We start from the raw sequence: 144,179 nt of genomic DNA on the forward strand, positions 1-144,179 counted from the left end.
CTCATCCAATCACATCATATTACATCTCATCACATCTATCCACATCTATTCTCATCACATCACGTCACATCCATCCTCATCACATCTCATCCATTCACATCTATCCATATCCACATCACATCACATCCATTCACATCTACCCATATTCACATCACATCACATCCATTGACATCACATCACATCCATTCACATCACATCTCATCCATTCACATCTACCTAGAACCACATCACATCACATTCATCCACCTTATATGTCATCCATCCATTCACATTGCATCACATCCATTTATATTCATTCAGATCCACATCTCATCTCATCACATCACATCACATCACATCTCATCCATTCACATGTCATCACATCATATTCACATCCATTTACATCTCATCATATTATATTCACATCATTACATCACATCACATCTCATCACATCCACATCCCACATCCATTTACATCACATCACATACATTCCATCCACATCTCATCACATCCACTCACATCTTATCACATCGCATTCACATCTTATCACATCGCATTCACATCTTATCACATGGCATTTACATCTTATTCACATCTTATCACATCACATTTATATCTTATCACATCACATTTACATCTCCTCTTATCACATTCACATCACATCCATTTACATCCCGTCACATTTACATCTTATCACATCACATTTACATCTCCTCTTATCACATTCACATCACATCCATTTACATCCCGTCACATTCTTTTACATTCATTCGGCTCTCTACATCACATCTTATCACATCCACTTTTAGTATTGTTTTCTACTTTCGATACCAATGGGACTTTTCTAAATTTCTGCCAATTGCTTGGCCTAGTTAAAGCTACTTTTTCTCGATGGATATTTGCATATTCTTTCTCAAATTTCTCAAGTGAAATATATTCAATATTCTTCTTTTGAGTAAAAGATTCATGGGATTTACAAAAATCAATTCTACCCATATTTCCCAATAAAGTTAATAATACTCAAAATTCCACTTTTGAATTATGCCAAAAATTTCTCTTTTACCATTTAATTTCTTGGATCTCAATTATCATGGGAATTCCTCTTTTTGCATAAAAATAAATTTACCAAAAAATACTCTTTTCTTATAATCAATTAATTATGCATAATTACAAAAAAAATATTTCTCATGAATATGATGAAAATCATTCTTTTTGCATAGGATGTCCAATCGTAGAGTATGGTAGGAAGTCCTCTTTTAGAATTATGCATAAAAATAAGATATGTATTATTTTCTGAAAATTTTACCATGGCTATTACTGATAATTCTTAATTTTTCTTTAAAGAATAAAAGCTTGTAATGAAAATATGATAGTAGTTCCTCTTTTATGCATAAAATCAAACTATGATTTTAAATCATAATTTTAACCATAATCATAAACTTAATTATAATTATCCCACTAGATTAAGCTAATTCCATTATTTCTCTTTCCCCAAATTGATAGGATAATCTATTTCTCATTTAGAATCAATCAAAGTAGTTTTTAACTACTTATAAATAATCTAAAAGAAATAACCATTATTTTGTTAACACAAAATCATAAAAATACCATTTTCTTAATCTCTAGCTTATCAAGCCTAGAGTTTAGCTTTGAATTGAGAGACTATTATTGAGAAGCATCCTTTTTCAAGGGATTTAACCATAAAGATGGATATTCTTTTAGAGAGAGAGATTTACTTAAAGAAAGCATTATAATTTAAGCATAAAGGTTAACTTAATGTTTATTAAACATTAAGAAACTTAGGGAAAGCTTGATTTAAATTAAAACAATCATTTTGAAAGCTTCTCAAGCTTGAGAGGGGTTGAGAAGAAGAAAGTCATTGAGAAAATTGTAAAAAACCATAAAATTTGATTGTATATCCAAATTTGGCTTGATTCTCTAAATGCAATGAAGCCCCCGACCAATCAATTGGTCCACCAAGAGGAGAAGAGAAACTCCAAGAGTTGTTGTAGAGAGAGAGAGAGAGCTCCAAGCTCCCAAAGAGAGAGGAAAATTTAAGGGATAATAGAAAATATGATTATTTTTAATAGAAAATACAATACTAGCATGGTATAGCTCACATATTTTATAGCTGAGGGAAGCCACTAACCAAGTCCAACAAGGTTTTAGAATTTTCCAAGTTTGGTTTGACTCAATTTGGACAAGATTTGGACCAGTTTTTCTCCCTTTTTGATTTGGTTTGATCCAGGAGAGAGGAGAGAAAAAAATATCACAATTTTTTTGAATTAAAAACCCTTCCACACATGCCTACCTCAAAAGTCCCCATTTCCTTACCAAGTTGTCAAAAATGCATCATTATTCCAAAATATCTCATTTTTTTAGTAATATCTCATAATTGTTAACTATTAAACCTTGCACTCAGTCAACTCTTCATCTTATGTGAGCATTTACTCATTTTTGGGTATTTTCTTTTATTCTTTGGATTTATCTCATCCTAACAGTTGGATTAATCCAATTGCCCCCCTTGGAACCTTAATTGGATCATAATCTAAAAATTTCTGAAAATGTAGACCCTTAGTCTAAGGTCCCTTATACCATTTTCAATTAATTCCTAATGCACATTGGAAAGTTCATTTTTAACTTTTGTTTCAAGGGAATCCATTTTAGACACTAGGAGGATTTTTATATCCAAAGATATCTCAATTTTGGATTATCTCTCTAGACATTTTCTCTCTCTGGGCCAAAACAGGGTAAGACAAGATCTTTCTTCTATTTCAGAGAGGGGAATAATTACAAGAACAGAAGGGAAGGTTCTTACACCTTTACACCTCAAAAGCTGGAGGGAGGAATCTTACATCCTACCCCAGTTAAAAATGCGAGATGTCCTCATCTCGCACCTGGAGGATAAACTCTTTCACTTTAAGATCCAACTGATTCTGGGGTTCCTTATAGTCTGGTCAACCCACACAGAATCCTGGGATAAAGATATTCCCTTCTACAAGAAGAACATAGAGAACTCATTATCAGAGAATAATTCATTCAGAACATACAAAACATTCATATTCTTAACATAATAATGATCCATCATACCAGAAATTCTATCTGAACATTCCCCATGGAAATTTCAGTTATGCAAGTTCTCAATTTGTCATTCCTTAATTAGATCCACTGGGTCAAAGGTTAAATAGCAGTAATCTGTCAACACAATCCACTAATCTTACTGAGGTCATAATCGTCTTCTAGTTACTAATATCATCACTGGGATTCTCCCCATTCATCCTTATTGTGGCTTTATTCAACTTATCTTCTTTCAACCAAAATTCATAAATCATCATCTTTCAATCAGAATCCAAATCAATTCATCAATTCTCAACCAGAATTCAAAAATCACATCAACCAGCATTCGAATTCATCATTTGGATAACATTTTTTATTATATTTTCAAGGTCTTAGATTTACTCATATATATTATCAGTAAAGAGCTGCAAATATACCCACGGTATATACGGGTAGTCATGGTCCTTCGAGCTATAAGGTAAATACCATCATTTCTAGGCCTCAAGGAAGTTAGGGATTCCATATAATTGCAGTACTTCCATCTCAAGACCCAATTTCCAATTTATGAATCTTCATTCTGAAAATCAATTTGTATGAATTTCATCACACAATTACAATCTTTTATTGGTAATTCATAACCAGATTCTCCATTATGGCTGTCTTTATCTTGCTATGGGGACATGAAAACTATTTTGCATGTGGGAGGAGCCTAGGACCATGAATTCCTTGATTGGATGTAGGTTCTCCTCCCAGCATGATGTTATTTGTGTCTTTGTGATATTGTCTTGTTCCCACACTTATATCATCTCCAAACAGGCAATTGTACTACAGTGATATCTGCATCTTGGCCTTCTGCCTCTTAGATCTGTAGCCTACCCTTGGTGGTGTGAACAATTATGTTTTGTCCGCTTCTTTATCTGCATACTCCATAATTCAAATCATCTTGATGGAATGGTCAACTATTTTTGTTGCTCTGTCTGCATAAGCTACCATTTACATAGAAGCTTTGCCTTAGTTGGCGGAGCTCATTATTTGTATCTTTTCGAGCTCATTTAAATGATCTGCCTCTCTTTTTTAATTATACTTTATCAGTTTTTGCTAAATCCTTGTTTTGAATCATTTCCTCTGTGTACAACCTTTTCTTCTTCGTCGTCTTCTTCTTCTTCATGTGTTTTACATTCGAGCATAAGTTGGTTATTTGAGCTAGTTTTTATACACTTTCCCAAGTGTTCCAAGATGGTATTTGTGATTATTTATGAAGCTTGCATTACATTCTGAGTCTGATATTTTTGAGGAATTGCTACACCTTTTTATAGAATGCTAAAGTTTCTATCAGATTCAATAGTGTTGTTATGCCTATGCTACTCATGCCTGCAATTCTTGTAGTTAGGGAGTGGATGCATCACTTTCTTTTCAGGGTTAAGAACTTTACGTAGAAATGTCTTATCAATGTCTTTCATATGCACTTTAATTTTCACTATTCTTTCTTCTTGTATCTCATTTCTCTTTGGTTTATGTGTGATTACATTCGATGTCTACTGGATTTGAAGGGGTATGCTACATTTTCTACACTTGGGGAGTGGAGGGTTGACCTTTTGTGGGCTTTTATTGCTCTTTTCTTCTGGACTCCTCCTATTCTTTGTGTATTCTTTGATTCTTCTTCTTCCTCTTTGTCAGACTCCTCTAAGATTTCAAGTTGCGCTATCACTTTTGTTGCTCTCTTGTCTTTCACAGACGATTCTTGTCTTCTTTGTGTATTCTTTGATTCTTGTATTTTGTAACTCCTGTTATTTTCTTTGTGTATCCTCTAACTCTTCTCGTTACTCTTAGTTGGACTGCTCTAGGCATTTAGTTATGGAATTTCTTTCAAATGTGCATCATGTGTAAGACCCTTGTACTTTAGAGGGTAGAGTATCTTACTCATCGGGGGGGGGGGGGGGGGGGGGTCAGCTTCAGGTACCAACCCTATCAAGTATGGAATGGTATGGAATGAACAGGAAGAGCATGTTCACATAGACCAAACCTTAGTGAGAAGGGTGAGTAACATCTAGCTATAGAATGTTAAATTCTCGGCATGAGTTACCAATGTACAAAAATAAAATGACCATCTATTTCTTTTATAAGCACCCATAAAATCTATATGTGAGCTTCACCTCTGTAAAAATCGAATAGTAATTTTTTTTTCAAAGCCCAAACTTCAAAGTTGAGATGCTAAGAGAAACCGCTTACTCAGAAAACATTGAAAAAAGCTAGGAAAGAAGAAATCCTTTTAGTTGAACCACAGAAGATTCTTGTGTGGGCTCACAAAGGTTTTCCCCTTCGAATTTTAAGACCCATGGAAAAATTCTTATGTTGGGAAAAGAATTGAGATTTTTTTTGTCCCATGGGACTTGGAATTAAGGTAAAATATGCATAAGGAGGTAGAGGCCAAAAGAAGCATTAAAATTGGTGGCCAACTCATCAATCCGGAGTATATGAGCATTGTGTCATTCAAGCAAAAATCCAAAGTAAGCAAGTGAAACACATGTGTGTAGCACTCAATAAAAAACCCCTAGACACAAGCGATCTAGGCAAAACCTGATGAGTCCATATAAAACTTGGAAAATTAAGGAACATGTCCAAAAAGAATGGCTAAACAATGGTAAAAAATCATGAATACATCGTTTAGAATTAATCAAAACATAAATATCCATTAATACGAGGTATAATCGTATTAATAATATGCGAATAACCCGCATCTATCTAATGCATGCACAAGAAAATGTACTTCAACATTAAATAACCCTCGAAAATATTAAATTCTCGAGAAAAAGAATTATCATGATTTTTTTTTGATTTTTTTAATTTTCTAATACTTTTGAATTCCACCAAACCTATCTTATGGAATTCCAAACCTATATTTTTTTCAAAAAAAATTTAGCAATTAATTTTACCAAAATACCATTGATATTTTAAAAATACTAATTTTTACGATTTCTAAAAATAATTTCTAAAAATTTTCTAATTTTTTCTGAGAATCCCATCATTCACGAAATTTCCAATTCCGCCCGACAATTCTCAAATCTAATGAAAATTTATAATTTTAATGGATTTTCTAATTTTCAGGATCAAAAATATATTTTTAAAGGAATTTGAATGGTCACGGGCGCTCGAATGGACACACCACATGCCAAACACCAACCCCACATTTTTCCAAAATTTAAAATAACCTTTGTCTAATTTTTCACTAATTTTTAAGAATTTTTTAAAATTTTTAATCAACCCCGAACGCATTAGAATACGAACGGTCCAAAAATTTCCGAATTCCAACGGTTTTTTTCGGAATACGGAAAGCCAAAAGTTTTGGGAAAATGAAAAAACAAAAAAATCGGAATGTGAAAGGTCAAAAGTTTCCGAAATACGGAAGGTCAAAAGATTTTCCGGAATTCAGAAAGCCAAAAGGTTTCAAGAAAACGGAAAGCCAAAGATTTTCCAAAAGATGAAAAGCCAAAAAAGTTTTAAGAAGAAAATTTCAGAAATTTTTTCCTCAAATCCCATAATTTCTTACTTTTTTTCAGGCTTTTTTTAAGCTTTTTTTTGAAATATTATCAAAAGCTTTTTCTTAAATAATAAAAAACTCATCATTTTTTTAAAAAAATTAAATAATAAAATAATAATAAGCTTTTTATTAGCTCATAAGGAATTTGTTTTTTTAAGGGGGGGCGACTTTTTCGCCGGCTGCAGAGCGCACCCCCCGCCCCCCCCCCCCCCCCCCGCGCGTTGCGCCTGATGGAGGTGATGGAGAGGTAATTTTCTCTCTCCCCTCTCTCCCCTCCTTCTCCATCCAATACTCCTTCCTCCTCTCCCCTCTCTCCTCTGTTAACTGTTAACAGCTGATTAACTTTAATCTTTTGATTAAAGTTTTTAATTAAACTTTACTTAATCATAATAAACATTTATTATGATTAATGTTTAAAAAATCTTTTTTAAGAGAAATTCTCACGAAAAAAGGAAGGAAAAATCTGAATTGAGAGGCGGAGAGAGTTCCACGCACACGGGAGAGCATTTTATGCATCAACATGATGTCCCCTACTGCATTTTAGCAAAAAAATCGACAGAAATTTGATCGCATACCCGCGAAAAAACCCGCAAAAATGTATAAAAAATACATTTTTAATCATAAAAATGCTCAAAAAAAATTTAAAAAACTAGAAAGAAAATTCTAAAAATTTTAGAAATTTAGGGAGTCCATTCCACCAAAATAATCCACCATAAAATGTGGTATTTTTGTAAAAATTTCCATTAATGCTTACTTTAAACCATAAAAATAGAGAAAAATAGCATTAAACTCACGGAATTCCCCCACAACATCGATTCGTCCATTCAATTGAAGTAACATGCATTCCAATCACCATATCAACGATCCACGTGCAATTCCTCAACACAAATCAACAAAATAATATTTTTATTAGTAAATATTAAAATTTACTAAAAAAATCAACAACAATTAAATAAAGATTGCTCTGATACCACTGTTAATATCCTAAGATCTCTCTAGATAATTGTTATGCATAAACATGCATAAATCAGGCATAAACTCAACCACCTAACCACCCCCGAGCCCAACGGATGCACACATGAATTATAAATGAAATACATCATACCTCTACCTTGATGTCCCATACCATCAAGAGGTATAACTCCAATCCAATAGCATGTAGCTATAGTGTGAAATGGTAGATGAGTAGATATGGATCTCTACACAAGAGACCATAGCATAAGCCTCCAAGCCCCCAAGCCCCCTTGAGTGTGCCCCATGCCCCTATTATATAGGAGGGTCCTCAAGTGACTCTTGACTTTCCATTCCCCATGTGTGACCCTTGGATGCCTGACCCTAACCTTAATCCTTAAGGTTAGTTCTAATCCATGCTCCACTAGAGCTTGTTCCCATGCTCCCATGCTCACAAGCCTAATGTGGGTTAGCCTCCTAGTATATGCACACATAATGTGCATATAATAGACCCCCTCAATAATTCTAGGTAGGTGGGAAAGGGCTAAAGTTAGAGGCTACCTCTAGATTAGTGTATTTCGATTAATTTAGAGGTACTCTAACTACAATAGCGGATGCTTCTACAAATGCAGATTCTGCAAATGTTGTGCAGGATACAGAATGGGCGTTTAGCGTGTATTTCCAATATGATCCATCTGAACATGATGCATGTTTGGCAGTTTCTGTTGACTCTGATGTATGGTATTTTGACAGTGGTACTACAAAGCACATTACCTCGTATCGTGATATGTTCACTTGTCTTAAGGCTGTCCCTAATGGGAATAATGTCACATGTGCCAATAATGCTTCTTACCCAGTGAAAGGCATTGGTAAAATTATTCTTACTACTGTAAAAATGGCAACGCTTTCACACCTTCAGATGCTTTGTATGTGCCAGGGATAAATAAGAATCTATTGTCTATCTCTGCGCTTGCTAGACTTGGACTTGTAGTCAAATTTGTGGATAACAGATGTAGTACTGCTCATGATTTGACTTCTGGTGATATGATTATTGTATCTGGCACCTTGTTTCGTGGGCTGTATAGGCTCAATTCTTATGACAAGTGTGTGGAAGATTCAGCAAATGCAATTTCTGATGAAAAGGTAGTTTCAGATGCAAAACTATGGCATGCTCGTTTTGGTCATCTGAACTTTGCTAGTTTGCTGCGTTTGCAGAAATTTGATATGGTTGCTTCATTGCCCCCTCTTGAGGCACCATTGAAACATTTTTGTGAAGGCTGTATTTTGGGCAAAATGCAGCGTTTTGCATTTCCAAAGGATGGTTCTGTGCGGGCCACAAATTGCAACTTATACATAGTAATGTATGTGGGCCTATGCAAACTCCGTCATTTGGTAAACACTAGTACTTTGTGACTTTCATTGATGATTGCTCAAGGCATCCATGGGTATATCCACTGAAGGCAAAGTCCGAAGTGTTTGTGCTTCAAACAGTTTTCGCTTATGGTTGAAAATGTATCTAATTGTACAATGGACACCCTCCGTTCTGATCGAGGGGGGGAGTACATGTCTAAAGAGTTTGATGCATTTCTTGCTAGTTGTGGGATAAAACACCAATGTACAGTGCCGTATACCCCTCAGCAAAATGGTGTTGCTGAGAGGAAAAATAGGTCACTTATGGAGATGGCACGATGTATGGTCAAGAGCCAAGATTTGCCACATGCGTTTTGGCTTGAGGCTGTCATGTGTGCTGCATATGTACTCAACAGGTGTCCCACTAAGGCCTTGCAGTCTATTACTCCATACGAAGCTTGGCATGGCACAGGAAGCCTTCTATTGGTCACTTGTGTGTCTTTGGTTGCTTGGCCTATGCTTTAGTGCTTGTGCATCAACGAAGAAAATTTGATGATAAGGCTGTCAAATGCATTTTTGTTGGTTACAGTGCTGAGAGCAAGAGTTACAGATTGTATCATCCGCAGTCAAAGCGTATCTTGATTAGTCGAGATGTTTTTGTGAAAGATGCTGTGCAACCTTTGTTATCATGCACCAAAGAGACAGGTGTGAGCTCATGGGATGTATTTGATACGTTGTTGCCTCTGTTTACAAGTGGTGGGAATTCAAAATGTAAGTCCTAATAAGGTAAATATTCAGCCTATGCAGAATTCAAACGACATCATAGATCAGCCTATTTCTGATGCAGATTTACAGGATGTAATTTATGAGGATAGGGCTGAAAATGAGCAGCCTAGAGGTATGCCTAAATGGCTGGTGCAAACCTTACGTGATAGTAAAATTGATGCACCTATGCTTAGTCGTACTTGTTCAGGTTTTCAACATGCCTCTTATGCATCAGATTGTTATGCTTTGGCTGTGTCTAGTATGTGTGAAGAGGAAGAACCCCTTTCATTTGATGAGGCACAAAAATCAAAAAATTGGTTGGCTGCAATGCAAAGTGAATATGATGCTATAATGAAGAATGGTACATGGTCTTTGCGTGATTTGCCTATTGGTAAAAAGGTCATTGGATGTAAGTGGGTTTTTAAGTTGAAATGACAGCCAGATGGCAATGTTGATCGCTATAAGGCTAGACTTGTTTTACAAAGGGTTATGCTCAAGAAAAGGGCATTGATTTTGATGAGACCTTTGCTCCCACTTGTCGTAGCATTGGCAGCTCATAATGATTGGAATGTACATCAGTTGGACATAAAGACTGCATTCTTGAATGGAGATTTGCATGAGGAGGTGTATGTATCGCAGCCTCATGGTTTTCTTCAAAGAGGGCAGGAAAACAAAGTGTGGAGGTTGAAAAAGGCTTTGTATGGTTTAAAGCAAGCTCCACAAGCTTGGTATGAAAAGATACATGCATATTTGACTACACATGGTTTTCAGAATAGTCCAACAGAAAGCACTTTGTAATGTGTGGATGATGAACATCTAATCGTTGCTCTCTATGTCGATGACATACTACTCACAGGACCAAATGAGAGTCATATTGCTGATTTTAAGGCTGATTTGAATGCCTCTTTTGAGATGTCAAATTTGGGGCATTTGCATCATTATTTGGGGATACAATTTAAGCAATGCGATGATGGAGGTATTGCTTTGTGTCAGACAAAGTATATTGAGACATTGTTGCAGAGATTTGACCTTGAAGATTGCAAGCCTATTGCTACTCCAATGGAGAGAGGTTTGAAGATGAGTCTTCATGATGCTGGAGATCACTTTGATGTCACACTCTATCAGACAGCTGTTGGTTGCCTCATTTATGTATGCATTACGAGGCCGGACATTCAGTTTGCAATCTCACAGGTGAGCAGGTTTATGCATAGCCCAGGGTCTCAGCATTGGAAGGCAGTTAAACGCATCTTTCGCTACTTGAGTGGCACCATACATCTTGGGTTGTTTTATCCCAAGGGGGGATCATTGCCGCCAGATTTACATGCTTTTTCGGACTCAGATTGGGCTGGTTGCTATGACACAAGAGTGTCCACAAGTGGTTTTTGTTTCATGCTCGATAGCTCATGCATATCTTGGTTGAGCAAGAAGCAATCTACTGTGGCCACTTCTAGTTGTAAAGCTGAGTACAGGGCAGCTTTCACAGCTACGGTTGAGTGTGTAGGGCTCAGACGGCTTATGGTGGCTGACTTGGGTGTTGGACAGGAGTCTTCCACCTCTATCTACACTGACAGTCAGAGTGCATTGGGAGTTGCGAGAAACCCAATTTTTCATGCTTGCACAAAGTACATTAAGTGCATTATCACTATGTCAGGGAGAGACTCTCAGCAAGAGAGATCAGCTTGGCCTATGTGCCAACACAGGACAACCTCGCCGATCTTTTCACAAAGGCGCTTCCTCGTGAGAAGTTCAAAGCTTTCGGCAAAGCTTTGGACTTGCTCCCCTTTGTGGACTAATCTACTTAGGGCATGGCACTTCCCTATACATGAGTGCCATCTCTCGTTCACACCATCACTCCCAGGGGAGATTTGTTGCCATATATATAGGTAGTGATGTATGTGAACACACTTAGGACCGCCGGGGTACTTTTTTCCTCTTTAGGAGGTTTTTTCCCCTGGCTTGTATATACGCCCATCCTTCTAGGGCGAACTAATCTTTGGTACATTGACACAATCTAATATATTGTGTGTTGTGTGCATTCTTGCTTCTTCTTCTCCAAGCTTTGTGTGCTTTCCTGCAACCCTAATTCCAACACTTCAGCACAGCTTGTGTGTCACCAAATGTGACCAGAGTACATATATATACACCCAGTATTAACAATACATGTACAAACACTCTCTGCACTTTTAAAATATATTGCTGCACTGCAATAACCAAATTTCGAGCAGAAACAGTTCTCTATCAGAACTTTCAAAAAACTGTCGAAAATACCCTCTGCAATGACAAAACGGAGTCCGTAATGCACCTAAAACACGAATTTGGCTAAAAAAGCTTAGTCGAATAGGATGCCTTGTAGCTCCGCTCCCGTCCTCGAAGAGAGCTCCTCTCAATTGGAGATGTGTAGCTCCCATAGCTACTGAGGGGGTGTTGTATCTAAACCAAGAAGCGAAAAGAGATGATGGTGCTCTTATCCGTGTAGTACTGCTTCCTTCCTTGCTTGTTCTTTCCTCTTGCTTACCTCCTTAGCTCTCACACGAACTAGGCTCTGATACCATAAAGAGAATGTGGGGAAGAGAGAGAGCTTCAAACCCTAGCAAGCATACACTGATCTTTTTCTTACCTTTATCAAGAGCCTTCTCAGACCTATTGTTGCTACCTGTGGAAGGAGAAGAATTTGTAGACCTGTAGTGGAAGGGGATGCCTTACCAGTTCTTCTCTGCTGGGCAGCAACAAATGTCTGATCAACTGCATGCTGCCTAGCCCTGTTTTGCCTGGACTGCACTTCTTGCAAGAGCTTGTTAACTAAAGTAGCATACTTGACAACATCAGGTCTGTCCTCAGTAACAAGTCTCCACGTGGAAGCAAAAGTTTGATATGACTCAGGTAAGGCATCAAGAACAGTCTGCACAAGAGAATGATCAAGAATAATCTCACGTGCAGAAATCAACTGTTCCTTGAGATCTTTAATCTCAGCAAGAAAAACATTCATGTCATCATTTTTCTGCATAATCTTTGATTCTAGCTCTTTACGCAGGTAAGAGATTTTTGTGTTACGACCTGCATACAAACCAGCTAGAATATCCCAAGCCTATTTTGCTGTTTTAGCTGAACGAATATGTGGAGTGATGTTACGTTTGACAGAAAGTGCAATCACGACATGAGCCTGCACATCTTTACCATCCTAACGAGCTTGTTCAGCAGTGGGTAAAACAGCAGCAACAGTAGAGCTGCTCTAGAACCTGCAACATCCTCAACAAATCCTACATCCACAGAACCTGGACGTACATCCATACCCTGCACAATGTTCCACACTCCTTTTGCAACCAAAAAATGCTACATCATGTATGCCCAAAGTGGGTAGTTGCTGTCTCCATCCAATTTGTCATCAGCAGACAACATGCAAAATACATCATTGTGTGTTTATCAGCCATGGTGGCCACTGACTGAAACTGATGCAAAAGCTACCTGTAATGAAGCAAAGACTGAACAAAAAACAACTCGTGCTATGTAGCACGGTCCACAGTAGAATACGTATGCCTGTTTTACAAAAAACTACACTGTCAAAATTTCTGCACAAAATGACGAAAACACCTGTGCAGAACTTGCAATGCAAAAACGGAGCCCGAAACAACCTCAGATGCAATTTCTATGAACGCATAGCCCTACGAGCTGATCTGGAGAGTATAGGGACCTGCAAGCGCTCGTGAAAGCTCACCTCAATCGGAGAACGTGAGTCGGAGGGTGCTAGCAATGTAGCCCTGGAAGCCGATGCCTGCTCTGATACCAATTGTTGAAATTAGGGTTGCAGGAAAGCACACAAAGCTTGGAGAAGAAGAAGCAAGAATGCACACAACACACAATGTATTAGATTGTGTCAATGTACCAAAGATTAGTTAGCCCTAGAAGGATGGGCGTATATACAAGCCGGGGAAAAAAAAACTCCTAAAGAGGAAAAAAGTTCCCCGACGGTCCTAAGTGTGTTCACACACATCACTGCCTATATATATAGCAACATGAAGTACCGCTACTACAGCAGTTTTTACAGGAGATACTGTTGTATTTGTAGGTTGCATACAGAAGTTGTCTGTTTACAAGTTATTTGATTGCTGCAAGAAAACATGTTTGACGAAATTAATCAGATTGTTAGTGAGAATATGGATAAGAATAACTTCCATGCCTGGAAGTTCAGAATGACCAATTTTCTAATGGGTAAAAGATTTTGGGATTATGTAAGAGACAATGAGGAGCCTCCAGAGTTATCTGAGGAGAATGTCACTACTGCAGATATAATGGCATTCAAGGATTGAAATTAGGATGCAAGAAAAGTCATTACTGGCTTTCAATTAGTGTCACAGACACTATGATAGGACACATACGAAATGCAAACACTCTAGCAGTTGCCTAGCAGAATCTGGTTCAGATGTTCTAGACTAGCACAAAGACAAGGAAGTTGTAGTTAAAGCAAGAGTTATATACTATGGAAAATAAAAGCATGTCCATCAATGAATATGCCTTAAAGATCAAGGGCATTGTTGAATCCCTTGGGTCTATCAATGTATCAATGGAGGATGATGATTTGGTGAGTGCCTGTCTGAATGGGCGTGGCAAAGAGTACAAGTTATTCAAGACCTCCATTGCAGTTAGGGAGAATATTTCCAACTTCTGAGACTTGATATCTATGCTGATCATAGAAGAAAAGGCTTTAGGTAAGGATTCTTCTTCACAAAGCAAGAACACATTGGAACAGGCCTCCTACTCTAATTTAGATAGAGGCAGAGGTAGAGATCGTGGTCGAGGCAAAGGTGGTGGCCGACAAGGAAATCAAATTCTTGACAACAATAGTCCAATGATTCACACAGCAATCATACACAGGTGGAAGATGCCAATCTAGAGACAGGAGTGGTTTGACAAAGAAATCAAAATGCAAATAGCATAGAGTGCTATTATTGTGGCAAACCAAGAAACATGGCAAAGAACTGCTACAAAAAGCATAATGATATTAAAAGTGGAAAGTTGCAAAAAGGCAACTATGCATCATCTAGCAAACATGGAAGTGATGAGTGACAGAAGTGAGCAGTTGGTTGTGATGCGGCACATGCTTAGTTTCATAACAAGGGATGTGTCAAAATCTCAAGATATATGGTATGTTGATTCTGGCGCCTCTAACCACATGACTAGTCATGCTGAGTGGTTTAGAGATATGCAGAAAATAAAAAAACTAGGTTATGTAGAAACGGGTGATGATACTGTGCATTCCATTGCGCATGTTAGTAAAGTGCCATTGTCTATGAAGGATGGCAAAATGTACTTGGTTGATGTACTTCATATTCCAAATATTACAAAGAACCTGGTTTCTGTTGGACAGATAGTTGAGCAGGGTCTGCAAGTGAGGTTTAATCCTCAAGGATGTTTTGTGGAAGACTTCAAAAATAAGTGTCGCTTGGTTGCAAAGGGTAACAAAAATGGCAGGATGTTTACTTTGGATGTGAACATGCCTGAGATAAAGGCAACCATGTTTGCGCATGGAATAGGTGGCATTGCAAATATTGACAAGTGGCACAAGCGCATTGGTCATGTGAATGTACAATGATTGAAGTCTATGCAAGCCCAAAATATTGTTTGCACGTTTGCCCCAAAGTTTAAGGTTGACGATATCCATAAGATATGTGAAGCATGCCAACTTGGTAAAGCAGGCCAAACATGCTTACCCACATGAAAAGCATGTCAATGCAAGGCCATTGGATGTCATACATTCGGATGTATAGGGACTGACCAAGACTACAACAATTATAGGTTGCAGGTAGTATGTTACATTTATTGATAACCACACACTAGGAAAGTGTGGGTTTATTTCATGAAGGAGAAAAGTGAGGTGTTTGCTCACTTTCAGAGATTTAAAGCCTTGGACGAGAAGGAAAAAGGCATGCAAATAAAATGCTTAAGATCAGATGGTGGGGGAACATATTTCTCCAATGAGCTCAGCGATTTCTTGAGAAAGCAAGGAATCAAGAGGCAGTTTACGTGCACGTACACTCCCCAACAGAATGGTGTTGCAGAAAGGAAAAATAAGCACATTAAAGAAGTGGCACGTGTCATGACACCCACTCCATCTGTTCATGGTATGACTCATGAAACAAAAGTTTACAAGCATAAGATCGGATGTGTCTCACTTGAAAGTGTTTGGGTGTATTGTATATGTACATATTCCTAATGAAGTGAGAACAAAGTTGGATTCAAAGGCAGAGAAATGCATCTTCATTGGTTATGCCATGGAGAAAAAAGGTTATAGATGCTATAACTCTACCAGTCGTGAGATGTGAGTAAGCAAAGATGTTATCTTCGATGAGATGAGTAGCTGGTATGCACCAGTAGTGAAGGCAACACAAGATGCAGATGTAAGAAGTGTTGATGTTGCATCACATGTAGAGTAGCAATCATAGGTGCTGAGTGGACCTGGGGAGTCCTCGAGTAGTGAATCTAATGTTAGCCCACGGTCAAGAAGGTTGAGGAATGATGCAGGTACACATGTATCACGAAAAGGGAAGGAAAAGATAGATCAACCTTTTGTGTCTGATCTGTCAACAAGTCACTCATATGTGGATGGTGACTCTGGTGGCTCTGAGCAGAGCCTTGATGAGGAGCTTGGTATTCCATCTGTGGTTACTCCTGGTGTAAGGAGAACCAGGGTTGTTTTGAGAACACCTAGCAGTGATCCAAGTGTTACGTAGGTCTACAAGGGTTAGATACCCTGTCGACAGGTTGAGATATATGATGGATATACAGCCCATCATTATACTTACATGGTAAAAGCAATATAAGAGATTAAACCCACTTTCTTTGAGTAGACAATTGAAAATAATAAATGAGAAGATACCATGGATGAGGAGATGATAGCATTGGATGCAAATACAACATGGGAGTTAGTGTCTTTGCTTAAGGAAAAGAAGGCAATTGGATGTAAGTGGGTGTATAAAGTTAAGCACAATGCTGATGGTTCAGTGGAGCAGGTACAAGACAAGATTAGTTGCCAAGGGCTATGCGCAGACTTATGGCATAGACTATGAGGAGACATTCAGCTCGGTTGCAAGAATGGCAACCGTGAGAGCTGTCATTGCTATGGCTGCAGTGAAGGGTTGATCTTTACATCAAATGGATGTAAAGAATGCTTTCTTGCATGGTAATTTGCAAGAAGAAGTGTACATGATGCAGCCACCAGGTTATGAGAGTGATGCACATCCAAATTTTGTGTGCAGGTTACGCAAAGCCTCGTATGGCTTGAAGCAGACACCCATAGCATGTTCAAACAAGATCGGGGAGTATCTTGTTACCATTGGCTTTCAAATATCCAATGTAGATTTTTCTCTATATGTGAAAAAGACAGATAGAGGGATCATGCTATTAGTCATATATGTGGATGACTTGATTATCACTGGTGACAGTGATGCAGACATACATGATGTTAGGATGCTTTTGAGGCAGAAGTTTGAGATGAAGGATTTGGGTGAACTACGGTATTTCTTGGGCATAGAGGTGGTGAGATCACCTCATGGCATTTTGCTGTTGTAGAGGCAGTTTAGCTTAGACATGTTGTCCAAGTATGGTATAACAGGCTATAAGCCTATTTCAGTGTCATTGGAGCAGAATACAAAGCTTTTCGCAGATACAGGTGAGCTTTTAAAGGACCCCACTACATACAAGCACATAGTGGGTAGTTGGATCTAGATGACCATTACAAGGCTAGACTTGAGCTATGTTGTTAGACTTGTGAGTCACTTTATGCAGGCCCCTAAGAAGCCACACTTGGATACAGGTAGACAGATCCTGAGGTACATAAAGTTCAGCTGCTAATAGCAGCTTGTGAGGTAGCTTGGTTTGAGAAGCCACTTGTTGACATGGGAGAGTCCATGGATAGGGCAGTTGTCATATACATGACAACATGAGCAGCATACATTTGGCTAGTAACCCAGTATATCATGCTAGAATGAAGCACATTGAGGTGCATTATCACTTTGTGAGGGAGAAGGTTCTAGCAGGAGATGTAGATATGGTATATGTCAGTACAGAGGATCAGGTGGCTGACATCTTCACGAAGGCATTGGACATAGAGAAGCTCCACAAGTTTAGGAGCTTACTTGGAGTGCAATGTGTGGAGTTGAGCTCAAGGGGGAGTGTTGCGATATCGAGCTCAACTAGTGCTGATGACCCGCTTGGGTGATAGCTTCCGCATCTACACCATTGGCATGGTTAGTGAGATTATGGGTGATATGCAGCCAGTGGAATGACAGACTATGTGACAGCCATTTTGGATTACTAGAGATTGGCATAGTTATAGCGCCAGCTCATTTAGTCGGGTTCACATTATGGACCGAACCTTATATGTTGTAGTAGTTAAGTACTAACCCATATAGTGTGTACTCTTATCTTTATGTTATTTTGGTTGGTTGAGTAGAGAAGAAGAAGAAGATAGAAGAAAATTCAACCATCTATCTCTCTCTAGTGTCTTACTCTCTCTTGTGTGTGTGTTTGCTTGCTAGCTCTCTCTCCCCCACATTCTCTTTAATTGTTCGATGGCAAACACTTGACGTATGCACCAGATTCTTTCTCTGCTATGCTCCTGAACTCAATGAACTTTTCCAAAGCTTCACCCTTATGCTTCAAGAAATAATCCCACATCATGCGTGCATGGTCATGTATAAATGTGATGTAAAATCTAGCTCCTCCAAGTGATACATTTTGACATGGACCCCATATAACATTGGTTGCTTGTGCTCGAACCATTCCTTATGGTGTGTCATATGATTAGTAGCACCTGAATCTATGAACCATTCCTTATGGTGTGTCATATGATTAGTAGCACTTGAATCTATGAACCATTCCTCATGCTCCCTACCACATGCTTCATAGCGAATACGTTTCCTCCTGATCCTCTGTCACAAGACTGCTCCCTGTATCCTCCATCCATCTTTATATGTGGGATCAAGGTCTCTAACACACACAATGATATCCAATGCAATAATTTTCATGACTTCTCAGCCCATGATTTGTAATGCTTCACCTCATCTCCCTTCGGCTCTTCACTCAATTCTGGGCATTTTTAATCTCCCATAATGAGGTCGCAAACGCCTTTTCCCATCAAGAAACTCTCCATTCTATATGACCAAACATTGTAGTTGTCTTTTGTGAGCTTCTCGCCCATGATCTGTGTAACCTGAGATGTCTCACCCATGGTGCTATCACTGCCAAAGACCATAAAACATGCAGTAATTCTGGGCAAAATCTAGCAGAGTCTCCCCTTTAGAACAAAATCACTGCAAGAAAAAACATGAATGATAGGCCACATAATATCCAGCAACCACATATACTGTATCACTGCATAAGCATGTGCTATGTCAAAGCATCCAATCTGGCATACAAGCATCTACCCACTAACTGTAGCCGGCCTACTTCAGCTCATGGTATCTAACCAAAAACCGTGAGTTTGCCTCTGTCAAATACGACCTATCCCGGATAATATGCACTAGAAATAGGCACGGCTCCAATATGCAACCCGTCGCCATCAAGGCTCAAAAGTAATGCAAAATAGCATCCAAAATGTGTCCCGCAAAAACTCATCAGTGCAGCATCACTGCCTCGTGCATTCAATAACATCCAGCATCCACAAAAGAAACTCCAAGAGGAAACTGCTTGAAAATCAAATGTACGGCCAATTTTGAATGTTGCGAGCCGTAAAAAAAAAAAATCTTGCAAATCCATAAAATCCTACTGTGCCCGATGTCCCACACTCAAGCATGAGTCTCCATCATCACAATGCATCCGTCAGCACTCAAATTCATCACCCGCAGCATATTTGCCATGTCTGAGAGCACGCTCTTGTACAAGGATTGTGTGGGCGACTCAGCTCTTCAAAAAACTTTGCTAATCTCTCTCGGAAGCTTCTTCTCCAGCTCTTCATTAATCTTTAAGCATCAAACAATAGTAAAAAAACTCCTTTAGACATACACAGATCAGATCTTCTACACTTCCCTGTTTTCATTATAACGTTTTTGCTAGATTAACGAATTAATTGAATGAATTCATTAGATTAGCGGCTCTCACATGCCGCTCTTCACATGCCACTTCACCAATTGCTCGTTCCTTGCGCGAATCAAGTGCCGTCTTCTCCGTCGCTTCTCCCGCAGCTTCTATGACTCCTTCTCGAGCTCTCCATCGATTCTCTGCACCCACTCTGATACCACTCTCTAGCGAGAGTGTGTGCGGTGTGTGTACGGGACAAGAAAATATGCATGGGTTTCTCCTTCAACCTCTTTGTTCCTCCATAGCTCTCTTCTTTTTCTCCATTCTCATTATAACATACACACTAACTCACACCATACAGTGTTAAACCCTATCTTAACGTAAAAGGGTCATTTACACCACACACACCCAACATATATGACAATGTACATGAGGGTTATCAATATAATGCAATAAGCATTATGCATAAATTATTAAGCACTAATGCAATAAGCTTAATGCATTATGCTTATGCATTAAGTATGAGGCTCGAAGGATGGAATATACACACCCATCGTACAATAGGCTATGCGCAGCTTGATTAGAAAAGCGTTCTCATCCTCCACCTCCAATCTTGGATAGTCGTGTATACGAGGCTCATGGTCCTCAAACAGGTTATCAATCATATCCTCCATGTGGTGTGGCTCCACATCGACATCGTGCAAGAATGGACTAAGTGTGTATCCCTCATTTGGAGGCTCTCTTTTTGCTCGTGGTGGATCAAGATACACCCCAAGTTGTTCTTGGTGAAGCCTCGCGACTCGCATGTTACACCCACCGGCCATTCTATGATGTGGCATGGAATCGATGGCTCTTCGATGAACTTCCTCATTGTACAAATCATCTCCATTGTCATCCTATTCATTCATGTGTTGGCGTGTGATTCAACAAGCATGTGTAACTTGTCTCTTGCATCTCGAACAAGGGCAAAAAATCCTCTTGTTCAATCATTTGGCCTTGCACCATCCTGTTTGTGTGCCCTAAGGAGATGTATTCGGTTCACAAAATTAGCAAAACAAAACCACATATACACAAGCTCTGGAATTGCATTCATGCGCTCAAGCTCTGGAATTGCATTCATGCGCATAAGCTCTTGAATCGCTCTCTGAAAATGTCCTAGGATTCTTTTTTTTACGTGCGCAGTCGCATGCATGGCTAGTTGCATAGCCACACTCGAGAGACAACACACGCGGGCACAATTACGCAACCACATGTTCAGCCACTCTCTCTCTCCTTCTCTACTTCACACACATATACACACACTTACATACATCTATACACATTCACACACCTACACACACACCCCCCCTTCTTAATGGATTCGTTCACACCTTTCTTGATGGTCCATGCACACTCTTCTTGATGGATCTGCACACCCCAACTTGATGTAAACACACACACCATGTATCATTAGCAATAAGAATAGGGCTTACCTCCACAGCCTTGCCTTCCAACTTAAGGTTTCATCTTGTCCTTCCACAAATTGTGTCTAAACATCATATTAGATAAAGTGGGAAAAATCCCATTCTAGGTTGGTCATATTTTTCATTTTTGTGTGCTTTCTATGTGAAAAAATATTAAAAGACTGTGCAAACTTGTTTTAGGAAATATATAATATATACTATGAAATTAGGAGCCCCCATGTGCTACATTGTTATTTTAATAGTCCAAGAACAAGATAAAAGAATGGTCCTAGGGCCATTCTAAGGCTGTAGAGTAAAGAGAAACTCCTGTAATTTGGTGCTTTGAAATAAAAGTAGAACAAACCCTATATGAAACGCATTGACGTTAGATGGAAGTTTGTGGTCAATCAACCATTCTTGAGCTAATGTGCACCTTCAAATAATAAGTAAAGTTTTAGTTTGAATAATAGAATAAGTTTTACTCTAGACGCTGCTACATAGGTCCCTTAAACTATGTGCCTTATTTAGAATTAGAAGAGGTAAATATGAGTGCATGCTAGCTCAAGACTCTCTTAAATTTAAGAACGAAAATGTGTATTAATAGAGGAATGGTCCTAGGACCATGTTGTACCTCTAATTGTTTAAAATAGAAGTGGTACAAGATGAAAAAAATATGAAAATATAAAATAATGTGAAAGGAGACACCAACAAATGATAAGTCATGCATGATGGCTATTGATCTTGACACTTAAATTGGTATAAACTAGAATGATTCAAATAACAATAGGCTATGCATGATAGTTACTAATCTTGACACTTGAATTGGTATAAACTAGAATGATTCAAATAACTTGCATTTGTAATCAAATTTGAGACTTCTACATGAATAATAAAGAAAAGAGGAAGACCAATAAACAAGATACATAAGACTTTAGGCTCTAGCAAATAACATTAAATTTTTATTTCTGGTGAGAAATGTACATTGTCTCATAGGAGAGTACACAATAGAATTACATTTATGTTATACAAGTGAAGGGATACCCATTGAGATTTTGTATGTCAAGATGGGTCTTTTGGCTTGAAATATTTACAAGATTTGTGATAACATACATGAATGAACATTGCTTTTGTGTCCAAAGCACCTTTCCTTTAATGATGTCACCTCCATAAATATTCCTCCAGTACAATATTTGTTTCAAGATTAATCTTAGTCTAAAAGACACTATTATATGTGTGTAGCGTCTCTTATTATGAGCATATAACCATTGACATAACCAATGGATAGTTGTGGTTTTTAAGAAGCCTTGAAGTTCCTTCGGTGTCTAATTCCACGGATTTGGAAATACAAGATAGGAACCTGGCATGTTCCACATAATTTGATATGGTGTGTCATCAAAAATCAAAGTGTTGTCTCCATCCAAGTCTTGAAAATATGTCCAGATTGTGGCTAGGTTCTTGTGGTAAGCATTCTCATAGCCAAAGAACATAGGGTTTTTAAAGAATATCCCAGTATCTTGGCACATCTCTTGGCTCAGTATATACTTGAATTTTATATGATGTTTTGGAAGACATAAATTGAGGATGCGAAGAATATCATCTAATTTGCATCTACTCCAAATCCAAACCTTAAACCATTTAAAGAAAAAGTCTAAGAATTTTTTTGCATCCAAATGCACAGCATGGTACAATTCATTACTTTCTTGAACTATTTGCATATGCTTAGTCCAATATGGCATCTCATCAACATGGTCTAGCTCAAATTATTCAAGAAGTATTCCAATCATATCAAGAATGAGAACCCTTCTTTGATCTTTAAGTGAAGGCACACATGCGAACATTGGTTGTCGTGGTACCAAAGATAATGAAACATGCCAACATAGCATCAACAGATTTGACGGCTCGCAAACATTTTGATTTGCCAAGATTACTCCTATGCTATCATCCGAAATAGGAACACACATAATTAGCCAAATTCCTTCATTCATTTTTTACAAGACAAGGAAAGAAAAAAAACCCTTTATGTCTAGGCTCGAACAAGGGCTTACTAGTGGTATAGTGATCTTTGGGCCATTTCAAAGAGAAATAGTACAAAAGTGTGTATAGTAGGATGGCCCTAGGATCATTATGTGCCCCTTCTTACACAACAATATATTACCACAATATAATAGTCCTAGTAAGGCATGCTAATCTAGACCTTGAGAAAACTTACAGACAAAGTACTTGAGGACTTGTGGTTACCCAAAAATGACCCTAGGGCCATTCTTGCACTTGTTCTGCATGAAAAGAATGGCCCTACAGCTATTCTTGGATGCCCCAAGGCCACTATTGAATGCTCTTTGAGGCCTTTAAGGCTAAACAATGGCCTTATTTGCCATTAAAAAGAAAGGCCCCATGGCCATCCTTACACTTATTGTGCATGAAAAGAATGGCCCTAAGGCCATTCTTTGATGTTGAGGAGAATGCAAGAAAGTTGGATGATCCAAAAATGGCCCTAGGGCCATTCTTTGATGCCTAGAAGGATGCATGAAAGGATGCCTAGAAGGATGCATGAAAGTTGGGTGATCCACAAAGCTAATGCTAGAATGGCCCGAGTTCCATTCTTAGATGCCCCATGGCCATCTCCAACATGACCTTGAGGACTTGGGGTCATGCAAGAATGGCCTAGGCCATTCTTGCTCTTGTTGTGCATGAAGATGCCCCATGGCCACTCATGCATGGTCTTTGAGACCTTCAAGGGAAAACAATGGCCTTATTTACCATAAAAGAATGGCCCTAGGTGAATGTTTTAGAATGGTCCTAGGGCCATTCAAAACTCCTTGTGCAAAGCTATTAGTACAAGGTGTTAATCAAACCTTGACAAGGGGGCTTTAAATTATAGAAGGACAAAAGAGAAGATACTAAATAATAGATTGTATAATGGTTTTTAGGTACATTATAAGAAACAAGTGGTATATAAACTTTATGTTGTGAACACACTTATGAATAAGCCTTAAGAGGGTGCACTCCGACGAAGAAATTGTATGACAAAATATAAAGGAGCCTCCTTAGAATAGGATGCACTCCCACTATAGGCTAATACTAGAAAAAATGCGACAAAGTTCAAGACCCTAAAGACTGAAATAATCCATCAAAACTTAAATAAAGAGAATAAACATGTACATCAAGAGAATAGAGAGATCTCCGCAAAACTTGAATAGATTCATCAAGAGAATAAACATGTACATCATTGTGAATATTTCTAAACTTCCAAGTTATATCTTGATTTAAAGTTCTTAGTCCATTGCATTACATATGAATAGATCTTTTGAAAATTCTACAACCTAGAAAAACCTGCACATAAAAGATCATGTGATGAAAGTTAGAATGTTACAGTACACAGTTTCTGAATATATCTATAATATAGTGAGAAATTCTAGATAGGATAATACCTTTGCTCTACTTTTACTGATATTTAGAAGGCCATGATCGTTTAGCAATTTATTGATAAATGCCTTTGCCGACTGAGACCTCAAGTTACTCCCTCCTTTGCAACCCAATCTTTTAGCTAGAGAAATCAATTTTTATGGCTTTATGGTTGAAATTTGAGGACCTTATGTGATTAGAATATCCTTTATCTCATCTCCCATGATGTGATATGAGCTACCACTAAGGCTTTGCATGTTTCTTGCACCAATCTTATCAGCTCTCTTTCCACCTTTGTCTTTCACCTTAGAAGAGTCTTGTAATTGACTTGTAAGAGGAAGTTACCAGTGTTGAACATTGTTTGTGACCAAATCACATTATACTTTTGTCATTTTTCAGTAACATCACCGACAAGGTTATATAAATCATGGCCATTCGATACTGGGAGATGACCATATCGATTATTTTCAACGACAATACGCATCAGGATATTTCCCCACTGTCTAACACTATGATCCAACTTTGCAAATGCCAAGAGATTGGAATGCATGTCATCACGGTCTTGAGCTCTCTCAACTAGACATATTACCTCTCTTTTTGCCTTCAGTGCTTGCTTTGACACAAAGCCATTACTATATGCATCAATTATCATAAGACCTTGCATACATAGACTCTTTATGCACTGATCGATGACCATGGCCTTTTTCAGTTGTAAAAAGACTATGGGGTCCATACTCTTTACTTTATCATACTCCAATGGTAACACAGTTGCATCTAAGATGGGACCCTGAGCGCCAACATATTTGTCATAGCCTTCATACATGTTTTCCTTGCTCAAAAAAATAAGCACACTGAAGAGCTCGATTGCACTACTACATGGTGCATCATGCATAAATGTAGAGCACCATAGAACATTCTATGCCATCCAGGAACTTTCTGTAGAGCATCTTGCAGGTCCGTAGCACAATACTTTAAAAAGGCAAGGAATGCATATTGTGATTGTGAGACTGCCATGATGCCATTCAACAATTTAGAAAATCTCTCAATGCTCCACTGCATATCTCTTGCACTCCCTTCTGTGCTATCCACTGAGACACACAATCCAATCGACATTTGATTTTGATAAAATCGAGCTAAAAAGTGTTCGCCTTCCATATCTAAGCTCACAATGGAATACGCCATGGAAGATCAGTCACAACCTGCTCTTCCCTATTGATAGCAACAATCCATTGTATGTAACCCTTTGCATCTGATAGAAACTCCAAGTTCGTCTTACCAACCTGCAATCTTGCTTGTCCCTAGTGATAGCAACAATCCATTGTATGTAACCCTTTGCATCTGATAGAAACTCCAAGTTCGTCTTACCAACCTGCTCTTCCCTATTGATAGCAACAATCCATTGTATGTAACCCTTTGCATCTGATAGAAACTCCAAGTTTGTCTTACCAACCTGCAATCTTTCCTTTATCCATGGCTCACACTTTCGATGAAGAACATGGTAGACACTATCATTAATGTTATAAGTTGAAGCCAGCTTCTGCCAGTCCTTGCATTTCTTTGAATCATTAACATTGTTGAATTGAAGCAATAGCCGTTCTTGCAAAACCTTATCCTTCTTTAGTATCATCACTCTATCAATCATGTCAATCTTTTCCTTGTCTGCAACCCCCTTCGAAGAGCAAGATGTCCCCTTTCAAAAGCTATTTTGAATAAGCTTGATCACGTCCTCTTCTAAACCACACATGCATCTGAAATGAGATGGATTAGGCTTCTTTCCCCCAAGTTCACCATTCGCGGACATCTTCTATAATATGTAGCCAAGTATAGAAGATGTCGTCCGGGCAAGTAACCATGTGTGCCTACTTCTGTGCAAAAAGTAGGCACCCATTGATGATTCGGCACTCGAAGAGAAATTCTGTATCAACAACAAAAAACAAATAGAACATAAACAACAAGATAGTTCCAATTCTGGTACATCAAGAAAGCTATCAAATAAGATTAAAAAACATAAGATACAATGACTTACATCCCAATTTACACGAGAAGGGTGTCCCCTTGGGACTCCAACTCTTGGTCTTGAAGACTTTTTATAATGCTTGTATTGGCTTCTCAAGTGCTTTAATATGTCACTATAGGGCTACTTCATGAGTAATGCTTGTTCCTCTAGATTTGCCATCTTGGAGATGGCCACTGTCACTGTTGTTGGAGATGCATTAACAACAATCCGAGCCTTTCGATACCTATAAACATCTTTTAAGTAGAGTAAGCTCGGATCAAGATTATCCTCTGATACAATTTCCTTTGCAGCATAGATAGAATGCTGGCCATCTACGATCCAATATGCATATTTTTTAACATCCCCTGCCCTTAGATCTTCCTTGGCTAGTGGCTTGTGTCTCCCTTCAGAAATCATCTTGACAAGCATTAGGTACGCACATGAACAAGGATTGTTTGCCTTTCCAATAAACCATCCTCAAATTTCCTATGCTTTGATAATGTCCATGGGATGACATATAGTGTGGCTGGGTGCTACCAAACAATTCTCCACGGGGATTTTGTTCTTAGTATATAAACCTAGAGGAAAATATTATGCATGCTGCTCCATCCCTCCTAAAGGGGAATCCTTTGCCTTTTTTCCTTTCTTAACTAGATCTTTTGGGTTAGAAATGGTTAGAGTGGAGCCCCCAGTCTCTAAAGTTGTGGCCACCTATTGTACCTTTGCCTTTTTTGATCTTTTTGATGAGACACCAGCCCGGGAAACCGCATCTCTCTTTGTTACTTTCTTTTGTAGTATCATACTAAAAGCATTGAATAACATTTCACAAGTAATGTTGTTAGAGAGATTCTCTATAGTTAGGTTCCACCCTATGGAGAACATAGAGTCCTATTAATCAATCCTCATACAATCCCTCCTATATGCAGTGGGAGAGAGTTGGTACGTGAGATCCCCATGGGTCTCAACATCAATGCATTTGATTTCTTGATGCAAACCACAGAAACATTGATTGCCTTGACTTGTCCCCTACCCTCAAAAGACCTCTTCTATCTGAATGAAGAGATGGATCCAATGTAGCTTTTTGCCTTGAAGGTCATAGAGATCAAGGTACCAATCCTTTGAGTCTCCACTGGCCATGTCAATGCTTGGGGGAAATGAAAGGTTCCTTTTCCTTGACATCTTTTCCTATGCAAAAGTGATTTTTGTAAGACATTTTAAAAATAGTTCTAACATATTTATAAAAATAAATAAAGCAACAACGCACGAGAGCTAAAAAAGATAACTTTGTGCATATCACCATAAGGAATGATCCTAGGTAAATAATAGCATGTCCCAAGGGCATTCTTGAATGCTGCTATGGGGCCATTATTAATTTAAAATCACATGAAAAGAATGGCCATAGGGCTATTCTTGGAAGCCTTGGGGTCAGTTGTGCATGAAAAGAATGGTCCTTAAGTATATATACTATACCTTATAATGTATACATACTATACATTAGTGGTGCATTTGCCTTGTCAACTACTTATTTGTTGTACTAATTATTTCTATATACTACTTCTCTTAGTGCTAGGCTTCATTATGGCTAAGTCTACCTTGCATCTCCCGAGGTTTGACAGAAACTTAGTATACGAACGCCTTTGTGTGAATATATGCTCTTTTGTGTGTGTGTGTGTGTGTGTGTGGAGTGCATGTGTGAGAGCATATCTTGATATAGAGTTCTACACCCACTATTGGGCACTGATGACGTTACTGGGATGACGTAGTATCTAGTCTATACTATGTATAATGGTGTTGATAGTTATATAGTCTTGTGGGTGACTACCATAAGTAAAGGCATGTTCCTCGATTCATCTAGGTATATAATTCAGTCGTATTAGCAGAAACAGTGGCCTTATTTGCCATGAAAAAATGGCCCTAGGGCCATTCTTGCATCGGTTATGCACGAAAAGAATGGCCATGGGACCATTAGTGCACCTGTTGTGCATGAAAAAGGATGGCCTTATGGCCATTCTTGTTTGCCCAAGAGCATGCAAGAAGGTTGGGTAGCACCAAGGCCATGCTAGAATGGCCTTGGTGCTACCCATTGTTGCATGCATAAAATCTTCAAGATTGGCCCTATGGACATTCTAGGATGCCCCATGGCCATTCTTGTACCTGTTGTACACAAAAAGAATGGCCGTAGGGCCATTTTTGGATGCCCAAGAGTATGCAAGAAAGTTGGTGTCACCAACAGAATGGCCCCATATTCATTGTTGCATGTAGAAGAGCATCAAGAGTGGCCCTAGGGCCATTCATGGATGCCCCATGGGCATTTCCAACATGACCTATGTGCCTTGGGGTCATGTAAGAATGGACCTGGGGCCATTCTTTGATGCCCTTGGGCCCATCTTGCATGCTCTTTGAGGCCTTTAAGGCAAAATAGTGGCCTTATGTGCCATGAAAGAATGGCCCTATGGCCATTCTTGCACCTATTGTGCATGAAAAGGATGGCACCGAAGCCATTCTTTTGCAACTGTTGTGCATGAAAAGGATGGCTTGGCTGGGTGGTGCACTAAGGCCATGCTAGAATGGCCCTAGGCCATTGTTGCATGCACAAGAGCATCAAGATTGGCCCTAGGGCCATTCTTCGTGATGCCCAAGAGCATCCAAGAAAGCTTGTGCCACCAAGGCCATGCTAGAATGGCCCCATATCCATTCTTGAATGTAGAAGAGAATCGAGAATGGCCCTAGGGCCATTCTTGGATGCCCCATGGCCATTTCCAACATGACCTATGTGCCTTGGGGTCAGGCAAGAAATGGCCTTGGGTCCATTCTTTGATGCCCTAGGGCCAATCGTACATGCTGTGAGACCCCCCTCTACGCATCAAAACTCTGGAGTGCTGGCAGCAAAAATAGCTAGGGCGGGGCTTCCCACTTGGGGCCTCACCCACAAATGTCCGGACAAGGGACTAATCCGGCGATTCTTCCAAAACCAAACCCGAAAAAAACTTTTCTTGCCCAGAAAGCATAGGCGATTCCTCCAGGAAAATCTTCTAAGGTAGTCAAGGGCCTTATTTATCCTTTGTATTCGACCAAACCCGCGGGTCACATGGCCGAATCAAGGAGGAACTTGCACTTGGTTCATAGAAATCATCGCTTTTTTCTCCTTAAACGAGGCACAACCATTGATTCTTTCCCATCGAACAAGAATCTTCCTAGGACTTACTTTAGCTACCGTAATTTAATATTAATTGAACCTAGTTGTAGGAATCCACGATCCAGCCTACCGGCCCATGGGTTAGCCAACCGCCCAACCACTGTATTGGTGGGATTCCTTTTTATAAAAATTTGGTTGTGTTTTGTCCCCGATACCAGGGAAAAGAGTTCCTAGGCCCCCTAGCTGGCACTCATGCAAAATGCAAAATAGACACACCACTTACGCACCCAATATGAAATTGCCTTTCTCAGATTCAACTATAATAGACACACCACTTACGCACCCAATATGAAATTGCCTTTCTCAGATTCAACTATAATAGACACACCACTTACGCTCCCAATATGAAATTGCATTTTCTCAGATTCAACTATCTTCAAATATAATTAGAATGAAACCATATTGTTTCCATCATAATCCTCAAAATTCCAGTTCCATTGTTTTACAATAAATTTGTCATCTGGACTCTCTATTAACACCGCTAGTCAATCAACGAGATCCAATTTCAAGTTTCCAATTCACTTAGATAATTTCTCGCCAATCCATGAATATCTTCCTTGTTTGACATACGCATGGGTATCCTAGCAGCCGGCGAGCCCGTGCATTGCCTGGTCAGAACCCTCTAGGATCCTCCTTAAGTATCCTAGTACTTCACTCTTAGGGACCGCTTCGCCGACCCTCGCCCATCGTATCGAAAGCGCACCATTTTCAACCATACCAAGGTTGGTCAAGACCTTGGTAGGCTTTGCTGGGAGACATCCTTCAATGACTCCCCGCTAGTTGTTGCAACATAACTCTCCTTAGATTAAACCATAAGCCAAATGCTTCCTCCAGCATTCTGGCGTAAGATAGTCCTTAAAAAAAACAAAGTTTCTATGCAAGTAAGAATTTCCCATTGAGTTTGGTTTCACAAGACTCCCTTATTTTCAACCCAAGATTTCTCAATGAAAATCACGAATCATGTATCTTGGTGATCCATCCCTCAATTACAACGAATTTCTAACTTGTTTCTAGACGATTTCGGGTCTTAGGGAAAACTTCTCTAGATCAGCCAGTTATCTATTCTTCGTACTGAAGAATTGGGATTGGTCATAAGTCTTGATTCAAGAGATGGGCAGGCATCTTATTGACCCACCTTCTCACACGGTCATGGTCTAACCTTGAATTACTCGGATTTAATCCTAGATTTGTTTCCTAAAGATTTTTCTTCTATTTACATGATAAAATAATTGTGATTTTCAATCATAATGGTAAAAATCCAAAATTGTGAAAATTCATTGTTTCTTGGACATAATAGAATTATAAATAATTCTATTCGTAAATAATGGAATTTAACAAGAATATTTCTTTTTTCAATGATCCTTTTTGTGAATATGTATATATCATTTATTTAAAATGTTCACATAGAATTATACTAAAATTTTCTTTTCTCTATTTGAACCTCGGCATTGACAAGCCCTAAATTATCTACGTAAAATATGGTGAAACCTTCTCTTTTGTTGCCAATTTTAATTTATGCATTTTCCTAATTAAAAGTACAATAAAAATTCCTCTTTTTGATAAATAAGTAAAAATACCCATGTATATACATACCATGAATATATTTATTTTGAAATATGACAATTATTCCTCTTTTGATATTTAAAATGTTTGTACATAGAATATCATGAAAATTCCCTTTTTTGCATTTAAATTTTTATGCATGCATATATAAAAATAATTATAACAAAAATTCATCTTTTCTCTATTTAAATATTTATGCATAAATACTATAAAAGTATTTTCAAAAAATGTAACAAAATCCATCTTTTAGCATTAAAATGCTTATGCATAGAATATGATGAGAATTCCTCTTTTTGAAATATTAATTTTATGCATAGAATTAAATTCATTTTTTTAAAATTCCATAGCTTCGTTGCATTTTCTGAGAATATTCAAAAATTCTACTTTTAATAATTACTCCTAATTATCTAAAATATGGTGGGATTTTCTCTTTTAATCTGAAAATTCATTATGCATACCTAAGCATAATTACATTTAAACCTCTTGTTTATTTTTAAAAATATCCCATTATCATTTCCATATAAAAATAATTACAAAAATATTAGCATAAACTCTCTTTCAACTTAAAATGAATCATTATGAATTTTCTAATCATAAAACAAGCTTGAATTATTTAATCCTCATTTTAATTAGAATAAAAATCATAAAAATGCTTAATCTCTATCTCTATCTTGTTAAGCCTAGAGTTTTGGTTCCAACTGGGATCTAGAGGCTTCTAGCTTCAGTTTGATCCAATTTGGACAAGTTTTGGACCAGTTTGGTTCACTTTTTGATCCAGTTTGAAAGAGGAGAGATGGAAATATCTCATTTTCTTCAATTAAAAATGTGAAGTAATGATGTGAAATAGGTTCCTCCTTCATGAGTCCCCCCTCCTTACTGAGGTGTCAAAATTTTATTTTTTACTAATAAACCTCATTTTTAAACTAATAAACCCAATACTTAGTCAACTCTTCATCTTATGTGATAATTTACTCATTTTTGGGAGATTTTCTTTTATTCTTTGCATTTTTCTTATTGAAATACTTGGATTAATCCTATTGGCTCTTTAGAACACTCTTTAGACCTTAATAATTTTTTTTGGAAAATGTGAACCCTTAGGCTAAAGTGTCTAATACACATATTTAATTAATTTCTAATGCATATTAGAAAACTCTTTTTGAACTTATGTTTTAGGGAAATTCATCTTAAATAAAAGGGATAATTTTATATCCAAAAATATCTCAAAACTATATTACCTCTCTCTATAATATTTTCTCTCTCTAAACCAAAAACAAGGAAAACAATATTTTCTTGCATTTTGAAATAGGGGATGATTATAGCAGACTGATAGGAGAGCTTATACATCTTTTAGGGATGAGGAGGAACCTTACACATGCTCTTTGAGGCCTTTAAAGAAAAAGAGTGGCCTTATTTGCCATGAAAGAATGGCCCTAGGGCTATTCTTGCACCGGCTATCCATGAAAAGAATGACACTCGGCCATTCTTGCACCTGTTGATTAGGTAAAAGATGGCCCTATGGCTTTTTTTTTTTGCCCAAGAGCATGCAAGAAGGTTGGGTGGCACCAAGGCCATGCTAAAATGGCACTAAGGCCATTGTTGCATGTACAAGAGCATAAAGATTGGCCCTAGGGCCATTCTAGGATGCCCAAGAGCATGCAAGAAAGTTGGGTTCCACCAAGGTCATGCTCGAATGGCCCTATAGCCATTATTGCATCTGAAGAGCATCAAGAGTGTCCCTAGGGCCATTCTAGGATGCCCAAGAGCATGCAAGAAAAGAATGGCCCTAGGGCCATTCTTGGATGCCCAAGAGCATGCAAGAAAGTTGGGTGCCACCAAGGCCATGCTAGAATGGCCCCATATCCATTATTACATTCTTGGATGCCCCATGGCCATTTCCAACATGATCTATGTGCCTTGGGGTCATGCAAGAATGGCCTTGGGGCCATGCTTTGATGCTCAAGGGCCAATATTGAATGCTCTTTGAGGCCTTTAAGGCAAAACAATGACCTTATTTTCCATGAAAGAATGGTCCTTGGATCATTCTTGTACTGGTTGTGCATGAAAAGAATGGCCACGGGGCCATTCTTGCACTTGTTGTGCATGAAAAGAATGTCCCTATGGCCATTCTTGTTTTCCCAACAGCATGCAAGAAGGTTTGGTGGCACCAAAGCTATGCTAGAATAGCCCTAGGGCCATTTTTGCATGCACAAGAGCATGAGGTATGGCCCTAGGGCCATTCAAGGATGTCCCATAACCATTCTTGCACCTGTTGTATAAGCAAAGAATGGCCCTATGGCCATTCTTCGATGCCCAAGAGAATGCAAGAAAGTTGGATGCCACCAAGGCCAGGCTAGAATGGCCCCATATCCATTCTTGCATCCTAGGGCCATTCTTGGATGCCCCTTGGCCATTTTCAACATGATCTATGTGTCTTGGGGTCATGCAAGAATTGGCCCTGGGGCTATGCTTTGATGCCCTGGGGCCAATCTTGCATGTGCTTTGAGGCTTTAAGGTAAAACAATGACCTTATTTGGCATGAAAGAATGGCCCAAGGGCCATTCTTGCACCGGGTGTGCATGAAAAGAATGGCCCTATGGCCATTCTTATTTTCCCAAGAGCATGCAAGAAGGTTGGGTGGCACCAAGGCTATGCTAGAATGGCCCTAGGGCCATTGTTGCATGCATAAGAGTATCAAGATTGGCCCTAGGGCCATTCTAGGATGCCCTATGGCCATTCTTGCACATGTATAAGAAAGGAATGGCCCTAGGGCCATTCTTGGATGCCCAAGAGCATGCAAGAAAGTTGGGTGCCACCAAGGCCATGTTAGAATGGCCCCATATCCATTCTTGAATGTAGAAGAGCATCAAGAATGGACCCAAGTCCATGCTTGGATGCCCCATGGCCATTTCCAACATGACCTATGTGCCTTGGGGTCATGCAAGAATGAAGACATACATACCTTTCTAGCCATTCTAGCCCTTTCAAACATACCCTAGTATTATGAACAAAATTGAGTGTATTATGTTTTCATCCTTGGATATTTGCACGACCTACTCTTGACTATATGATGTTATCATTTATAGGTATGGATGCTCGACCTGGAGACAAGGTCTTTATAATGCTAGCAAGTGAATGGGTTGGAGTTGGTTGCATCTCTAGAACACATTCAGAGATGTTTTGCAGTGGCTCTAAGATCAGTCAAGGGAATGTGTCTGTGTTTTAGAGAAATGTGTGAAGGATGTAGACCTTTCCCTTCCAACTATGGATGTAAGAGATCTAAGAGGTGCAGTTTGGACTTCCGTCCGTTGGCCTAAAGTTATGTTAATGCCTTTTAGAGATTCTCCAAATTTTGGAGAGAAAATGAAAAATGCAGACGGACAAGCCGGTCCTATGGAACCTCCAATTGTCGATGCTATACCAATGGCATCTTTACAGTCTAATATCAAAACTCGAGAGTCTTGGAAGAGCAAAAATGTCCTTTTATGGGATGAGAGCAACACCCAGATGATGTACAAGGGTTTGATACTATATGTGCTTCCAGAAAATTGTTTGTCAACTTTGAACAACTTTGTGAGCATTGCGTAGCTGTGGCTGTTGATAGGGCGCAAGAGGGTACATTAAATGGAAATGGTATAAGGTGGACAACATCAACTTAGTTAAGTGGCCTATCAAGTAAATTACAATGTTAGACAATACTCCATTGCAGCACTATGTAACCTTTGAAGACATGCAGGGTGATGGCGAGCAAAACACTATTGAGTATCCAATAGTGGCTCAGGAGGTCCCAACCTCAAAAAAGAGAAGCTATACTTTCATAAAAACAAATCCAAATGAGAGAGAACCACCAACTTTGAGTTTCTATTTGTCAATGGAATCAGTGCAAAGGGTTGCCTCTATTTATTGTTGTAAAAACAAATGTTGTCAGCTTGCAGACCGTGACATGATAATGTGCATATGCCAAGATTTTTGGGGACAATCTCAAGAAATTCAGACAAACTATGTATATGATGTGCTCTCTGTGCCTTGGCTACAAGACTCAAAAATAAAGAAGATTAAATATGAATTTAAACTTAATGGGATGGGTGTCTGTGCCAATCATGGTATGAGGTGCATGGAATCCTGAAGACATCCTTTTACCACTATACAGGGAAACTTTTGAGGTGGCTGGTGTGCGTCAACATGTACATGGAAACACAGGGATAGTCTGAAGAAGCCTTGAGCATACTGGTATGGCTAGAGCACTACTTGGACTTCATCAATGTTAACTCAGAGCGGATGCCTAACAAGAGTAGAACTATGTTGGATGACTCAAGGGAGACTCAGTTAAGGATACCCGAAACATACAAGCAGGTTGACATATTAGATGAGATCAGTACAACACTTGATCAATTGGGATATGAAAAGAAGTTATCTAAGTCTTCTTTTGGGAGAATATGGAATCAAGAGTATCCCCACGTGGCATTGACAAAGACAAGTGAGTTCTCTAAGTGCAGTTTGTGTAGTTCATTGGTGACGGCTAGAATGGGAGACAAGCCAAGTCTACAGGAAAGAGCAAAGATCAAGGAGGAAATAAAAGTTCACATGAGTCAGCAACACAGTTGTAAAAACATGTACTATGCATGGCATGCATTTTCAGAATTACAAAACTAGAGAAATATGTGTGCATCATCCATGATAAGATGGATCAAAAGAAGACGGCCATTCCTAGACTGCGAACGGTACCAAAGGACACAAATTCAGCATGGCAGGTGGCATTGATTGGTATGATCACTCATGGACATGGGGAGGGGCATTACGGTCACTTTATGCTAAATGGGTTATGGCCATTGGATCCTAATCTCACAATTGGATCAATTGCATTGTGTTTGCATAACCTAGAGCGGTTGGATAAGCACCCCCTTGGTAATCTAGCTACATATGGGGCTTCAAGGAGAAATGTTTCGCTTCTCCATTCCTTGAGATCAAGGGAAGCTTTAGATTACCACTATGATACTGATGGTAAAGAGCTTATTGGTTAGTAGGTATCGAGTGACAATGCACATGTAAATTCCACAATAACCATTGTTCCAGGAGAACATGCATCAGGTCCAAATGATTTACAAGGTGTCAATGTGATTTAAGCTTTTCACAGGTTGCTAGAAAACTTGCTTCTACAACTAGATAATTGTGCAGGTGAAAACAAGAATCGATATTTGTTTGCATATCTATCGCTTCTAGTTGCATGGGGGGTATTTAAAATTGTTCAATTGGGATTTTTAATGGTCGGACACACACATGAGGACATAGATGCAATGTTTAGTAGGTTCTTAGAAAAATTTAGAGTCGAACAGACCTTCACTTTGCCACATTTGATGGACACCTTAAGGACCAGCCTCAAGCTCTTCACCAGTGCCTTTTTTGCTAACTCAGTACCTGACTTCAAGCAATATTGTGATGGGCAAGATGCACTTATAGGCCACTCTAGGCCACTTCAATCTCGATTCTTCATGAATGGGGACACACCAGTAATGCAATATAAAGTGCATGTAGCAACACTTGATTGGAGGCCTAATGACGGAGGTATTCCATTGTGGAAGAAAGATAATGAAGGTAAGCCAATGTTACCACCACGTCATCCACCTTTGTTGTCGATGGCAGAGCATGTAGAGGGGAATGAGGATGTGATATCAGGTATAAAGTCTTATATTAGATTTTGGCAAAATCTTAGAAACGGTTCTTTTGTTCCAAGATATTATAGACCTATGATAGATTACTGGAATAATGTAATCCAAGATCTTGATAAATCAATTATAGCATCGGAGGCTAGATTGTACACGCATTTTTGGCCAAAGTCTCAAGGCTCTTAAGAGTGGGACATGGATGCTTTCTTTGAGCCTGAAAGGTTCTTGGGTTACGAGGAGTACAATGATCATTATTGTGGGCCTCAGTGAGAGAAACCAAGGGAAGAATTCAACCCAATGCTAGATGTCCAGCAAGAGGACTTTATCTTGTTGCTCCCACCAAATAGAGATGTGTATCCTATTTGGCTTGCTATGGCTGAATCAAACATTGAATGGATAGGAAGTCACCAAACTATAAGAAGATTATGATACAGTATTGGGCACCGTGTGCAAGAAAAGGTAGTTTGACAGATGCAAAGGCCTATGCTGATTATTGGAAGGGGTTTTGGGTGGAGAACAAGGTAGATCCTTGGGTGTGGGAAGAGGCGGATGCAATTGTTTAGTCATGTGGAGGCCCAGAAAACCAGGGCCTTATTCGAGAATCAAGATACCAGTGAAGGAAGCCAAAAAAGAACAAGAAGGAATGCACCAAGGTGGAGCAGATCAACCTCATGAGGAAGACTTTGACAGTGCTTGCCTTCAAGAGTTATGACTTTTGTGCTTTAAATTTGCATGATAGTAAAAATGCATCAGTCTCACATATTTGAAATTTTCTATTTCTCACTGACAGTGCCGAAGAGTTATGACTTTTGTGCTTTAAATTTCCATGATAGTAAAAATGCATCAGTCTCACATATTTGAAATTTTCTATTTCTCACTGACAGTGCCTGCCTTGAAGAGTTATGACTTTTGTGCTTTAAATTTGCATGATAGTAAAAATGCATCAGTCTCACATATTTGAAATTTTCTATTTCTCACTGACAGTGCCTGCCTTGAAGAGTTATGACTTTTGTGCTTTAAATTTCCATGATAGTAAAAATGCAGCAGTGTCACTTATTTGAAAATTTCTATTTCTCACAACCTAATTTGCAAACGAGATTATTTTTCCACCATCATAATCTAACATCGTACTTGTTCAAGACTTGGTATTTAAATTTAAAGATTGTTTCATTTAATTGTTGCCATTGAAGGTAGAGTTTCATTTATTAGTCTAATCCACAATCATGAAGTCTGTGGGTATTTATGTACAAGACATATGCGGCTTCCTTATTATGGTGTTTATCAACACCACCTTCCTACATGATCTATCTATCTCTTGCAAGTATGGAATGGCCCAACAACCATTCTTTACACACATACAAATTCCCACAATAAGTGGGAAATTCCCAATTTATGAGAAACATACCAATTTCAAAATTCCCAAAATGCAAGATTTTTCCCATTTTATCTATTATGGACTTTCTAGTCTTCTCAATGCATATGTGGTTTAGGTGCCACTAGCTTCATATTTGTACTTTACTATGTTGACTTAGGTTAAAATTAGCAGTTTAGGGTTCCAATACCAACCTCTTTGAAAAACCCACATCAATAGTATGCCCCTTCTTGCATTTTTGTTTCCATTTTATTTTTTTATTGTAAGGCTTCAATGCATGATGTAGGATTGTAGATGATAATTATTTTTATTGCCTTGTCTTTTTTTTGTAGCAAGCATTATTGGATTGTCTTAGACACACCCATCATGGGCTTCCCTTCTCCCCTAATAGCACTTCAAAAAAAGACATGTGCCCACCACCACTACCCTATCTCCTATTTACATTCTTTGATATGCTAGAGAGAAGAGTAATGGCCACGTGGCCCATGCTCACATACTCTCCCCCTCACTCACATATTCTCCTTCTCCCTGCAAATGTCGTAGAACACTTGGAGAGCAATGGATAGTTTGCCCCCACCTCCATATGGAAAACTAGATTCTTGATTCATCTTATACCCCACTAGGTTCTAGCAGTGTTGGCACCCCAACCCCAAATAGCTATATAGGAATCTTTAAACACGTAAAGATTCTCTCTATTTGTCTTGCTTTTTTTATTTTTTCATGTCAATCTATTCGCTTTTCTTTCTCATAGGATCCCCAACAGGTACCCTTGTCTTTATGAATCCTTGTTTTGATAAATTCCATAGTGTTGCAATTGTATCAAATATAGGAGGAGATGTCCTGCCTCTCCTACAAGAAGGCATTTCCATGAGGTACACTCCTGAGGAGATATTACACACCACCTGGGTCTTACTATCCCTCGCCAATAGTTTGCAAGTGTTCCACCCATGATGCCACACAGATAGCAGTGCACACTCTGTAGTTGTCCAAGCATTCAAGTAGTTTTTAATCTCCTTATCACACACACACACACACACACACACCATCACATCAGCATCGTGAGTCAACCTCCACTGGAAACTGCTGACATAGTGGCAAGGTTGCAGGCTCAAGGGACTCTGGATGACATCCTTTGACATAGTGGTGGTAGGGCTCATGGTAGCAGTTGCCTCCCGTGCTTTAGGCTTGCTCATGAGTCAGAGTCCAATGTCAAGGCCAATGAGGAGGGACTTTACTATTGTGTCCCATAGTACATGGGGGCCCACTTAAGGATGCAAAGCATACATGTTATGGATATCGAGTTGAAGCAGTTATGTAATAGTACATATAAAAGCTACTTCATTGCCTTTGATGCCTAAAGGCACAGGGACCTCCAGTACATCTTCTAGACTCTACATGAGCACTTACCCAATCCATAGAACCATTGTTTCTCATGTTATTGGGTCCAAAGCCATTGCATAAGATGGCTTGATAGTAAGAGGTCTTGTATTTGTAAGAATGCAAAGGGCATGTGATGAGACAAAAATTGTGACCCTCCAAGGGGGGTTACATGAAAGGAATGGGATCGTATTCCCCCAACATGTATTTCCCCAATAGGGCACAATGCATCAGTACAACTCCAATAGTAGGGAGTAAAACATTTGGGGTCAAGCAGAAGGATGCATGGAAAGATAGATTCATAAGTACACTGACACTCCACAACAATCTTTTATCTTAATTTTGTAGCTAAATTTATCTTGTGTCTCTCATATATATAGTAGGAAATTGTGGGTCTTCCAACAACCATGTAAAGTAGAGGTCATTTACTGTGCATTGTGATATAGATGCATTATGATATAGAGGCATTATGATATAGAGGTCAAGATATTGGGGTAATCACAAAGGATCAATGGACTCAAGAAATAGGGGCCTTTTCCAATGAAGAGGTGAGCAACTAAATCATATTAGTGGAATTTTATTTACATTGATGCAATGTGTGTATTCATTTATGATGCATGGATATGTAGGGAGAGCAAGAAGATCTAGAAGATGAGGAAGAGTAATGTGAGGATAATGAGGAGGAAAACCTAGCCTACACCCAGCCCCTTTACATATTGCCATGTACATTTTGTACACGCGATGACTTTTTGACTAAATAGTTTCATAAATACACGTGATAAGTGTCTTGTTTATTTTCAAGTATGTCTCTACTTTAGTCATGTTGTGTGCTTTTCAGAGACTAGGTGAGACAGATATGCCAGTGTTGGGTACTCTGTCATGGAAATTTTGTGCATACCAAGACATGCACAAATAAAAAACCGGAGATCTCTCCTTGTAGGTTACATGGTGTAGCCTCAAGGAGAGATCTCTATTGTTTTATTACATGCACAACCACAACCACAGTCATAGCTATACACGTTGTCGTGCCATGGCACGTCTATGGTGTGAAACCATGCATATGAGGCCATTAAGTGCAAATCCAGATGCATGGGGTTAAGTGCCATGACTTGAGTCATTATATGATGCCTAAGTACATATGTTCATATTGTAAATGAGGTTCAATAAGACGGCCTGAGGCTGAGCCAGGTCTCGAAGCCTCTGTACATAAGAGTGGTGTGAATCATGGAGTTTTTTATGCTTATGGTAGACCTTGTAGTAGGGAACACCCCTCTCAACATTTATGGGAAATGTGAGAACATGTATGATGCAAGGATTGGTTTTGAAAGAATGCCTTTTCAAGATATCGTGTCTTGGAATGCCATGATTTCTGTTCTTTCTCGGAATGAGCAGAACAAGGAGGCTCTGGGTTTGTATGATGAGATGCACTGTTGGAGGCTGGGGGTTGGCCTGGGCATTAATAAGGCAATGATGAAGCTAATGGAGGGAAAGGTCTTGGGTGGTGGCTTTCATTTCCACCACCCAGAATTAAGAACAAGGCTGGGGTGTGGATGGGTGGTTATCAACACCAAGGACCTCCATCATGATTAAGGTTGGGAGAGACTAGAGAGGGCGGCTACTGCTTAGCTAACTGTGAGCTTTTGAGAGATAAGGCAAGGGAAGAATCAAGAGAGCAAGAGCCCGTTTGCGCTTCATGCTGGCATCAAATATGCTGCTTGTGACCTAGTAGTGAGAATGTCTTGGCGGTGCTTCTATACATGCTTCTTCTATGGATGCAATTGAGAGTTGTTGTGTCGTGAGCAGGTTGTTATTAAGTGTTTCCTAGAGATGTGAGAATATGAAGGATTGAGTGCAGTGTGTATCTACTGAAATTGGGGATCACTCCATTAGAGTGACCAGGGTACGTCATATGAGAGTGGGGAGTGATGCGCATCACTCTGATGATGATTATGTGGAACATGCTTTTACAAAGGCAAAAGCGTCATTCGCATGACGCCTAGCAAGGGCAGCAGCTGCAGACGCAAGGTGGTGGCTTGCGTGGCAAAAATGCGAAGGATTTTTTTTAAAGGGGAATATCCGAGTATTAAGCTGGAAAAAAGGAGGCGCAGCATATTTTAATTTGGGAAATCCGATTTTTTGGCTGCAAAAGGGAAGGGGAACCGAATTCCCTACGGGAAAGAGAAGAAAACCAGGAAAAGGGCGCATATTGAAGGGTGTGTGTGAAAAAAGAGAACCAGAGAGGAATTCTACCAGAGATTCAAAAATGGTGAGGAAGGCTACTGTATAGGGCATCCTGGGGTTTGAATTAAAGAGGAAATGAAGCGCTATCGAATGACGTGATCTTCAAAAATCCCACAATACATGACGAATTCAGAATTTGGCGCATACGGCAGTGAAGCAAAATATGGGAATAGCAAAAATTCATGAATTCGCTTCTTTTTTTTTACTCTGAGATAAGTATTTTTGTTGTTTTGCTACTTACGATTTTCTAAAATCGTATAGCCTTTGGATAAAATCACTACCCCTTTAAGGCTTTCGGAAAATACAAAGAGTCTGGGAATAAGAAAGCATCAAAAATACAAAGAGTTTCCTGGGATTTGGATTTTATTTTCTACTTGGTTGGATTCTGGATTGCTAGACATGGAGTTTTCTAAAATCACATGAGTATGTTGTACATATGCCATATGTCATCTTTTGCTTTGTGAGTTGTTGGAATCTGAAAGCAGGTTTTCATGAAATCAAGAGACATCTTGAGATGACGAAGTTGGCAATATATGAAATATGTGATGTGAATGGTCACATGTATATGGAAATCTTTTGTAAATTGTGTTATGCCTACATGTGATTTGTTTGAGGCATTTGGAAAAAGAGTCAGGAGACCTATGCTTGGAACTGGTCATGCTCATGACACATAATTTGGGTGCAATTATCAAGTTGAATTTGGGAATGTATTGAAGTGAATTGGCACATGCACATGTCATAAAAAATGGAGATGTCTTATGCTCCTTGAAGAGATAAATATTCTGTTTCTTTGCTGGAATTAAAACGACTCTCACAGCCAGAAGTCTCGCACTTTCCCAGTGATACTGCCCACATCACGACAACGTGATGACCACATATGTAGCCATATGAACGACTAGTAATGTAACCACATGTGTGGCCATACATGCAGCCATTTGTGCAACCATTTGTGTGGCCACACATGCATCCATATGTGTGATCATTTGTGCGACCATACATACGGCCATATGTGCAACCATTTGCATGACCAACTAGCCATGTGCGTGGTCATACGCATGGTGGCAGGCACCAGGCCATGCATCTGGCCACGTAACTGCACGCACATAGCAATTTTTTAATTTCCCTTTTTCTTTCTTGCAGACACGGTTATGATCATGGCCATAGCCCTTATCCCTTGTGGTGATCCTGTACTTGACCGCTCCTTTAATTCTAGGTATAACCACTCCTTTCTTGATGAAGTCCAACATTATACCTTTTGTTATGCATAGAGGATTCATAAAAGAATGCCTTTTTGGCATACATAGAGAATGCATAAAATGATACCATTGTAACAAGCCTTTGTAAGGTTGTGGTATAGGTACTTAGCTTATCTTTAAGAAAACAACAAATTCATGGATAAAACCTTGGAAAAATATGAAAATAAATAAAAGAGAGAGAGTAGAGAGAAGACACCACACTAGGAGTTGGAATAGCCTTGGGTTGATCCCTCTCTCTATGTTATTATATTAGATAAAACCCCTGGAGGAGTATTGAATACAAGTTCTTAGAGTTAGAGAGCTCTCTTATCTTTTTACATGTGTCAACACAAATGAGAGAATAGTTGACTTTATAGCTCTTGCGTAAAAACACTTGACTCAAAGCGCTTTAAAACTCACTTATAGCCAAAAAACTCACTTATAGCCCAAAAACATCTTTTTGATAATAAATCTCCTCTTTTTAGTATTTAAAAAGCTTTTAATCTTTTGCTTTCAAAAATCTAATCGCATCCTTTCAAGCCTGTAAGATTACCCTGCATTGCTATCCTGCGGTGTGACAGTGCGACTTGAGCACACATATCCCACGTCACTTTTTTCTCCTCAAAACCTCTCTTGTTTTTTTTTTGGTATTGTATTTTTGCATGTCAGTAACTTGTATTTTGATGCTTCAGTGACATACATTCTTTTCCTTCTTATGTCCATATAAGGACATTTTGTACACCATATCCACATTCCACGACATCGAGAACAAGTTATCAGTCAAAAAGGTACATCTATTCTCTGTTATTTTTGCACCCTTGGGTGCTTTGGCATGTTGAGAATGAAAGCTCATCGAGAACTAGTGGATAGAGGTAGCATGTGGGCACCAGTCTAGTAGTGTGCGTGTGTGTGTGTGTGTGTGTGTGTGTGTGTGTGTGTGGATAATAATGGTTGTGCCCAAGTGTGTAGAAATTAGCATTAGGTTTATTTCAGTGTGAACTTATCATTATTAGGAATTCTGTTGTGTTTTGTGGAGTGGAATGCCAAAAATCTATGGGGCTTCTCTACTTGGTGTGTGTTAATGAAATGAGAGCAAAAAGACATTACCTTGTGAACCGAACTCTCGTGAGGATCTTTCCAATGGCCGAGCTTGCAACCCTTAAGGTCGCCAAGCTCTATAACTCCTTGAGAAGCAATTCCACCGCGTCTCCCGCGTGAGCATTGTCATACTTCCGCGTTGCACTCATCTTTTGAAGTAATTGGCTTTTGATGATGTCCCTTTGTGTGGCAGGATTCTTATCAAATGTTGTTGAGAAGGACCTCTTCCTGTCTTCTTCTGCCCATGTGCTTTTTATGTTTTTATGTATATTTAAGTGCTTTTATGAAGAAGATTTACATGTACAAGAATTAAGTCATATAGACTCTTATTGAACTACTCTGTGTGCTAAAGTAGCCACTTGTTGGTGAGGATTGAAAAAATTATGTCGACTTACAAGGCTAATGTAGATATCTTCAATAAGGATTGAAGATCATTGATTTGTGAAGATGGTGGCATCGTTTGGAGAGGTTTATAATTTGAAGGAAAATTCCAAGCGATGGGTTGTACCATTGTCCAGGCTTTCACCCACCATGCCCCCCCATTCAGAGATGTACCTGAAAGTTGTCGATGGTGAGGCTGTGGTGCAAATGTTCTCTAGTGCATGAGTATGAATATGTACTCATGATGGAGCAGCTGCTACATTCACTCAGCCATAGTAAGCAATAAGCTTAACAAATCTATAATGGCTATTGAGGATCATTTTGGGAATGTGGTAATGCGTAATATGTCTTAATCCGTGATGAGGCTTAAATCGTGCATGTGCAAGTTCTTAAGCCATGAGACTATAATTTGTGAGAAACCTGAACTCGTGAGATTGCAGGATTTTTGGCTATGAAGGGTTATTTCGTGAGATGGCCTGATTCAGTGAAGTTGCAAGTTTTGACCTAGAGGGTTTTTTTAATATATGGGTCATCTAAGTCATGACTTGCAAAGCAACCGCTTCTTATGCACTTACTTCTCACATCCAGAGGGGTGTCACAAGAGCATTGTTATTTTATCCTTGATGCACTCATAAGTCTCCATTGTAGATGTGGGTATTGATTCTGGAATTTGTTGCTCAGATGTTGTCGATAGTAGGGAAGAGTGTTGATTATTTGGTTGAACACACAAGCTCTTGTGTTGGTGCTGAATGCACGAGAGTTGTTTGAGTGTTTTTCTTGTAGTTTCTTGGGCCTCCATTCTTGTCAAACTTTAGGTGAAGTTGTTGGAGCTGAAGTCGGTGGTGAGGTTTTCTTCACATTGTTCAATTTTGGCAAACATATGATGGAATTACCATCATAGTATCCTTGTTGTTGTTGAAGCACATGCACAGGCACCCATCTTTGATGAACATTGTAAATTGGTGGCCGATGTGCTTAGTGTTGAGGCTTTCTTATTTGTGCAAGCTTAGGGGACTTTGTGATGCACTTGGGGACCCAAGATTTTCTTTGGTAGTACCCTTGTGCATGTAGCATTGTTTCATCCCCAAACTTTGCATGTCTCCCTCTGCCGCTTAATTTCTTGCTATATGTCCAAAGTCGCCACACCTGAAGCATGTCCCAAGAAACATGCCAAATTTCAAATTTAGCTTCAGCTTCTTGATCTCACCCAGTTCCCAAAAGTTCTAGGAGTTTCTTTCAAGGTATTCCATGTGATGCACACATTGTTAGCTTGGCGACCATTATCCTCATCCTTTGAGATATAGAGCGTTGGGCCCAGGGCACTGATAAGTTCTCCAAGTGTTGGCCTTAGCCAAGGTAGTAGGCTTAATATCTCAACCTAAATAGGTCAAGCTTCCTACAGGCTCTTATTTACATCAAAACTGAGGGTCGAAGGGTAGAGCATGAATCAATTTTCATCCCATAAACAATAGGGCCCTTGCAAAGAGATAAAACACCTCTTGGCCTTTCATGAACAATACGTTAAAGAAACCCTTACCAAGATAAAAGACTTGCGACACCACCTTATCATGGAATATATTCTCTTGAAGCCATTTCCCCTAGTTGTGCCTAGCAACTCAATGGTGGAAGAAGGTGCAGTCAACCCATTCCACACATCATGAGCACCACCTCGATATCGTATGTGGGAAGGTTGTAGACTGTAACCACCAGAGAGCCGTTGCCAAGAACAAGAAGTATCAGCTTAAAAGGGTGACTGATCACTACTGACATATAGAGAGAGATAGACACTTAGAGAGAAGGAATGTATGAATAGTGTAGTTATATGCTCTCAACTGGTAGTTGACAATCTGTGTTATGAAGCTTGTTATAGAGATAGCACTCAGGAAGTGATAGCTTGTATCGAAGAATTGCTCTATAATAGTCTGCAATACTTTTGGAAAGTAGTCAAAAGCAATGTTGCCATTCCATCATATTTTTGTGTTACTCTCTGCACTGTGTGGATTAAGTATGCTATGTTTCTATTTTAATAAACATGCTGCATATAAATGAGAGAGTGAGTGAGATATGCAGTGAGGGTTGCATAGTGAGAACTGAGAGAGTGTGAGTGAAGGTTTGCACAATAGAGTAGTGTTCTATGTGTCCCCGTGACCACTTAAGGGTTGGTGTTTGTATCCAAGAACTCTAGTGGGTGACTACATGTCTCCCACGGCATTGCCTAACAGGTCTTTCACACCAAATTACTGTCTTGCCATTATACTGAGAGGAAAATCAGTGAGAAACACCTAGTGATCTTGTTGGGGAATACAAACATTCGATTAGGGAAAATAAATTTCCTATTCGGACAAATGTCCTACTGAGAACTGTGTGCTAAGGAAAACCCTCATCTCTACTAGATAGCTATTGCAACTCCACGAGGAAACTTCTTGAAGAAACTCTATAGCATCCTAGCTAGAAAACTCTCAAGTTGAGGAAATCGCAGCAATAGCGAAGTAGGAAAACCTCCACTGAGTAGCATTCCACACCTTGAAGCGAAGGAAATTTGTGGGTCCACTTAAAACAAGTTTGCAGAGAAACTATAGCATGGAAGGAAATTTTTAAAAAAGTCAGTCCGGAGAAACTTTAACCATACAATCCAACCAAATTCAGGCATGCTTTTTGCATGTTCAAGAATATAAGAATGGTGAAAAGTAATGCCTTTCAAGAGATCCTCTAGGAAGCTTGAGCTGGGAGTGTGTCACACAATTACAATCAAGAAGTCAGTGTTAGAAACTCCTCCAACCCCGCACGAGCAAGAGGAAAGAAAGTGTCATAATTCAGGCACACTTTGGACCAAGAAAAGGAGTGCTAAGAGTGAGAAGCCGTGCACAGTCTAGGGTCAAAAATCCCAAAAAGGGTGGAGAAAAAAAACCAAGAAGAACAACCACAACAAAACCCTTGGAAAAGGTTCAAGGGAGCCATGGCATCATTAGCTAAAAAATTCCCAATGTTCTCACGAGAGAAAGGGGAAGATGCATATCTGCATGTGAGGAGGTTTGAGCAATACTGGAAAGTAGCTAGGCCTTGTGATGTGGAAGAGCCAGAGCTAAGTGAAATCCGCAAAGATGCTTTCATGAATACCTTCAAAGATAGAGCCACGGAGTGGGTGTCAAGATATCAATAAACCATTTCCAGACCTATGAAGAGGTCATGACTGCTTTTCTAGGAATATTTTACAAGATAAAGTCCACAACTCAACTCTGTGATCAAATGAGAGAGATCTAACAAGAGGACATGGATGTAGAAGCCTATGCAACAAAGCTGCTAAGCTTGAGCCATAGAGTGGCGAAACAAACCTAACCCTCTATGCCAATTGTTTATGATTGGTTTGTCTAACAATCGGACATTCATATGCAGCAGTCAGCACAAAGTAAATAGAAGAGAAGTTTGAGGAACTGGTCGAGCTGGCCAAAATGGCAAAAAAACAAAGTTGAGAAAGAAGACAAAAGAGGAAGCCTAGGAAGAGTGTCACCATTGAAGAGGACGAATCAAGCAACTCTTTACAGGACATTCTAGTGTGGTGATAAAGAAAAAGAAAGATAAAAAGAAGAAAACTAGGAAGGTACAAGCAAGCCTAGAGAATTGATGTTGCACGTAAAGCAACTGATGTAAGAAATGAAAAAGAGAAAAAGCTCAGATTTTCGCAAAATGTGTTCTATTCCCAATGCAAACATGAAGATCACCTCAAGGAAAACTTATTCCATTTGTAATATTTACAATCATAGTATACAAAACTGTAGGTACAACATGAAAATAGAGCTCCCATGGTGAACAACATGGAAGGAGCGGAAAGAAGACCCCCCAGGAATGGGAAGGTATGGAAATAGAGGCCGCAAAAATTATTCAGGAAGAAGAGGCCAAGGACAAGCTGATGGTTCTGCATCCTGCACATGTTACTATTATCAACAGCCTAGACACACCAAACGAATGTGTCATGAAGAAAAAGCATGATGAAGAAAAACAAGAAGAATTGATGCATCTCAAAGAAAATCCACCAAGTTCCAACATGATGCAGGCAGATGACATACAGATGGAGGTTCATGACATATTGGCAATCACAAGGGCTAAAGCTAATGAATCTAGTGTAGTAATAACTCCACTAGATAATCAAGACTCACCCAAAGCCTGCAACAAGAAGGTAGCTATGGATTGGGAACAACAAGAAAAGGTGAGGATCCAAACTACTATGGAAATAGAGGGAAGGAAAGGTAAGCAAAAAGATGATAGATCACATGAAATCATTGCAGATCTTCTGGAAACAAGCAAAAGTAAGCATGCAGATCACCTTAATGAGGAATGCTTGGAAGAAAGCCAGAGAAATGTCGATTGGTTACAAAACAATGTAGTGTCAATAATGTTGGATAGAGAGGTCTGGCTGAGACAAGTGTTGGACTTATGTTCGAGATTTAAGGCCGAGATCCTCAGGGTAGGAATTGAAGGAGTGATCAAGAAACTGAAGCACTTTGTGAAGAAGAAACCCTGGATTGCAACAATATGTAAGCCGAAGAACCTCCAACATTCAAGGATGATAAAGTGACCAAAGTCGCAATTCAGCTAAACAACATACTCATCAATGATGTAGTGGTGGATGGATGATCCAGAGTGAATGTCATCCCTGAGAAAACTACATTAGGATTGGGCCTCAAATGGGAGCCCATTTCGTTCAACAGAAGAGTGGAAGATAACAGGGTGGTGGTACCTAAATGAATCATAAAAAATGTCCCACAATGAAAATCAAACAAGTTGACTTCAAGGTCAATTTAGTGGTTATTCCCATAGAAAACCACATAGGGCCTTACCAGGTGTTATTGAGAAGGCCCTGGGTGAGACATGGCAATGTAAAGTAAGATTGGGGCAGGAACAGAATCACCGTACAGAGAGGGAAAGCGAAAAGTTAATGATGTTGATCTTTTCGATGCAAGGGGATTGGTGAAACAACGTGCTCAGAGGCCAGTCCATGCTGAAACATTCAACATGTCAGAAAGCTTTGATGATGATGAAGAGAACAGAATACTACATGAACACCTGGACCTGGTGCCCTTGTACACGTGTGGATGAAGTAATAGGGAATTATGTGGGAGGAAAGGGTGAGAATGCAAAAGTAGCAATTAAATAAATGAAGAAAAAAGAAGCAGATTTTGTAAAAAAAGAGGGCTCACAACCGAGAAAAACCTTGCAGGAGAAAGCCTCATAAGAAATTAAATGGGCCTAGAATCTAGAGCAAGAAGAAGAGATCCACAAGCTTTGAGACTAGGTGTGCAAAAGTAAAATGAGAACCAAAAAAACAATGCTACAAAAAAGTAAGGAAAAACTATAGAGGAGGTAAATCTAGGGAATGGAAAAGAAGAAAAGCATGTGAAGATCAGCCTAGAACTGGAAGAAGAAGTCAAACAAGAGTTGGTGTCCTTGCTAAAGGAATTCTAAGATGTCTTTGCTTGGTCATATAAAGACATGGAGGACATGGTCCCTAAATTCTTCCATCACAACATCAACTTAAAAGGAGGAGCTATACATGTCTGTCAGATAGCAGAGGTACAGAATCAACCCAAATTATACAAAGCAAGTCAAAGAAGAAATTGATAGACTATTGAGGGTGGGATTCATCGTGCCAGTGGAAAACGCTATATGGATATCCCCAATTGTAGTGGTTCCCAAAAAGAACATGAAAAATAGAATCTGTGTGGACTACCACAAGTTGAATGCCACAACTAACTCAAATCCCTTTCCACTTCCGTTCATGGACTCCTTGCTAGATGAGGTAGACGAAAAGGAGATATACTCCTTTTTGGATGGTTTAAATGTATACTAGCAATTATTTTGTCAGGATGTCAAGGATTTTAGTCACTGCCTCACAGTGAAATATCGTTGCTCAATAATGCCTTTCCACTTCCGTTCATGGACTCCTTGCTAGATGAGGTAGACGAAAAGGAGATATACTCCTTTTTGGATTGTTTAAATGTATACTAGCAATTATTTTGTCAGGATGTCAAGGATTTTAGTCACTGCCTCACAGTGAAATATCGTTGCTCAATAATGCCTATGTTGCAACAAAATTTCACTACTGGAGCAGCGAGTATAGCAATGAAATTTCACTGCTATACTATAATTTAATTGTTGGAACAACTAAATTTCGATGCTATTCTTGCTGTATAAAATTCCATAGAGTTGTTGAGTGTTGAATTTAAGTTATACATGTCACATACACATAGAAAATGATTATAGTTTAAAAAAAATATCCATCAGAACCTTTGGAGCCATGTTTCGAGCGAAAAAAAAGATAGTTGAAAACTTTTGAGAAGGGAAACAATGTCAAGATCATGAATCTATCCCATCTTGTAATAAATCCATATGTGTTTCTTCATTAATGTTTATATCTAATGGAAGCTCAATGAAAAGATGGGGTTCCATATCAATATCACTATCATTATCCAATGAAGCATTGTCATGATTGATAGGTGACTCATCATCTTCTTTGGATTGATGTTCCTCATGCTCTTGATCGGCCTCCTCGGAAATGTTTTCTTCATCATCTTCTTCCAATGAACCGATTTGAGGTAGTACTTGCACCTCATCCCCAGAGATCCGACCTCCATATCTTGATCTTGAAAGATATGTTTTCAGCAAGGGGAAACTTGTATAACATACCATCACTTTGGATCAATTCGATTGGCATGAAACACAATCTAATATCACAAAGTAAAGGGGTTACACTTTTATTATACTACATCAAGATTTATCATTGGGATTGGTTGGGTTTGACACAAAAGTATCTTTCTCATCATTCCAAAACTTGGTTGGAATCAATTTGAAAGATTCCATTTGGATGTTTCTTCATGGTTGCTTAAGCACCTCTATATATCACCTTGAACCATTTGACATCAAAGATGAATAGACTAAATGCTCTAAACCCAACCTCAAGAATATCTTGAATAGTTTAGGATATTAGTATCATATCTAATAGCTCGACTTTCTCACTCAAAAGTTGCCATCACACCACAATCAAATGTGTTTCATTTAGAATACACAAGCTCCATGCAAAAGTGCCTTCCTTCCGACCATATTGCATTATATAGTTTTTACTAACATTAAACAAAATCATGTCAACATTTAGTATAGTGCATTAAACAAGGTATATAAGGATTGAAGCATGGGACAGAGATAAAGAATGTACTTACTTTAGGGTCACATCCTCTTACGTACTCATGATCTTCTCTTGTGATTATCTCTCCATTTTGTGATGCCATCGATATTTCCATGCAAAGCCATTCTATATTGATCACATTTGGTAGAGGTTCCAAGCTGGGTGGGAATGGCAAGTGTCTATTTTCTCTTCTGAAAGCTCTTCTCTCATCCTTTTGTCTATTGATTGCATCCTTGTATCTCCCAATCCACTTCTCCATGATGGGAATATTTATAATGTAGAATGTATTCACATTTTGGCGTAATGCTTCATCCAGTCTTCGTTGCCTTTATTTTCCTTGTGGCACATTAGTGATTAGTCAGTCATCCTCCTCATTGCTCCACAATTGTGGCATGAAAGGATCTATGCGAGATAGATGTTTTGAGATATATACAAGAGACTCTTGCATCAACCATCCCTCTTCCATGCTTACTTCTGGCCTTGCTCTTTTCCTCACAAAGTCCTTTAAGGTTTTCATGAACCTTTCACGGAAAAGCATCCTTCAAACATGAAGAACACCACAAAGCGCCACTTCATCAACCAAATGCACCACAAGATGCAATTGGCATGAGACCTATTTTGAGAAAGTTGTCCTCGATCATACACACTATCTCAATTGCATTGGGATGAGCCATCTCAATGGATGTAGGATCTATCTCCTTTATGGATATGTATCTCCATACATAGCAATCATGGGTACTATTTTTTATACATAACTTGTGAGTGCATGAGAATACAAAATATGCAATATAACTTAGCTAGTGAATTAAAGAGAAGATTCATACCTCACCAAGGTTCCCATTTTGTAAATAGCCTCTCTCACCTTGTCTCCACAACCAACTATAGCAACTGGAAGAATAAACTATGCATAGAAAAAAATAGAAGTTAGTATATGAGCCTACAAATTATGTACCATAAAGAGAAAATGAATAAGTGGATATTTATATACCTGTAATATCTTGTGCCTATCATGTGTCTTGAGGCCATATAATTTTACCTCTCCTTTCTTTTTTGTGTTTATGAAGGCACCCTTCAATGAATTCATTACTCCCATTGGTGTACAAAAAGAGACAATTATACTTTTCACCTTATTGTGTGCTTTCTTGGTTGATATCCATGGTGCCTCTGGTAGGACCATGTTACCACTCTCACTTTCAAAAGGGGCCATGCACTTTAAAGGCATCCAATGTTTTGTAAGTCATCCCTTGCACCCTTTGTATCTCTTTTACCAATTAAATGGCCCCAAATATTTGTTGCCACATTCTTGAAGATATGCATGGGATCTAAGAGATGATTGATCTTCATGTTGCACCAATATGGAAGTCGCAAGAAGATTGAGTGTCTAAACATCCCATTGGGTGGTGGATTGGGGGTGCTTCTCCTTGCCTCAAACCAATCTTTGCCTCTCATCATAAGTGGTAAGACATTATGTGACACATACATGTGAAGGAGAGAGAAATCGATTATGTTTATCATACACCACCTTCTTAAGTGTAGAGGGTCTTTCTGAAATAAGTGATGTTCCACAAATCAAACATGCATGATGTCCGGAGGTTTTCAAACCTATTTTAAAATGGAGATGATTGAGAGGTAGAGATATAAACTTAAAGTTTAAATTTTAAAGCTTAAAGTTATCCAGTTCAAGTATGTACATGAGCACTTCGAGAACCTAGGATAGTCATGCATCATCCAAAGCAAAACTCCTTTCACCTCTGCCTCATGTCTATTTATTGGCCTTAAAACATCATGCACTTTGATACCTTGTGATAGTTTCTCAAGCTCCTCAATTAAAGGCTTGAGGTGCACATCCATATTCACCACCTTATACTTACCTGGTACAAGGAGAGAAAGCATGATATAACCTTTCTTGATTGCCATCCATGGAGGGAGGTTGTAATTTACCAATAAATTAGGCCAAGTAGACCATGATGTGGACTTGAAGCCAAATGGGTTAACAACATCCATGCCCAATCCAAGACGTAAGTGATGGGACTCATCTTGAAACTCTGGTCATTGATGCTCCACATGTTGCCATGCCAGTGAATCATCTCTAATCCTCATAATGCCATCTATTGAGCGATGAGTAGCATGCCATGTCATGAGTTTTGCAATCCCCTTACATTTAAACATGTGTTGGATGCAAGAAATGATAGGGAAGTGTCTCAACACCTTTCAGGGAACTTTGTCTTCTTTCAAATCAACCTTATAGCGGTTCTCTAGATATTGTTTTGCATCTTTATTAACCCCTCTAAATATCATGCAATCATTGGGACATGCATGTATTTTTGTGTAATCTATACCTAGCATAGAGAACATTTTGCGACACCCATCGTGAGTCTGGTAATAGTTTTAGGGGAAAGAATCGTCTTGAGAAGCCTACAACATAACATAAGAAATCATATGTCAAAATATTTGCAAGGAGAGTATATAAAACATGAGACATTTTTTATTTAAGAGAATAGAATGAGGTGATCTTACCCAAGAAGACTTGTGATACTTGCATCACTTCATCCATAAGTTGTTTTCAAGTTTAATTACTCCAACTTTGCTCACAGTGTGGAGTATAAGAACATCCCTCACACAAAGGGTTGCTTGCCTCTTATGCAAGGTTTCCTCCTCTTGTGACATTGGAGATTGCTCACTATCATCAATGACCTCCTGTCCAAATAAGTCATTCACTATGTTGTCCATGATGAGATTCTCTTCCTCCTCATGTGGCAATGGTGGAGGCACCTCATTCAATTGTGGTTAGAGAAGATGAGTCTCATCCATGCTTTCCATATGAAGCCTTGCCACCTTTTGCACTCTACCTAATGTCACCGAATGGTATGCCATGTTACTTAGGACTCTCCTATGGTTCTCCTCCATGTCATCATCCACACTTAGTCGTGTGTCAATGCCTCATGAAGCTAAGTCTCATCCATGCTTTCCATATATGAACTCTTTTGACCTCTCTCTTCCCCTAACCCTAGCCTAATGCATAGAGCTCTAATAGATAGCTTTGATGGAGAGGTCTCCATCAAAGCTATCTATTAGAGCTCTATGCATTAGGCTAGGGTTAGGGGAAGAGAGAGGTCAAAAGAGAGGGTAAGGGGCTCTCCATCAAAGCTATCTATTAAGCATTATATGCATTAGGCTAGGGTTTAGGCTTAACATAAACTATTTTTTTCATTCACTTATGCATTAGGAGTAGGGTTTAGGGTACTCAACTCTTGTTCCTCTTGTTCTCCTTGCTTGCTAATGTGTTAATGAAAACTAATTTTTTTATTTATTATGTTTCTTTTTTGTAGGTTTATTCAAGTGAAGAAGGGTTTAGTCCAATCCTCTCATATGGTAGGCCCTATTTTTTTCCATTTTTTGTTATGCTTCTTCTCTTAGTATTTTTACACCCTTGGGTGCCGAGGATTAGGGTTATGTCGATAGGCTATGCATAAGACCTTATGCAATAGGCTATTGCATAAGGCTTATGCAATTGGTTTATTGCATAAGCCTTATGAATGCAATAGTCTATGCATAAGCCCTCTTTGCAATAGGCTAATGCATAAGGCTTATGCAATAGGCTATGCATAAGCCCGTATGCAATAGGTTTATTACATAATCCTTATGCATAAGCCCTCTTGCAATAGGATATGCATAAGCCTTATGCAATAGGCTATGCATAAGTCCTTATGCAATAGCCTATGCATAGCCTATTTTGCAAGTAAGGCTTATGCAATAGGCTATTGCATATGGCCAATAGGTTTATGGATGTCTTATGCAATAGGTTTATTCATAAGCCTTATGCAATAGGCTATGCATAGGCCATGTGCAATAGCCTATTGCATAAGCCCTTATGTAATAGGTTTATGCATAGCCTTATGGATAAGGCTCATGCAATAGGGCTTATACATAAGCATTATGCATAGGCTATTGCGTAAGCCCTTATGCAATAGGTCTATGCATAGCCTTATTGCAATAAGTCCTCTTGCAATAGGCTTATGCAATACGTTTAGGGCATAGGCTTATACATAAGCCTTATGCAATACCCTTATGTATAGGGCGTATTTCATAATATGTTAAAATAAAGTAATTATTTATTATTTATTATGATAATTTTTTGTAGGTCTATTTAAGCGAACAACCACCACACGGGTTTAAGCCACGGGGCAGCTCATATGGATTCGGCTAAAAGAGGTTAGTCCTCTTTTTCCATTCTTTGTTTATGCTTATTCTCTGTGTTTTTGCACCCTTGGGTGCCAAGGATTAGGGTTAGGTCAATAGGCTTATGCACTATGCATAGCCTATGCATAGCCTATGCATAGTGCTTGTGCATAGCCTATCCATACCGTATGCATAGTGATTATGCATAGCCTATGCATAGTGCTTATGAACAAATTTTTTGATTTATTATGATAAGTTTTTGTAGGTCTATTCAAGCAAACAACCACCAAGGGTGGTTCCAGGGTTCATACGGATTCGGCTAGAAGAGGTAAGCTCTCTTTTTCCACTCGTTGTTTATGCTTCTTCTCTTTGTGTTTTGCACCCTTGGGTGTCGGGGATTAGGGTTAGGTCAATAGGCTATGGCCCCTATGTGTAGCCTATGCATAGTACTTATGCATAGCCTTTGCATAGTGCTTATGCGTAGCCTTTGCATAGCATATGCATAGGGTATGCATAGGCTATGCATAAGCTATGTATAGGGTATGTGGCAACTATGCATAGGCTATGTGGCGGCTATGCATAGGCTATGTATAGGGTATGCATAGAGTATGCATAATCTATGCATAACTATGCATAGGATATGCATAGGGTATGTATAGGCTATGCATAGGCTTATACATAGAGATATGGGGCATTGTTTATAGGCCATTTAGAATGCTACTTATGTCAAGTTAGGAGTGGTTATCTGCAAGTAGGTGGTTATAGTGGTGGAGGGGGAGTCCTCGATCTTCTCACTATCCTACCGAACCCATAAGTCTCATGGTCAGATCAAGGAAGAGACTTACACTTGGATCATAGAGTCCAACGCTTTTTTCCTCATTAAGAGGCATAGCCGTTGATTCTTTTCGATAGAACAAGGGTTATCCGAGATTTACTTCAACTATCGTAACTTTATAAAATTGAGTCTCATTTTAGGGATCCATCTATCCAGCCTAACCCCATCCAATCCCATGGGTTGGCCAACTGCCCAACCATTGTAGTGATAGGATCCATTTAGGAATTTGGTTATGTTTTGCCTTGGGTACCAAGGAAAAGAGTTCCTAGGCCCCCTAGGTGCGGCGCTTCAAGCAAAGTTCAAGATAGTCACACCACTTACACACCCAATATGAAATTGCCTTTTTCACAGATTCAGCTGTCTTTAAAACAATCTTTTAATGAAACCATAGTATCACACTGATCATATTCCTCCAAAATATCTAGCTTGAATTCTAATTTCCAATCATTCCTTCATCGGTGTACCTGTGGCATCATTGGCACTAGAACGCTCACCACCTGGCTGCTGCTCACTCAGGGGCCTTTTCGATAGTTCCTAGCTCATAGTACCCGAAAATATAATCAAGTATTACATTCATTTCTTCCCCAATGTACCTATGGCATCATTGGCAACCAGAACGCTCACCACCTGTTGCTCACTCAGGGGCCTTTTTGATAGTTCCTAGCTCATAGTACCCGGAAATATAATCAAGTATTACATTCATTTCTTCCCCAATGTACCTATGGCATCATTGGCAACCAGAACGCTCACCACCTATTCACTCAAGGGCCTTTTCGATAGTTCCTAGCTCATAGTACCCAGAAATATAATCAAGTATTACATTCATTTCTTCCGCCAGCATACCTATGGCATCATTGGCAACCAAAACGCTCACCACCTGTTCACTCAGGGACCTTAGCTCATAGTACCTAGAAATATAATCACATAAGAAAGATCCAAATGGACTCTCTGTTGCAGATCACCAAGATCAACCAACAGATCCATATAAAAGAGCCATGGACTCATTCGTTGAAGACCAGCAAGGCCAATCAACCAGATCCATGCGCGAGTTCAAAAAACAACTCTAACACCTTGTGCCATTTTCGTACTCGATGCACGCGTGGGTATCTTTGGCGACCCAGAGCCCGAGCACCGTATGGTCAGTACCCTCTAGGCTCCTTCGCAGGTCACTTCTAGCGCTTCACTCATAGGCCGCTTCCTTGGTCCCTCATCCACCATACCAGAAGCTCACCATTTAAATCGAACCAAGGCTGGTTAAGACCTCGGACGACCTTGCTACGCGAGACGTCCTTCGTTGACTCTCCGTCAGCTATTGCAAATTTATCACTTAGGTCTCCATGACCTCATTCACAAGATGGTCAAAATGCTTCCCCAGCATTCTTGTCATAAAATAGTCATTTAAAAATAGGTTTCATAATCTAACGAACCCTCATCTTTCCACATTGTTCCACATCATTTCTCGTTATTCCGCATTCTTCTACATCAATTCACATTGCTTATTGATCCACGCACCCTACCATCATACAATGTGGATGTCGATGGTGCCCTCGTGGATGCACGAGGGAAGCAAGTCATGAACTGCATGCATGTACTTGCTAACCTGGGGTTCATGAACTCCTTCAAAAAGTGGAAAGCATAAGACGAGCTTTCAAAGCAATATGTCATTGATGTGCTTAAGTCGGAGTTCCCTATTCCACATGCGGGTCTTCTCTTCTCAAAGAAGTGGATGAAGAGAAGAATAAGTATTTTTCTCTCTAATAGGAGAGCAAACATCAAGAGAGCGGAAAAGAATAATTTGGAAAAGCCAAGCTTTTGCATGCATGAGGAGTGGAGGCACGCACATAGCTTTGTGAGAATGCACCCACATGATTTTCAATAACACAACCGGTGGTGAGCACTTCCCGACTGTGAAGGAGCCTCTCACTCGGGACCTCGCCCACGGATATCCGAACAAGAGACTAATCCCTTGGTTCTTCCAAAACCGAACCCAAAAAAACTTCCCTCGCCCACAGCAGGCATAGGCGATTCCTCTAGGATATTTTATTCTACCATAGTAGTCAAGGTATTCACTAACCAAACTAATCCGACCGAACCCGTAAGTCTCATGGTCAGATCAAGGAAGAGACTTACACTTGGATCATAGAGTCCAACGCTTTTTTCCTCATTAAGAGGCATAGCCGTTGATTCTTTTCGATAGAACAAGGGTTATCCGAGATTTACTTCAACTATCGTAACTTTATAAAATTGAGTCTCATTTTAGGGATCCATCTATCCAGCCTAACCCCATCCATGGGTTGGCCAACTGCCCAACCATTGTAGTGATAGGATCCATTTAGGAATTTGGTTATGTTTTGCCTTGGGTACCAAGGAAAAGAGTTCCTAGGCCCCCTAGGTGCGGCGCTTCAAGCAAAGTTCAAGATAGTCACACCACTTACACACCCAATATGAAATTGCCTTTTTCACAGATTCAGCTGTCTTTAAAACAATCTTTTAATGAAACCATAGTATCACACTGATCATATTCCTCCAAAATATCTAGCTTGAATTCTAATTTCCAATCATTCCTTCATCGGTGTACCTGTGGCATCATTGGCACTAGAACGCTCACCACCTGCTGCTCACTCAAGGGCCTTTTCGATAGTTCCTAGCTCATAGTACCCGAAAATATAATCAAGTATTACATTCATTTCTTCCCCAATGTACCTATGGCATCATTGGCAACCAGAACGCTCACCACCTGTTGCTCACTTAGGGGTCTTTTTGATAGTTCCTAGCTCATAGTACCCGGAAATATAATCAAGTATTACATTCATTTCTTCCCCAATGTACCTATGGCATCATTGGCAACCAGAACGCTCACCACCTATTCACTCAAGGGCCTTTTCGATAGTTCCTAGCTCATAGTACCCAGAAATATAATCAAGTATTACATTCATTTCTTCCCCCAGCATACCTATGGCATCATTGGCAACCAAAACGCTCACCACCTGTTCACTCAGGGACCTTAGCTCATAGTACCTAGAAATATAATCACATAAGAAAGATCCAAATGGACTCTCCGTTGGAGATCACCAAGATCAACCAACAGATCCATATAAAAGAGCCATGGACTCATTCGTTGAAGACCAGTAAGGCCAATCAACCAGATCCATGCGCGAGTTCAAAAAACAACTCTAACACCTTGTGCCATTTTCGTACTCGACGCACGCGTGGGTATCTTTGGCGACCCAGAGCCCGAGCACCGTATGGTCAGTACCCTCTAGGCTCCTTCACAGGTCACTTCTAGCGCTTCACTCATAGGCCGCTTCCTTGGTCCCTCATCCACCATACCAGAAGCTCACCATTTAAATCGAACCAAGGCTGGTTAAGACCTCGGACGACCTTGCTACGCGAGACGTCCTTCGTTGACTCTCCGTCAGCTATTGTAAATTTATCACTTAGGTCTCCATGACCTCATTCACAAGATGGTCAAAATGCTTCCCCAGCATTCTTGTCATAAGATAGTCATTTAAAAATAGGTTTCATAATCTAATGAACCCTCATCTTTCCACATTGTTCCACATCATTTCTCGTTATTCCGCATTCTTCTACATCAATTCACATTGCTTATTGATCCACGCACCCTACCATCATACAATGTGGATGTCGATGGTGTCCTCGTGGATGCACGAGGGAAGCAAGTCATGAACTGCATGCATGTACTTGCTAACCTGGGGTTCATGAACTCCTTCAAAAAGTGGAAAGCATAAGACGAGCTTTCAAAGCAATATGTCATTGATGTGCTTAAGTCGGAGTTCCCTATTCCACATGCGGGTCTTCTCTTCTCAAAGAAGTGGATGAAGAGAAGAATAAGTATTTTTCTCTCTAATAGGAGAGCAAACATCAAGAGAGCGGAAAAGAATAATTTGGAAAAGCCAAGCTTTTGCATGCATGAGGAGTGGAGGCACGCACATAGCTTTGTGAGAATGCACCCACATGATTTTCAATAACACAACCGGTGGTGAGCACTTCCCGACTGTGAAGGAGCTTCACACTTCCACTCGGGAGGAAAGTCCTCCTTCATTGCTCATTTTGTAAGTACCTATTTTACTAATCATTTTCTTCTCCTCTTTCAATTTGTTTTGTATTATTTTATTTTATTTAACTAATTGGATATTTTCTTAGTTGTTTTTTGTAGAGGGAGGTTGTTGAGTGTGACCCAACAAAGGAGGAGTACGACTATAGCTATAGAGCCTCCTATGCTCAATTGTGGGTGTGGATGCGTATGCGAGGCATGCACTTGGACGAGTCCATTTTGGGGACTCAAGAAAATGAGGTAAGTAGTGAAACAACCCTTCTCTTATCTATATCTCATTGTATTTTATTTCCCTATGCTTACCTTGCGCTTGATGGTATGTATGTAGGATGAAGGGGAAGAGGAAGAGGAAGATCCAGATTACGAGCATGAAGCGGTAGAAAGAAGTGCAGAGGAGGATAAAGACGATGTGATGATGAGCACTCGAAATCCAATGAGGATTCCAATTAACAACCCCTTCATTGATATATTTTTTGTATATATGGCCAAAGACCCGACAATTCGTGAAATATAAAAAAATCTTGATATATTTTTTGTATATAGGGCCAAAGGCCCAACAATTCATGAAATATAAAAAAATTTGGACTCACTTGCATTCTTCTCAATCAATGTATTTTTCATGTTTATGTTTATATCATAAAACTGTCACTCTATTTTAATTTAAAAAAAGAGTTGGGGCAGACTGGGGAGTCCTGTGCTGTAGACTCCCTAGTCTACCCCAACTTTCTTTTTTAGTGCAGGTACTTTCACTGCTGAACATCGAAAATAGGAGTGAAATATCACTACTGTAGCAATACTATTTCGCTGCTGAATAGCTAAATTTTGCTAATCTTAGCAATGCTATTTTGCTGCTATTTTTGCTACTCAGCAGAGCAATCCCGTTACAACAAAAATAAGAGCTTTTTCATCAATAGTGAAAATAGCCCAATATCTCCCTACCCTTCTAGTTATAAAGCACTGCTATTTTCGTTGCTACAACCTCATTCTGTTGTAGTGGAAGTTACCTTCACTATATAAATGCATGTTATGACAAAAAATCTGATAATACAAATCCCTTAGTATATGCATAATAACATGGTTTTGAGATTACTTTGGAATTTTTTTCCTTGATTTTCTTCTTGGCCTTGAGATAATTTTTGTTGCTTGACTCACATGAGGAAGGCATTATAGAGGCAAACCTTTATTTTCACCTTCTTTCCCTTTGTATAGAAAATGGTTTTATTGGAGCCTCAAATGCAATTAGAATTAGTGATGTTAATCACTAGATTAATCGAGGATTGGCAAGACATTGCAGATTTTGGAAAAATGTAATGTTGATGACCATTAAGAGGCAAAATTAATGAAACAAATTGCATATACCTCTTTCCCTTGATAGAGTTGAGTGTCCCAAGCATTGATATGCGAGTGAAAATAAATTTTAGTAGTTGATTTATTCAAATGATTGTCACAATTTGGAACCGAGCCTGTGTGATGATTTCAAGCAAAACCAACATCACAAGCATGTTGAGTACCTTGAAAACCGATGATTCCACCTAGATCTGAGAGTAGTTTGAGATGTTGAAACACCTAGGTTGTGCGCCTTTGAGTAGGCAATGCTCTCATGTGTTTGATTTTGGTAATAGTACCCTGAGTAGGTGGTTGTGAATCATCCATTGGATAGAGGTGTAGGTAGGGTTTAAAATATCACTAGTAGTGATGATGCTTATTAATGCTAATGCTTATGCTAATCATTAATCCTAATGATATGTTTAGCTAGAATCAATGCCTATGCTAAAACCTGTTCTCTGATACCAATTGTGAGAAGGACATGATGGTGGATTAAACACAAGGATAAGCATGGTGGATTAAGCTTAATGGAAGACATAAATAGGAGATTAAGACTTATAACATCTACTTAATATAATGACGACTTAATGATATGAAAATGAGAGTGTATTGCTTGCATTAGGTAAGTGCCTCTTAAATGGGTAAGAGTACAACAGATTATGTGTCCCTAATCCATGATTAGTGTGGACTAATGTACCTAGAATCTCTCCTCTAAGGTAGCACCATAAAGCGAGCCCCTATAATCGGGCCCCTGAATCTCTCAATCTAGAAGATGCTCCACGAGTTTCTTTCACCTAACTAGATGAGATCTTTTTCTTATTATACTAGCTGGTGATATTGAATTTTGACCTTTGAACCAAGTGACTCTTAGCTTTTGCTCCAATCTATCATTCCCACTAAAATTAGTTTGTCCAACATAGAGTCTTCTGCATAGGCTCTATGCATAATACTCTTTACATAGGGGGATGATGGAGCAAGCTTTGAAGCGAGCTTGTTTCTACATTCTATTATCCCCCGTCCTCTCTCTCTTCTCCCCTCATCCTCCCTCCTTCCCTCCCTCCTCCCAATCCAATCGAGCCTAGCCCTCACTACTCTCTCCTCTCTCTCTCTCTCTCTCTCTCTCTCTCCCCTCTTCTCTCTCTCTCTCCCCCCTCTTCTTCTCTCTCTCCTCTCTCCTCTTTTCTCTCTCTCTTCTCTCTCTGTCTCTATGTCTCCCCTCTCTCGTTAACCACACTCTCTCCTCTCTCTTCTCTCTTCTCTTCTCTCTCTCTCTCTCTCTCTCTCTCTCTCTCTTTCTCTCCTCTTCAACCACAGTTGTGTGTGTGTGTGTGTGTGTGTGTGTGTGTGTGTCTCTCTCTCTCTTTGTATCCTCTTCTCCGTCTTCTTCTTCTCCTCCTACTCTCTCTCTCTCTCTCTCTCTCTCCATCTACCTCCATTTGTCTTCTTCTTCTTCTCCTCCTCCTCCTCTCTCTCTCTCTCTCTCTCTATCCTCCTCGTCTTCTTCTTCTTCTTCTTCTTCTTCTTCTTCTCTCTCTCTCTCTCCCTCTCATACATACACACATATTGATAGTATTGTATTGCTCACACTTTGATACTATGACACCAAAAATTATTATCTTTAGCTTTCAACTTTTGTACATATTTTAGAGATATTTAAAAAATTAATATCTTTAGCTTTCAACTTTTGTACATATTTTAGAGGCTTTGTAATAGAAATAAAGGTAGAAACTTGTGGGGCCCACAACGTTGTGGAGCATGAACATGGTACTTTTGATATGGATGGGAGTGTCTCAGGCGTGTCACAAGAGAGAAGCGTTAAGTGCAAGTAAAGTGCTTTGTGTGTGTCGTTGAAGTGGAGTGCACGTTGATTCCATTTAAGTTGGTTCCAGAATGTGGAAAATGGTCATAATGCGGGCACCACTTCGCAATTTGCAGAATGGACTCAAATTCAATGGAGAGTGACAGGCTGCCGTTGGTGAGCTCATGGATGACCCATTCACTCTCTATGTTAGCCTGTAGGTGTACAGGCAGCAATGGTACGCAACTTATACCCATAAGTACTGCCCATAACAAGCTTTCATACTCCATATTGGTGTGTCCAAGGAGTCAAGCTGCTACTAATTCTATACTGCAAGGCAAGGATAGGATCAGCAGACACCCGTTTCAGCTGGCAGCAGCTGATCACATAAGACCTTGCTTTGGTGGCACAGGAAGATCAATGGATGTGATGAGCAGCTATAATCAAGAAAAACATCGGTCACGTAGTGGTGCTGGTGGTAATGGGCCATGTAAAATTACGCCTAATGATGTGGTGTTTCATGTTGGGAAGCGCAGGCGAGCATACCATGTAAGCTCCGAAAGCCTGACGAGAGGTTCCACTTACTTCAGAAATTTGCTGCACAGTAGGGCACTGGGTGAATTGATGGCCCCTATCGCGATGGACTGCGAGGAGGCCATCTTCGAGAGCATGTTGGCCCTGATGAGATACGGGACATTCGAGGCCGTGCGGCCCATGTCGGAAGCGGAGATGTTCAAGCTCAGAAGGGAGGTGGAGTTCTATGGAATCCATGTGACCGAATCGCAGCCAGCCACGCAGAACGGCCGCAGCTGCAGCCAATCTAGTACTCCTTCCACGAGTCCCAGCGGTAGCCCAAATGGTGGTGTCATGCGCAGTCGCTTGTCCGCCCGCCAGCATGTCTTTGCCACACCAGCAGCCGCCCTCAAGAGTCCCTTGCAGCAGCTTGCAGAGCTGCACGACTTCCCCCTTGATTTGGTGGATCCGGCTAAGCTCGTTCTCGTGTCCTGCTTGAATCAGGACAAGGAGGCTATCTTCACGTGCGACTGCACCGGCAGGCCTTCGGGTCGTACCCAGTGGGCGCTAAACTTCCACCACACGCACGCCTTCTGCACCGCCTGCGGCCGGGCGCCCCTCAACAGGATGCAGGCCAAGCACTTTGCGGAGATGTTCATTGCAGCAGCGTCACACTACTACACCAATCCCAACGAAGCGGTGGTGAAGAGTGCCGTGCTGTGGAGAGTGGGTGCCGACTCCACCTGCACGCTGCGCTTCGTGAGTGCGAGCGGGGCCGACGCATGCACCTGGTGTGGTGCAGATGAGACTGTGTGGGCAGCCAATTGCTTCTATTCCCACGCCTTTTGCACGCGGTGTAGGCAGTCGGCTGAAGGGCCCGTCCTCCTAAGCCTTCTCCTTGCACTACGCTATGGTGGTGGCAAGGGTGTCAAGTCATCCAGCAGATCTAGCTTCAAGAGTTGACTCTAATGTCTACGACGTAAATAATTTTCTAGTCTACTCCCGGAAACCACCATTGTATATAACTCTATCAAGAGTTGAGACTAATGTCTACGACGTAAATAATTTTCTAATGTACTCCCATTTCCAACTCCGAAACCACCATTGTATATAACTCTAGCATATATATATATATATATAAATCTCACACTTCGATTAATATTATACCAGTACTCAACGCGCGCGTTGTAGTGGTATGTAAAAAACATTAAGAAAGGAATGGAAGCTAGAATACAAAGGGATTTTTTCCTCTTATTTTTTAGAAATAGAGGATTTCTCTTTTCTCTGCTCTCCTTGTGCCTTGGTTGTCCAAGGAATGGAAGCTAGAATACAAAGGGACTTTTTCTTCTTATTTTTTAGAAATAGAGGATTTCTCTTTTCTCTTCTCTCCTTGTGCCTTGGTTGTCCATGGTTAATATGTGAATGTAACTTAGAAGAAAATCGCAATGGTGTTTGTGAAATGTACAAAGAGTTAATAGGATTGTAAATATGGAGGGAAAATATTTTCGAATTGTTATCAACCTCACGTCCCTTGATTGCTGCATATTAATATGAAATGCATGACTATTTCTTAGTTTTAATTTTTAAACACTGAGAGATTTAGAGCGCCACAAATGAGATAAATATTGGTGAATGTGATCCTTGTGGTCATCACAACAAAATACAAAGAAATTGATATCAAGATTGCAGTTTTACCCAACCACTCCTTTTATAAAAGTGGGTTGAGAAAGAGAAAATCAACAAGGCCCTAGTACCAAAATTGAAACTTTCGAATGACTTTAGTCCATCTACTAAAATGTCTTTGGTGGAGCGTTGGCATTTAGATTACACTATTTAAATTTGACAATTGGAATTATTCTTAAATAACATTTGAACTATATGTTTGGAGTTTCTACTCGAGCAAATTATACATTGTCATGCCATAGATTGTACAGAATAGCTTTGATGAGTTTGTGTTGATGCTACACCTTGCTGTGAAAGGTTGTAAACATGTGAATAAATTCTTATATCTTCTCTTTGTTGATTAGCATTGGCAAATCATCCTTTTCAGAATCTTCTCCTAGCTTGGTTGCACATTGTCTTGCATATTCTAAGTTGTTTCTATGCATTGACATCATCCTTGAATTAGTACTTGCTTTTTCATTCTACTATTTGCATGCATATTCTAAGTTTGTAACATCATCCTTGAATTGTTACTTTCTTTTTCGGGATGTTATTTTGCCTGCACGAGCTTTCCCTATAGTAGAGTGTGGTGTATTAGTGTAAGAAAATTGTAGTAAATGTAGATATTGGCCCCAAGTACCTAGTGTAGAAATAGTGTAGGACCTTAATAAATCTAGAATGGTACTATAAATTGCTTCAGTTTGGCCATTACTTTGAGGATGAAAGTATATGTGAAATCAATTTTAGATCCAAGGTTTAAAAATGAAGCAATCCAAAAATGATTATAAAATCTAGAGTCACCATCAGATGTAATAACTTTACGTAAACCATGATGTGTAAAGACATATTTAATGAAAATATGTGTAGCTTGTGAAGCAAACAATGTCGTTTTACATGCAATAAAATATGCTTTCTTTCTAAATATATTAACAATAGATTTCATATAGAAGTAAAATAGTAATGAAATCCATAAATATTTCGTATTGAAGTAGCAGGCAAACCAGTAATAAAATCCATAGATATTTCTTCCCATGGGCCATCAGGAATAGGCAATGGCATGAGTAAAGCATATCATTTCGTGCAGAAGTAATATGCAAACCAGTAATAAAATCCATAGATATTTCTTCCCCAAGGACCATCACGAAAATTGTAGTAAATGTGAATGCATAATGACACCAAGATGGGATAGTGAGAGTCATATTTCCATTAGATGTGTGCCTCTTAAATATACTGAGTACAAGATGGGTTAGTAAATGCTAATCATGCATAGTAGCTTAACAAAGTCAATGATGCTCTCCATAAATCTCTCCATGATTCTAGCATCCACATGCCCTAGTTTCTAGCTTTCAAAGTTAACAAACGAGGTTACCCTTAATGCTCCAGGCTTCTAGTACACCTCATGGATTCTTTCACCTTAAATGGATTAGGATGCAAGCCTAGAAGGCCCATTCAGTATCAACAACAAGGTTGGCCTCATGTGAGGCCTTAGCAGTATTTTTTTCACCTTCTTCTTGATTGTATTCTTCCACGAGGTTGGCAACGATCTTCTTCTTAATGTAGTAATCCTTCTCGAAGTGACCTGGCCTACCACAAAAGTTGCATTTACCATTTGCTTTGTTTTTAAATGCACCCTTTGTTGAGGTTAACCCTTTGGATATAATCTTTGTGTAGTAGGCCTCATTATGAGAGAAGAGATGGCTTCTTCCATGTTTTTTCTTTATCTTCTTCTCTTCCTCCATCAAGGATGCATTGATGTCGATCAACTTTGGAGATGGTACATTGGTGAGTGTAGTGACTATGTTTCCATAGCATTCTTGTGGTAGACTTTCAAGCAACAAAGTAATGAAAATATCTTCATCAATGTTCATTTTAATACTTGCAAGTTGATTTTTGTGACTCTTCATACGATTAAGATGTGCAACAAGAGAGTATTCTTTCATCATGTTGCGCTCAAACAAATGGATTAGCAAGCTAATCTTGGAGCTCTTGGCTTGCACTCTAAAGAGTTTTTCCAACTCTTCCCAAGCTTCAAAGCATGTATCCATTCCATCGATATGATGAATGAATACTAAGGCCCAAAGCTATTATGGCAAGAGATTTCTTATCTTTGGATAGCCATATAGCTTCTTCTTCCCTTCAAGTAGGCTTATTTTCCTTGTCACATGCTATGTTCCACAAACCCTTCCTCATATCTTGAGTGAACTTGATCTTAGTTTGCCAAGTATGAAATGAGTAGCCTTCAAATTTGTCTATTTTATTCGGGCTAGCCATGTGCAAATGTGAGGGAAGGTTTTACCTTTGAGTAATTGTTCTTAAGGTAGTGACTAATCCCTTTACAAATGTATTTGATTAGTGCTAAACATAAAGATTAAGCAATGAATGGCAAACACACTCCCAAAAACATAAAATAATGAATAGGCTAACTTGGAGTGAGTGTTTGAGGCACCAAATCAAAGGGCTTTGCCAATGTGAAATGATATGGGGCTATATAGAAAGTTCCTAATATCAAGATGAGAACACCAATTGTATCAAGTATTTGACATTAGGCTCAATTAAACCTTGATTAGTGAGGTTAGCTAACTATTAAAAATGCAAAAAATAGAGCACTATTAGAGTATCAAAATGAGGGTGTTAAACTTAGAGTGAGCTCAAACGATCATAGGGAAAGACACAGCAGTGTATTAGATCTCATTTGAACTCATTAGCATAACATTAACTTAATGAAGTATGGATTAATCATTGAATTACCAGAATATGCTTATGTGGACTGCAGCTGAAATCTCATATAGGGCGACATTTTCTTCGAAAATGGATGTTGTAGGCGTGTCGAGCACCCAAAACCACCCAAGGATACAAGGAATCAGTCTGATTTTGCTGAAGGATGATGGGATCTAGAATTTTGTCATAAAAAAGGGTGTTGATTTCTACGTGATTTTTCAGGCAATGGAGCAGGATTTACATTGGGTCCTTTGAGTTGTTATTGGATCTTTGAAAGGGATTCCTTTTGATGTAAAAATCTTGGCATAAGGTTCTCTATAAAGTGATAAAACTAGTAGCTCCATTAAAGGTGGATGTGGAGGGAAGAGGAAAAAAAGGATTATAGTTTAGTTAACTATAGATTAAGTAATGATGAAATTAGAGATTAATGCAAAGGATAATGGATCAAAGTGACTCTGATACCAAATGTTGTCATCATGGTAGCTCATAGATGATGAGAAATCTCATGGTTTAAACAAAATTGATATGCTACGCTAGATGGTTATCCTAATCACAATATGATTAAGATAATGATGAACATAGTTATACCAAGAAGGGAGAGAGAGAGAGTGATATTTCCATTAGATGTGTGCCTCTTAAAATAGGTCGAGTACAAGATGGATTAGCAAATGCTAATCATGCTTAGTATCTTAACAAAATCAATGATGCTCTCCACAAGTCTCTCCATGATTCTAGCCTCCACATGCCCTAGATTTTAGCTTCCAAAGCCAACAAAGAAGGTTACCTTTAATGCTTTTGGCTCTCCACAAGTCTCTCCATGATTCTAGCCTCCACATGCCCTAGATTTTAGCTTCCAAAGCCAACAAAGGAGGTTACCTTTAATGCTTCTAGCTCCTAGTACATCTCATGGATTCTTTCACCTTAACTAACATAATTTACAACTACTGAGATTCTAACGTTTGAAAAATGACCTAAGGCTTATGCTCTACATTCATAAATCCCAAGTACATCAAGTTGTCCAATAATAAGAAAGAGGATGACCATCCTACATAAGCATTGCTCTAATATCAGATCCACTGCCCCATCAGTTGGCTGATAAGGAAGAAAGGTCTAGAAAAATCAGGTAATTGATTAAAGATTATGGTATGTGTCAAAATATGCTTAAGGATTTTTGTTGGTGTTCATTCCAACAAAAAACAATTTTCTTGCAAAGAAGCATAGTCAAAAGGCAATGCAACACTGCAATCAAACAAAAATTACAAACAAATTTTTTATAATAATTGTAAATACCTAGAAGAGAACGAACCTCGGTAACATTCTTTGGAGTAAGCCAAGTGTTAATAGAGTAAACCTTTTTGGGATCTACTCTAATACCTTTAGTAGTCGAGACATTGTGACCTAAATATTCAATTTTCTTTTGAAAAAAATAACTTTTCTCTTAATTAGTAAATAATTGGTTTTCTTTCACAAGTTAAAAAAAAGGCTAAATGTTATTTGTGCTCTTCTTCATTTTGATTTCATTCAGATAAAGTTTCAATTTTGTTTAAATAAATCATGTTACTAAACTTTATCTTGTTTCCTTAATGCATGTTGGGCTTGAGTGTGTGATAACAATGGATAAAGTTAATGTGTAACATCACCGCCGTGAAGAGTTATAGTTTCATTTTGATGTGTGATCCATATCGTATGTGTGTCATAGTCGATTTGAGGACTAAATTGATGATGAAAGGATCACTAGTGTGTAATCAATAAATTTCTTTTCTCTTTATAAAAGGACCAATAACAACTTCTAATTACCTAATTTCCTTAGTAATATTCCATGTACCTTGGAATGTAGATTTAGCCTTATAAATTTATGGGTGTCTCTAATTGTAATTTCTTAACAACATGCTCTGAAATAAAATCATGTGTACTATCAGCATCATGCAACCTGATAATATGCTGGCTCCCATGGGTGTGCTCTTCATATGCGAGATTGTATCCTGTAACTTGAGAATGTGGTCCTCTTTCTCTTTGCCCTCTCTCTGTAGCTATAAAATATTATTCTATGTAATTTTGATAGCTTGTTGCACACTTCTCAAAGTGACTTGCAAGCTATGAATTTGTGAGTTTAGAAATTGAATCTTCCATGCATCACATATACTTAAGCGTTTGCAATATCCAAGGAGCCCATTCTCACCCTCTCCAACAAAATGAATGAATGAGGATAGGTATGTGAAAGGTGGAGAGAAATTTGAAGAAGGATTATTAGGATATAAATACCCATCAACCCAAAGATCCACATTACAATGACCCTGCTGTCTTCTTTCTTACTTCTCCTGTGCATTTGGAGGTTCTTTTCTGATAGGTGCATATTCATTCAAGATGCGAATATGCAAGTCTACCTTCCTCACTCGTGATGAATTTGAGGTGTTTGTTATTTCTGTGAGTGCCATAGTAGACACAATGGAAGATGGTAGATAGCTTGGATCCCAAAGAGAAGCTTGAAAGAGAGACCTAGTGCAATGAGAGAAGGGCGAGAGAGAGAGAGAGAGAGAGAGAGAGAGAGAGAGAGAGAGAGAGAGAATCTTTTAGTTGAGTCAGACAGCGAGGAGATGTTATAGTAATCAATGAAGAAACGGTTTTTAGGTGGGTTTGCTAATAAAATATAAATTTTAAATTGCTAGCCCATTCGAAAATTTAAATTTAAATTTAAATTAAACTTTTAAATAAAAAAATGTAAGTTTTCCTTGTCTTTTAATGACTTGATTTAGAATTTGTGGGAACTTCAAAAACGCAATGAAAGTGTATTAAACAAGATTGTCTTTTAATGACTGTTGATATGAAATTTAGAGGGAACTTCAGAAATGCAATGAAAGTGCATTAAATGTGATTGAAAGTTTTTTTGAGACAATTATTTTGAATTGTAATAAAAATTATTTTTGGAGCTCCTATATGGACGAGATTGATGATGTTTCGAGAGTTTTAGTGGCTAGAAAGAGAATCCTAGAGTGAAAATCCTAGAGAGGGAAAACTAGAGAGATCCCCTACTTTTAGGGCCAAAAGTAGGCATCATTTATGAGTTTTGTCTCCTTAAGCCTCAATAAAATTAGTCTTAATTCCTTAAAATTAGGGATCCTTACAGGGCCCTTTTTATGTTCAAATGCCCCCTAATGTCAAGATTTCTCACTTTTCCATGGATTTCGGCATGAAGATGCCAAAAAAATATGTTGAGCAATTGAAGATCACTTGTTTAATCAAGCAAGAGCATGTCTTTATGCTAAGGATTCTTTGTTAGTGCCTAGAGGATGAGGCTCAAAAATGGTTAAAGGGCTATGAAGCTTCTTTGCAAGCAAGATATCCTCCACAATAACTCACCTATGAAGCTACAAAGAAAGGGTTCGTACAACATTATCAGAAGATTGAAGATCCAAATTGGGCGTGGCATGAAATTGTGGGGTTAATTCAGAAAGACAGAGTGGACATCTATATGCCACACTTCACAAAATTGTGGGATAGATGGTGTGTTGCTTTGGGAAGTGAAATCCTGTCATGTTAAAAAAAAAGATAGGTCTGTTGGGAGCTTAAGGTTGAATTAAAAAATATTTAAAATTTTGAGGAAGCTATGAAGTTAGCTAGGGAGAGAATGAAAAATGATTAGACTAGGGCAGCTTGGGAAGGAAGTAAGCCACAATGTGGAGACCATAGAGGAAGAAGTCAAAGAAGAAGTGAATAATTTTCGTGCAAACTGTGAGGTGAAAAAAAGAAGAAAAGACCACTGCCTCTATAGCCCTTCACCTCCCAAACTTGGAAACAACAACATGAACGGGGGCACCACCAGCCACCGGCTGGAACACTTCTCTCTGTTCACCACACCACCCACGCCAGAAAGACAGCACAAAACAGGGGCACCATAGACAAAGCAAACACCCAGCAATATATTTCCAGAAAACACTTCATACAAGCTTCTCCCGACACAGAAGCCTTACTCACACAACCATACAAACACTCAGGCCTGGATTTACTACCGAGGATACACCACATCCTCAATCACCATGAACCTCTCGCCTGCCTGCTGTGCCAATCACACCAGAAAGAACCCAGCCACTCACTCTTCGGAGGGCGCCCCACCAGCTAACCCTCAACTCTCTGCAGCCCATCACTTCTGTATGTGTCGCCAGCAGCAGCTACACCAACATCTCTCTCTCACTCTCACTCTCTGTGCTGATCCTCTGCCACCTGCAGCTTATCAAAAGTGCTACAGGCCCACCACCAAGTAGCAACACCTATCTTTCTCTCTGCTTCACTCGACAGCCGCTCACGCTGTCCACTGTCTGTTTCACCTATGGAGCCCACACCAGCCCTCCTTTGCCAGCCAGTCACCTCTGTCCACTTGTCCACAACCCTCTGCAACTGCACCCAAAACGGCTCTTCTTCTCTCACACGTTGGTCAGCCACACGACCATCACCTCGAGAGCCACCAGCAGCTACTCACCCAGCTTCTCTTGTGGCTGCAGTTGCGCCACACACAAAAAACTGCCACCTTCCCTACAGCTTACTAGCCTGTCCTCTCTTGACGCCAGTACCTGTAGCAGCTTCCACATCGCTACTCTTCACAAGGACCCTGCCTTTCTTTCACAGCCAGCGCCCATCAGTAACGCCAGCCCTTGCTTCTCTCCTTGCACTTCTCTCCCGTCAACCAGCAGCTCCAGCTCGTTCTTTGGCGCCTTCTGCACTACCCACTGCAGCGCCTTCCCTCGAATGTCTCTGTCAGCAGCTGCGCATCACCCGCCAGCCTACTAAACCCAGGGCTCCAGTCACCACACGACGGCTTGTCTGCTCCACGCTCCCCAGCGCCTCTGCTCTCCGTGCGTCTGCTAACCCCTCGATCACCCTCACCAGCTAACTTGTGCACTCAGTGCCTCTTCAAAGACTGCACTTCACAAGGGGGGCCCCTAACCTCTACACGATGGCCACACACCCAAAGGCGTCTCTCTCTGTAGACTGACCTGGGCCCTCAGTCGTATGCGACCGCACCCCAGCGTATCTCCCACACATTGCACCAGTTGCTCCTTCCTCTGCAATGCTTGCTGTTGCGCCCAAGAGCCCCCAAAAACAACAAGGCGACCTTTTACCTTTATCTGTTTGCAACTGCGCGTCACCCGCCACCTCCACGCTTTTCCACGCCTTCGCCAACCTTCTCTTCACGTGCTGGCCAGCGATGTAAAGCTCCCACGTGGCTATTCCTTTTTATGGCCACGTTTATTATTATTATTATTATTTATTTTTCTCCTCTCCTAATGGATGGCCACCCTCACGCCTTCCATTTCACACCATGTCCAAGGCAACACTGGCCTCTTCAACCTTAAATGCTCCCATGCTTCCATACCTCTTCAAATGCAGCCTTCCAATGCCCACTTATCCTTGGGGACGCGTACACATATCCAGAGCCATCGAGCAGCTGATACCACCTCCAGCAAACCTCCAGTAGGCCACAGTCCGGACCGGCCTGCAACAAGCCCAAAACAAAAGCCATCCACCTTGTACACGTGGCAATGCATTCCAAACAAAGCTCTTCATTCACACCATGCACACATATGTACACAAGCCCAAAATACCTCTCAGAAAAATGCCTGACACAAACCTCACCCCAACTATTAATAAAAAATCAAAATGATGATGAATTAAAAAAGGAAATGCATGAAGTAGTCAGCCTCTTCAAGAACCTTAGCCAAAACTTGTTAGGGGGGGTGGAAGAGGAAGAGGTAGAGGGTATAGGCTGCCTAGTCTAGGGTATGAAGCATATGGTGAAGGTAATAGTGAAGGAAATGGTGGAGGTAGAAGTAGGGGAATGCTTAGAAGGAGGTTTGAACCCTACAACTGTTTTAATTATGGTTATTGGTCCATACAAGCCCTAATTGTGATAAATGTCCTAGAAGGGGGGGAGATATGTACCCTTTACCAATAAATTTGCATAATCAAGATAATGATTTTGTAATGGAAATGAAGGAACAAAAAAGATATAAGGGTTTGACACCCAAGGAGAAAGGAAAAGTAGTTATAACCTCGACACAAGTGGACGAACTAACCACAGATTAGGATTTTGATGTCATGCAGGTGAAAAGAAATTGAAAGAAAGAATATGAAGGTGACCAAGCAAAGGCCAAGAAAGGGAAACGACAAGAAGAGGCATCAACAAGAAAACAGAACCTAGAAGACACTATCAACAAGCAACAGATTTGCCTCTAGGAGATGGTCAGGCAAACTATGTGTCAAAGTAGGATCTTCTTAACAAGAAGGTGGACATATCTTATGGTCAACTCATGGAGCTTTTTCCAAGACTAAGAAGGGAGTGGAAAATGTTGGTAAATCAAAAAGGAAAGGAACTCTTAAGGTGCACTCCTTAGAGGAGATTCTTGATACATACCTAGTTATTGATGCCTGGCACACAAAGGTTAAGGTATGGGAGAAGCACACATTGATGAGGGTGCATAGATATGTGTGATTACATAGTCTTGTTTGGAAGGTCTGGAGTTACAAACAAGTGGGGTTTCAAGGTTTAGGATTCAACTTGAAAATTATGGCTAAAGTAAGGCGCTTAGGTATTCTGAGGGATATTGATGTAAAAGTGTTTTGTATAAATGTAAAAGTGAGTTGTCACATTATGCAGGGTTGAGTGCTTTTCCTTTGATTTTAGGAAGCCCATGTCTTAGGTTAGTGGGTGCAATTTAAGACTAGGAAAAGGGTACAATTACACTTTATGGCCTTCCTTTGATTTTAGGAAGGCCATGTCTTAGGTTAGTGGGTGCAATTTAAGACTGGGAAAACAATTACACTTTGTGATAAAACAAGAATGAGGAAAAAGTATGGCATGATTGAAAAACAATTGTAAGGGGAAGAAGATGAAGAAGAACAGTGAGAGTGAGGATGAGAGTGAAAGGGATAGAGTGATGATGGGAGAACATGTTCATATTCAAGTGATGCTGATGTGTCCATGCTTTCCTTGAAACCCATAAATGAACAGAACATAGGACAAGTGATGGATAATAAGAGGAGATCTTTTGAAGAAATTGAGTAGTTTCTTGAACCCAAAAAGGATGTAAAGTAAGACTTTGTTAACAAAATGTTAAGTACTGATCTTACTTTTGTTGAACAACATCAATACAAAATCATGTTACAAGAGTTTCCTAATCTTTTCATCACATCTTATGAAGAGATTCAAGGCTTCAAAGGAGAGACTCTTCATTAAGTAGGTTTCAAACCAGTATGCCAAAGGCCAAGGCCTTTGGGAAAAGGTCAACAAGATGCACTAAAGGAAGAAATGGAGAAATTATTGAAGGTTGGCTTCATCTACCTAGTCATCACTTCTGAATGCGTGAGTCCAGTTTTCATTCGACCAAAGAAGGATGGAAGGTAGAGAACTTGTGTGGATTAAAAGATTATTAATTGTTGAGATATCAAGCTCAACTAGTGCTATGGGCGTGGACATTGATGACCCACCTTGGTGATAGCTTCTGCACTTATGTCACTGGCACCTTTGGTGTCATTATGGTTAATATGTCGTAAGTGGATGATAGGCTGTGTGACAACCACTTTGGAGTACTAGAGTTATGGCATAGTTATAGAGCCAGCTCACATAGTCGAGTTCACACTATAGACCGACCACTTTGTATGTTGTAGGAGAGTAATTTCCCTTTATGTATGTACTCTTATCTTTTAGTTATATGGTTGTAGAGAAGAGAAGAAGATAGAAGAAAATCCATCCATCCATCTCTCTCTTATGTCTTGTGCTCTCTTGTATGTGTGTGTTTGCTTGCAAGGAACTCAAGCTCTCTCTCTTCCCCACATTATCTTTATGGTATTAGTGCTCCGGTTTGTGTGAGAGACAAGGAGGAAAGAAAGAGGAAAGAACAAGAAAGCAAGGAAGCGGTACACAGGGAAGAGCATCATCCTCTCTTTTCCTTCTTGGTTTAGGTACAACACCCGTCCTCGATAGCTTCGAGAGCTACACATCTCCGATTGAGGAGCTGTCTTTGTGGGCTTGGAGGTGCCTATGTGATACATAGTACATTATACTACTCTTTTGCAGTCAAATTTGTGTTTCGGGTGCGTTTCAGTCTCCGTTCTATCATTGCAAGGTATTTTTGGCAGTTTTAGAAAGTTCTGTGGTTGAGAATTGTCTCTAGTCAAAATTTGCTTATTGAAGTGTATCAGTGCATTTTGGGAGTGCAGACAGTGTTTGCACATATATATTGTTGAAATCGGGTGTGTGTACATGTACTTTGGTCTCATCAGATTTGGTGACCTACAAGTTGTGCTGCTGAAGTACTGCTGCACTAGTCACAGAAGATATTGCTGTGTTACAGCAGGTTGCGTACAAAAATTGTCTATTGTAGTTTTTTTATTATTGCAAGAAAAACATTCTGGCGGAATCAATCAGATTGTCAGCGAGAAGTTGGACGAGAACAACTTCCATGCCTAGAAGTTCAAAATGACCATTTTCCTTAAGGGTAAAGGATTTTGGGACTATGTCGAAGGAGACAATGAGGAGCCTCTTGAGTTGTCTGAAGAGAATACCACTCTAGCAGACATAAAGGCATTTAAAGATTAGAACTAGGGTGCAAGGAAAGTTATGTATTGGCTTTCAATTAGTGTCACAGACACAATGATAGGTCATATACAGGATGCCAACACTCCAGCAGCTCCATGGCAAAATCTGGTGCAGATGTTCCAAACCAACACAAAGGCAAGGAAAATGCAGCTAAAGCAAGAGCTGCATATTGTGGAAAATAAAAACATGTATCAATGAGTTTGCATTAAAGATCAAGGGCATTGTTGAATCCCTTGGGTTCATCAATGTATCAATGGAAGATGACGATTTGGTGAGTGTTTGTTTAAATGGGCTTAGCAAAGAGTACAAGCCATTCAAGACCTCCATTGCAGTCACGGAGAATATTCCCAACTTTTGGGACTTGTTGTCTATGTTGATAATAGAAGGGACCTACAAGGATTTCCCATGGACATATCCATCCAATTGCACTCACATAATTCCATTAAAAGAAGGCGGTAGGCTAGTCATGAAGGGCATTTATCGCATGAATCCAAAATATTCTGAAGTGGGGAAGAAAGAGCTAGACAAGATGGAAGAGGCAGGTATCATCGTTCCCATTGAGCACTCCAAGTGGTTGTCACGTATAGTGGTGATTCCCAAACAGAAGACCAACAAGATTAGGATATGTGTAGACTTTAGACCCCTCAATCAGTGCACAATCAAAGATGGGTTTCCCTGGCCCTTCATAGAGTGCATTTTTGAATATGTGGCTGGCCAAGGGTGGTGGTTTGAGTAGAACACGTGCTTCAACTCACTCTAATGTTCATGAAGTGCCAGAAGGTGACTCTCTCTTGTATCACCTTCTCTCTAGCACATTCGAGGGACATCACATTCTCTGGTGTATGACATTCTCTGTGTTGGAGCACAGTGTCTCTTGTATCATTCTTGTCTACAGCTTGGTATATACTGTTGTGCTCTTGTGGTGTTTTGTCTATCTCTTTGTGTGAGCGAGGTGAGTCAGTGGTCAATGGTGGGTGTGGTGTGAGTGAGAGGCTTGTAGGGATACTGTGGTTCTAGGTGGTGGTCGGAGGGCATGGTAGACATTGTAGAGCATAGGTCTTGCATGTCTAGCCAGTGAGGTCCTCGACTCATCCTGGAGGCGGGCATTGATCTGAGTCCAGTTCGACATCCGTGTGACATTCTGTGGATTCAGTATGTGCTGCGATCTGAATTGTAAAGTAGGGTAGACTTGGGTGATGGGTTGGAGAGCATGCAGGCATTGTGGTAGTAAGGAGCATCGGTCTAGTGAATGTGTGACCTACCGGCATTGTAGCCAACATGGTCAACATGGTCATGGAATCAAGGAGTACTTGTACCATGTATGTGGCTAATGCAGATTCCAGGGTCACAGCTCTTGTGTGTGCCCAAATGCATTTTTGGAGAAGTTCAATGATGTGCAGCGGCAATGGCTCAAGTGAAGGAATGCACACGATGATATTGACTGCCTTATGAGAAGAGTAAAAAGGAGCTAAATTAGTTTGTTAAAGATGCTACCCAAGCAGTGGAATGGCACTACCAACACCCTTGAAGAGGAGATGCTTTGTTGCATGATATTGAATGGGCAGCATCTGCAGCAAAACAACTCTTGTCCGATGTAAAGCATGCGATAGCAAACCTCGAAGATGAGGATAGTAGTTCGAAGAGAAGCTCAGAGAGTGACTCTGAGGCTTCTAATGTGGATCCAGATGCTGCTTAGGTTTGCCATAATAATGGAGTGGATTTAGCTATGATTGAGAATGCGCAGGAGGGGCTGTTGGGTGGAGTCTTCCACCAGGGGAGTTCCTCGGATGTACTTGACCATAATAATGGAGTGGATTTAGCTATGATTGAGAATGCACAGGAGGGGCTGTTGGGTGGAGTCTTCCACCAGGGGAGTTCCTCGAATGTACTTGACCATGGGTCAGATGTGCCTGATGCTTTTAAAGGTGGTTATGCCTCTGATTCCTCTCTTATTTCTATGGGTAGATCTTGTGAGTATGTTTTGACAAGTCGGGGGCCATTACGGAAGCAGAGAATGCATTTAGTGCTTTTTCTCAACAGGATGTAGTGTCATGGAATGTACTGATCTCAACACATGTTTGGTGTGGTGAGAGGGAGAAGGCTCTACAACTGTATGAACAGATGCGGGAAGACCACATTGGCATAACCCTATGCTTGTGGGTTTGAGTCGTCAGATTGGGAATCTGACCCACCGGGTGTGCCAAGTGTTAACCATACAATGTGTGCACTCCATGTGAACCACCCTTAACCACCATAACCCTTCACCTACCCTTAACTGCCGCTACCCTTCACCTACCCATAATGGCCACCCTTCACCTACCTTAGGCCTTCGCTTACCTTAGGATGTTTTTGTGAGCATTCACGACGATGGAAATTTCTGTGAGCAAGAAGCTTAAATCAAAAATATCTGTCTTCCAATCCCTCAAAAACTTCAATAACACACCGGCATTAGTAGCCATCGTCAATAAATAGAATGCAATTTTGATTGTCCGTGTCGTTAATGCAAGTGTAATTAGGAAATTTTATTGTCTCTATCTACTAGGTTAGTGCAAGTACAATCAGGAACCTGGATGGATGAAAAATTAATTCTTCCAGCTTTAGAAAAAATTAGGGTTTTGAATTATTTTATATTTTTGGAGTCCTCATAGTTGGATGAGACCTTAGAGGTAATTGGACAACCAACCCAAGACTACTTTTCAGATGATGCCATTTAGGGGTCTATAATAGTAACCTTGGCATGGATTGGTTAGAAGAAAATAATGCCAACCTCAATTGTGAGACTAGATAAGTCTTAAGAAATAGTAACCTCAAGAGAATTGGAAGACTCATCATTAATAAAAATATAAAAATTAAAGGGTGTTCGTAGTAGTTTAAACTCATCAAAGTCAATGATAATAATAAAAAGCTTGGGGGGTTCACCTAAAAATATGTAAGTATACCATGTGAGTTGAAATGAAGGGGTTTTTTAAATTCAAAAATTTAAGGCAAGTTTATAGAAATACATTTACAGAAGGGCTTTTTTTAATCGATTTTGAAAAAAACCCCTATAAGTCCATAAAGAAAAAGGGGTCATTTTGTTCATGAAGAATTTATAGGTGAGGGGTTTGTTAAATACCCCTTGAATGTACGTGATACATAGGGTCTCTTAGTAGTACACCCCTTGAGATAAAAAAAGGGACCTAGATTGACAACAAGAATTTGAGAATCTCTTCCTAGAGATCTTACTCATATACCATCCATATAAGGAAATAGAGCATGAGATAGGGCTTATTCAAGGAGCATAACCATGGCTAATGGGCATAAAAAATGTCAGTACCTAAGTGCATAGAACTCAAAGAAACAAATCTGACAAATGTTGAAGGAAGGATTCATCAAGCCGACTGTATCACCTTAGGGAATTCCGATTCTACCCTCATAGAGATTAACCAGGCTATTTTCCTTGTTTATGGTGTACAACACATCTTGGTTTATGGTGTGCATTGCTACACCCTACTACAACACTAGGCAAAAAAGGGGGAGACTGCACTCCGGAAGCCATCACATATGTGCTAGTTTTCGAAGCGTAGTCTTCCCCTTTTTTACATTTAAAACATGTAGCGTGTATTTGAATTAAAAGTGTAGTCGTCCCCTTTTGAAGTGCCGCTTCCCCCCCCCTTTTTTGCATTTAAAACATGTAGTGTGTATTTGAATTAAATGTTGAATACTTGTAACTAAACACAACAATCACCCCACGCTCTCCAAGTAATGATGGGGATACATGGCCTTTCATCTTTTATGACCCAACACAATATAGCACAAGGCCATGAAAAAAAAAGGGGAGAGACTATGCTCAAGAAGCCAACATATGTATTAGCTTCTATCCACAAAACAACTCGTAACCTCTAGGTAATAGAAGGATAAAAGGCCATACAAAAAAGGGGGAGACTATGCTCCGAAAGCCAGCACATGTGCCGGCTTTCAAAGTGCAATCTCCCCATTTTTTTGCCTTGTGTTGTATTGCATTAGGTGCAACAACCCAATGTATGGCCTTGTATCAACAAAGAACTTTCACCCTCTCGGTCATAAGTAGTAGCAGATGAGAGGCCATGCAAAAAAAGGGAGAGACTGTGCTCAGGAAGCCAGCACATGCATTGGCTCCTGAAGTTCTATCTCCACCTTTTTTTGAAACCTAGGCACTTTGGTAGAAAACAGAAAGGTAGAGAATGTAGCTTGATAAAGCCTTGTAGGGATAGGATGGACAATGACTTTTTCTTTCTTATAACAACAAATGAGGCTTTACATTTTCTCTAGGGCATGATGATAAGCTATGATAGAGGTGGGTAAGCATAGGGGTAAGGGAATTAGCTAAAGCCTTGGGGCTATGGTGTATAGCTCACTATAATATTGAGGTAAGTATGAATGAATATATGGTGGATATAGTGCTGGCGTAAAGCCACATACACTATTAGTTCCTGCTGACTTGGTGTCAAATCTGAAGCTGAAACTCCCATAAAGTACTCATACTAAATAACATGGAGGTATAAACCAAAACTTTGAAAAAGTACTAATACAAAATAACATGGAGGAGATCATTGAGGCTGATACACTTCCTCTAGCTCTTGACGCAAAAAATTTGGGGGTTCCTACCCCATGGCCTCTCCTTCTAGGTTTATACATGCTGATAATTGTGGGGCTAGGGGTTCTAAGCTAGCTAGGCCAAAGGCTTATATTAATGATGAAAAATTAGGTGATGAGTTAACTTAGGTTTCGGGAATGAAGGCTTCTTCCCCTTAAGGTTTTTGTCTCTCACTTCCTGATCTTGATGCATTGGGGTCTAGTTTAAGAATTTGTGGCTCCTCTTTAAGACAATCCTCTACTCCTTGGATTAGAGCATCACTAACTACCAAAAGGATTGGTAGGTTTCTAGGGGAGCTATTGTAATTAAATTATTGAATCTTGCAAACAAGTAAGGGATTTAGGTGAACTAGCCTATAAAGGGTTTGTTTTTACCCTATGTTCTGTTTTATGGGGTGTAGCAACCCACTGTATCTACACATTGATGCCTTTTTACAAAGCATTACAATAAGAAGAAGTAAGTAGAAGACAAGGATGAAACTTTAATAATAAATAAGATTTAAGTAACGCTATTAAGGTTGAAGTGGATTCTGCCCTTTGTTTTTGCCTTGTGTGTATGGAAACTTGCTATCAAGTTTAACTTTGTGTGTGATGAGAGAAAGTTTAACTAGATGATGGGTTTCTCTCATGATGAAAACAAAGGGGAATCCATATTTTACAGGGAGAGGTACCATTTTAAAGAAGGTTAGGCTGTCTACAGAGTAAAGAGGATGATGAAGACATGGTAGATGATGGCATTAAAATACATTGCTGGGGCTGGTGCTCTTGAATGGAGGTGTTTTCAAATATTCTTCTTGATCTTGGGTTAACCTTTATTCTGGCATGTCATATGGATACAATTATCATTTGGTATCTTGCAATGCATAGCTTCTTCCCACGGAGGATTAAGTTATCAAAGTTGTTGTTGTATGGAGGCCCAAGGAACCCTAGTGTAAGAAATGCAATTGGAGAAGACCAATTTACATGCAAAGATCAATGTAGACACAGTGGGAGGTAGTAAACCATGCATAGGTGACGAGACGGTTGGGTCGAAATGATGCAAGAAGAGGTCATCCACTACTTTCTCAATGAATCGAGGATGACAAAAGAGTATGGGTGGAGGGTGTCTCTCATTGCATATGGGTGTGTAGTAAAGGATAAGGTACGAGGTGGGATGATGTGAAAAGATAAGGTAAAAGGTAGAGACTACGCCTAGGTAACATACAATGTGAATGTAGATTCTTAGCTATTACCTGTATTCAGGTTACTCTTCTTCATTTCTATTAGAATATGTAGGTACTTTGATAGGTGGCTAGGCTTGTTGAACTTGCATTATGCTTTGCCTAGCTTGCCCTTTAGCTCTCCAAAGTGTATACGGATGCATCAGAGAGCTAAATTGCAAGTCGAACTTTCATTAATTATGGACAGCAAGCATATACACCTGGCAAACTTACATTATTTTTTCCCGGTTTGCCCATAATCTCTCCAATCACTGTACATATGCATCAGAGAGATTAAGGGAAAATGAGAGTTGTAGTACATGTTGGCAAGCCTATACACTTATTAAACTTGCATTATGATTGCTCGACTTGCCCTTTAGTTCTTTAATGCATTTGGGAGATCTTCATGACAAACCAGAGTTGCATTATGCATGGACACCGACAAGCATAATGCAAGCTTGATAAGTGTATATTATTGCTGACCATGCATAAAGCAACTCCATCTTTTTCCCTTAAGCCCTTTGATGTGTCCAAAAATGCATCAAAGAGCTTAAGGGTAAGCTAGGCAAGAATAGTGCAAGTCCACCAAGTGTATATGCATATGCTCGCTAATGCATGTGTACATGCTTCAGAGAGAAAAAGGGTCAACTTAGCAAGCATAATGCAAGTCTGCCAACAAGAAGCATAATGCAAGTCTGCCGGGGCATGCATGCATAGTGCATCTCCGATTTATGGCCAAGCATATATGCTTCCAAGGTGGACTTGCATTATGCTTGTCAGTGAAAAAGCGTATATGCTTGGTAGACTTGCATTATGATTGATCAAGTCCAATTCTCCTCACACGCATTATTAGTAGAGAGGTAAAATGGAAAGTGATACTTGCATTATAATGCATGGCGGGCAAGCATATATGCTTGAGTAACTTGTAGTATGCTTTCTCAACTTGCCCTTAATCTCTCTTAGATGCATTTTACAATCAGAGATTTCACTGACGTAAACGAGAACATGTGAACATGTTAATAACATATGTTAATAACACAAAAAATCTTGTGATCACATGTTATATTCACAAAGCTTTCACAAAGGCCTTAAAAAATTATCTTTGTCGGGCATAAAAAATCTTCTTAGGTGGCCACACTGACCTGCTATTATGTGAAGATGGTAACATGAGAACATGTGAATAGCTTACTCCCATGTGTAGCCAAGCTTTTAAGGGGTTCCCAAATGGCAAGTGACCTGTTATTTTGTGAACGGTAACATGAGAACATGTGAATAACTTGTTCACATGTGTTATTATCACAAAAAATCTTGTGATCACGTGAATATAAAATCCCTGTTTACAATGCATCAAAGAGCTTAAGGGCCAGCCGAAGTGGCATTATGTATGGTTGGCAAGTGTATACGGTTGATGGACTTGCATTATGTTTGCATATCTTTCCCTTTAGCTGTGGATTACTTCCATATATACTCGAGAGAGTTAAAGGGTAATCCAAGCAAGCATAATGCAAGTCTAGTAAGCATATATACTTATTGGACTTGCATAATGCTTGCCTTGCTTTCCCTTTAGTTCTCAAAAGGCATGTACATGGAAGGGGGAGGAGGGCAGAGATGTCCAGGCAGCTTCCTTGGTTGGGTAAAGGGTATGTGAATGGAAGGGGGAGGAGGACGGAGATGTCTAGACAGCTTCCTTGGGTGGGCATTGCCTTGAAACCCTAATTTCTAATGTTGGGGCTATTGTAGTAGATCCGGATGATCATAGTGATATCAATGGTGGCCGCGCTACTGTGACATTTGTAGATAAAGCCACAGGTGCCGTTAGCAAGACGTACACTGAGAAAGTCCATGGAGAGAAGGTGCTACTGTTGTACAGACAACCCCATGAAGAAGGTGTGCATGTAAACCATCTTACAATTGTGATTTCCCTTCAGGCATGTGGGATGCTTGCATACAAGGAAGACAATCTTGCTATATAGGGGCATTCAATCGAATTGATGACTCTAGAAATCGGCGAGGCATTGCACGCACATGCCCATAGGAAGCGCTACACATCAGATGTCCTTGTTGGTTATCTCTTGTGAGTGTGTTTGACAAGTCGGGGGCCATTACGGAAGCAGAGAATGCATTTAGTGCTTTTTCTCAACAGGACGTAGTGTCATGGAATGTACTGATCTCAACACATGTTTGGTGTGGTGAGAGGGAGAAGGCTCTACAACTGTATGAACAGATGCAGGAAGACCACATCGGCATGACCCTATGCTTGTGGGTTTGAGTCATCAGATTGGGAATCTGACCCACCGGGTGTGCCAAGTGTTAACCGTACAATGTGTGCACTCCATGTGAACCACCCTTAACCACCATAACCCTTCACCTACCTTAATTGCTGCTACCCTTCACCTACCCTTAATGGCCACCCTTCACCTACCTTAGGCCTTTGCTTACCTTAGGATGTTTTTTTGTGAGCATTCACGACGACGATGGAAATTTCTGTGAGCAAGAAGCTGCAATGAAAAATATGTCTTCCAATCCCTCAAAAACTTCAATAACACACCGGCACACATGTTGATGGTGATAGTGCCCATGTTTTTGTCAATTTTGATGATTATCCAAAAGATGAAGAACATGCTGATTATGTCCTTGTTTAAGACATGTAAATGGTACCCCATAACACTTCACATACATTAGGATTTTATTTCCCATGTAAACCACCTCTTATAGAAGAGCCTTCACACCACAATTTTAAAGGCTTAGAATTTGAACCTTAACCACATAATTCTTTAACTTTTTAATTTGTTTCACTTGGCCAATTACTCGGTGTACCATCTGGCCATGGGATGTCGATGGGCTGGCGTTGAGTGGAGGGAACCGCTCGGTTGGAGACCACCACCGACTATGCAAGGGTGATGGGGGCTGTTAGGGGCCTATCAGTCGGCTTCATGGTGGAAGGTAGCTCCATTAGGATGCATTGATTCTTTTCTTGGGAAACCTTTTGAGGCTAGCACCAACTTGCGCTTGAACAAGGAGACTATGGCCGTGGATTGGGTGCATCCTATTTCGGAGTTCAGGCTGACGGTTCTCTCCAAAATGACCACCCCAATTAGGTTTTGTGCAGTTTGTGCATCCACATGTGGTTCTAGAGGGTTTCGCACTTCGGCTAGCTAGGGCGGATTCTGCACTAGCCTATCACCAAACATAAACAACATTGTGAGCAGTTGTCCCATCTTGGTGTGGGTGTTGCTCTTCTGTAGGAGTGTGGCTTACTTTTGTAGTTTGGTGAAGCAGAGGGTGTCCTAGCTGATATCCTTGCCTTTCTCCGCCTTTCGGATTCATCCATGGCTGTTGCCGAGATGTGCTATGTTTTGTTCTATAGCCTCAAAGTCTCTAGGAACATTCTGTAGCTGAGAATGGTGGTGAAGGTGCGCTCCTCCCATTGTATTTACATGCCTTGGTGCTGTGTGTGATTGTCCTACAATGGCACACCAAAGCTCATTTGAGCTGCATTCTTTGGCTCCGTGTCTGTGATTTTGACACCTCAAGCACCAAGTGCCTAATCGGACTTTGGGAGGGGAATTTGCTCCTTCAATGGTCAACTGAACCATGCTTGTGCAGCCAGCTCCTTGGCTATTTTTCTTGCCTTCTGTCTCTTTGACCTTGTCTTGCAATCTTCCTCCTCCTCCTCCTAAGATTTGGAAGTGGACCTTTTCAACTTTTGCTTTTGCTCTTGCCTTTTCTCTTGATAGACCCTACCAACACTCGCTATGTCCTGAGAGCTAATTCAAGTATTTTCTCTATAGTCATTGTTGTGAGATCGACACCAACAAATTTTCCTTTTCAACTACTTTCTTAATCCCTTCATAAAATAGGAATTGGGTATTTCTTCTGCTGGTTGATTGGCTACAACCCAGTCGTCGGAGAAGATTTCAAAATTTGGTGGCATAGTCTTTGACCACCATGAGGTTGTTCTTGTTCATCCGATAGAGCTTATCAAGTACATGCACATATGTTTTATCTTCCCAAAATCTTTGAGAAGAAAGGCATCTTTGATTGCATCGCATATCGAGAAATGAGCATAATCATACTGAGCAACCCAGAGTGGCACTTTTTGTAAAGTTGGGACAAAAGTTACTTTTTTGAGGTTTTGATCAAACGGCACGGGGATGTTCACATGCTAGGCACTATCAAAAAGAAGGATGTGGGCATCCACATCCTCCAAGGATTTCTCAGAGAATTTTGGATACTTCACCGTGATATAGCTGGTTGTTGAAGCATGTTGTATTATAGAAGCTGAGGAGGCAGTGAGTGGGGGTGGTGGTGGTGGTGGTATGAATAGTGGTGGTTGGCGAAGTTACCAGTTCTTCTTCTGGTTCTTCTTCTTACGATGATTCAGAGCTAGATCTAGCAAACTAAAGTTTCTGAGCTTCTAGCCGTGCTGCCAAAGTAGCGGAGTTCATGTGTGAACGTGAATGATTGATTGGAACACAAAGGAAATAAAGCAATAAGTGAAACAAGCAGTAAGACACATCGTGTGGTTGTCAAAGTGTTGTCGGGGATCGCTACCCGATCAACCTACTGAGTGTCTCTAGTCATGTGCACAGGGGGAGTTCCTTGCCATTTGGTGTTATCCATGTTGATCCTCACCTTCCCCAAGTGTCTATGGTGGCCATCGCAATACACCATTTTGATACATAAGCATACACAAGAAGACGTAGAAAACATCGATAAGAGATACAAAATAGAACACTTACGCAAGGCAGATCGACTCATGCATATTATTTGATTAACATAAAAAAGGAGGACTTAAAAGACGGATTTCAGATATATAAAATGAACCAAGTTTGATTAACACCACCTGGCTAAAAGCTTCCTACGTACAAATTCCTATTATATCTTTATACTTAATGTGCAGATAAAATAGGACAAAGATGCCCTTGTGCTCTGAGCATGGTTGATATACATCCATGATGGCCTAATCAACCGGTTGTGGACCATAGTGTTAAATGCATCAGAATGGGCCACGTCTTTAACATTTTGGATGGTGTTCCAACTCGGGGGTTGTGCAGCCCCAACAATAATGTTGTACAAAGTGGGTGGTGTCACAACATCATCATCACTAATGGCTCACTCCCTTTGGGGTGCTCGCTACTATGACATTGAATAAAGGACTGATAACTAAATATGCACCATGATGGGCCCACCTAGTTAATCACACAAGAATGAGAAATGTTAGATTCGTAGACAACAACAATATAAAATATCTAAAAGACATTAAATTGAGAATAAGGCAATGTCTCAAGAAAAACTTTCTCAAAAAAGTACTACTTTGAGAAATGTCATATTCGTAAACAACAACAATATAAAATATCTAGAAGACCTTAAATTGAGAATGAGGCAATGTCTCAAGCAAAAAGAGCTCAAAAAAGTAATACTCTGATTGAATCTCCTATGTAGTTCTTTGCAAAGTCAACCACAGAGACAACTACATGAAGAGGAAATTTCTTTATAGGCTAACATGAAACTGATTGTCCTACCACTTGTTGAGATATCGAGCTCAACTAGTGCTATGGCGGACATGGATGACCTGCTTGGGTGATAGCTTCTGCACTTATGTAACTGGCATGGTTGATGAGATTATGGTCGATATGCTGCCAGTGGATGATAGGCTATGGGACAGCCACTTTGGAGTACTAGAGTTACGGCACAGTTATAGTACCAACTCATATAGTTGGGTTCACACTATAGACCAACCACTTTGTATCTTGTAGGAGAGTATTTTCCCTTTATGTATGCACTTATATCTTTTAGTTATGTTGTTGTAGAGAAGAGAAGAAGATAGAAGAAAATTCAGCTATCCATCTCTCTTGTGTCTTGCACTCTTTTATGTGTGTGTGTGTGTGGTTGCTTGCAAGGAACTCAAGCAATCTTTATCCCCCACAATCTCATTATCATATCAGAGCTCCGGTTCGTGTGACAACTAAGGAGACAAGCAAGAGGTAAGAACAAGAAAGCAAGGAAGCGATACATGGGTAAGAGCATTACTATCTCTTTCTTGGTTTAGGTACAATACCCCTCGGTAGCTCTGAGAGCTACACATATCCTATTGACTGAGGAGCTGTCTTCATAGGGGCTTGGAGGTGCAAGTGCGGTATGCAATACTTTGTATTGGGTTTAGTACTTTATACTGAAGTTTTTTTTGGCCAGAATCGCATTTTGGGTGCATCTCGGTCTTTGTTCTATCACTATAAGGTATTTTCAATAGTTTTGGGAAGTTATGGTTAAGAACTGTCTCTGGTCAAAATCTAGTTATTGCAGTGCAGCAGTGTATTTTGGGAGTGCAAATAATGTTTGCACATGTATTGCTGACATCAGGTGTATGTACATGTACTTTGGTCACATCTGGTGACCTACAAATTGTGCTGAAGTACAGCTGATGTGCAGTAGTCACAGAAGGTACTGTTGTGTTACAGGCTGCATACAAAAATTGTTTGTTGCAGTTTTTTTATTATTTTAGGAAAACATGTCTACTGAAGGAATCAATCAGATCGTCCATGAGAAGCTAGACAAGAACAACTTCCATGCTTGGATGTTTAGAATGACAAATTTCCTTATGGGTAAAGGATTTTGGGACTATGTCTAAGGAGATAATAAGGAGCCTCTTGAGTTGTCTAAAGAGAATGCCATTTCAGCAAACATAAAGGCATTCAAGGATTGAAACCAGGGTACAAGGAAAGACATGTATTAACTTTCCATTAGTGTCACAGACACACGATGATAGGACACATACAGGATGCCAACACTCCAGTAGTTGAATGGAAGAATTTGGTGCAGATGTTCCAGACCAACACAAAGGCAAGAAAATTGCAGTGAAAGCAAGAGCTGCATACTATGGAAAAGAAAAGCATGTCAGTCAATTTAAAGATCAAGGGCATTGTTGAATACCTTGGGTCTATTAATGTATCGGCAGAAGATGATGACTTGGTAAGTGTCTGTTTGAATGGGCTTGGTAAAGAGTACAAGCCATTCAAGACCTCCATTGCAGTCAGGAAGAATATTCCCAACTTTCAGGACTTGGTGTCTATGTTGATCATAGAAGAAAAGTCTTTGGGTAAGGACTCTTCTTCACAAAACAAGAACACATCAAAACATACCTTTTACTCCAATTTACGAAGAGGTAGAGGTTGTGGTCGAGGCCAAGGTGGTGGCCAAAAAGGAAATCAGAATTATTCTGGACAACAACAGTTCAATGATTCATAATAGAAATCATACACAGGTGGAAGAGGCTAGTCTAGAGAGGTAGGGGGAGACAAAGACACCGAGGTGGTTGGCAAAGAAATCAGAATGTAAATAGAATAGAGTGCTATTATGGCAAACCATGTCACATGGCAAAGGACTACTATAAAAAGCTGAATGATATTAAAACTATAAAGTTGTAGCAAGGAAACTATGCATCATCTCATGTAAATAGAATAGAGTGCTATTATGGCAAACCATGTCACATGGCAAAGGACTGCTATAAAAAGCAGAATGATATTAAAACTATAAAGTTGTAGCAAGGAAACTATGCATCATCTCTAGTAATTAGGGAGGCAATGACAAAAGTGAGCAGCTGTTTGTGATGTAGCACATGCTCAGTTCCATAACAGGAGATGTGTCAAGATATCAAGATACATGGTATGTGGATTCTGGTGTCTCTAACCACATGACCAGTCATGCTAAGTGATTTAGAGACATGTAGAAAATGAAAAAACCAGGTAATGTAAAAACCAGGTAATTAGGGAGGCAATGACAGAAGTGAGCAGCTGTTTGTGATGTAGCACATGCTCAGTTCATAACAGGAGATGTGTCAAGATATCAAGATACATGGTATGTGGATTCTGGTGTCTCTAACCACATGACCAGTCATGCTAAGTGATTTAGAGACATGTAGAAAATGAAAAAACCAGGTAATGTAAAAACAAGTGATGATACTACGCATTCCATTGCGCATGTTGATAAAGTGCCATTGTTTATGCAAGATGGAAAAATAAAGTACTCGGCAGATATACTTCATGTTCCAAATATTACAAAGATTTTGGTTTCTATTGGACAGATGGTTGAGTAGGGTTAGCCAGTGAGGTTTAATCCTCAAGGATGTTTTGTGGAAGACTTCAAAAATCAGTGTCGCCTGGTTGCAAACGCTTGGTTGCAAAGGGTAACAGAAAATGGCACGATATTTACTTTGGATGTGAACATGATTGAAGTAAAGGTAGCCATGTTTGGCACATGGAACATATGTCATTGTAGATATTGACATATGGCATAAGCGCATTGGTCATGTGAATGTACAACGAGACTGAAGCCTATGTAGGCTTAAAATATTGTTGCAGGTTTGCGAAAGATTAAGATTGATGGTATGCACAAAGTATGTGAAGCATGTCAGCTTGGTAAGCAGGCCAAACATGCTTTCCTACATGAAAAGCATGCTAGTGCAAGGCCATTAGATGTCATACATTCAGATGTATGGGGACCGACCAAGACTGCAACAATTGTAGGTTGCAGGAACTATGTTACATTCATTGATGACCACACTAGGAAAGTGTGTGTTTACTTCATGAAGGAGAAAAGTGAGGTGTTTGCTCACTTTCAGAGATTTAAAGCCTTGGTCGAGAAGGAAACAAGCATGCAAATAAAATGCCTACGATCAGATGATAGGGGAGAATATTTTTCCGATGAGTTAACCCCTCTCTTATCGTTTTCTTCTCCAACCATCCATGTTGTGTAGTCGTCTTGTCTTATCCTCCATCGGCCTGCCAAGATGGCACTCTATTCTTTCATCATCTACCATATGAGTGTGTCTTCTTCCTCCATTGGTGCTAACTCCTTCTCTCTCTCACACATGCACACATACTTCAACCCCTCTCTTGCTCCTATAAAGCCACCCCATGCTTCTCAGTAGTAACACCCCCCTAAGCATTCCCTCACTCCCTCTCCTTTTCTCCCTTATAGCTCCTAGCTAGCCACCCCCTCACCACCCTCTCTCCTAGTTCACTCCCTTTCCAGTCACCCCCTCACCACTGTCTCTCTCAGTTCACTCCCTTTGTTGCCAGCCACCCTCTCTCTCTCCACCTAATCAACCACCCCTCACCACCCTTACTCTCGCTCCTCACTCTCCCTCTCTCACCACCCACTCCCTCACTCGCTTTATGTCACTCTCACAACCTCTCTCTCACCAGCCCTCTTGTTCCCTCTCCCCTGCCAACTTCTCTCACTTCCTCTCCCTCACTTCTTGTCAGTCTCATTCTCTCTTGAGTAAGCCCTATCATCCCCCTATTATGGATCTCTCTCTTACTCTCCCCCCCCCCTCTCTCTCTCTCTCTCTCTCTCTCTCTCTCTCTCTCTCTCCGTTTTTAGCAAGAAGGGATCTCTCATGCATGGCATGTCTCATGAGTGATGAAGAAAAAGGGGAATCCATAGTTTATGGGGAGAGGTTTTGGAATCATGGTGGCTCATAGATGATGAGAAATATCACAATTTAGACAAAATGAACATGCTAATCTAGATGGTTAACCTACTCACAATATGATTACGATAGTGATGAGAATAATGACACCAAGATGGGAGAGTGAGAGAGATGTATTTCCATTAGATGTGTGCCTCTTAAATAGGTTGAATACAAGATGGATTAGTAAATCCTAATCATTCTTAGTAGCTTAACAAAGTCAATTATGCTCTCCATAAATCTCCCCATGATTCTAGCCTCCACATTCCCTATATTTTAACTCTCAAAATCAACAAACGAGGTTTTCTTTAATTATCCTAGCTCCTAGTACACCTCATGGATTCTTTCACCTTTACGAGCATAGTTTACAACTACGGACAAGATTCTAACCTTTGATAAATGACCTAAAGCTTATGATCTACATCCATAAATCTCAAGTACATCAATTTGTCCAATAAGAGGTGCTATCTTGAAGAAGGTGAGTCTATCTACATAGTGAAGAGGATGATGCAAACATGACAGTTGTGACGGAATTAAGATACATTTCTGGGGCTGGTGCCCTTGAATGGTGGTGTTATGCTTCTTACTCTTGGGTTTACCTTGCTTTTGGCATGTCATGTGGATACAAGTATTGTTTGGCATCTTGTAGTGCATGGCTTCTCCCATGGAGGGGCAAATTATCAAAGATGTTGTTGCATGGAGGCCCAAGGAACCCTAGTGCATGCAATGTAATTGGAGAAGACCAATTTATGTGCGAAGGTCAATGTAGACAGTGGGAGGTAGTTGACCATGTGCAGGTGACGAGACTAGCTAGTTCGAAACGTTTCAAGGCAAGGTGATCGACCACTTTCTCAATGTGTCTAGCTTTAAATCAAGGAGTAAGGGCAGAGAACTAAGTGCGGAGGGTGTCTCTCCTTGTAGATGGTTTTGTAAAGGATAAGGTATGAGGAGGGCTGATGTGAAAAGATGACGTAAATGGTAGACTATTCCCATACAACATATAATGTAGATTATCAGCTACTACTTGTATTCAAGTTAGTAATCTTTATTTCAATTCACTACTTAGGATCATAGTTCAAACTGGTTTGTTTTTTAAAAGTTAGCTAAGTGATTTTTTTTTGTGAGGACTTGGGTTGATTGATGAAATGATATAAAATGAGATCTCTGTCCTAGTTAATCGTCTTGGGTTGTGACCAAATTATGCCTAGTTGGTAGGTGTTGAGATATGTGGTGCCAAAGAGCACAAGGAACAGGTAGGGAGTGAGTCAAATGAACAAGACAAGAAGCATGCACAAGGAATAGACTAAGGGTCTAATATCAAAGGTTGATTTGTATGGTTACTTGTAAAAAGTGAAGTCAATGGTCAAAAGGTGATACATGGAAAGCACAAGGTTGCACACGTAGTGTGAGCATTAATGAACACATGGTTGTCACTAGAGTGCACAAAAAGCATGGATTGGAGTACTTTCCAAGACTATAAATATGGGTATATGAAATTTGATTGCTGCAATGAGATTATGTGACATCTTGTGAGCATACCATTTTGTAATTAATATCGTGTTTATTTTTTTTAATCACCTCATTAGTCTTCTTAATCATGTCTACAATTACTTGCTATGAGCTGCCCTAGATCCATGATTTTTAACATGCTATCAGAGCTTGGCCGGGCTAGCTCATTAGCACAATTGATCAAGAACATTAGGTTTTCTTTGATAGGGAACTATCATTTTCTCTCTTTGGTTAGTTTGATTAGGGTTTAGAAAAATCTTTCTTCTCTCATCTTCACCAAGCTTCTCATAGTGTGCATTAGAATTGAGAGAGAGAGGATCATTGAGTTCATTAAGAGAGCAAGAAAATCTGTTGGTGGCTACTTAGTGAGGCCTCAATAGAGAGCTTCTTTGTGGAACTCATTTCAGAAAAGCGGGTCTTTTGCAAGCTAAGTAAATGGCACTCATCTTGCTATAGGGAGAGAGAGAGAGAGAGAGAGAGCAAGACAACATTAGTAGCTGAAATCTGCAAAGTAGAGAACAGAGAGAGACATTAGCCCACATTGCAGCTTTCGCAGCTCGTAAAAGGAGAACCCACCAGTAGAAAGGCACCTTCAGCACTAGCAACTCAAAAGAGAAAAGGAGGTGATTCCGTTGTGTACTGGCAGCAGCGGGGCTGTCAACTGGGCTGTAAACCAAGGGAGACATTGAGCTAATAGAGGTGGGGTTGTGTAGAAACAGCTAGATGGACACGACGTCTTCTCCAGTCAGCGCGCAACAAGGTCGACACAAGAAGCAGCGTTGGAGAGAGCATGATCTCATCTCAGCAGTTAGCAAAAACACGTGACCTCATCAGAATTTGAAGCAAAAACAACACCACCACCGGCGATCACTAACGATGCCATCAAGAAGACTGCAGTTAACGCACCCTCAGCAGCAAATGACGCAGCTGAGCAGCACGGATCATAGAAAGAGCGACAACTGACCTAGTCATTGCGGCTGAGAGAAAACACAGTAGCCTACTGTAACACACACCTCGCTTGCATCGGCAAAACAGCAGCAAATCAGAGTAAAAGAACCCTCCCCATAAGAGGTGTTCACATGGAGGGCTTCCTCAAGTATGAAATTTTACATGGACCTCACCAACTTAGGCCTTGTATATCAACATTTTTCATGACATTAAAAGCATCATCGACAAAAACCATCTAAAAATGTTAAGCAAAACCTTTGTAAAAAGCCGCAACCACATGAGTATGCGAGCAATCTTTAACTTCACCGAAATTTATGACGGAGGAGTACAACTCCCAAGTGTGTGGGTGTCCTGTCCCAGACAGAGTTCCAAAAGGATATGTAAGCAGCCAAATGAGCGAAAAAAATCCTCTCACTACCCATCGCATAAAACAAAAAATTGTTGTAAAAGAAAAAATCCTCTCACTACCCATCGCATAAAACAAAAAATTGTTGTAAAAGAAAAAATCCTACTTCCTACAAAAAGTGCTTGTAACTAGCCTTTGGGAGACCGATGACATACCCAAGCTAAGAATTTCTCTCTCACCTAGTGCCAAAGTAGCATTAAGAGGGAAAGTGCCAAAGTAGCACATGGGTCAAAGTTGCCTATAGCACACAGGGGAATGCAGAAAGTAAAAAGTCAAAGAACATTTTATAATCCTCACATCTTACCAGGTCCTTGAGTAGCCCAAAGATTTGGCACCAAGGGGGGATGTTGAGATATGTGGTGCCAAAGAGCACATGGAAGAGGTAGGAAGTGAGTCACATGAATAAGAGAAGAAGCATGCACAAGGAATAGACTAAGGGTCTAATATCAAAGGTTGATTTGTATGGTCACTTGTAAAAAGTGAAGTCAATGGTCAAAAGGTTGACACATGGGAACAACAAGGTTACACATGTAGTGTGAGCATTAATGAACACATGGTTGGCACTAGGGTGCACAAAAATCATGGATTGGAGTCCTTTCCAAGACTGTAAATATGGGTGTATGAAACTTGATTATTGTAATTAGATTATGTGACATTTTGTGAGCATACCATTTTGTATAATTAATATCTTGGTTACTTTTTTTTATCACCTCATTAGTCTCCTTAATTATGTCTACAATTACTTTAATTTGCACCTAGGCCTATGTGATTTTCCAAGGCTTAGGATTTGTCTTGGGAATGCTATTGCTCTCTTGAATACTAAGACAAGATCTTAATTATTATCCATTGATTAAAATTAGGATTGTTTACTCTATATTATAGACAAAGTGATTGTTCTTCTTATAGAAAGGTGATTGTTTTATATGGGATTATTTATTTTGGTGTTGAGACCAATACGGTCTCAAAGTGTGAAAGATGATGATGATAAATTTTTAAACTAGGGGACTTTCCCTAGGGTAACCATTGTGATGAGATTGTTTTGGGGAAACATTCTAATGACTCACTATTTCCCACTTGGGCAACCGACTCTAGAAATACTTAGATTAGAGGTTGGGACAACCGCTTTCATTCGATAACCTGCCACAAGGTGGGGTGAGGGTTCTTTCTAGTAGTTTATAAGATTGAGCTAGAAAGGTCTTCCATAGTAGCAAGAAACAAGAAGAGGGTGAAGGGACACTTCTTTTTCTACCATGTGAGTGATTTTTTAATACAATGGTTGTAAGCTCTAGACTATTTTGTAACTCGAGAAACTCAAGGTTTGAAATTGTGATTGTTATTATGATGAATTTTTTCTGTGTGTGGAATGAATTGAGTGGAAAAGAATGTATTCATTAAGGGATAAAGAAACTTGTGTACAAGAATAAATAAATGAATTATGATGTAACTTGCATCAGTGAAAACAATGTTTCTAGTAGCTTAAGATAAACCTCATAGTCGAGTGGACCTGATGAGTCGGGTATGTGGAGATTTCTTATAAATAGGACCATCGAGAAGAGGCACTGATGAGATAGCTCTCACAAATGAGTTGGGAGGATTGATCTTATCAAGTGAGGTGCCTCCCTATCCTTGGTGACGGAATGGGTTGGTATCCTATAGGTGGTATCAGAGCTATGGTTTGTGCAACTAAGAACTCTAAAATGTTAAGTTTGACTTGATGGCGAGTACCACTTTGTACTAGCATATCGGTTGATCACAATGGTATAGTTTGAAGGGACCTTTGACCATTTGATAGTAGTCAGACCAATTACCAAACGAAAGGCATTGGCAAAATACTTCTTGGACCATTACTAACCATCGTCAATGACTAGAATGCAATTTTGATTGTCTGTGTCTACTTGTTAATGTAAGTGGAATTAGGAACTTTTATTGTCCCTGTCTACTAGTTAGTGCAAGTAGAATTAGGAACCTAGATGGTTGAGATATTCATTCTTCGAATTTTAGAAAAAATTAGGGTTTTGAAATACTTTATATTTTTGGAGTCCTCATAGTTGGCGAGATTCTAACTTTTGATAAATGATTAAGGCTTATTCTCTACGTCCATAATATAAAAAGGTAACTATTTTATATGGGATTTCTTATTTTGGTGTTGAGATCAATATGGTCTCAAAGTGTGAATGATGATAATGAATGATGATATATTTATAAACTAGGTGACTTCCCCTAGGGTAACCATTCCGACGAGATTGGTTTGGGGTAACATTTCAATGTGATCTATTTAGTGATCGGTCTGGGGCAACTCACTATTCCCCACTTGGGAACTGACTCTAGAAATACTTAGACTAAAGGTTGGGGCAATCCCTTTCATTGGGTAACCCACCATGGGGTGGGGTGGTGGGGTGAGGGTTCTTTTTAGTAGTTTACAAGATTGAGTTGGAAATGTCTTCCATAGCAAGAAACAAGAAGAGGGTGAAGGGACACTTCTTGTTCTACTATGTGAGTGATGAGGTGAGTGGTTTTTTAATACAATAGTTGTTAGCTCTAGACTGTTTTGTGACTTGGTGAGTCAAGGGATTGGAGATGGATGTAACTCGAGACATGGAAGGTTTGAAATTATGATTGTTCTTATGATGAATTTATTTCTATGTGTGGAATGACTTGAGTGGAAAAGAATGTATTCATTAAGGGATAAGGAACCCATGTACCAGAATAAATAAATGAATTATGATGTAACTTGCATCAGTGAAAACAATGTGCTTAGTAACTTAGGATAAACCTCATAGTCGGGTGGACTTGATGAGTCGGGTGTGTGGAGATTTATTATAAATAGGACCATCGAGAAGAGGGACCAATGAGATAGCTCTCACAAGTGTTGGGAGGAGTGATCTTACTAAGTGAGGTGCCTCCCTATCCCTGGTGAGACGAGATGGGTGGGTATCCTATAGGTGAAATCAAAGGTATGGTTTGGGTTTTTTAAATCAATTTTGAAAAAAAAACCCGTAAGTCCATTTTATTCATGAAAAAATCACAAGGGGTTTTTAAAATACTCCTTGAATGCTCATGATACATAGGGTTTCTTAGTAGTACACCCCTTGACATATCAATCTTCTCTCCTTCTTCTCTATTTGTCCATGGCCTTGGATATCCTTCTCAATGATGGAGACTATATAGGAACCTACATTTTGAGCTTCCTCTTCAATATCTAAGCCTATATAGGAACCTAGAGGGGACTATAAAATCCTACCATTTTGTCCTTCCTCTCCAATGTCTAAGCCTATATAGGAACCTAGAGGGGACTATACATTTTGAGCTTCCTCTCCAATGTCTAAGCCTATATAGGAACCTAGAGGGGACTATAAAACAAATCCTATCTTTACCAAACCACTGGTAGAGAGAAGTTTGAATACTTTAGAGATAGGCTTGGAGTACATGAAATGGACATGGTGAGCTTGAGGGAGTGTTGAGAATGCAAGCTCATTTGGAAATTGGTGTGGATAGAGGTAGTGTGTGGACACTAGTCTAGCAGTGTGTGTGTGGATAATAATGGCGTGGCCGACTAGTCAAGTGTGTGGACATTAGCATTAGGTTTATTTTAGTGTGAACTTATAATTAGGATATGTGCTGTGTTTTGTGGAGTGTAATGAGGGAAAGCTATGGGGCTTCTCTACTTGGTGTGTGTTGATGAAATGAGAGCAATTTATGTTTAGGATATGTGTTATGTTTTGTGGAGTGTAATGAGGGAAAGCTATGGGGCTTCTCTACTTGGTGTGTGTTGATGAAATGAGAGCAATTTATGTTTAGGTGTGTCTCATGTGTTCCTCTCTACTCTCTTTTCATGGCATTTTTATTTCTTTACATTGTCCATGCATCATTACCTCAATGGAATGCTTAAAGAGGCCTCTTTTCCCTTGGGGGGAGGGGTTACTATATGAAAACCCTAAATATCACGTGCGTTAAAGGCCTATTTTTTAAATCCCTTATTTGTGAGCTTTTTTTTATTGAAATTAACCCCTTCATGAGTCTCCACCTTTACTAGGGATACATCTTGCAATTTGGCCTTTGGTATATTCAAGTGCTATGATACACTCATTATGAGGGTTGACATATGAGTGTGGGTTTTGTGGAGCACAATTCTAGGAGTGTGAAAAGAAGATGAGTTGTAGGTAAGTTGTTGGGAAATATTGTTATAAAGGTTAGACGTGTGCCTCTTCTTGCTCTGGAAGAACTATCTAAGCCATTGAGGTATTTGTTATGTGCTAATAATATTTCTAGTAATAATTTCCAAAAAATATCTGATCTTGCAATAGTGTGTTGGCTTTTGCATCATTGGGTGAAAGGTTTGATAAGTCTCTCTCTTACAACAATGGTGTGTACACTTTTAGGGTGCATAGCAGTGTATATCATATCGAATTGATTCCTTTCTCCCTAATGGTATGACGCAATTTGTGCAACTGTATGTATTTGATATAGAGCGATTGGGTGTTATGGATGATTTGGCATATGCAACTTTAAAACTACTAAAACTCATAATGCATATGTATAATCCATATGCACAAGCATTTTAATAAAGAATGTTGAGTGATAATCCAAGTTTAGAATTAAAAATGTCAATTAGTGAGGGTAGGACCACATCAAGGCAATATTGGATACCAATAGGGACTGAGGTTGCTAGAATCATGCTTGGACAAGGTGACACCAATAGTTGGTCACACTGTGATATATTGGTGCATACTCGAGAAGGGACATGTAAGAATATATCAAATTTACACCAGTCTTGCATGCCTCTTTTATATGTGCTTTTATTTCCACGAGGGGAAGATGGCAGGAATTTGAAAATCCCGGAAACAGATGAGCCTTTGGATATACCAGTTAATGCATTAAATAATAGTCGGTGTGTAGCTTAGATGTAGTATTACGCTTATCAGCTACAAGTTCGCAAAAATACAAATGCATGTTTTGCTCTGTAGGGTGGAAGGTTGTTGTTGCAACAGTTTTTTATGACAAATCCTTATTGTACAACTGAAGAATCACAGTTATCATAGATTGACAATAATAAAAAAGCTTTGCATTTTGAAGTTTATAAGCGAGCATAAGTGGTATTGCAGGTAGCTCAGTTAGATGTAGAATAGTATTACCATTGAGTTTTACCTGTGTGGGCCACAACAAATGTATCGACTATATCAAGATACAATGGAAATTGTCCATTCCACGAAAAATCTTGATTTATTTATTACTTTTACTTGCAATACAAATTGAAAAGAGGTTTTAGATGCTTTACTTCTGGGACAAAGTGCATGTGATCGACCAAATTTGATAGCTAGAGTGTTTTATGAAAAGCACTCATATATGATGAGATATATCATTCAAAAAGAGATTTTTGGTAAGGTGGTTGGGTATGTGTCAGTCATTGAGTTTCAAAAAAGAGGATTGCCACATTGACACACTTTATTGATATTGGACAATGTCCATAAACCTATGACTGGTCAGGACTATAATAATAGATTGGTGTGTGCTTAATTGCCATGTAAGTAAATGTTTCCTTCTTTGCATGAGGTTATCTTGCATTGCAATATCAATGAGCCTTGAAGACCATTTAATTCAAAAGCTATTTGTATGAGTGAAGGGAAATGCACAAGGAACCATCCGCGTAGGTTTACAGAAGAGACTACTATGGTGGATAGTAATGGTTATCCTATCTATATGTCTCGCATGATGGTAGAACAGTAATAATGAGAAAATGTAGCATTGATAATAGATGGATTGTTTCATATAACCCTTTTTATCAATGATATATAATGCACATATAAATGGGGAAATATGCTCCACAATCTGAGCAGTGAAGTATCTGTATAAGTATGTATATAAGGGCCATGGTAGAGCAACTATAAGATTTTACGATTGAGGTGGTGGTAGTCATTGATGAGATAGAAAGGTATTCAAATGCACAATATGTCTCTCCATCAAAGGCATGTTGGAGACTCTTTGAATATGATTTACATGAGGAGAAGCTAGATGTGTAGCGCTTACATGTACCCTTACCTGGGGGACATAATGTTATCTTCAGAGATGGTGATAATATCGTGGATGTTGTTGAAAGGGAAAATGTAAGAAAGACTACTCTCACTGAATGGTTTACCACACCTTGAAGAAAATGATACTTTATAATATTAACTTTTCTCAACAATGGGTTTGGAAATCTAGCTTGAGGAAATGGAATAAAAGAAAGCAAGGGAACACGATAGGACACATGTACTTTATATCGCCTTCTATAGGTGATCAATACTATGTTCATTTACTTCTTACTATATGTAAAGGATGTAAAAGTCATTTGAAGATTTGCATTCTTTCAATGTTTGTGTGTTTCCTACCTTCAAGGATATTAGAAGACTCGATGGAGAATGGGTTGCCTATATGGAAGAAGTATCGTCTGTACAAAATGATTTGCAGTTGAGATAACTTTTTGTAACAGTATTAGTGTTTTGTGAGCCATCTTCTCCAACAATATTGAGGGAGAGGTTTCAAGAGGTAATGATAGAAGATTTTGTACATACTTTATCATTAAGCATGGATCGGTTTACTTATATCCAATAGTTGGCTAAAACTCATGCACTCTTACATTTAAAAGACATTCTTCATCACGAGCAAGTATGACCATTGGCCAATTTTGATGGAATGCATCAACTTAATAGAATGCATTTTGAGCTCTTGGTGGGTGGAAACAAATTGGTTTTTAAAGAGAGGGATTTTAATATGGTTGAACAATTCAACTTATCATGTGCGATGGAATCAACATTAAACCATTGTTAACAAATTTCTTTTAAAACTTTGTTGCATGCTGTGGCCATGGATTTGGGTGATGTTTCCTTTCTCGATGGGCTAGGGGGATCAAGAAAGACATATCTATATAACTGCTAGCATGATTACATGCAGAAGGGCATGTTGCTCTAGCCACCGCATCCTCAGGTATTGCTGCTCTACTATTGGCAAATGGTCGTACATCGCACTTAAGATTTAAGATACCGTTTGCAGCTAGATAATTCTTCAACATGCAAAATTCATGTGCATGGATAGCTTGCTGAGGTTTTGAGAGTTTCTAAACTGATTATTTGGGATGAGGCATCTATGATCCATCGCTATGCTCTTGAAGCATTAGACATGAGCTTACAAGATGTAATATCTTCTCAAAAGCCATTTAGTGGAAAGGTTGTGTTATTGGGGGGATATTTTAGACAGATCTTGCCTATAGTTGTGAAGGATAGATGAGAGGATATTGTTGATACATCATTATGTTGCTCCTTTCTATGGAATTCCATTAAAGTTATGAAGTTGACTAAAATATGTGGATTGTGTCCAGCAACTTAGACAAAAGCAATGAGTTCAAAGAGTGGATTATGAATATTGGCAATGGAATAGGTTGCAGTAGTAGATTATCAAATGATGCCTCTACCAGCATACATGGCTTTCCAAAGATCGTCTCTAAAAGACTTAGTCAATTCAGTGTACGCTGAATTGACTACCACTATAGACTATGCTACATACTTCAGCTAATGGGCCATTCTTGTTGGCAAAAAAAACTCAGGGAGTTCACCTCTAAGAAAGTTTATGTATCACATGTATTCAAGGGGGGTATTTAAAAAACCCCTTACCCTTCATACTTTTATGAATAAAATGACTCCTTTTTCTTCATAAACGTACAATTTTTTTTCCCCAAAATTGGTTTTAAAAACCTCTCCTATAAATGTAATTCTGTAATTTTTTTAAATTAGTATACCCCTCCTGATGAACTCACATGCTACACTTACATATTTTTAGGTGAACCCCCCGAGAAAAAACAATGAAGTTGGTACTATGAAGAAAACTGCTTCAGATGTCATGCTGTGCCAAGTGAGGCTAGAGAGTATTTCAATGCAGATTTCATTATTGCTAAGAGTGAGGATAATTTCTTTCTATACTCCACTGAATTTTTCAATGGTCTCAATCTAGGGAAAGGATATCCACCTCATTGCTTGGTTTTAAAGTTAGATTATTGTGTAACTTAGATCCAAGACATGGGCTTTGTAATGGTACACGACTGATTTGTAAGGTATTTCATTGAAAAGTCTTGGACGCTGAGGTCATCTCACTGGCACTAAAGTTGGAGAAAGATTTTTTATTCCATGAATTATCTTCATATGCACTAAGACATGCCTACTGTTTAACATGAGATGGAGATAATATCCTGTGTGGCTACTGGCATTTGGAATGATGGTAGGAAAGTCACAAGGAAAAACCTTAAATGTTTTGGGGTTATATTTGGTAACACCTATATTTACACATGGACAATTATATGTTGCATTGTCATGATTACGATCTCCCTATGGAGTGATGGTTTTGCTTGAGGATAGTGATGTGAATACTTTAGCTCTATCTGAGGATTGTAGACTTACAACAACTAACATTGTTTATTAGGAGATCTTAGGTTGCTCTCCGGGGGATAATTTTAGGTATTGTATTGAAGTTGTGTGTTCTAATTTTTTTGTATGTGTCTTTTTGTATGTGCCTTTTTATAAGTATGTATGTGTATCTTCCTTATTGAGCAAGCTCCCTTCTGTTGCCCCACGTGCAAGAGGAGGATGCATGCTAAAAAAAAGTTGTGTGTTCTTTTATGTATATTTTCTAAAAAAGTTTATTTTGTTTTAGGGACAAGCATGTACGACATCATATTTACTATAGATATGTTGTAATCGAGGATTGAAGGTTAACAATTTTATATTAATTCTTTTCTATTTTTCTATATTTCTTTTCTATTAATTCGTAATTTTTTAAAAACATGACATTATATTTTGCATAGCCACCTCTTTGGTGTGCACCCCTTCCTTATCAACATGTTGCTAGGATTATGCTAGATGGTCACAAGGATGGGTATGTAAATTGCAAGAAATCATTACAGGTGTTAACATAGAAACATTTACATTTTTCTTTATATAACTTATGGTGGACTTTTTCACGGTCAGAGTTGTGGATGAGGGGATTGAGAGATATAGGATTAGTGTTCCCGATGAGGAGTTAGGAGTATATTTATTTACAAAAGAGTGCGCTTTAGGATTCTACCTACAATGGACTTTTTTACGGCAGAGTTGTGGATGAGGGGATTGGGAGATATAGGATTAGTGTTCCCGTTTTAGGAGTATATCTATTTAGGGTTCTACCTATGGTGGACTTTTTCATGGTCAGAGTTGTGGATGAGGGAATTGAGAGATATGGGATTAGTGTTCCCAATGAGGAGTTAGGAGTATATTTATTTACAAAAGAGTGCGTTTCTGACATGGTCCATGACATGGAGAAGTGTGTTGGTTACTCTATACCAGAGGCTTGGGATTTATTCGCTACATATATAAGAGCTTGTCCTTTCGATGTGATTTTTTTGTGGCACACCTGGCATAGCTTTATTTCGATCTTCATTTGTGTCTGGTAAGATTACCTATAAATAGATTTTATTGTATTTTTAATAAATATTTTATCAATAATTCTCCACACAAAAAGAAGACATCCACACTTCATGGGTTAGTGTACTAGAGATGTGTCACCATCGTACCATGTTGGGCGGTGACATCATACATTGCCCATGGTTGATGGCTCTAGGAAGCGGAAGCTTGGCTTTTCTATTGATCACTAGATCGATTGACTGATTCCTCTAATTTTACGTTTTTGTTTATTTTATATTGAATTTTTTCAATGCTATACAGTGAGGATGTGCTTTGCATGTTTATTTGGATGTCCTTACTTATTTAATGATATTATTAATCCATACATGTGTTTATGCTTATTTCTCATGGAGAGAGAGAGAGAGAGAGGTGTATGTACATGTTATGTAATGGAGAGATGCACACCACACATGTAGGAACATTCATTTGTACGCTATAGGAACACGCAAGGAAAATGGTAGAATAAGGGAAGAGGGCACAAGGTGCAGTCACATGTAAGCCAAGGAGTGAACTCTTTGTTTTTTTATACCACAGCAACGCACGGGTTACTAAGTAGATACATGCACACACGTACTCTTGTGTATGCACGCAAGCAAAAACTTTATGCGGTAGTAACATGCGGGTCACCTACTAGTTGTAATCATTAGCAAGACGTCATGTGGAGAGTTTTCACATTTTTTGATCTTTCAAGAGTATTTTTGTAACTTTGAAATTTTAATTGGAAATCTTGTGGTGGAAAGGTTTTTTTTGTTTCCCGGTCTTTAGAGAGGGGTGGGCATACACACACGTCACACGTGGGCATGGGCCATGGGGCAATAATCGAGAAGAGAAGATAAGCGTTGATAAAAGTGAAAGGAAACTGCTTTTTGATGCTGAAGTGCACGAGGATTTTCATTTCACTTAATTTCAGCATGTGGAAAATGGTCGTAATACGGCCCAAAAAAAGAAGAAAAAAGAAAAAAATACGCGATTAATTAATGGAGATTGATAGGCTGGTGAGGTCATGGATGACACATTCAATCTCTTATGTGAGCCTTTAGGTGTGCAGGCAGCAATGATACGCATGCGACCTATGCCCATAAAAAGACCTGCCAATCTCCCAATTCGAGTAGATCATTCCTCCGATTGAGTGCAGCAAAATTATGGATCTCAACACTTCATTCCTCCAAGCTAATAAAAAGCTCCGTCCCAAGAGTTTGGATGCTGACCAATTAGCTGCTGCTAGTAAATCTACACTCCAAGGCATGGATAGGAACAGAAGCCCCGATCAGCAGGCTATGCTTCTGCCCAAACGCCCATGCTTCGATGATAGCCATGGGAGATCAGTGGATGCGATGAGCAGCTATAATCAAGGAAATCATGTATCCATTCGGAGTGGTGGTGGTGGTGGTTTCTGTCTAACGCCGCCTATTAACGATGTGGTGTTTCATGTCGGGAAGAGCAGGCGAGCATATCATGTAAGCTCCGAGAGCCTGACCAGAGGCTCCGCTTACTTTAGAAATTTGTTACACAGCACGGCAATGGATATTGATGGTGGTGGTTCGATGGCCCCCATCGCGATGGACTGCGAGGAGGCCATCTTCGAGAGCATGTTGGCCCTCATAAGATATGGGACATTCGACGCCCTGCCCCCCACGTCGGAAGCGGAGATGTTCAAGCTTAGAAGAGAGGTGGAGTTCTATGGGATCCATGTCACAGAATCGCCCAAGCCAACCACGCATAGCGGCCGCAGCAGCCTGTCTTCTACTCCTTCCACGAGTCCCAGCGGTAGCCCAAAGATCAGCACGCGCCACGCCCTTTCTACACCAGCAACCGCCCGGCTCAACAGTCCTCGGCAGCAGCTGGCAGATCAGCTGCCCGACTTCCCCCTTGATTTGGCGGATCCGGCTAAGCTCGTGCTGGTGTCCTGCTTGGATCAGGGCAAGGAGGCCATCTTCACGTGCAGCGATTGCACCGGCAGGCCCGCGGGTCCTACCCAGTGGGCGCTCAATTTCCACCACAGGTACGCCTTCTGCACCGCCTGCGGCCGGGCGCCGCGGATGCCTGCCAAGCACTTTGCGGAGATGTTCATGGCAGCAGCGTCACACTACTACACCAATCCCGACCAAGCGGTGGTGAAAAGTGCGTGGTGGGTGGGTGCCGACTCCACCTGCACGCTGCGCTTTGTGAGTGGGAGCGGGGCCGACACATGCACCTCGTGTGGAGCAGACGACACTGTGTGGGCGGCCAGTTCCTTCTACTGCCACGCCTTTTGCACGCAGTGCAGCCAGTCTGCTCAAGGGCCCGTCCTCCTGAGCCTTCTCCTTGCACTGCGCTATGGCGGTGGCAAGGGCGCCAAGACCAGCAGATCTAGCTTCAAGTCTGCTCGCCCCCAAGTATGAGGCTTACTGTTGACAATTTCTGTATACCATGCCAATACCAGTGGGTGTGTCAATGAAATATATACTTATTATTATTTCAAAAGGAAAAGTTTACATTCACGCATGTCAGGACCATTGGTCAATCTTTTTTTTTTCTTGTGAATTTGTCTTTAAAAATATTAATAATAATAATTTTATGGTCTTTAAGATCTTGTAGTGAATGCGTACTCATTCGATTAAAGGATTTGATGTGGTATATTCAAGCACATTGCACATCTTGGCTCCTAGTTAAGTTTCAAGCGTTTGGGAAATATTTTTTGCCTAGCCATACATGGATCCTCCTCGTCATGGAGTAGAGGTGCACCTTAAAGTTTGAGGCGGCCAAAACCTCTTTGTCTGAATTGAAGAGCCTCTTTGTCTGAATTGAAGAGGCAGTCAAATTTTTCTTACTTAAAATTGAGGTCAGTCAAATTTTTCTTACTTAAAATTGAGGTCACCGAATCCTTCCGAGAGTAAAATGAATAAGTTGCTAAATCCTTTATTGTGAAACAAGCATCATTCAGAATTTAAGAAGCAATCTTAATTTGAACTTGTATTAATATCAAAACTAATGAATGTACAACAACTACATCTACAAAGAACAAAAGGTAATGAATGTTACTTATCTGAGACCAAGTTCAGTAAAAGGCAATGCTATTTGAAAGATGTAGACCCATCTTTTTTCCCTTCTCATCAAAACTGTACGATACAACTTTCAACGTCATTAGTAGCAAAGACTCTCATAGCAATTTGCTTGATTTGATGTCTTACAATTTCTCTTACGGCAAAGCGAGGACATAATCATCACAATAAAAGACTCAGACACAGGAAACTTGCATTCTACCCCGACATTATCTGCATGCATGATTTCCATTTCAACATATCTGCATGCATAATCACTAGAATATATGCATGCATAATCACTAGAATATCTGCATGTATGCTACGAAGTGGCATAATGTCATGAGAATATATTTTAAGTCCTCTAGAAAAATATTATTTATCCCCTCTTGAGTAATTTGGGGACGCCTAGATTACTCTTGCATCATGCCGGCTAGGTTAATATCGTGGGTGATACCACTATAAATATTAATACGTGCGGTATATGACGTATGTTTGAGGCCACCTATGATTATTTCAGTTAGGTTTGTATGGCAGGGTGATTCCTGGGGTACTTACGCCTGGTAGTCATGAGTTGGTGATGATTTGTGCCTGTTTAATATTTGTGGGATTAATTTAATAATTAATTAGGCTTATATTTTCAGGTGATGAAGACTATGGGAATTGAAGAGTTTACTTTGGAAGAAATGTCTTGGATCATCACATTTCATTTTTGGCAAGCATAGTAGCTTGTAACCTTATTAAATGATTTTTCCATTTTGAACTTTAGGAAAGATACATTTATTTTTGTGGAATTTATTAAAGCCTATGGCTTTACCCTAGTCCCAATTTGACACTCTATTTTTGTTAAAGAAGAGTGCCGTGCTCTCTAAAAAAAGCACATCTTGTATTTTGGGGGCTATGGCCTAATTTTGATGAAAAGGAAAGCTAATAAAGAAATACTCTTGTGTGGGGAGAGGCCACGCACAAGAGGGGGGAAGATTGCACCCAATATGGTCTTTTTGGAGCTAAGTATTTTTGTTTAAGTGTTTAATTTTTCAATTGATTTGATTTAGTTGAAGCTTACAAGCAATGGTTTTTATGATTGAATTAATTCTCTACTTTTCCACAATCAATTCCTAGAATAAGATTCCGGTTGCAGTGGTATCAGAGCTTGGGCTAGGAGATTTGTGGAGAAGGTAGGAAAGGGCTTCAACTTCTCAAAAATCAAGAAAGTGCAGGAATTTATCCAGTGGACAGAAGGGTGTTTTGCATGTCTTTACCCAAAGGTCAAAGATTCAAAACTAGATCTACTCTCAAACCCACTCACCACCCTGCAAAACCATCCCTCTCTATCAAAAAGTGGTTTTTCCAAATACTCTGTGAAATCAAAATCTGACCGTATGGATGAAATCCTCATAGCCAAAAACCTCACGGGTAACTCTCATGGGTAACTCTCAGAAATCAGAAAGCTTCAAGGTTGAGCAAATCTATAATGGATGGAGCAGATAAATCCATGCAAAAGACATTATATAAATCTCAATAAACTTTTGGAAGAAGGGGCGCACGGCGGCAGCCTGCCGACGCAAAAGCGTGGAGTGGAGAAGAAAAAAAAATAGCTCCATAAGCTAATCACTCCATAATCTTGATTTTCTCTTAATCCTAATCAAGTTTACTTTTCCCAATCCCTATGCAAGTCACATCACTCCTTTTTCAACCTCTACTTTTTCCTATTTCTAAATTTGAGGAGAAATTCAAAGGTTTTCCAAATTCTGAAAATTTCTGGGTGCACAAAAGTCATTTACAGGTTTTAAAAAGCTTCAAAATTGCCTAGAAAAGGCTAGAAAATTCCGAAATCACTTCTGAAAATTTTTGAAAATTTCAGAAAAATATTACAGAGTTTGGGCAAGGTTTACAGGACTGTTTTAGCAGGTTTCAAAGTGCAGAAAAATTATTTCATCAACAATTCGACTAGCCCAAGACTCTTGAATCACGCGGAATCGTTCGGGATTTGTTTGAGGCGACGAGAATTCAATTCAGCCATTGAACAACGTCTTGTTCAGCTTCAACCAAGATCGAATTGCGGGAGGAAAATAAGATAAGTACTCATTTTTGCTTTATTTATTTACATCAAATAAAATAAAATTTTATTTATCTACATCATTTGCACAAGCACTATGGCAGATTTGCCTATCTCGCCATCAATTCAAGAGCAACTCCTTTCTTTACAACATTAAATTGTAGAAGAAAGAGAGAAGCGAATTGAAATGGAGAGACATCTCTCGAATTGTAGACGCAAGCGTGACTCTTCGCTATCTTTTGATGACGAAGATGACACTATTCAAAGGGCTGTAAATGCTACATTGCAAGCACAAAGGTCACAAAAAGAATCCAAGATTAGTCGGAAAGCTTTCACATTTCAAAATTATGATGGAAAGAAGGATGCTAGGGTCATTTTAGCTTGGCTTAGTCAACTAGATGACTATTTTTCTGGAGAAAAATTTTCAGAGAATGATAAGATTAAATGTGCAGTCAATCATATGGTAGACAGTGCAGCTTTGGTGGAGTGTAGTTAAGCAAGGTCGTGACAAGCCAGATTCTTGGAAAAGATTTCAACGGCTGGTTAAAAGGCACTTTTTACCCTCACAATTCAAGTCCAAAGTTAGGCACCAATGGGACACTTTGCATCAATTGGAAAAGGAAACTATGTCACAGTATGTAGAAAAGTTCTGGAATACTTTATTACAGGTGCAGGTTGTGGATAGAGTTAGTGAGAAGGATCAAAAAAGGAAGTTCATATGGGGCCTTAGATCTACCATTAGGGCCGATGTGAATATGTTTCGACCCCATTCACTATCTTCTGCAATATCCTTGGCAACTAATTCAGAACGTAAAAATGGTTTTCCTAAAGAGATTAAAGCACATAAGGGTACTTCTTCTAAGTATGAGGCTTACTGTTGACAATTTCTGTATACCATGCCAATACCAGTGGGTGTGTCAATGAAATATATACTTATTATTATTTCAAAAGGAAAAGTTTACATTCACGCATGTCAGGACCATTGGTCAATCTTTTTTTTTTCTTGTGAATTTGTCTTTAAAAATATTAATAATAATAATTTTATGGTCTTTAAGATCTTGTAGTGAATGCGTACTCATTCGATTAAAGGATTTGATGTGGTATATTCAAGCACATTGCACATCTTGGCTCCTAGTTAAGTTTCAAGCGTTTGGGAAATATTTTTTGCCTAGCCATACATGGATCCTCCTCGTCATGGAGTAGAGGTGCACCTTAAAGTTTGAGGCGGCCAAAACCTCTTTGTCTGAATTGAAGAGCCTCTTTGTTTGAATTGAAGAGGCAGTCAAATTTTTCTTACTTAAAATTGAGGTCAGTCAAATTTTTCTTACTTAAAATTGAGGTTACCGAATCCTTCCGAGAGTAAAATGAATAAGTTGCTAAATCCTTTATTGTGAAACAAGCATCATTCAGAATTTAAGAAGCAATCTTAATTTGAACTTGTATTAATATCAAAACTAATGAATGTACAACAACTACATCTACAAAGAACAAAAGGTAATGAATTTTACTTATCTGAGACCAAGTTCAGTAAAAGGCAATGCTATTTGAAAGATGTAGACCCATTTTTTTCCCTTCTCATCAAAACTGTACGATACAACTTTCAACGTCATTAGTAGCAAAGACTCTCATAGCAATTTGCTTGATTTGATGTCTTACAATTTCTCTTACGGCAAAGCGAGGACATAATCATCACATAATAAAAGACTCAGACACAGGAAACTTGCATTCTACCCCGACATTATCTGCATGCATGATTTCCATTTCAACATATCTGCATGCATAATCACTAGAATATATGCATGCATAATCACTAGAATATCTGCATGTATGCTACGAATTGGCATAATTTGTTCGTCTAGTATTTGCAGAGCTTAAATAAAGGCCTTGCTTTCATAAAGTCCTAGATTACATGTAGGACTACCTACACATCAAATATAAATTATTTTAGAGTTGTTTTCCTCCCCCAAACAATGGCTATAATAGGACAGGCCTTTATATACTTAAAATGTGTGACAACATAGTAGAGTTCTATTTATAAATAGCTTAATCGAGGTACTAAATGACATGTTGTTTATAAAAAAATTTATATGATAGTAATACATATAGTGTACTTATCCATAAGAAGAGGTATCTATATTGGTGGTCATTAACTTGGTCAAACAACCAAAGACCCAATCGACCAATTAACTTTAGAAGCACCGCTAATTCGAATTTATTAACTCACTTCCATATTCACGAGTACATCTGTATGCATAAACAAACCATGTTAATTGCTCTAATTCAACAGAACTGTAAAAGAAGTTAGTTTCTCTGATTCAACAATATAGTGCAAGCACAAGAACCTTCATATGACGTACCAAAGAGGTATCATCAAATCTAGATTTTCAGTGATAAAAAATGTTTGAATTTGAAAAAGAAAATTGGAATTGTAATGCTCTATTTAGATCATCTCCCCTATTATCATGCTTGAAGGTTATTCTCATAAAACTTACTTCCATACAAGGCACCTCTTATTTTGGATACTCTCCTCTATTATCACACTTAAGGTTATGCTCATAAAACTTACTTCCATGCAAGGTGCCTCTCAAAATTAATGTACACAAATATCCACTTTCGGGTCCATAATAAGGAAGTATATCAATTTTATGATGACAAGAATCAATATAAAATTCCTCTATAATCTATTCTATTCCTAATAAATCTTTCAATTGTAGTTTGTGAAGACCTCAAGACACTTGGAGAAGGAAACTCTAGTTTCTTGACAAAAAAATTAGAGCATAACATATATTTGCACAAATTAAAGCATAAACCTTACTAAACCAAATTAAATAAACAAGAGAAAGATGGAGAGTAGGGTACAAAGTCACCGTCAACACAAGTGGGTTGACTCTCCCTAGGTAGAGTGTGGCCCTTGTAGTGTTAGAAAAAGCACTTTCTTTTCAAAAAAATAATTCCAAAAACAAAACACAAGAGAGTGCTTTTGATTTTATGAGCGTGCAAGCTCTATAAAAATATAGGAAGCATTAATATAAAGTCTTGGGCCTACCAATGTATAAAATACTATTTGGTATGTACAAAGGTATCAGGCCTTTTCCTTACAAAAATATTGATGCCTAAATATGAAACCATAAAAGGTGTTCACATGTCTTCCAAAATATCTCATAGTGGTCCACATGTTCCACCCATGATTAACACAAAATCTGCCACTCATTCTTTGCCTACATCCAAAATAATAATAGTCAATACACACAACTGATTAAACACATTAATCTTGAGCATGCCATAATAGTGCACATAGCTAATTAAACACATTAATCCAAATATACATCAGACCAACGCACACAAGTTGATTAAACACATTAATCTTGGTATATGATATAAAAAGGCGTTTCGAAAATAAATAACTTCGAAATAAAATAATGGGTGTCCCAAAGAGGTAACGACTAACATTCTCTCTTGCTAGGGTTACAATTGACCTTAATTGTGTGGATGATAAGAGTGGATGAGATTTTGGTAAGAATGGAAAAACTTTTTTGGAATCCATTTGGCATGTTCAATGGGATGCTTCAAGATATTCGACATAAGTGTTTCTAGTACGTGTAGAGATGGTCTCATGGTCAATGATAGACTTCTAAGTTTTAGATGTTCTTATCATTTTAGCAGATGTCATTATTGTTATTTTGTTTTTTCTTAATTCGTGCTTTTATTTTCATCATTATTTAATAATAATTATTATTATTTAGAAGCTTATGAGGTGAAACTTTATTTTCAAGTGATATAGGCATACATGAATCATGAGAAATACCAAAAAATGCAAAATTACCCTCTTGCTTGAGAGAAAAGTCGACATCCTAAGCGACTCATGGAAAAAAAAGATGTCGAAGAAGCCCAAGATATGAAAATTCTCAATGCCTAAAGTGCCCTTGAATCCTTGATTTAATCTGATTCTCACGAGATTAGCAAGGAATCCGAGTGATTCAAAATTTAGTAAAGCCCAAAGATAGATGTAGAAACGAAGAAATACATCACACTTTCTAAGATTTGTCACAAAATTCCACTTGAAAGATTTTTGTCCATGTCTTTTATTTATCAACTGAAATGTTGGCCTCATTTTGTTGAATAATTTTGAGATCGTTGCTCCTTGGGGAGGCATTTGGAACCCAATCCTGCGTCTTTTATTTTGCTCATGTGTTTTCTATTTCACATGCTTTTCCATGTGTGCTATTTGCGTTACACTTCTTCTCCTCCTCTAGCCTTTTTCTACATTTATTGATATAATGACATGGCTTCTGATAGTGATTGTATTTTTCTTTTGTGACGGTCCTAAATCTAGCCATATCTTAATCATACAACTTAATCTAAGAAAACATTAAACTCACTTAATCCTCCTATTTCCACATAACAACACAATCAAATCAACCTTTCTTAAATAGAAAAATAAGCATGCATGCCATTTCCAAGATTCTTATCACATAAGCAAAGAAATCGTAGAATCTCAAACAAACATTCACATAATAGAAATCTCTATCAATTAAAACATAGCATCTCAATGAATCACCATGTATGTGTCTATCTCAAAGATTCTATCATCATCACCATGCTCGACAACATGATTAGTCTCATAATAACCAAAATCCAGCCAATCTAGGGCTTTCTTCGATGCTCGTCCACCCAACCTCCACCATGGACATCGCGGCTATCCCGGGTATGCCTCTAGTAAATCTCATCCACTCTGGGTTCTACCAAATGGCTCCCAGAGGGCAGAAATCACATTCTCTGTCCGGTGTTCCCTGTCTAAGGACGGTGGGCCTGAATCTCAAACTCTCATGTCGAGTCTCATTATACACATGCATATCAATCAGTCATACACGTGCATATCAATCATTCATCTCAAAACAAAGCAATCATAACTCATACATATCATCTGTAGTCCATAATCTTTCAAGGCATGCATATTCAAATTAATCACAATCAATTTCAAGTATAAAACAAGCTTTTAGTTTAAAGAGTCTTTAACTTCTCTTTATCTTTTAAGTCACATGGGAGTCTTTGTTTTTAACATATCAATTATCATGAATGTTCTAACGAGCGAGGTCATCTCTAGTCACTATAACTATGCTTATGCATTAGTCCATCCGGTCTATATAGACAAGGTAGTCAATCTTGATAGCAATTTCTAAGGCAAAGCCTAACAATTGGTCTCTTTGGGAGAGTAATATCTTCCAATCTATTTGGCATTAGAGAAAAGTCAAAACTACAGAGTTTTAGGACTTCTAATGCTTTATAAAGCACGTCTCAGTGATGGTTCTCTAAAAATGAGTTCTAAAGTCTCTTTGAGAGAGTTCAAAACAGCCAAAGTTGTGTTTTTAGCATAAAACTACAAAAAATAGCTAAGTGTCCCACTTTGCACTCGAATAATTTAAAAATAAAAGGGATTTGGATTTCTACAGTCTCTTACACTCTTGTAGAGTTTCTTGTCCTCTAAAACTTTCGTGCTTATCTCAAAATCTGATTCTAAACACACGTATAGATAGACTCTTTGCAAAATAGCCCCTAGTGAAGGCTATTCCTAGAATCTAGTCATAAACTAGTCAAATATTCTATCTTCTAATTCTTTACCCCACCAAAAGTGTTTATGCTATGAGTCTCATAGATAAGGATGACCATCTATAATTAATAAAGTTAAGAATTACTCATCGTTCCAGTACGCCCTATATCAACTCAGATTCTCTCGTATACACTTATCGATTTATTTATTTCATATCAAAAGAATTTAAAGAAAAATAATAGAAAGAGTATTTGTGTACTTCCCCGATATATTTTCTGATGTCTTTATTGATTGGGAATCCATCTCTACTCTCCAAAATTTGTGGAAGAGCTGCTTGTAGATTTGGCAAGCCTCTCAGATTTGTTGTCAGGGGCTATAATCTGTAACAGGTATAACGTCATGCACAGTTATCAGATACTAGCCATGTGGATACTTAAAATTACCCAAACACATGTGGTCTACAAGCGAGCGCGGGCGGAATTGCCAAACGCTGCTGTATGTGAAAGTTGACTCCAAAAATAGGCCACGTTTTACTTTTTTATCAAAATTTGATTTGCATGTCCATCTACACACTTAAAGGCTTCCTTTGAGTATACTAACTAATTGAAAAATCAATCTTGAATTTTCACTTAATTTTAACACTTAGAATCTTTACTACCGAAAAACCACTGAAAACCTGCTGGAATTCATTACTAAAATCTGTAGCATCCAAAACTTAGGATAATCTTTAATCATAACTTGGTTAATCTCGGAGGTATGTTACACCTTTCTTCTTAGTCTTATCACCCCTCTTCTCGACATCCTTTCTAGAATATTGGGTTGATTTTGCCTTTGGCTTATAGCCTCCCTAAGAAAGGGCTTAATTACCTTTACCTTTTCGACTGGCAGCTTCCACATGCATACTAGTTTAATTTTACCGAGATTGCTCTTCTTTGCAACATCACTACAACTGACTCATCAAAAGTAAGGGAATTGAGGTTACCCTTCATCCATGAGTCAAAGTATAGATACAAAACCCTAGTATAAATCTAGTAGAGTTGTGAGAACAGTAGACCAAAGATTTGTCCAAATAGGCCTCATCAATGCATGCCATCTACTTCATGAGATCTTTAATCCTTACGAGGAACTCATCCATTTAGTCTCCCTCATTTATATGCATGGACTCTAACTGCTCGCACAAGTAGGCCACTCGTGTCTCATTATGCACCCGATAAAGCACAACAAGCACATCCCAAGCATGCTTCATAATTTTACATGAGATCTTTAAACCTTGTGAGGAACTCATCCATTTAGTCTGCCTCATTTATATGCATGGACTCTAACTGCTTGCACAAGTAGGCCACTCGTGTCTCATTATGCACCCGGTAAAGCACAACAAGCACATCCCAAGCACAAGTAGGCCACTCGTGTCTCATTATGCACCCGGTAAAGCACAATAAGCACATCCCAAGCATGCTTCATAATTTTACATGAGCAATGCTCCTTTTCACTGAAAGGCCACTAATGCATGTGCCTGTGCATCCCTACCATCCCATCTATCCTATTGAGGTGCGGAGGCGGATGCCACACCTACATCAGAACCATCCAAAGTGCCTATACTATGTTGTTGTGCTGATGAGATAGGACATACCTTAATGCTAATAATAATATTCCAAAGCCCTTTGGTGACTAAGCATTCCAAATACATCACCGCTTGCCATTCAACCTACAAAAAACTAAGCTTTGACACACAATGCAAATATCCCAACTATCTGCTGTAGGTACTTTTCATGTACAGTAACTGTAATTGATATGGCTGGTAGATCACTGATGATGACAAATGATACTTAGTAGGAATGCAAAAATCGATGACAATGTTGATGATGCTGATAAAGTTGGAGGTCTCTAGGGTTAAAAGTAAAAGGGCCCATTTACGGATAATGTAACCTCCATTAAAAACCATTTTGCTTGCCTAGCCACCAATGAGAAAATGCCACCTCTAATTTTGAGCTAGTGTAAAGGTTAAAGCTCTTTTCCTCTTTAAAGAGGGCATGGGGTGTCCGATAATTTTGTGCTCGTGGAGAAGTTAAAGGCTTTAAAGTGGTGTGGGAATGGGGTGGCGTGTCCAGGCGCGGAAGAGAAGATAAGCGTAAGCGGAGCAAAGACAGGGACACTTTTGACATCGATCAGAAGACAAGACTGGTCACAAGTCACTCAACACTCAAGAGATCAGTGCTTTGTGATGAAGTCAATGAGTGCAACTTGTGCACATGGATTTCATTTCAGCATGTGGAAAACGGTCATAATGCGGGCAAAACTTTGCAATTTGCATTGAAAGCAAACGCAATTGGAGAATGATAGGCTGGTGAGATCATGGATGACACATTCAATCTCCATGTTCGGTGTGCAGGCAGCAATGGTACGCAACGTATACCCATAAGTACTAGCTTGCTCATATTAACAAGCCTCCCAAGCGTCAAATTAATGGATCTTTTCCACAACACTTCATTCCTCCAAGTGCAAGGTTTGGAACAATTCTACACCGCAGTTGCGCTTGTTGGTTAAAAAAAATAAAAAATTCTACACCGCAGCAAGGCATCAACAGTATCGGGAGCCTGGATCAGCCAACAGCTCACATGTTGCTCCTCCAGAAACCATGCTTTGATGACACAGGAAGATCAAAGGATGTGATGAGGGGCTATAATCAGGAAATGCATGTTTGCATGCACTGGTGGTGATATTGGGCCATGCATTATGCCGAAGGATGTGGTGTTGCATGTTGGGAATCACGGGAAGATCGGCGCGGGATAGATATCAAGCACCCTTCCCAATCGTGTACTCCACGTCAGAGAGGGGTCCCAGAAGTGAATCAGGCGAATTCATGTAGTCCGCGAATTAAACGTTATTTAAACATTATTTTGACGTCCATTTCCAACCGAACCGCCTGCAGTTTAAACAACCGCACCGCCTGCAATGTTATAAAAATGTAACCACAAACAAAAAGATCATTTAAAAAAAACATCGGTGTACATGTGTGATATTATTATTTGCTTATTAAAATAATAATGATTACTCTTGGTTTTTTTTTTACTAGACAATTTTGTTCAAAATCAACTCTCAAAACCATGATACAAAATCTATCTTGTGTAAGTAATTTAGTAGTCAAGTTGGAATACAAATTATAAGAGCACCCCTTTTAACTTAGTTTTTTTTGTCACTTGTATATCTTCTTATTCACAATAGTGTATTATTATTATTATTCAGCATATTTGTGAAAAACATCGTTTTTTCTTTGCACACACATTAATTTCTCGTAACTCAAAATGCATGTTTCCAAAGAGAATTTTAAAGCTTCGATTGCATCGTCACCCTCTGTTTCTTTGCCCCCTTTGGGAATTTGGGCAAGGCTCTAACCTCTTCTTTCCTTCTACGAACCTTCTTGCAACCGCCAGCCTCAAAGAATGGCTTCGCACGGGCAAGTGAATTCCCAAACTCGTCATCTCGAGCCCGTAACTCATGGGGTGGGTATGTCACCAACAAAGCCCTTGATGCTTTGGCTTGTTGCACATACGCTTGCATTTGGAGAGCCAAGCGCTTAGTTAATGCTAGAAGATCATTATCACCATTTGAAACAATACACATGGGTTTAGTTCATTCATATGTTATGTATGGATACGGTTGATCAAATAAAGCATCCACACATACGGCAAATCAAATAAAGCATCCACACATATGGCAAATCAAGAGGGTTTCACTGATAATTTGTCGTATTTTTGAGACAAATCCTCATGATATGATTGTGTGCCTATAGAAGAAGATAACATTAGGCACAATAGTTTGATCCCATGGTTCTACATACGAAAGTTGGATAACGTACCATTGGTTTCATCATTGCCAAGGCTAGGAGGCGAATTGGAATTACCCATGTCAGTAGCATTATCAATCCCCATTGACAAAACATGGCCTGGTGGAAAAATTTAACAGTTTAATGATTGCACACTAATGTAAGACATCGAAAAATAAATTTAAAAAAACACTCACATGAAGTATTCCCACCACGACTGTTTGCGATACAATCCCATAGATCTAGCAATCACGTGTGTCGATTGTAGTCCATTTGCCATCAACACCTTTGCTTGGTGCTTGCAAAGGTTTCCTCTCGTCGCCCACTCACAAGAGAAGCATGCCCAATCACAATCAGCATTGCCTACCTTGTGCCATATTTCTCACCTACTTTGGCTCCTAATGAGAGCATGCTGCGCTCTTCATCTATGAACTTAACATCTTCATCAGGAATGGCTTTTGCATGTTGCATTGAATTAGATACAACATCGATAATGTTGAAGTTCTTCTTGAAGCTTGCCTCTTTTAGCATGTCATGATACCAATAGTATGAGTGGCAAGGGCCAAGCAACTTCTATAAAAACCAGTCAACTCGTCGACCATGTATAATTGTTTTGCGGCCAGTTAAGAATCGAGTTTTAAGAACCATGATATGACTCAATGCTTCCATTCATCTCTTGGTTAGAATGAGGTAAATTCCTACTTGCTCAGATCCACATCCCTACAAAAAAGAACACAAACACAGTGGTACATGAATATTTAATGTGGAACATTTCATTAAAACAACTTGAAGCATGATATATTACCTATGGAATTCATTCACTGCTCTTTGAAGTATTTGATGAATAATGTTTGGTCCTTGTATGATTCCAAAAATGTCTCCAGAAATCCCATGGCCTCATTCTCACTACTTGCTTGTGTGCCACATGTTTTGCTTTGCATGTTCATGATTACTCCCAATAATCTAAACATTTCAGCTTGAGTGGAAACATCTAACACTTTCTTGATCAAGTTTTTCAACCACAATTGTCAAACATGCCAAAGACATAGGTATATTGGTATCCCAAATGCCTCCCTGCACCAAATATGTCATATGAAGAGCAAGTTGCATTACTCAAAACGTGTGTAATCACATGTTAAAGATGTTGCAACAGTGGAAAAAGACATGTCCAAACTCACTTGATAGCTTGGATTTCCGCTTGTGCATCATCCACCATAAAAGCATTGGGTTGCCAAGACTTATTGGCATCAAAAATCCAGTTTCTCAAAGCGGTTAACCAAATTTTGATATCAACCATGGAGCAAGACAACGTGATGGCCCACACAACTGGAACACCATTTCCATGAGCACCGATTACCAACAACAAGGTATATAAATGGAACTACAACAAACACCAATTTGTTTATAGCAATACCAAAATTTGAAGTATTATGAAATGCATTATTGGAATCCCAATGATGAATACACAGCTTGTACTTATTCGTTTTGCGAAAGTAGCGTCCATGGCCAATAAACCGTCATGACCATGGGTGTTCATCATCGAAGTTGCCAACTAGTTTGGACTCCCAAAACAAATGGTTGTCCCTTGGATTCATCAAACAAGGGCGACACCGGGCATGCAAACGCTTCAGCTGCATGTGTCACACGTTCCTGTTCAGATAGGTGTATTCATCTTTGAGCGCTTTTGGATTGTAGCTAAAGCCACCTATTGGCTTAGCTGTTTTATGGGTCCCCCATGGACTTTCCTCATGGGTCGTCCTAATTTCCTCCTCTCTTAATATATTCCTTTTTCGACGAAAAAAATAATAATGTTTAAATAACATTTACTTCTGCGTTTAATTCGAGGAGGGGGGGCGCGTTCGTTGACGTGGCCTGCACTCCTCTCTGACGTGGACTACACGACGGGGAGGGGTGCTTGATGTCTATCCCGAGCCGACCAGATCAGGCTCCGCTTACAACCTTCAGAAATTTGCTGCACGGCACGGCAATGGGTGGATTGATGGCCCCATTTGCGATCAGGAGGCCATCTTCGAGAGCATGTAATTGGCCCTCATAAGATACGGGACATTCGGCGCCCTGCCGCCCATGTCCGAAGCGGAGATGTTCAAGCTCAGAAGGGAGCTGGAATTCTATTGGATCCATGTTAAAGAATCGCCCAAGCCAGCCACGTCGCAAAGCGGCCGCAGCAGCCTACCTTCCACGAGTCCCAGCGGTGGCCGAAAGATCAGCCCTGGTGGTGTGAGGCAATCGTTTGCCCGCATACAAACAACATCAACCTGTGAAGACTGATGGCTCATAATTCCAGGAGACTCTTTTGACACTGTATCATCTAAAAGTATGTTTAACTCCTCATCTGTGTCTCAGTCCTTGGAACACCTATATCAACATCCTCATAACATGTGTACGAATCCATATACATAGCCTTCAGATGCATCTCCTTACGATCCTTCTCATTGATCTCATGGTTACCACTCCCTGATGAGAAATCTGACACATCACTTGGCTTTCCATCTCCATGCGCATCTCTTCCTATAGATAAACACTAGGCTCCTCCGTCGCTACCTCTGCACTAGATCCCATTCCAAATATGGACTCACCACCATTACTGCTATTACCATCCTCATCAAACAAGCCATTAATATCACACAACTCTTCTTCAAAACCCATGCATCCACTTACAAATTGCTGGCTATCACACATGGATTCCACATTGACATCCGTCCTTTCCAGGCATACATCACTGACCACATCTTCTTTCTCCTCCCTAGGAAAAGCTTTAAATAAAACACTCACCTCATCAACATCCTCACAATCATGTTCAGTCAACATATCATTATTACTTTGGGATGATGACTCTCCAAAAACCTCGGATCCAAAACTACCCACATTGTATCCTGCATATCCTCAAATGTCTTGCAACAAGTGGAGAAATCCATGCTATCCCCCGCGGTGACTACATCTTCTTCATCACTTCTCGTGGCATCCTTGAATGAATCAACCTATTTACAAAAGACTTTTCTCTTGTGATGCATCATCTCTGCTGCCCTATGCTTCCCACACTGCTTCTTTATATTCATGGACTTGGCTTCTCGTCAAAGTGCATACTGTATATACTTAGCATAACTATCACATCCATGCATAAAAACTCTCATCTGTCACACTGGCTCCAAGGCCTCCACAAAGCGCATAAACTAGAGGTAGTCGTTCACCATATCCACACTATCAAACAAATCAAGATAAGCAAACTAAGCATCCTCATATGTGAGATAAAACTTAGAAATCATCTCTCCATCACACTGCTTGATATTTGTCAGGTTTGTCGAAGCCTCTTTTTGCCTCCATCCATTGAAAACCTGTGAATCAAAGCCCTCGATAATAGCTTCCAACTATCCTGCACATGATCAAGCAAAGTAGAATACCAAAGAGCCGCATGCCCTATAATCCTCGGTGCAAGGAACATCCCTCAAGCCATATCATCTCTAATCCATGTATGTTCGCACTCCCTCCAAACATGGCGAGCAAATGTATGAACATCCTCAAACCCATGCCCATAAAAAACTCATGGCTTCTCCATAAGTATAATCATGCCTGTTGTGAACAACATGCAAATTGAAGGGTGCTCAGAGCCCTCCTCAATGGGAGCACCAAAATAATGATGCCTTGGGGGAGTATGCCTCTATAAGCTCGTCTCATAAAACACCATCGTGGGGGGAACACTATCAATTAGCACCATAACACCAGCCACCAACCACGAATCCAGAATACTAATCTACTCAATTGATATCCTGTGTCCTTCAGCTGTCACACTCAGACACCTCTCAAAAACCCCTCAAACTGATCAGCTAACTCCTCCAACTATTATCCCATGCCCGACCTAACTTCCAATAGCTCAGATCTTCACTCCTAACTCCTTTGACCTCCTCTGACACCCAGCTAACCAAAAAAACTCTCACCTACTTCTGACACCTAGCTGATCAATTTTGATTGTAACTTGAATCAGATTCCTATTGTCTTTGACCCCGTCAGATATTTGTCCTCCAAGCTTCTAAAAAATCGTCCAACCTCCGCTACCTTAAAATTCCTTACCTCAGAACCTCATAGAACCTATCTCAGCACTCCCCCTGTTGACTTCTTGTGACCTATCTACCTCAGCTAACTCCATTCTGAATCAAACATCACCAGTGTCCTCCTGTGACACTTCCACCCCCTCAAATTTCTCAAATTCCACTAAGATTCACCTCCACAAACTCAAAACTGATAGCATTTGACCCTGGAGAACCTTCCCCTTCTACTCTGTCAAATTGATGTTAACTAACCTCTGACAGTCAGACCAACCCTAAACAACTTCCCTCCAACCCAAAAAGATCATTTCTACCCTTCTACATCCTCATCGGACTACTTTTGATACTCAATTATCCCTATTCGACACTTACAGATTTTAGATAATGCTATCTCAGACCTGACATAACAGACTTCAAATCTTCACTCACACGTGTCATCTCTCAACAATCTCAAACAAAACAACACATACTAGAGCATAAAACTCATCAATCCAAACTCATAGGAAACCTTTTGCATATAGTTAGTCTCAACAATCTTGAGACATGGGATTCAAACAAAAAGAGAAAAGCACCAAGAAACAGAGGGACTTCCATAAACATACCCAGCAACAACTCTTTAAATCATAGATACAACCACCGATTGAAGCTACACCCTCCTCATGTAGGTCTCCACCTCCAAACATAGCAACAAGGAATAATTGAGCAACACATTGGTTTTATCCAAGTTCTAACAGAGCTGCACTCCCAGAGATCCTAGGGCATCTCAACCTCCTACAAGATCATCTATTTCCCTTACACCCTCTGCAATGCACTGACCCAAGGTTCCTCACTCTATTCCTGTGTCTTCTTCTGAAATAAAAACTATATTCACAAGCTTCCAAAGAGCTTCTTCACAAGCTTCCATAGAGCTTCTTCATAATCCATTTCTCTCTCTCGACTTCTCTTGCTCTTATGCACTCCCTCGGTTGTCCTCGTCGACTACTCCCCATTCCCTATGCACGGAGAAGCTCCTCTTTCACTTAAGTGGAATTGGCAATAGTTAGTTCTATTTTAGAAGGTGGCCATGCAATAGCCTCCTTATTTCTAAGGTTCTAACCATACTCGACGGGCTTATTCTCATTCCTAAGGGGTAGGCGGCCACACATTTTGGACATTAGAGTTTGGATACAAAAAAACTATCAACGTGATGTGATTGGAGAGAGTGATGTAGCCTTACCCACAATTGGCAAGCAGTTAGCGAAGATAGCATGTGTATGGATGCTACTGGAGTGACTAGAGCATGTTGATCGAGGCAAATCGAGTGTGAGAGTGAAGCGTGATCGAGCGACTGGAGTGTGAAGATGGGATGAAGCTGAAGGAATGGGAAACTGACACATGGCTATTTGTAAATCTACCACATGTCACCTGAGAGACCTATCCATAATAGAATAGATGTGAGTCCCTCATAGTCTTGCTAATCACAATGCTGGTATATTCCTATATAGCCTTGCTAATAACAATGGTATTCTCTTTACTCGGCCCAAAAAATGTATCATGACCAAGAGCAAGGTGTTTCTCTCTCACCCATCATCCATACAATTTAGCATTTCCCTCATGCAACGCGTCTCTCAATACTCCCCCCCTCAATGATAAATTGGAGTGTTCAACAAGTGTGTGTGCATGTATCTAACCAACCTAGACACGAATTCCATTTTGAGCCCACTTGCTCACTTCGGAATGTTGAGATGTCAAGCTCAACATGAGCTGACACTCACGAGGTGCCTGCATGACCATTCGACATTTATATTCACTGGCACGTTTGGAAGTTGGCACTGACGTATCTTCACCAGAGATTCTACATCTGCACTACACCAACTAGTCCACATCTACCCACTCCTCTTAGCATGTTCACATTATGGACCGCTTGTACCAGAGATACCAGAGATTAATCCAACTGCTACTACAGATATAAAAGAGTTCAAGGTTAGTGGGACGACATTGTGAAGGTGAACATGAGGAGGCACCAGAGATACCCAAGATTAATCCAACTGCTCTACAGATATAAAATAGTTCAAGGATTGGAATAAAGGAGCAAGGAAAGTCATGTATTGGTTTTCTATCAGCATACAAGACACTCTGATTGGGCATATACAGGATGCCAAGTCATGTAAGGAAGCATGGGACACCTTGGTGAAGCTGTATGAAACCAACATCAAGGCACAAAAAACTCAATTGAAGAATGAGCTTCATACTGTGGAAAATAAGAATATGTTTGTGAATGATTATGCTTTGAAGATCAAGGGAATTGTGGAATCCCTTGCATCAATTGGTGTTTCTATTAATGATGATGATAAGGTGGAAGTGTGTCTGTGTCGTCTCGGGCCATGGGAAGCACAAGGTTACACATGTAGTGTGAGCATTAATGAACACATGGTTGGCACTAGGGTGCACAAAAATCATGGATTGGAGTCCTTTCCAAGACTGTAAATATGGGTGTATGGAACTTGATTATTGTAATGAGATTATGTGATTTTGTGAGCATACCATTTTGTATAATTAATATCTTGGTTACTTTTTTTATCACCTCATTAGTCTCCTTAATTATGTCTACAATTACTTTAATTTGCACCTAGGCCTATGTGATTTTCCAAGGCTAGGATTTGTCTTGGGAATGCTATTCCTCTCTTGAATACTAAGACAAGATCTTAATTATTATCCATTGATTAAAATTAGGATTGTTTACTCTATATTATAGATAGAGTGATTGTTCTTCTTATAGAAAGGTGATTGTTTTATATAGGATTATTTATTTTGGTGTTAAGACCAGTACGGTCTCAAAGTGTGAAAGATGATGATGATAAATTTATAAACTAGGGGACTTTCCCTAGGGTAACCATTGTGATGAGATTGTTTTGGGGAACATTCTAATGACTCACTATTCCCCACTTGGGCAACCGACTCTAGAAATACTTAGATTAGAGGTTGGGACAACCGCTTTCATTTGATAACCCGCCACAAGGTGGGGCGAGGGTTCTTTCTAGTAGTTTACAAGATTGAGCGAGAAAGGTCTTCCATAGTAGCAAGAAATAAGAAGAGGGTGAAGATACACTTCTTTTTCTACTATGTGAGTGATTTTTTAATACAATGGTTGTAAGCTCTAGACTATTTTGTAACTCGAGACACTCAAGGTTTGAAATTGTGATTATTATTATGATGAATTTTTTCTGTGTGTGGAATGAATTGAGTGGAAAAGAATGTATTCATTAAGGGATAAAGAAACATGTGTACAAGAATAAATAAATGAATTATGATGTAACTTGCATCAGTGAAAACAATGTTTCTAGTAACTTAGGATAAACCTCATAGTCGAGTGGACCTGATGAGTCGGGTATGTGGAGATTTCTTATAAATAGGACCATCGAGAAGAGGCACTGATGAGATAGCTCTCACAAATGAGTTGGGAGGATTGATCTTATCAAGTGAGGTGCCTCCCTATCCTTGGTGAGACGGAATGGGTTGGTATCCTATAGGCGATATCAGAGCTATAGTTTGTGCAACTAAGGACTCTAAAATGTTAAGTTTGACTTGATGGCGAGTACCACTTTGTACTAGCATATCGGTTGATCACAATGGTATAGTTTGAAGGGACCTTTGACCATTTTGATAGTAGTCAGACCAATTACCAAACGAAAGGCATTGGCAAAATACTTCTTGATCCATTACTAACCATCGTCAATGACTAGAATGCAATTTTGATTTTCTGTGTCTACTTGTTAATGTAAGTGGAATTAGGAACTTTTATTGTCCCTGTCTACTAGTTAGTGCAAGTAGAATTAGGAACCTAGATGGTTGAAATATTCATTCTTTGAATTTTAGAAAAATTTAGGGTTTTGAAATACTTTATATTTTTGGAGTCCTCATAGTTGGCGAGATTCTAACTTTTGATAAATGACTAAGGCTTATTCTCTACATCCGTAAATACCAAGTACATCAATTTGTCCAATAAGAGGTCCTATTTTAAAGAAGGTGAGACTATCTATAGAGTGAAGAGGATGATGCAAACATGGGAGATGATGGAATTAAGATACATTTCTGGGGTTGGGGCCCTCGAATGGAGGTGTTTTCAAATATGCTTCTTACTCTTGGGTTTACCTTGCTTTTGGCATGTCATGTGGATACAAGTATTGTTTGGCATCTCGTAGTGCATGACTTCTTCCATGGAGGGAAAATTTATCAAAGCTGTTGTTGCATGGAGGCCCAAGGAACCCTAGCGCAAAAAATGCAATTGGAGAAGACCAATGTATGTGTGAAGGTCAATACATGTAGACAACGGGAGGTAGTCAACCACGTGCTGGTGAAGTGACGAGACTAGTTGGTTCGAGCGATGCAAGGAAAGGTCATCCACTACATTCTTAATGGGTCTAGATTTGAATCGAGGATGACAAAGGAGTAAGGGTGGAGAGTGTCTCTCCTTGTAGATGGGTTTGTAAAGGATAAGGCATGAGGTGGGGTGATGTGTAAAGATGAGGTAAATGGTAGACTACGCCCAAACAACATACAATGTGAATATAGATTATCAGCTTGCTACTCATATTCAGGTTAGTTGTCTTCATTTCTATTAGAATCTACAAGTAAGTCAACCTTAACTCAAAATCTTTTTAGTTCACTACTACTGGGAAACATAGTTTAAACTAATTTTATTTTTGAAAAGTAAGCTAAGTGATTTTTTTTCGATGAGGACTTGAGTTGATTAATGAAATGATATAAAATGAGATTTCTACCAAGGTTAATCGTCTTGGGTTTGTGACCAAATTGTCCCTAGTTTGGTAGGACCATCATAAAATAGAACTTGATTTCTTCTAGGGGTTAATTTATACCTAGGTGCCTAAGTGATTTCCAAGGCCTAGGATTTGTCTTAGGAATGCCATTTCTCTCTTGAATACTAAGACAAGATCTTAATTGTTATCCATTGATTAAAATTAGGATTGTTTACAACATATTATAGAGGAGTGATTGTTCTTCTTATAGAAAGGTAACTATTTCATATGGGATTTCTTATTTTGGTGTTGAGATCAATATGGTCTCAAAGTGTGAATGATGATGATGAATGATGATATATTTATAAACTAGGTGACTTCCCCTAGGGTAACCATTTCGATGAGATTGGTTTGGGGTAACATTTCGATGTGATCTATTTAGTGATCCGTCTGGGGCAACTCACTATTCCCCACTTGGGAACCGACTCTAGAAATACTTAGACTAAAGGTTGGGGCAACCGCTTTCATTGGGTAACCCACCAGGGGGTGGGGTGGGGTGAGGTGAGGTGAAGGTTCTTTTTAGTAGTTTACAAGATTGAGTTGGAAATGTCTTCCATAGCAAGAAACAAGAAGAGGGTGAAGGGACACTTCTTGTTCTACTATGTGAGTGATGTGAGTGGTTTTTTAATACAATAGTTGTTAGCTCTAGACTATTTTGTGACTTGGTGAGTCGAGGGATTGGAGATGGATGTAAGTAGAGACATGGAAGGTTTGAAATTATGATTGTCCTTATGATGAATTTATTTCTATGTGTGGAATGAATTGAGTGGAAAAGAATGTATTCATTAAGGGATAAAGGAACCCATGTACAAGAATAAATAAATGAATTGTGATGTAACTTGCATCACTGAAAACAATGTGCTTCATAACTTAGGATAAACCTCATAGTCAGGTGGACTTGATGAGTCGGGTGTGTGGAGATTTATTATAAATAGGACCATCGAGAAGAGGGACCGATGAGATAGCTCTCACAAGTGTTGGGAGGAGTGATCTTACTAAGTGAGGTGCCTCCCTATCCCTGGTGAGACGAGATGGGTGGGTATCCTATAGGTGATATCAGAGCTATGGTTTGTAAGACTAAGGACTCTAAATTTTTTAGTTTTAATTGATGAGTACCACCTTGTACTAGCATATTGGTTGACCACAATGGTATAGTTTGAAGGGACCTTTGACCATTTGGTCGTCAGACCAAATTACCAAATGAAAGACATTGGCAAAATACTTATTGGACCATTACCAGCAGCCATCGTCAATAAATAGAATGCAATTTTGATTGTCCATGTCGTTAATGCAAGTGTAATTCGAAAATTTTATTGTCTCTGTCTACTAGGTTAGTCCAAGTACAATCAGGAACCTGGATGGATGAAAATTTAATTCTTCAAGTTTTAGAAAAATTTAGGGTTTTGAATTATTTTATATTTCTGGAGTCCTCATAGTTGGATGAGACCTTAGAGGTAATTGGAAAACCAACCCAAGACTACTTTTCAGATGATGCCATTTAGGGATCTATAATAGTAACCTTGGCATGGATTGGTTAGAAGAAAATAATGCCAACCTCAATTGTGAGACTAGATAAGTCTTAAGAAATAGTAACCTCAAGAGAATTGGAAGACTCATCGATAATTAATAAAAATATAAAAATTAAAGGGTGTTCGTAGTAGTTTAAACTCATCAAAGTCAATGATTATAATAAAAAGCTTGGGGGGTTAACCTAAAAATATGTAAGTATACCATGTGAGTTCAAATGAAAGGGTTTTTTAAATTCAAAAATTTAAGGTAAATTTATAGAAATACATTTACAGAAGGGTTTTTTTTAATCGATTTTAAAAAAAAACCTGTAAGTCCATAAAGGAAAAGGGGTCATTTTATTCATGAAGAATTTATAGTATAGGTAAGGGGTTTTTTAAATACCCCTTGAATGTACGTGGTACATAGGGTCTCTTAGTAGTGCACCCCTTCAGATAAAAAAAGGGACCTAGATTGACAACAAGAATTTGAGAATCTCTTCCTAGAGATCTTACTCATATACCATCCATATAAGGAAATTGAGCATGAGATAGGGCTTATTCAAGGAGTATAACCAGTGGCTAATGGGCATAAAAAATGTCAGTACCTAAGTGCATAGAACTCAAAGAAGCAAATCTGACAAATGTTGAAGGAAGGATTCATCAAGCCGACTGTATCACCTTAGGGAATGATTAATGTTGAAGGAAGGATTCATCAAGCCGACTGTATCACCTTAGGGAATTCCGATTCTACCCTCATAAAGATTAACTAGGCTATTTTCCTTGTTTAAGGTGTACAACACATCTTGGTTTATGGTGTGCACACTGCTACACCCTACTACAAGACTAGGCAAAAAAAGGGGGAGACTGCACTCCAGAAGCCATCACATATGTGCTAGTTTTCGAAGCGTAGTCTTCCCCTTTTTTACATTTAAAACATGTAGCGTGTATTTGAATTAAAAGCGTAGTCGTCCCCTTTCAAAGTGCAGCTCCCCCCCCCCTTTTTTGCATTTAAAACATGTAGTGTGTATTTGGATTAAATGTTGAATACTTGTAACTAAACACAACAACCACCCCACGCTCTCCAAGTAATGATGGGGATACATGGCCTTTCATCTTTTATGACCCAACATAATATAGCACAAGGCCATGAAAAAAAAAGGGAGAGACTATGCTCAAGAAGCCAACATATGTATTAGCTTCTATCCACAAAACAACTCGTAACCTCTAGGTAATAGTAGGATAAAAGGCCATACAAAAAAGGGGAGACTATGCTCCGAAAGCCAGCACATGTGCTGGCTTTCAAAGTGCAATCTCCCCATTTTTTTTGCCTTGTGTTGTATTGCATTAGGTGCAACAACCCAATGTATGGCCTTGTATGAACAAAGAACTTTCACCCTCTCGGTCATAAGTAGTAGTAGCAGATGAGAGGCCATGCAAAAAAAGGTAGAGACTGTGCTCAGGAAGCCAGCACATGCATTGGCTCCCGAAGTCCTATCTCCACCTTTTTTTAAAACCTAGGCACTTTGGTAGAAAGCAAAAAGGTAGAGAATGTAGCTTGATAAAGCCTTGTAGGGATAGGATGGACAATGACTTTTTCTTTCTTATAACAACAAATGAGGCTTTACACTTTCTCTAGGGCATGATGATAAGCTATGATAGAGGTGGGTAAGCATAGGGCTAAGGGAATTAGCTAAAGCCTTGGGGCAGCTTAAGTTGGATATGGTGTTTAGCTGGATATAATATTGAGGTAAGTATGAATGAATATATGGTGGATATAGTGCTGGCGTAAAGCCACATACACTATTAGTTCCTGCTGACTTGGTGTCAAATCTGAAGCTGAAACTCCCATAAAGTACTCATACTAAATAACATGGAGGTATAAACCAAAACTTTGAAAAAGTACTAATACAAAATAACATGGAGGAGATCATTGAGGCTGATACACTTCCTCTAGCTCTTGACGCAAAAAATTTGGGGGTTCCTACCCCATGGCCTCTCCTTCTAGGTTTATACATGCTGATAATTGTGGGGCTAGGGGTTTTAAGCTAGCTAGGCCAAAGGCTCATATTAATGATGAAACATTAGGAGATGAGCTAACTTAGGTTTCGGGAATGAAGGCTTCTTCCCCTGAAGGTTTTTGTCTCTCACTTCCTGATCTTGATGCATTGGGGTCTAGTTTAAGAATTTATGGCTCCTCTTTAAAGGATTGGTAGGTTTCTAGGGGAGCTATTGTAATTAAATTATTGAGTCTTGCAAACAAGGATCCTCTGAGTGTGTGTAAGGGATTTAGGTGAACTAGCCTATAAAGCATTTGTTTTTACCCTATGTTCTATTTTATGGGGTGTAGCAACACACTGTATCTACACACTGATGCCTTTTTACAAAGCATTACAATAAGAAGAAGTAAGTAGAAGACAAGGATGAAACTTTAAGAATAAATAAGATTTAAGTAACACTATTAAGGTTGAAGTGGATTCTGCCCTTTGTTTTTGCCTTGTGTGTATGGAAACTTGCTATCAAGTTTAACTTTGTGTGTGATGAGAGAAAGTTTAACTAGATGATGGGTTTCTCTCATGATGAAAACAAAGGGGAATCCATATTTTATAGGGAGGTACTATTTTAAAGAAGGTTAGGCTATCTACAGAGTCAAGAGGATGATGAAGACATGGCAGATGATGGCATTAAGATACATTGCTGGGGCTGGTGCTCTTGAATGGAGGTGTTTTCAAATATGCTTCTTGATCTTGGGTTAACCTTTATTTTGGCATGTCATATGGATACAATTATCATTTGGTATCTCGCAATGCGTAGCTTCTTCCCACGGAGGATTAAGTTATCAAAGTTGTTGTTGTATGGAGGCCCAAGGAACCCTAGTGTAAGAAATGCAATTGGAGAAGACCAATTTACATGCGAAGATCAATGTAGACACAGTGGGAGGTAGTAAACCATGCATAGGCTCACGACGAGACTCGCTGATGCAAGGAGAGGTCATCCACTACTTTCTCAATGTCTAGCTTTGAATCGAGGATGACAAAAGAGTATGGGTGGAGGGTGTCTCTCATTGCATATGGGTTTGTAGTAAAGGATAAGGTACGAGGTGGGATGATGTGAAAAGATAAGGTAAAAGTTAGAGACTCTGCCTAGGTAACATACAATGTGAATGTAGATTCTTAGCTATTACTTGTATTCAGGTTACTCTTCTTCATTTCTATTAGAATATGTAGGTACTTTGACAGATGGCTAGGCTTGTTGAACTTGCATTATGCTTTGCCTAGCTTGCCCTTTAGCTCTCCAAAGTGTATACGGATGCATCAGAGAGCTAAATTGCAAGTCGAACTTTCATTAATTATGGACAGCAAGAATATACACTTGGCAAACTTACATTATTTTTACCCGGTTTGCCCATAATCTCTCCAATCACTTTACATATGCATTAGAGAGATTAAGGGAAAACGAAAGTTGTAGTACATGTTGGCAAGCCTATACACTTATTAAACTTGCATTATGATTGCTCGACTTGCCCTTTAGTTCTTTAATGCATTTGGGAGATCTTCATGAGACAAACCAGAGTTGCATTATGCATGGACACCGACAAGCATAATGCAAGCTCGATAAGTGTATATTATTGCTGACCATGCATAATGCAACTCCATCTTTTTCCCTTAAGCCCTTTGATGTGTCCAAAAATGCATCAAAGAGCTTAAGGGTAAGCTAGGCAAGAATAATGCAAGTCTACCAAGTGTATATGCATATGCTCTCTAATGCATATGTACATGCTTCAGAGAGAAAAAGGGTCAGCTTAGCAAGCATAATGCAAGTCTACCAACAAGAAGCATAATGCAAGTCTGCCACCAAGTATACACTTGGCAGACCCATTATCCTTGTTGGGGCATGCATGCATAGTGCATCTCCGATTTGTGGCCAAGCATATATGCTTCAAGGTGGACTTGCATTATGCTTGTCAGTAAAAAAGCGTATATGCTTGGTAGACTTGCATTATGATTGATCAAGTCCAATTCTCCTCACACGCATTATTAGAGAGGTAAAATGGAAAGTGATACTTGCATTATAATGCATGGTGGGCAAGCATATATGCTTGAGTCACTTGCAGTTTGCTTTCTCAACTTGCCCTTACAGATGCATTTTACAACGAATCAAAGAGCTTAAGGGCCAGCCGAAGTGGCATTATGTATGGTTGGCAAGTGTATACAGTTGATGGACTTGCATTATGTTTGCCTATCTTTCCCTTTAGCTATGGATTACTTCCATATATGCTCCAGAGAGTTAAAGGGCAATCCAAGCAAGCATACTACAAGTCCAGTAAGCATATATACTTATTGGACTTGAATAATGCTTGCCTTGCTTGCCCTTTAGTTCTCAGATGCATATACAAATGCATTAGAGAGTAAAGGGCAAGCCGGACTTGCATTACGCATGGCCGGAAAGCCTATATGGTGGCCGGACTTGTGCATTGCCGAAAAGCCTATATGGTGGCTGGACTTGCATTATGCTTGTAGTATGCTTCATGACTTGTATTATTGTATTATTGGCAATATTTTTCCCAAAATTCTTTCATAAAAGATTAACTTTCTTTTAAAAACATGAAGCATGGAGACTAGCTTCATGACTTGTATTATTGCATTATTGGGAATATTTTTCTGAAAATTTTATTCAATTGCCTTCTTTCATAAAAGATTAACTTTCTTTTAAAAACATGAAGCATGGAGACTAGCTTCATGACTTCAACACCACACCATCATGTAGCAGGGGGCTATAGTTTGCAGAGGTCATAACTTTTCCTGGGGCAAGGGAATAAAAGGAAAAGTTGGATTCCTTAGGTGGCACTATAACTCTCTAGTTTTGTGTTTTTCAAGATTCCTCTTGGTTTGAGAGCTATGACCATCGCAATTTACCATGCTACAACTCTGCTCCTATGAGATAGCATGTCACCTTTGTAGGGGGGATGGATTGCAAAGGCCACACCTTCTCATAGGAGTGGAATTTTCCCATTGTTCAAAAGGAAAAGTTTGAGTTAATAAAAACTTATACAGCTCTTCAGTCTTGAGGATTTCACAATTCTTTATGTTTTAGGAGATTTATCCTTTCTAAAGTGCCTTGCCCGTAAAACGGTGAAACCCTAGAAATTTTGGCCAAAAGTCCTAGAGCATCAACACATAGTTTGGAGATGACCATTGAGATAACATATTTTTGGCTTAGATGGTGAAGTCGACATGAGAGATGGTTAATTAGGAGTGACTGGTGTGTGTGAGTCGGCCTACGTATGCGAGACATTGGAGGTAGCCTTGAGCAAGGAGGGGTTTAAATCTCCATGAATGATATGGATTTTTGTGATGTTTTCTTTTCTTGAGATGTCAATATCTATATGATTTTGAATTGGCTATGCTATGATGTGATGAATTATGTATGGGAAGAGTAGTTAAGGATATTTCTATGAGAAGGGTGTGATTTTTTGGCAAGCTTTCTTTGTGAGCTTCTAGAAATGGTGATCTTTTGTGTCTCTTGTGTTCTTAAAAAGCTCATCTCCAATGAGTTCATTGTATGAAAAAGAATATATAAGTGAACTAGATTTGACAATAAAAATCTAGTAAAGGATAAAAGACATACAACATACCATGATGAGGAAACTATTTATGATCAACAATGGTCCAAAACTGTAATATGATCAACCATAAATGATAATCTCATTTCCCAAATCCAAACTAACAATCCCAAAAATACATTGTTCACATGACTAACAATCCAAACTAGCAATCCCAAAAAACCATTGTCTATATATGACTAACAATCCAAAATATTTGCTTGTGCCATGGCTTGAACGATTCTTTCTCTTGAGATTACGTGTGTCACAACTTTAAATATCCCTCTTGTTGAGACACTTATTATAAATTTCCTTGTGTTGTTGACACATACACAAAAGCACATCATAAGTTCACATACTTTTTCCATGTGTCCGCATCTTGCAAGCATATCAAACACTATGTCATACTTCTTAGTAAAGGTTGTCAAATAACCATCTGTAAAAATTGGTCATAGGATATGCATACAATATCACACACGTGTGAGTACTCTCCCATACATAGAAGACCACACATACAATGCCAAACATACTATTGATTCATCATAAATAAGTGATAATTAGAAACAACGCTCGTAGAACACGTACTTGCAAAAGAATGATGACCGTGCATCCCCTCCCAAATTCTGGACCACCTGGAGCAATAGTGCATGTTGGATCAATCCTAGGTGGCAACTCTAAAATGAAGCCTTTGGTTTCACAAAATGCTTGTACATCAATCTTGAGGGGTTCACCAAAAATATGTAAGTATAGCACATGAGTTCAGAAGGGGTTTTTTAATTCATAATTTTAAGGTAAATATATAGAAATACATTTATAGAAGGGGTTTTTTTAATCAATTTTGAAAAAAAACCCGTAAGTCCATTTTATTCATGAAAAAATCACTAGGGGTTTTTTAAATACCCCTTGAATGCTCATGATACATAGGGTTTCTTAGTAGTACACCCCTTGAGATATCAATCTTCTCTCCTTCTTCTCTATTTGTCCATGCCCTTGGATATCCTTCTCAATGATGGAGACTATATAGGAACCTACATTTTGAGCTTCCTCTTCAATGTCTAAGCCTATATAGGAACCTAGAGGGGACTATAAAATCCTACCATTTTGAGCTTCCTCTCCAATGTCTAAGCCTATATAGGAGCCTAGAGGAGACTACAAAACAAATCCTATCTTTACCAAACCACTGGTAGAGAGAAGTTTGAATACTTTAGAGATAGGATTGGAGTACATGAAATGGAAATGGTGAGCTTGAGGGAGTGTTGAGAATGCAAGCTCATTGGAAACTGGTGAATAGAGGTAGTGTGTGGACAGTAGTCTAGCAGTGTGTGTGTGTGGATAATAATGGCGTGGTCGACTAGTCAAGGGTGTGGACATTAGCATTAGGTTTATTTTAGTGTGAACTTATAATTAGGATATGTGCTGTGTTTTGTGGAGTGTAATGAGCGAAAGCTATGGGGCTTCTCTACTTGGTGTGTGTTGATGAAATGAGAGCAATTTATGTTTAGGTGTGTCTCATGTGTTCCCCTCTACTCTCTTTTCATGGCATTTTCATTTCTTTGCATTGTCCATGCGTGATTACCTCAATGGAATGCTTAAAGAGGCCTCTTTTCCCTTGGGGGGAGAGGTTACTATATGAAAACCCTAAATATCATGTGCGTTAAAGACCTATTTTTCAAATCCCTTATTTGTGAACTTTTTTTGATTAAAATTAACCCCTTCATGAGTTTCCACCTTTACTAGGGATACATCTTGCAATTTGGCCTTTGTTATATTATTCAAGTGCTATGATTCACTCATTATGAGGGTTGACATATGAGTGTGGGTTTTGTGGAGCACAATTCTAGGAGTGTGAAAAGAAGATGAGTTGTAGGTAAGTTGTTGGGAAATATTGTTATAAAGGTTAGACGTGTGTCTCTTCTTGCTCTCTGGAAGAACTATCTGAGCCATTGAGGTCTTTGTTATGTGCTAATAATATTTCTAGTAATAATTTCCAAAAAATATCCGATCTTGCAATAGTGTGTTGGCTTTTGCATCATTGGGTGAAAGGTTTGATAAGTCTCTCTCTTACAACAATGGTGTGTACACTTTTAGGGTGCATAGCAGTGTATATCATTGAATTGATTCCTTTCTCCCTAACGGTATGATGCAGTTTGTGCAATTGTATGTATTTGATATAGAGTGATTGGGTGTTATGTTGGATGATTTGGAATATGCAGCTTTAGAACTACTAAAACTCATAATGCATATGTATAATCCATATGCACAAGCATTTCAATAAAGAATGTTGAGTGATAATCCAAGTTTAGAATTAAAAATGTCAATTAGTGAGGGTAGGACCACATCAAGGCAATATTGGATACCAATAGGGACTGAGGTTGCTAGAATTGTGCTTGGACAAGGTGACACCAATAGTTGGTCACACTGTGATATATTGGTGCATACTCGAGAAGGGAATATATCAAATTTACACCGGTCTTACATGCCTCTTTTATATGTGCTTTTATTTCCACGAGGGGAAGATGGAAGGAATTTGAAAATCCCTTATACAGATGTGCCTTTGGATATACCAGTTAGTGCATTAAATAATAGTCGGTGTGTAGCTTAGATGTAGTATTATGCTTATCAGCTACAAGTTCGCAAAAATACAAATGCATGTTTTCTGCAGGGTGGAAAGTTATTCTTGCAATAGTTTATGACAAATCCTTATTGTACAACTGAAGAATCACAGTTATCATAGATTGGCAATAATAAAAAAACTTTGCATTTTGAAGTTTATAAGAGAGCATAAGTGGTATTGCAGGTAGCTCAGTTAGATGTAGAATAGTATTACCATTGAGTTTTACCAGTGTGGGCCACCACAACAAATGTATCGACTATATCAAGATACGATGGCAATTGTCCATTCCACAAAAAATCTTGATTTATTTATTACTTTTACTTGCAATACAAATTGAAAAGAGGTTTTATATGCTTTACTTCTGGGACAAAGTGCATGTGATCAATGAAATTTGATAGCTAGAGTGTTTTACGAAAAGCACTCATATATGATGAGATATATCATTCAAAAAGAGATTTTTGGTAAGGTGGTTGGGTATGTGTCAGTCATTGAGTTTTGAAAAAGAGGATTGCCACATTGACACACTTTATTGATATTGGACAACAAACCTCCATAAACCTATGACTAGTCAGGACTATAATAATAGATTGGTATGTGCTTAATTGCCATGTAAGTAAATGTTTCCTTCTTTGCATGAGGTTATCTTGCATTGCAATATCAATGAGCCTTGAAGACCATTTAATTGAAATGCTATTTGTATGAGTGAAGGGAAATGCACAAGGAACCATCCGCGTAGGTTTACAAACGAGACTACTATGGTGGATAGTAATGGTTACCCTATCTATATGTCTCGCATGATGGTAGAACAGTAACAATGAGAAAATGTAGCATTGATAGATGGATTTTTTCATATAAACCTTTTTTATCAATGACATATAATGCACATATAAACGGGGAAATATGCTCCACAGTCTGAGCAGTGAAGTATCTGTATAAGTATGTATATAAGGGCCATGGTAGAGCAACTATAAGATTTCACGATTGAGGTGGTGGTAGTCATTGATGCGATAGAAAGGTATTCAAATGCACAGTATGTCTCTTCATCAATGTTGGAGACTCTTTGAATATGATTTACATGAGGAGAAGCTAGATGTGTAGCACTTACATGTACCCTTACCTGGGGGACATAATGTTATCTTCAGAGATGTTGATAATATCGTGGATGTTGTTCAAAGGAAAATGTAGGAAAGACTACTCTCACTGAATGGTTTACCACATCTTGAAGCAAACGATACTTTATAATATTAACTTTTCTCAACAATGGGTTTGGAAATCTAGCTTGAGGAAATGGAATAAAAGAAAGCAAGGGAACACGATAGGGCACATGTACTTTATATCGCCTTCTATAGGTGATCAATACTATGTTCATTTACTTCTTACTATATGTAAAGGATGTAAGTCATTTGAAGATTTGCATTCTTTCAATGTTTGTGTGTTTCCTACCTTCAAGGATATTAGAAGACTCGATGGAGAATGGGTTGCCTATATGAAGTATCATCTGTACAAAATGATTTGCAGTTGAGATAACTTTTTGTAACAGTATTAGTGTTTTGTGAGCCATCTTCTCCAACAATATTGAGGGAGAGGTTTCGAGAGGTAATTGTCAGAAATTTCAGACACGGAATCACCTACCTCTATAGCTGTCCACTCTAACAGCCTTGGAAATAACACCACGAATGGGGGCACCACTAGCCCACACTTCTCACAGTTCACCACACCACCCACACCAAAAACACAGCACAAAATAGGGGCACCATAGACAAGGTAAACACCCAGCAACTAAATTCCAAATCAACACTTCATACAAGCTTCTCCCGACACAGAAGCCTTACTCACACAACATTACAAACACTCTGGCTTGGATTTACTGCCAAGGGAATTCGACCACGGCCTCACTGCCTTTGGAATTACAACCTTGCGTCTGATGACCAAGCCTCTTCAACCACACGACCCATCAACACTTCTCTGCACTGCACTCTCTCTCCTGACGACGGTAACCATACACGAAACGACCAGCCACCAATAGCGTCCGTTGGCTGTGCCAACCACACCATGTTCAAGATTCGAGGCAACCTTGGCCCCATGCTTCCACACACCTTCGAATACAATCTGCCAGTACCTACTCCATTGGGGACGCACACACATTCAGGGCCACCGTACAGCTGATACCACCTCCAGCGGATCACACTCAGTGGATCACACTCAGCGGACAAAACTTGTACAAGCCCACAGCAAAACCATCCACCTTGTACATTTGCCAACGCATTCCAGGGCAAAGTCTTCACACACGCCATGCATCCATATGTACACAAGCCAAAAACACCTCTCAGAAAACGCCTGACATACTTTGCCAACCCCCCCATCTGCTAGAGCATTCATGCTCAGCAGTAAAAGATAAAGTCGAATAGCTATCCACCAGGATCAGAAGGAAATTGCTGTAACTCACCATCCCATTTCCCAATATCTGTGAAAATCAATGGTTGTATCACTACATACCAAACATCAACCATATGTGCCACAAAATCATTTCCGTCCATTAGCTGATAAGCACTCACAGACTCTGACCACACAGCATCATCCTCAAGCCTTTGCTCTTCAAATAAACCATGAAAGAACACTTCACCCACAACAAACCTCCTCGTCTTCAAAACCTATGGCATTGCAGCATCTAGCATCCAATTCATCAATACCTGTGAAGGCCAGGTTCCAACATTTTGACCTTTATGCACACTAAAATCTAGATCCTTTCCAACAGCAGTGTCCACAAACACTTCCAGCTCAACTGGTTCAGAATCCTTATCATCCATGGACTTTGTCTTTAGCATTTCAGCAACACACAAAGAAGCCTTTGTTACACTCTTGACCATATTTGCATCCATGTCCATCTCTAGCTCCTGTTCATCAAGGCTAGCAACTTCCCACATATCATCCTGAAGCACAATACTCACAACGCTCCTGTTCATCAAGGCTAGCAACTTCCCACATATCATCCTGAAGCACAATACTCACCTCACAACGCTCTTCATCAGCCCAATCTACATGCATATCTTCTTGAGTGTTGCCAACCCCCCTACTATCATTGTCCAAAGACTCCCCACCAGCACATAATGCATCAAATGGAAAAACATCCACATCATTCATCGCAGGTACCAGACCACCATCAAGCTGTCCAAGAAAATCCATAATAATAGGATCTTCCTCCATACTCTCCTCATCTGCATTGCAAACCATCTTCACTTCACCACAAGTCTCTACCCCATCCTCCTCCCTTGTAGAATCTGGCAAAGAATCATCCTCAAAGCATTCTGTATCCAACTCCTCTTCCTTCTTATCATCAGTCAATCCCAAGGCATCATCCTTTTTGCTTCCCTGTGCATGCATGTCATCCAGATCCGAATGCAAATGATCTTCAATAGAACATTCCAAATCACTGTCATGAACAGCCATGACATCCCAATCCAAAGAAGAATCCACTGGCAACTCCTTATCTGCAAAAGTCTCAAATCTTGACCCAGATTCCTCATCCTACGTTTCAACATGCACATCCTTAGCTTCAATCGCATCATCAATAGGCACCTTAGCTACATCCACATCATGCATCCAACACAGATCTTCACTTTGCTCCTTCACCTGCTTCTCATCCACCTTCACCTGCTTCAAAGACTTTGGAAAAAAATCAGAAGGCACATAGAACATCCCCCTTTGCACCTGTATAGGCCTTTGAGGCTCCTGTCTAATCAAACTTTGCATAGGACTCTTATTCACCTCAACCAAATTTACATGCATATCCCTTGCAGACACAACACCTTCATACGGATAAATACCCATCTCCATCTGTTTCAAAATTTTGCCTTCCTTTTCCCTAGCAACTCTAACTGCATCATCAAATGACTTGGGATTCTTCAACTCAACCCTGACCTTCAAATGGGGTAGCAAACCATCAATAAACAAGCTTTTGTTCAAAAACATAGGAGGAATTTCCTGCTTCAATGTCATACACCACTTACTCCACAAACATGTAAATACCTTCACAAAATCATCCAGTGATTACCCATGGACCTGCTTCAAGATGCTCAACTCCTGCAAAAGCAAGCTTTTCTTCAAAAACATAGGAGGAATTTCTTGCTTCAATGTCATACACCACTTACTCCACAAACATGTAAATACCTTCACAAAATCATCCAGTGATTACCCATGGACCTGCTTCAAGATGCTCAACTCCTGCAAAAGCACACTAGGCTCCTCCGCTTTGCTGAAAATACTCCAAAAGACCTTTTTTCAACCTATCTAAGGTCAAAAACCATGTGGCTCATATGCCACATCCTGTGCTTCAAAACCTTTAAACCAGCTTCGGGCATCTCCCTTCAAGAAAATCTTTACTAACCTCAAAACCTGCTCTTCATCTGTAACATGATTGCTAATGCATGCCAACTCCATTTGCTCCAAGAAGTCAAACACATCTTCACCCTTCCTGCCATGAAATTCTGGATAACACCACATCATGAAAACCTGTAAAAATATCTTGAGTTTGATCCTCAGTGGGGGCACCAGAAAGCAAAGAACAACACCAGAGCTCTCCTCAGTGGGGGCACTAGAAAGCTGTCAAAACTTCTGGACACGGAATCACCTGCCTCTATAGCTGTCCACTCCAACAGCCTTGGAAACAAACACCACGAACGAGGGCACCACCAGCCACCACCGGCGGCTGGAACACTTCTCACAGTTCACCACACCACCCACACCAGAAACACAGCACAAAACAGGGGCACCATAGACAAGGTAAACACCCAGCAACTAAATTCCAAATCAACACTTCATACAAGCTTCTCCCGACACAGAAGCCTTACTCACACAACATTACAAACACTTTGACTTGGATTCACTACCAAGGGAATTTGACCACGGCCTCTCACCGCCTCTGGAATTACAACCTTGCGTCTGATGACCAAGCCTCTTCAACCACACGACCCATCAACACTTCTCTGCACTGCACTCTCTCTCCTGACGGCAACCATACACAAAACGACCAGTCACCAGTAGCGTCTATGGGGCTGTGCCAGCCACACCATGTTCAAGATTCGAGGAAACCTTGGCCCCATGCTTCCACACACCTTCGAATACAATCCGCCAGTACCCACTCCATTGGGGACGCCAGGGCCACTGTACAGCTGATACCACGTCCAGCGGATCACACTCCGGACAAAACCTGTACAAACCCACAGCAAAACCATCCACCCTGTACATCTGCCAATGCATTCCAGGGCAAAGTCTTCACACACGCCATGCATCCATATGTACACAAGCCAAAAACACCTCTCAGAAAAATGCCTGACAGTAATAATAGAAGATTTTGTACATACTTTATCATTACGCATGGATCGGTTTACTTATATCCAATAGTTGGCTAAAACTCATGCACTCTTACATTTAAAAGGCATTCTTCACGAGAAAATATGACCATTGGCCAATTTTGATGGAATGCATCAACTTAATAGAATGCATTTTGAGCTCTTGGGTTGTGGAAACAAATTGCTTTCTTAAAGAGAGGGATTTTAATATGGTTGAACAATTCAACTTATCATGTGCGATGGAATCAACATTAAACCATTGTCAACAAATTTCTTTTAAAACTTTGTTGCATGCTGTGGCCATGGATTTGGGTGATGTTTCCTTTCTGGATGGGCTACGGGGATCAAGAAAGACATATCTATATAATTGCCAGCATGATTACATGTGCAGAAGGGCATGTTGCTCTAGCCACTGCATCCTCAGGTATTGCACTGCTCTACTATTGGCAAATGGTTGTACATCACCACTCAAGATTTAAGATACTGTTTGCAGCTAGATAATTCTACAACATGCAAAATTCATGTGCATGGACAGCTTGCTGAGGTTTTGAGAGTTTCTAAACTGATTATTTGGGATGAGGCACCTATGATCCATCTCTATGCTCTTGAAGCATTAGACAGGAGCCTACAAGATGTAATATCTTCTCAAAAGCCATTTGGTGGAAAGGTTGTGTTATTGGGGGGATATTTTAGACAGATCTTGCCT

This window comes from Cibotium barometz, chromosome 48 (assembly GCF_041138505.1).
Source record: "Cibotium barometz isolate CiBa-2024 chromosome 48, ASM4113850v1, whole genome shotgun sequence".
Taxonomy (NCBI): Eukaryota; Viridiplantae; Streptophyta; class Polypodiopsida; order Cyatheales; family Cibotiaceae; genus Cibotium; species Cibotium barometz.